The sequence below is a fragment of the Balaenoptera physalus genome (assembly GCF_965194825.1).
Source record: "Balaenoptera physalus genome assembly, chromosome: 3".
Taxonomy (NCBI): Eukaryota; Metazoa; Chordata; class Mammalia; order Artiodactyla; family Balaenopteridae; genus Balaenoptera; species Balaenoptera physalus.
Window position 1 is genome coordinate 1,669,098 of NC_138890.1, and position 133,112 is coordinate 1,802,209.

Genomic DNA, 133,112 nt, shown 5'->3' on the forward strand with positions numbered 1-133,112 from the left:
TGAATTGGAAGGCAAAGTCTTAACCACTGGACCGCCAAGGAAGTCCCTTAAAACATTTTTTGTACTTGAAACATAAACACCTTTATGGATAGATGTGTTGGTCTCTTCCCCGCAGACATGGAAGGGTGAAATGTGTACAAAATAACTAAAGATCTTGTAACTTATTCCTCAAAAGTAATTTAACCACCTTGACCACCTATGGGTCCTAAAAATGGTGATTTGAAATAGCATTATGGTCAATTCACCAGTTTTTGCGTTTCATCCTGATTTGTTTAGAAAAGATCATCTTTTTTTTTTTTTTTTTTTTTTTTTTTAATTTTGCCTGCGCTGGGTCTTCGTTTTTCATTGTGGGCTTCTCTCTAGTTGTGGCGTGCGGCTCCAGTTGCCCCGCGGCATGTGGGATCTTACTTCCCCGACAAGGGCACCTGCATCCCCTGCATTGGATGGCGGGTTCTTAACCACTGGACCACCAGGGAAGTCCCTAGAAAAGATCATCTTGCCAACAGGAAGGGAGATGTTCTGATCAAAATCATGAGCTTGACCTTTTCTAGGTTCTGACATTTCAAAGAGGGGAGGATGGCATTCCCTTTCTCCATACAAAGGTGATGTTTTAAAAGTTTATATTTACAAATTTAAAATGGTTTCAAATCTCAGGGCTTTTATTAAAAGGCTTTCAGTTTAACATAAAGAATATGGCATATTAAAATTGAACATTTATTTCTCACATTTCAGAATATTTCCTTATGTGTTGCTAAAAGAAATGTGTCTCAGGATTTTAGTTTTTTTGCTTGTTTTTTTAATTAATTAATTAAATTTATTTTTGGCTGCATTGGGTCTTTGTTGCTGCACGCGGACTTTAGTTGGGTATCTAGAGTAGTGGGGGCTACTCTTTGTTGCGGAGCACGGGCTCTAGGCACACGGGCTTCAGCAGTTGTGGCTCGCAGGCTCTAGAGCACAGGCTCAGTAGTTGTGGCACATGGGCTTAGTTGCTCCGCGGCATGTGGGATCTTCCCAGACCAGGGATCAAACCCATGTCCCCTGCATTGGCAGGCGGATTCTTAACCACTGTGCCACCAGGGAAGTCCAGGATTTTAAGTTTTGATTCATCTTTGCAGCAACAGGGCAGTTATAACAAGATGGAACTTTGGGGGGCTTCCCTGCGCTACTGAGCCTGTGCTCTAGAGCCCATGAGCCACAACTACTGAGCCCGCGTGCCACAACTACTGAAGCCCGCATGCCTAGAGCCTGTGCTCCGCAACAAGAGAAGCCACCGCAATGAGAAGCCCGTGCACCGCAACAAAGAGCAGCCCCCGCTCGCCACAACTAGAGAAAGCCCGCGTGCAGCAACGAAGACCCAAGGCAGCCAAAAATAAATAAATTTATTAAAAAAAAAAAAAAGATGGAACCTTGGGGATCACCCATCACCTATTTTACTTCCTGCAAAGATTTGCATTTTTGCATTGATGTTGAAATGGCTAAAGCTTTCTGAATTCTCTACCTTTGCTTTAATAAAAACCCTACCAGTTGGTGAACTACTATTCCAGAGAATGGAAAATAAAATATGACTATGGCTTTATACCAAAATTTGTTATACTCTAACTTACTGATGTCTTTTAAAACATCATGTGTGCACACCTTTTTATTGTGAGTTGTAATGCATTTTCAGAAAAGTGCGTGCAATGCCAATGGATAATTTAACAAGTTATCATAAAGCCAACACATGATCGCGGCCAGCACCTTAGGAGTCCTCCCCGCCCCACCCCCCTTGCAACCCAGGGGTCATCTGGACCCTGTCCTCCCTTCCCCCAGTGTAGCCAGTAACTTGAATTTTATGATTATTACTTTCTCGCTTTGTTTATGGTTTGACCACATGAGTGTGCAGCCCAAATAAGTTTAGTTTTGCCTCTTTTAAAACTTTACATAAGGGAAAGTGTATTGCATGTATTCTTTTCTGTCTGGTTTCTTTCAATTAATATTCATCCAGGTTATTCCATGTAACTGAGTGCATTCACTTTCATGACTATATGTATTCCATTGTGTGAATATACCATCAAATTATTTACTATCTGACTTGAGTTATTTTCAGACTTGGGCTTTTACCCCCCCCCCCAAAAAATTGTGGCTATGGCTATGTCTGGCTATATACGTCTGTGTGTTTCACTAGAGTATATACCTAGGAGTGGTATTGCCAGGGTGTAGTGTTTGTGAATCTTCAGACTCATGGACAATGGTAAACTCTTTCCCGAAGTTGTTGTACTGATTTATATTGCCACCCACCACGAGGATGCGATAGCTCCCATTGCCTTGCATCTTTGCCAAAACTTATCAGTACACCTGAATTTTTATTTCCCAACCTGTTGGGTCTGTAGTGTTATCTCATTGTAGTTTTGTTTTTTAGGTTTATTTATTTACTTATTTATGGCCATGCCACACGGCTCGTGGGGGTCTTAGTTCCCCCACCAGTGATCAAACCCATGCCCCCTGCAGTGGAAGTGTGGAGTCCTGACCACTGGACTGCCAGGGAAGTCCCTTATTGCAGTTTTCATTTCCATTCCTCTATTTACTAATAAGGTTGAACATCTTTTCATGATTCATTGGCCATTTGGATTTCCCCTTCTGTGAATCATTTAGTTAGGTATAGTCCAGTTTTCAACTTGGCTGCCTGATTTTCTCTCAATGATTCCTAGGGTGTCTTTTGAATAGTTTTTTTTTTTTTTTTTCTCCCCACACACTGCGGCCCCTGCATTGGAAGCACAGAGCCCTAACTGATCTCAGGTGGCCTCGGCCTGCAGTGGCTTGAAGCAGGATTTCAGTTCCCAGCCAGAAACTGAGGTCAGGTTGCAGCAGTGAGAGTGCTGTATCCTAGCCACTAGCCCACCAGGGACCAGTGACAAGGCCCTGGCCCTTTGGCTTTACAGAAATTAATTCCCACAAAGACATGGAAAGAGGTGAAACAAGTGAAGTGTTTATTAGGAGGAAAAAGAGTACGTGTGGATAGACACACAGGTGGGCTCAAAGAGAGAGTTGCACCCTCATGGTGGTTTGAATCACTTATATGGGGCATTTCTTCCAGGTTTCCTTTGGCCAATCATCTTGCTTTGCCTGGTTCTGAGTCCGTATTTGGTATACCTCAGGGTCCTTCCCTGTGGGCCTGTGCATCTCTCGGCCAAGATGGATTCTAGTGAAGAGGCCTGTGGGTAGTTGACATCACCTACTATGGGGTGACGCCCCCTCTCTTTTGACCTCCAAGGAGCCTTTCTGCGCATGTGTAGTCGGGAAGGTCTCCTTGACCTCGAGAATGAGGAATATGTGCTCTTTTATCTCTTATCTGGGCAGGGCCCAGCCTCCTCTCTGTCCACAGGGGAGAAACTCCAGGTGCTCAGACTGGGGCCCATCTATCTCCGGCCTCATAACCACTGGACCACCAGGGAAGTCCCCGAACAGTTCTTAATATTAATATAACCCAATGTTTCATTCTTTTCCTTTATTGTTATGTGACCTGTTTCAGAAATCAATCCTTGGGAATTCCCTGGCGGTCCAGTGGTTAGGACTCGGCGCTCTCACTGCCGAGGGCCTGGGTCCAATCCCTGGTCAGGGAACTAAAGGTACCACAAGCCTTGCAGCAAGGCCAAAAAAAAAAAAAATCCTTACTGCAAGGTTATGAAAGTATTATTCTGTATCACCTTCTAAAATGTTATTGTTTCATCTTTCACATTAGGTCTGCAGTCCTCCCCAAATTGGCTTTGTGTTTGGTGTGAGGTAGGGGTCACGTTTTGTGTATTTTCCATAGTGATATCCAGTTGTCGCAGCATCATTTATTGAAGAGATTGTCCTTTCTGCACTGCTCTGCATTACCACCTCTGTCATAAATCAACCCTCTGGATGTGGATACGGTCTGTCTTGGGCTCCTAATCTATCCATTTGTCAATCCTTCAGCCCCTTTCTTACTGACTACTGTATAACTGTTTGAGAAGTCTCAATAGCTATCTGAAACAGTATTGTGTGTGATGAGAATCCCGCATATAGAATGGCTTAGTTCTCCATCAACAGTGAACCAAAGGGGGACTTGCCTGGCGGTCCAGTTGTTAGGACTCTGTGCTTCCACTTCAGGGGGCCCAGGTTCGATCCCGGGTTGGGGAACTAAAATCCTGCAAGCCATGTAGCACTGCTAAAAAAAAAAAAAAGAACCAAAGGGTCTCAACACCGTTGGTAATCTTTGCCTGAATCAATAATTTCATGAAGAGCTGAAAACTCTTGGAGATTTCATCTGCTTCACCAGCCTTCAAGCCCAGAAGCCCTCCAACTTCAGAATGAGTGTGATGCTGTCAGGTGGGGCCAGAGCAGGCAGTGTGCATTTGAATCTTAACTTACCCATGTACAGGGACTTCCCTGGTGGTGCAGTGGTTAGGACTCGGTGCTTCCACTGCAGGGGGTGCGGGTTTGATCCCTCGTTGGGGAAGTTCCTGCAAGCTGCATGGTGCAGCTAAAAAAAAAAAAAAATTACCCATGTACAATTTTCATTGCATTGCAGGTGGGTGGTTGTAGGGTCTCTTCATGAAGCCTTCAGACATTGAATGGCTTATGTTGTTTTCCTTCTGTCTCATAAAGCAAACTGCTTAGAGCTGACCTCCCTGACCCTCCAATAGCTAAATGCCATTATCAAGGAAGACCTGATGGCTGTAAGCTACCAAGTAAGAAGTGTCAGGAGTCAGGATACCTTTTTTTTTTTTGGCTGTGCCTCGTGGCATGTAGAATCTTAGTTCCCCAACCAGGGATCGAACCTGTTCCCCCTGCATTGGAAGTATGGAGTCTTAACCACTGGACTGCCAGGGAAGTCCCGATAGAACACCTTCTGACTAAACATGAACTTAAACAACTAGACCAAAGGACTTGGGTGTATTGTACAATGACCACAAATTCCCCCCATCCCAATATGCATGCCCTTTTGCAATGGAACTCCTAGCCAGAGGGGGAATCAGTTTCTCCACCCATTTAAATCGACACATGGCCATGTGACTTGCTTTGACCTATAGAATTCGGCAGAAGTGAGGTGTGGAAGTTCGACCACCATGATGTAAGGAAGCCAGTGTAGCTTTTTGGAGACTGGGAGACTCCATGCAGAACTGAGGCATCCCAGCCAACAACCAGCACCAATTGCCCAATATGCCAGTGGAGCCATCTTGGACCTTGCAGCAGACTGAACCCTCCAGGTGTCTGTGGTCTCATAAATCAGCCCAGGTGAGATCAACAGAGGAAATGCCCCCTAACCCGCCGAATGGAAAAAAAACAAAATTCGAGTTTTTTCCCAACAACATTTGATTGTGAAAAATTTCAAATGTGTATCAAAGTTTAAATAAGTTTACAGTGAACACCCACATTCCTAACACATCACTTCTACCATTCCCATTTTATTAAATCTGTCATCTCCCCATCCCTTTGTCCATGCATCACTTCATCTCTTTTTTTGTTGTTGTTGTTTTTTGGTTTTTTACTTCATCTCATTTTTGATGCATTTCACAGTTGCAGACATCAGCCCACTGCTCCCTGAACAGTTTGGTGTGCATATCATTAGCATATGACTAACAAGAGTCCAATATTTGTTTATATTTTTTCTTTTGAAGTAAAATTGACAATGACTTGCATAAGTCTTAAGTATGCTTTTGCTGAGTTTTGACAGATGCACACATCTGTGCAACTTGAACTTCTATTAAGATCTACAACATGTTTGCCATGGCTCAGGTTGAATCCCTGGTCGGGGAACTGAGATACAAAACAAAACAAAACAAAACAAAACATTGTATCAGGTATTATACATAATCTAGAAATAATATATGTATCATTTTTGCATAGGTTGTATGCAAATACTATGCGATTTTATATGAGGGACTTAAGCACCCTCGGATTTTAGTATGTGCAACAGTCCTGGAACCAGTCTCCCCAGGATACTGTAGGATAGCTGTAAATAACCACACAGTGTCAGGGATTATCAAAACAGATGCAAGAACAAAGTCACTTCCCTGTCTGTCATTAGCGGGAGGTGTTCAGAGGTGGCCACCAGGGCCAGTTGCACCAGTTACACGCCTGTAGCCATGAGTAACAGAGAACACAACTCTGCTTGCTGAACTCCATAAAGACATTTATTAGTTTACAGAACAAATAGCTGCAAGCTAGGGCAGCCTCCAGGCTCGGGATGCTAGGGGCATCCCCACCCCTGCAGGCTTTTCCTCTCATCTCATTGGCCAGGACTGGTCATATGCCTGGTCCCTTAACCAATCAGTGAGTGAGTCATTCACACTCATCCTGATAGCTTCTGTGATCTTAGATCTTAATTTCCAACCTGCAGTTATTTTAGATATTGTTGATCTTACTGTCATGGCCTGGATTTATATTTTATATTGCCAGATAAAACAAGAAATTACACTAGTTATACTAGGATCTTCAGAGACTAACATGGTTCACAAAACGATAAAAGAGTAAAATTATAATTTGGGTGAGGCATTTATAGAGCAGGAATCTGCAAATGTTTTCTGTAAAGGGCCAGAGAGTAAATATTTTCGGCTTTGCTGGCCATAATGTCTCTGTGGCAACTACTCAAATCCCTGTAAGCCGGGAAGCAGCTGTACATAATGTGTAAATGAGTGGGCGTGGCTGTGTACCAATAAAGCTTTATTTACAGCCACAGGTGGTGGGCAGGGTCTGGCCCGAAGGCAGGCCGAAGTTGCTGAGGACAGGTGTTCTGCAGCATTGTTAGAACTAAATTAGAGCAACACGATCTTCCAATCTTTGAAATTTATTATTTCTACCTGACCACTGAAGTAGTTTTTAATCAGTTTTCCACCACAAATTTGTGTGCAGTAATTAGAGAGGGGTCCCAATATCCAAAATGCAGTCATCGGTACTTTTCCCCACCCCAAGGAATAAGGGCTCTTTGGAGAATAGCTGGTTTTATGTTTCAGGGCAGGGAAGGTGCAGTATGGGCCTAGTATATCTTGTTGCCAGAAAGAAGGGATGCCTCTCTAAGTCCTGGGTGTGTTGAAGGTACACCGGAGCCCACTTAAAGGTATCCCATGTCAATAATGATTAGTTAATGACCAATTCATGAAACTACTCAAGTCTGAATGCCATGAATTCATAATTAGCCTCAAAAGACAAGAATCAGGATTTTTGTTCTTTATCAAGCTGCTAGTTCTATATCCATAGCCCGATTTTATTTGGGTGAACCATTTTTTAGCATCCCTACATAAAAAGGCTGACATCTTCTTACCAAATGATATATATTCAGGGTGGTGATCCCAACTACATTAAAAGATTCTCCTCTTTGTAAAAAATAAACAATAAAAAAAGATAATACAGTATTAACATTGGTTATTTTTGGATAGTAATATGATAGATGACATTCATGTTCTTTTCCTGAATTTTTTCTGGCATTTCCAAGTTCCTGCCTTTATTTTTTATATATTACTTTTAGAGTGAAAAAGAAAAATCTTTGAAAAAAATTTATCTCCAGGAACTTCCCTGGCAGTTCAGTGGTTAAGACTCTGTGCTTTCACTGCAGGGTGCACAGTTTCGATCCCTGGTCAGGGAACGAAGATCCCGCATGCCACGTGGTGAGGCCAAAAAAAAAAAGAGAGAGAAACTGTAAAAAAAATTGTTTTAAAAAATACTTTCTTGAAAAGAGAAGCAAATATTAAAAAACAAAAACACTACTTATCTCCGGGTTCAGGATGTCTTTTTCCATGGTTATAACATTGTATGGTTTGGTCTTTGGGAAATTTCTCACCCCAAAGAGCAGAGGGTGGCAAGTGGGATTTTATAAAATCCAGAGCCCAAGGCTGAGGATGGGAGTACATCCAATGAGGTGGGGCTGAAAGACGGTTGAGCTAAGAGGGCTGGTAAAATCTGTGGAGCTGGGTCCTCGGCCCTGGGGGTAAATGTTGTCCCCAGGTGAGGGGGTTTGGCTTTCAATTGAGGGAAGTACTGGTAGGGCTTTAAGCACTGGCTCCCAGAGACCTGGCTTAAGTTGGGAGGAGCCTAGATTCTAAAAAGAGTAAGGAAGGTTAGGTAGCTGGGGCTGGGGGTTGTCAGGGAGAGGGCTGGGTGGTTCTAGACGGCAGTGGAGGAGGAGGAGTGGGAGCTGGACCACAGTGCAAAATGAAAACATGCGGCCCCTTGTCGAAAAATTATTATGAATTTCACGATGGTGACAGCAGAGCATTCAATCAAGTGCAGGGGCTGAACGCCTGTGAAGCCGGCCCCTGTGGGGACCCAGGAAAAGGGAGCCGCTTCAAGGTCTGCTTTGGAGGTAAGAATTGGCCAGGATTCTGGCAGAGACTGGACGCTGAGGCAGAATGTCTTGCCTGTGGCTCTCCTGGGTGTCCACGGGCCACAGCCCACACGCAGAAATCCCTTCTCCATGGGATGGACCAGGTCCAAGACCCCTGGGGGTCTCCCAGCCACTTTTTAGATGCTAAATTATCACAGGTGTTACTCAAGTCCCATGCTCAGGTGGGGGCCGGCGGAGGGCCCCTCACCCCTCCCTCTCTACCCAGCCCCTGACTTCTGGGACTTTAAAGAGGTTACCCAACCCCTATTCATCTTCCTGACTCCAAGTCACTGGACAGCATCCCTTCCTTCAGGAAGCCCTCTGGGCTGCCCCCTGCCCCCCTGAACTTGTACCCCCGTTACATCCCCCAGGCTGCATCTCCAGGTTGCAAACCCCAGGTTGCTCAAGGGACCCCATTTTATGCCCTCTTAGCTCCCTGTGCCTCATCTTCAAGGCATTCTGTCACTCTGACACTGTGGGTGCAGTTAGCCATTTGGGGGTTCATCTCTGCCGGCACCGGGCAGCCGAGACCTGGCCCAGAGGAGGGCCCCATGTATCTGTTGAGTCTGGGAGGCACAGAGCATCCTGCCTGCATTCAGTGGCAGCCTGCCCGGGCCTCAGCTTCCCCTGCCACACACACAGTGGTGTCCCATCCACTGGGCAGGCAGACCGACTGGGGATGGGGTCTGGGATCCCAGGTCTGGGGTTTGGACTCTGGAGTTGGGTCTGGCTTTGGGATTGGGGGTCCTGGGTCAGAGATTGGGATCTGGGTTTCAGGGACTGGAGCTGGGGTCTGATTTGGGGTCTGGGGCCGGGGATCTGAGTTCTGGAGCCCCAGGTCTGGAATCTGAGGTGTGGAGTTTGGGATCCAGAGCCTGAGTTCTGAGGCCTGAGGTCTGGGATATAGGGGGACTGGGGTCCCAGGTCTGGGGCCGCTGGGATGGAAGATCTAGGATTTGGAGCTGGTGATCCTGAATCCGAGGTCAGGGTCTTGAGGTGTGGGGCCGCAATTTCTGGGTCTGGGGCCTATTGTCTGAAGTAGGGGGTCTGGGCTCTTGTATCTGGGTTCCGGCGTATGGGGTCCAGGGTCTGAGGTAAGGGATCAGGGGTCCAGGATCTGGGGTCGGGGTCTGAGGTAAAGGATATAGAGTCCGGGGTCCAGGTCCCGGGTGTGAAGTACGAGATCTAGCACTTGGGGTCCCATGTCTGAGGTCTGGGGTCTGGGGTCCAGGCCTAGGGTCGGAGGTACGAAGTCCGTTGCTCCCGCGCGCCCCTGCCCCGCCCCCTCCCTCCTCCGCCCCCTCCCTCCTCCTTCCCCCTCCCCCCTCCCCGGCCCCCTCCCTTCTCCTCCCTGCTCTCCAAGTCCCCCACCTCCTCCCCCTCCCTTCTCTCCCCCTGCCCCGCCCCCTCCCTCCTCCTCCCCTCTCCCCCTCCTCTGCCCCCTCCTTTCTCCTCCTTCCCCTCCCCCTCCCCGGCCCTCCCCCATCCCGCCCCGCCCCGCCCCGCCCCGCCGGGCGCCGCACCGAGAAGATGGCGGCGGGTGGGAGCGGCGGGCGCGCGTCGTGCCCGCCGGGGGTCGGCCCGGGCGCGGGGGGCGGCCCCGGGCCCAGCGCCAACGCCACCCCGGCCCCCGGCAACGCGGCCGCCGCCGCCGCCGCCGCCCCGGCCCCCGCCGCCCCCGGGCCGCCCCCGCCGGTGTCGGTGTCGGGGCCGGGCGCGCAGGCCGCTGCGGGCGGGGAGCGGGCGGCCGAGGAGCCGGGGGCGGGGGCGCTGCTGCGCGAGCCCGTCTACAACTGGCAGGCCACCAAGCCCACGGTGAAAGAGCGCTTCGCCTTCCTCTTCAACAACGAGGTGCTCTGCGACGTGCACTTCCTGGTGGGCAAGGGGCTCGGCGCGCAGCGCATCCCGGCGCACAGGTGGGCCGCCGTCCCGGGACCCGCCGCCCCCGGGGACCCAGCATCCCCGGGCCCAGACCCCGCCAGCCCCCGGGACTCAGTCATCCCTGAAATCCCGCCACCCCTCCCCCACGCCGGGGAAACCCGCCACCCCCAGGGACCTAGTCATCCCCCAGGACCCGCCCTTCTTGGAAACCCTGCTGTCCCCGGGACCCCACCACCCTCAGGACCCCACCACCCTCAGGACCCCGTCGTTCCAGGACCCAACCCGTTATTCTTGGAACCCCTGCTGGTCCCGGGGACCTGCCCTCACCCCGGGACACCCACCATCCCTGGGACCCTGCTGTTCCCAGTAACCACCATCCCCGGGCCCTACCACCCCTAGGCCCTGTGACGCTGCCAGGCCCCCTTCCACCCGTACTTCCAGATACTGGCCGTATTCTGGTCCTGCGACCCCTGCCCCTCCTCTCTCATCAGCGTCTCCTGGCTCTGTGACCCCTGACCCTGCCACCTTGGCCAGGATCTCCCAGGCCCAGTGACCTTTTCCACCCCTACCATCCCTGTGACCCATCAGCCCCTGCCAGGCTCTCCAGGCCCTGCAACCCCCAGCCTGGCCAGCCCGAGGACCCCCAGACACTACCATCTCCCTCCACTTCCTCCTTCCTGCCCCAGTGACCTCCTCCCCCGAGTGCCCCATCCTTCTGGGGCTGAGACCCCCAGAGCCCCACCAGACTCCCACCTTGTGAACCCAGGACCCCCAGTGACTCCCAGCTCTGCGGTCACCCAGCTCCGTGACGCCCCATCCCCCAGGCCTCCTTTCAGAAGTGGGGGGTGTTCTTGGTCCAGGCCGCATCGCTCTGCCAGTCTCCAGGGTGCAGCCCCCAGACTCCTGGGTAGGGTGGGACTGACGTCACACAGCGTCCTGCCCACGGCTGGTTCCTCTGCCCCTGCTCGCTGGGGGGTGCTGGGGAGGGTTCTGTGTGGGGAGGGGGGCTTCAGGGGTTCCCACCACTCCGCCTGGAGTGTCCCCCAACCTGCTGTGAGGGTCCTCCCCACTTTTCTGACGTGTGGCCTTTATTTAACTTGTGCCTTCGAGATTCCTCTTTCTGGCTTTTCTTGGTTGTTTATATACAAGGTCTAGATTCCTGTCCAAGGAAGCTTCCAGGCCCGTGATGGGGTCCCCAGTACCTCCCTGCCCTGTGTGTGTGTTGCAGTCCTCCCCCATCTCCCGCAAGCTGTGAGTAGGGGGCCAGTTGATGTGTCACCTGTGAGCCCCCAGCCTCCCTCATGCCTTTCTTGTCCCACATTCCTGCTGTGTGGACCTCCCAGGTCGAAGGTTCTGGTTCTTTGTCTTTTCAGCCTTTGGGTTGTTATTTCATACGCATTGTTGACATTTTACCTGCAGTGATCAGGTAGATGACTCTACCGTGAGTGACCCTGGGCTCTGCTGAGCCTCAGTTCCCCCCCACCTCCCCACCCCCACCCCGGCACCTGGGACTGACCACTCAGACACCTCCTTCCCAGGGCCACAGGGAGGGTGGACCCTGTGACCCAACCAGGTCCTTATCACAGTGGCCCAGGGCTCATCCTGCATACGGGCTGGCTTAAAATGCAGGTGGGGATGTGACCCAACGCATAAAGGAAACACCTCGCAGCCTTGCTGATGGAACACAGACAGGGGTGGGGAAAATTCCTAATACCGTGCTCCATGCCCCCGGGCTGGACCTAACTCCCGCCTCTGTCCCAGGTGGGCTGGATTTGGGGACTTGCTTGTAAAGAGTAGATTGGAATCCCACCTTGGGGGAACCCGGCAGATGCCACCTCAGCCAGGTGGTCAAGGTCGACCTCAGGGTGATGCCCTGGGGGTGTCAGGGTCCCCCTGGAAGGAATCAACGAGAAGGGCACCTCGCCTCAGTGTGCTCCACCCCAAACCCTTAACCCCAGTGTAGTGGGTTGAATGGTGGCCCCCAACAAGGTGTGTCCACATCCTGACACCCAGAACCTGTGAACGGGACCTTATTTGGAAAAAGGGTCTTTGTAGATGTGATTAAGAGTTTCAAGAAGAGATCATCCTGGATTATCTGAATGGGCCCTAAATCCAACAAGTATCCTTATGAGAGACACACAGAGGAGAGACCGAGAGAAGACGGCCATGTGACAACAGAGGCAGAGACGGGAGGGACACACGGCCGCAAGCCCAGGACGCCTGGGACCCCAGAAGCTGGAAGAGGCGGGAGGGGGACCCTCCCCGGGCCCCTCCGGGGGCAGCACGGCCCTGGGACACACTGACCTTGGACGTGGGGCCTCCAGAACGTGAGAGAGGAAATTCCTGTTCTTTCAAGTCACCCAATTTGCAGTAATTTGTTAGAGCAGCCCCAGGAAACCAGTACACCTGGTCCTATCGGAGAAAATACCAGATAAACCCAGCTTGGGGCCATGCTGCAGGACGGTCTGGTCCTGGGAGGAGCCTGAGGACACAGGTGAAAGGCACGTGGGATCCTGGATGCGGGCCTGGGGCGGAGAGGATGTTAGTGCGGAGCTGGTGACTGGGGAGCAGGGCCGAGTCGGGGAGGGGCTCGTGCTAGCTTTGAGGAAGGCCATGGGGTCTGGACCCACCATCTCCCAGGACCCAGGCTTGGGGTGGTCTCAGGCTGGGGCCGTGAATTCTGGGTACAGGGTGACTCGGGACGTGGGACACAGGAGGGCCTGGCATGAGTGATGGCAGAAGGGGCCAGCTCTGGCCCCGGACAAGTTCAGACCTCATTCGGAGCCTCCCCCTGCCCCACGCCCCCAGTCGGCTTAGCCCCACCCCCTCGCCCTGCACTGCACTGCTTTTTGACAGCTTTCTCCTTCTAACTTTCTCTGACTGCCGTCATTGGCTTCCTGTGAGCAGGATTTTTTTTTTTTTTTTTTTTTTTTGGCTGAGTCACAGCTTGTGGGATCTTAGTTCCCCAACCAGGGATTGAACCTCGGCACCTGGCAGTGGAAGAACGGAGTCCCAACCACTGGACCGCCACAGGGTTTTGCTTCTCTCCCTCCTGCTAGGCCCAGGAAAACGCCTGGCACAGCAGGTGCTCAGGAAACCCCTGAGTCCACTGTCTATGCTTGAGGGGCTCCCTCTGAGGAAATACCGAGCATGTTCAGGGTAGCACTGTGCACAAATCGGATGGTCCCACATTAATATCTAAAATACCTTTATTCATCTATCACGGAAAACTTAGCAGTGCAGAGAAGTCCCAGAAGTGGAGCAGCCTGTGGCTGGGGTCCCTTCTCTTTCATCGATCTGTGTGTGCTTAGCCCAATAACACGTTTTTTGATGACTGTGGCTTTATGGTGGGTTTTGAGAACTGCCGTGGCTGTTCTTCCCAGTTTTACTCCTTGTCAAGACTTTTTTCAGCTGGTCTCACACACTTAACTCTTCCAGAATCAATCACCCATCCATCTGTCCTTCCCTGCATCCAACAGTCATTGAAACAGTGCTGACAGAAGACATTTCTTTCCCTGTGGGACTTACCTTCAGGTAAATTTGCACCAGCAAAGTTTTGTAAAGAGCCAGATAGTATATAGTGTCAGCAGACCACACGGTCTCTGTCCCAACTGCTTAATTCTGCCATAGCAACACAAATGCATTAAGACAGAAATGAATGGGTGTGGCTGTGTGCCAATAAAACTTTATTTACAGAAACAAGCGGTGGGCCGGATTGAGTCCCAGGGCTGTAGTTGACCAGCCTCTGCCTCAGTGGTTCCTTATGATCTTTAGAATCAATTTGTCAAATGCTAAAGGAATTGCCTGGAGGGATTGGTCTTTGCAAAGATACAGGTTGGGAGAGCTGACAGTTTAGAATACAAAATATATCTGGGAACCTGTTTATCCAGGGCATTTTTGTGAGTCCTTAGGAAAGTTTTGTAGTTTCTTCAAATAGGTCTTGCACGTATATTGCTAAGTTTTTTATTAGTTTTTGTTTTTTCTCTGTTATGAGTAATTTCTCCATTGTATTTTTTCTAGTTGGTTCTTGCTGGGAAGCTGTAGATTTTTTGCGCATTTATTTTTATCTATTTGAATGATTTCTTTCTGAACCCTTCTTAGTGTTAATAATTGCTCCACTGATTCTGTGGTCTGGCACTGTCCAGTAGACTTTTCTGTGATGATGGGATTGTTCTAGATCTATGCTCTCCAGTCCTAGCCACTAATCACTTGTGGCTGCTGAGCACTTGAATTGTGGCTCTTGCAACTGAGGAACTGAATCCTTTTTTTTTGTTTTGTGTTTTTGGACACACTGTGTGGCTTGCTGGATCTTAGTTCCCCAACCAGTGATTGAACCTGCGCCCTCGGCAGTGAAAGCGAAGAGTCCTAACCACTGGACCACCAGGGAAGTCCCAAACTGAATCTTATTTAATTTTAATTTAGATTTAAATAAGCCCTGAATTTAGAGTTTTAAGTGAGACAATCACGTTATGGGCAATTAATTTCTCATTCTCTCTCATATTTCTGCGTCATTTTTTCTGTTCTGATTGCATTTCTGACCACCAGGGCATTGTTCCGTAACAGAGGTGTTTTTCACAGTTCAATGTGATCATTGATACTGGTTTCTGACAAATCCTTTTTAATACAGTAACAAGTTTCTTTCCATCCCTTGTTCACTAAGAGTTTCCATGAAGTGTGGGCATGGGATGTTATCGAGTGCTTTTAATGGATTTTGGTTTGTTTGATCTGACAATTGGCCATATAGAAAATTATGTGACAACTGCCATAGCCCAGTTTGGGAGCACTTCTGTCACCCCCAAAAGCCCCTTTCCCCACTTACCCTCAGTCCCCGCTCCCACCCTGATCCCTGGGCAATCACTGACCTCCTTCTCTCTCTCTCTAGTTTTGCTATTTGTAGAAATTTCATAGAATTTGAATGATAGAACGTGTAGGCTTTGGTCTGGCTTCTTTCACTGAGTGTGTTGTTTATAAGGCCCATCCACACCGTTGTATTGGCAGTTCATTTCCGTTTATTGCTAAAGGAATTCACGTTACTGCTGAATTCCATTGCACGGATGGACCACGCTTTGTCCACTCACCAGTCGATGGGCGTACGGCTTATGTGGGTTATTTCTAGCTTTTCATTATGAGGAGTCAGACTGCCGTGAACATTCCACATTCATGTAGAAATATGCCTGTGGAAGAACTGCTCCTTTTCTCTTGGGTGAATACCTAGGGGTCTCATGTTGGAATTACAGGGTAACGTGACATTTTAAGAAACTGCCAAACTGGTTTCCAAAGTGGCTGCCCCATTCCCCACCCCTCAGTGGTGCCCGAGGGTTCCAGAGTGTCTTTGACCTCATAGGCGAGTTGGGAAATATTCCCTCCCCCTCTCCTTTCTGGAAGAGTTTGCATAGGGTTGGTATTATTTCTTCTGGGAATGGGCTTTTGTGTGTGGGAAGATTTTTTTAAATATTTATTTATTTATTTATTTGGTCTCACCGGGTCTTAGTTGCAGCAGGCGGGCTCCTTAGTTGTGGCATGTGAACTCTTAGTTGTGGCATGCATGTGGGATCTAGTTCCCTGACCAGGGATTGAACCCAGGCCCCCTGCATTGGGAGGACGGAGTCCTATCCACCGCACCACCAGGGAAGTCCCAGTGGGAAGATTTTTTTTTTTTTTTATTGGCTGCTTTGCATCTTCGTTGCTGTGCGTAGGCTTTCTCTAGTTGCAGCGAGTGGGGACTACTCTTCGTTGCAGTGCGCAGGCTTCTCGTGGTGGCTTCTCTTTGTTGCAGAGCACAGGCTGTAGGCACGTGGGCTGCAGTAGTTGTGGCGCACGGGCTTAGTTGCTCCGCGGCATGTGGGATCTTCCCGGACCAGGGCTTGAACCTGCGTTCCCTGCATTGGCAGGCAGATTCTTAACCACTGCGCCAGCAGGGAAGTTCCGGAAGATTTTTAATGACTAGTTCACTTACTTGTTATGTGTTTGTTTAGATTTTCTCTTCACCAGTGAGTGTTGGCAGTTTGTGTCTTTCCAGGATGTCATCCATTTCCTCTAAGTTGTCTTAAGTTGTTGGCATAAAGTTGTTTCAAAGTTCTTTTATCACCTATAGGGTCTGTAGTGATGTTCCCTTTTTCATTCCTGATTTTGGTAACTTGTGTTTTTTTCTCTTGGTCAGTCTAGCTAAAGTTCTAGCAATTGTTGATTTCCCCCCCACCCCCAAAGAGTGACCTTTAGGTTTCATTGATTTGTCTCTATTTTCCCATTCCCAGTGTCATTAATTCCTGCTCTCACTTTTATTATTTTCTTCATTCTTTGGGCTCGATTTGCTCTTCATTTTCTAGATTCTTGAGATGGAAGCTTACCTTGCTGATTTTATTTTTTTAATTAATTAATTATTTTTTGGTCATGCCACATGTGTCTTGCGAGATCTTAGTTCCTCAACCAGGGATTGAACCTGGGCCCTGGCAGTGAAAGTGCCAAGTCCTAACCACTGGACCACCAGGGAATTACTGGAAGCTTACCTTGCTGATTTTAGATCTTTATTTAATACATATATAATGTTTACTTCTAAGCACTGTTTTAGCTGCATCCCTTACATTTTGATGCGCCGTGTTTGCATTTTTGTTCCAGTTAAGACCTTTTCTAATTTCCGTTGTGTTCCTTCTCTGACCCATGGGTTACTTAGAAGTGTTGTTTCATTTCCAAATATTTGGGGATTTCTCAGAGGTCTTTCTGTTGTTGGTATGGAGTTTAATTCCTCTCTTTGGAGAACATGCTTTGACTGCTTTCAGTGCCTCTGAGTACATTTGTTTGGCCTTGCATGTGGTCTGTCCTGGAGAATGTGCCATTGCGCCTAAGAGCGTGCATTCCGCCGTCGTTGGGCTGAGGGTTCCGAAAAGGTCGCTTGGCAGCATTGTTCAGTCTTCTGTATTCTTGCCGATTTTGTCTGGCTGTTCTGTCAGTTGTAGAGAGTGAGGCATCAGAACCTCCAATGATAATTGTTGGATTGTCTCTTTCTCCTTTAACAGTCAGTTTCTGCTTCGTGTAGTTTGGGACTTTGTTGTGTATTCATTTGTACTGTTAACTATCCCCATGTACTGACCCTCTGTTCACATGAAACGTCCGTTGTTCAGTAATATTCCTTACCTTCACGTCTGTCTTGTCTGATATCTGTGTAGCCACTCCAGATCTCTGGTGGTTTCCGAATGCAAGGTATGTCGTTCCCCATCTTTCTCCTTTCATCCCCTTTGTGTGTTTGAATGTAAAACTTCTGAGCCCGTGACATCCATCTGTCCCATCTCTGGTGACGTGAGCCTTGGTCATGGGGTAGATTTCTCCACTGGATGTCACCACCGTCCCCTTGTAAATCACCCTTCCCGAGGGATACTTTGGGACCGTACAGACATCCCATTTCCCCTCCTGCTTTGCCTGCTGGTGTATGGTGGTTCCTGCTGGAAAGAGTTATTTACTCTAGCATCTGCCATATGGTGATTTCCTATTTCCGTAACTCCCTCTGCATTTGTTAACTGGGGTTCTAAAAGGAAGAGCGGTCCCTTCTCCCTTACTCATCCATTCCTTCAGTTATATATTTATTTCGTCATGGACTCATGGATATTTATTTTATCCTCTGGGCCATCATCCGGCGCGAACGTTATTTTGTTGTTCGTATCGTCCCAGATTTGGCTCCTGTGTCCGTTCAACATTTCCCCCGTCATGTTGGAGCATGTTTTTACTTTCTGGCGCCACAAGATACTCTACGCTCATCTTGTCCTTCCCCTGCCCCAGCCCTGGAGTCAGCCATTTCTCCAAGGAGCTCTGGTTCGTTTTAGTGGAAAACGGTATTTAGAAACCGAGACTTGGGTGCTGGGTGTGCCCACTGCTGCTGGGGTGTTGTTGTTTAGAGACCTTTTTAGCAGGTAGAGCGAGGAAATGTACCAACACACACATATCTCTGTTTATTTCTGTCTCTCCACCCGTCTGTCCATCCGTCCATCCATCCACCATCCATCTACCTGTCTGAAAGCCACGAGATCATCTTGATCGCTCTGATTTCGGTTCAGCCCTCCAGAATTTATTCCAGCCCCCCCCCCCCCCAATCTATAACTGTTTGCTCCCACGATGAAGACCCTGGCTCTCATTCTGCACACGTCTAGTTGGTAGCACAAACCTAGATATGTAGAGTAGTTTCAGAGCTGCTAACCCTCTCCTGTGAAAAATACTTTTACTAAGTAAAGCCCAGTATTTGTATGCAGTTCTTTTGGCCTTTAACCTGTTTCCCAAAGCTACTTAGCTGGTCTTTTCTTCCCTGCCCCTTCAGGGTAGTATGTCATTCTTTTTTTTTTTTTTTTTTAATTTTTAAATTGTGGTAAAATACACATACCACAAAGTTCACCCTCTTTACCCTTTTTAAGCGCACAGTTCAGTGGCATGAAGCACATTCACATTGTTTGCAATGATCCCCACCATCCGTCTCCAGAACTTTCTCATCTTCCCAAACTGAAACTCTGTCCACATGAGACACGGACTCCCCCTCCCCCTCCCCCAGCCCCTGGCCCCCACCATTTACTTCCTGTCTCTGTGGATCTGACTCCCCCAGGGACCTCCTGTGAGTGGAATCACACACCGTGTGTCCTTCTGTGTCTGGCTTCTCTCACTGAGCATCACGTCCCCAGGGTCCATCCACTCTGTAACGTGTCGGATTTTCCTTCTTAAGGTAACTAATACTCCTTGTATGGAGGGACCACATTGTGTTCATCCACCATCTGTCCATTGATACTGGGTTGCCTCCACCTTTGGCTGTCCACGAATCGTGTCGCTGTGAGCACTTGTGCACAGGTTTTGTGTGGACGTGTGTGTTCATTTCTCTCGGGCATGCAACTTAGGAGTGGAACTGCCGGGTCAGACGGTAACTCCACGTTGAACCCTCCGATGAATCACTGGCCTGTCATCTACCGCGGCTGCACACTTTATGTCCCCACCCGCCCTGCACGAGGGCTCTGATTTCTCCACATCCGCAGCAACTCTTGTCGTTGTCCGGATTTTTTATCCTAGCTGGCGTTTCCTAGTGGGGGTGAGGTGGCGTCTCATGGTGGTTTTGATTTGCCATGTTCATCGTCATGTTTCTGAGGATGGACGGATAAGGGAGGGTAGAAGACTCCTGGCGGGAGGCCAGCGAGGGGCCGGCGGGTGGAGCTGTGGGTGGAGGAGCCTTGGAGATGTTCAGACCGCCTTCGACCCAGTGGCCTTGCCAGCCCTGGGGTTTGTCGCCGCGTCCGCCGAGGGCACTGAGGGTGCATACAGCCCGGCAGCCGGGGCTCTGCACAGACACACAGGCCCAGTTGGGCCACCTCTTACTTCCTGCCAGTGAATCGTTGGGGAAAGTTTTCCCCGCGGGAGATCAAGATGCTTTGTTTAATCTAGAAAGAAAGGAGGAACAGGAAGACACTTTATTTATGGAGAGTGTGCATGGGGAAGTGCAGTGAGGCTCCAGGGGCCCAGCTGCGGTGGTGAATGAGGGGGGCTCCGAGGGTGCAGTGGGGCAGAACAGGGCATGAGCGACCTGGGGCGGCCGAAACAAAGCGCCGCCGGCGGATGGGCAAAGCCACACAGATTTGTCCTCTCTCAGTTCCGGAATCCAGAAGCCCAAGGTCAGGGTACTGCAGGGCCGTGCTCCCTCCAGAGGCTCCCGGGGAGGGTCCTTCCTGTCTCCTCCGGCTTCTGGGGCTCCAGGCGTCCTGGGCTTGTGGCCGTGGCGCTCCAGGCTCTCCTCCGTCAATACGTGGCCTCTCCCTGTGTGTCTGGGTCCACATGTCCCTTTTATAAATCACTGGATTAGGGCCAGCCTGGGTTAGGGTGGCCTCATCTTAATAAATGGCATCTACAAAGACCCTGTTTCCAAATGGGGTGCCATCCTGACGTTCCAGGTGGACATGACTTTGGAGACACTGTTCACCCCACTACACTCACACTCGGTTTCCCACCTGGCCCCCATCTCTGGTCTGGCCTTTGGGGTGCCGTAGAGCCCCGGGCCAGATTGGGGACCAGACGAGGGCCTGACGGGGCCGGGAGCACCAGGCCACGATGGGGAGTAGGTGGGAGGCGGGGGGGTGGTTCTTCTTGCGGAGAGTAGGGGGCTGCCCAGGTGGGGTTCGCTGGGAGCGCTGGGAGCATCCCCCGGGCACTGGGCAGAGGCCGGGGATCGGGCTGTGGCTGCCGATTCCAGCGGTTCCGCAGGGGGGCGGCCTCTCAGAGCCCTGCGTGTGTCACCTTGGGGACCCGGGAGGGGCTGCGACGTGGGGCCTTGCAGACCCAGAGGACAGGGGCTCTGCAGGGGGCAGGCCTGGAGCTCGGCCCCCGCCGTCTCTGCTGCCCCGGGGAGGCTGTCGTGGGGCGGGCCCCAGGGCCCATGGGTGCACAGCACAGAGTGGGCGCGCGACGCCAGGCAGAACCTGCAGGCCCCCGTGGCCACCCACGTCTGGATGCTCCCTTGGCCTCCACGCCCTTCCCCACGGACTCAGCCCCATTCAGGTGACCCCGCCAGGCCTTTCCTGACTCTGCTCCCTCACACCCCTGCGTTCTCCTTCCTGCCCCGCTGTCAGGCTGTCCATGCCATGGACCCGTGGCTGCCTTCCTCCAACAAGGCCAGGGTCTCAGTGCCCGCAGCCCCAGCACGGGGGCCGTGTGTGTAGAGCAAGGAGGGAGTGATGAAGGAGGGGGTGAATGAGGGAGGCAGGGAGTGGTTGAGTGAGTCAGTGAATGAATGAATGAAAGGATGGAGTGAATGATGAATGAATGAGGGAGTGAATGAATGAATGAATCAGTGGGTGAGCCAGTGAGTGAAGGAATGAGTGACTGAATGAATGATGGAGGGAGGGAGTGGTTGAGTGAATGAATGGTTGGGTCAATCTGTGAGTGAATGAATGAATGAGTGAGGGAATGAAGGAGGGAGGGAATGACGGAGGGAGGGAGGGAATGAGTTGCGTGGGGAGGGCATGAGCTCTCTGCCATAAGCCGTCCAGCCCCTGGGGAGATGATTTCGCTTCTCTGGCCTTTGTTGCTACGGATCCGCAGGCACTGCCTTCTCAGTCCTCAGGGCCTTCCTAACGGAAGCATCCAGGGCAGGATGCTCTGGGCACAGCATCTGCTGCAGGTGCTGGCTGGGGTGTCATTGCTGCGGGGACACTCGCCTTCCACATCCTGGGGCCCTGACAGCCCCCCGGGCTCGGGCAGTGGGGACCGGTGGGCCTCGCGGAGGGTAACCGGGTCTTCTCTGACACGCCAGGTTCGTGTTGGCGGTGGGCAGCGCCGTCTTTGACGCCATGTTCAACGGGGGAATGGCCACCACGTCCACCGAGATCGAGCTGCCGGACGTGGAGCCCGCTGCCTTCCTGGCACTGCTCAAGTAAGACTTTCCAGGTCCTTCACGCCCTAGGGGGAGGGACAGACACACCTGATGTTTAAAAAAAATAGAGCCCTGGTGACATTGCCTCCAGAGCCCCCAGCTCCTTGGAGATTTCTAGAACTCACCTCCTCAGTGAGGGATGGGCTCTGGACGCCCCCCCATTTTCATTTTTGTATTTTTAATATCAAGATGTAATTTACATACCATACAACTCACCCATGTGAAGTGTACAATTCAATGACATTTAGTATGTTTAGAGTGTGCAACCATCACCTCTAATTCCAGAACATTCCATCACCCCCAAAGGAATGGCATCCCCCTCCCCCAGCCCCTGACAACTAGGAACCCCCTCTCTGTCCCTGTGGCTCTGCCTGTTCCGGACGGTTCCCATCAGTGGAGTCACACGCTGCGTGTCCTGTGTCTGCTGCTCTCACTGGGCATCGCGGTTCCAGGTCCACCCGCGCTGCAGCGTGTGTGAGTCGCTAAGTTTTCATCCTTTCAAGAGTTTTTGAAGAAATAGCCTAATGCAAGAATTTTCAATTCCACCTATATTTTTTCTTCCTGGGTTTCAAATTTTTTCTCCAGGACTTTAAAACAAATACAGTGGTTGTTGGAGGTGGGAGTGCCGCCCACAGATCGCAGCTCCACCGAGAAGGAGGCCAGCGAGCTCTGTGGAACTCCCGTACACCTCCCTGCTCCGCGGAGCACCGTGCTCCCCTGTCCGGAAACTCTGGGTGGCTTGAAAGGTTATCCCGAACAGTCAAGACAGCTTTTCAGATGTGGAGCTTTTTTTTTTTTTTCCCCTTCTGATTATAAAAATGGCATTGGCTCACAGAAAGAGAGAGAAAGAAAAAGGGACGGAGAGAAGAAAAGAAGAGAAAAGAAAGCATAAGGAAGAAAATGGAGTGAACCTGTCTCGCCTCTCAGCACCATGGGCGAGGCCGTGGCTGGTCACTCCCATTCATATCGGGTCCCATTTATATCACATGCTCACAGCGCCCCGCCCCACCCACTGTGTCGTCATCTCCTTTTTTCCTCTGGTGTCTGCAGAGTGTAAATTGGTTCCCTTCAGCTCCATCTAACAGTGTCGAATCCCGTGGGCTGATCACAGCACTTTGTGGAATAATCTCACTCCTCTGTCTTTAGGCAACTTTTCAGATGGTCCCTCAGACCAGGGGCCGCAGGCTGCCCCGGGGTGGGTGGGAGGGCAGGGGCTCTGTCTCCACAGCTCCCCGCCGTCATTGCAGAAGCAGCCTGGAAGGATTTGTAAACTGTGGGCAGGGCTGTGGGCCAAGGAAACTTTATGTACAAAATAGGGGACAAAAGCACGGTGAGATATCACTTCACACCCACCAGGGTGGCTATTATTAAAGAACAAACAAACAAAGTGACTTGTCTCGAGGAGGTGGAGAAATTGGGACCCTCATGTGCTTCTGGTGGGAATGTGAAATGCGGCAGCCACTGTGGAAACAGTCTGGACGAGCCTCAAACGCTAAACATAGAATCACTGTGTGCTCCAGCAATCCCATTCCTGGGTACATCCCCCAGAGAAGGGAGAAGCGGGGGCTTTAAGAGATATTTGCACACCCGTGTTCACAGCAGCTTGATTCACAACAGCCAAAAGGTGGGAACACCCCAAGTGTCCATGAACAGTTGAGGGGTGAACGAGGTGTGATCCATCCACACACCGGAATATTACTCAGCCTTCAAAAGGATTCTGGAATTCAGTAACACATTAAAAGGATCATACACCATGATCAAATGGGATTTATTCCAGGGCTGCAAGGATTTTTCAGTATCCACAAATCAATCAGCGTGATACACCACATCAAGAGGTTGAAGAATAAAAACTATACGATCATCTCAATAGATGCAGAAAAAGCTTTTGACAAAATTCAACACCCGTTTATGTCATAAAGGATTCTGGCAACTTCCCTGGTGGCGCAGTGGTTAAGAATCCACCTGCCAATGCAGGGGACACAGGTTCGAGCCCTGGTCCGGGAAGATCCCACATGCCGCGGAGCAAGTAAGCCCGTGCACCACAACTACTGAGCCTGTGCTCTAGAGCCCACGAGCCACAACTACTGAGCCCGCATGCCACAACTACTGAAGCCCGCGCACCTAGAGCCTGTGCTCCGCAACAAGAGAAGCCACTGCAATGAGAAGCCCGTGCGCTGCAACAAAGAATAGCCCCCGCTGGCCGCAACTAGAGAAAGCCCATGCACACTAATGAAGACCCAACGCAGCCAAAAATAAATAAATAAATAAAAAAAAAAGGATTCTGACGCTTGCTCCAACGTGGATGGACCTTGAGGACATGATGCTTAGTGAAATAAGCCAGATGAAAAAGGACAAATACAGTGTGAACCTACTCACAGGAGGTCCTAAAGGAGTCACATCCACAGAGACAGGAAGTAGATGGAGGGGCCGGGGGAGGGGGAGGGGGAGTCAGGGGACAGTTTCAATTTGGGAAGATGAGAAAGTTCTGGAGATGGATGGTGGGGATGGTTGCACAGCAATATGAATGTACCTAATGCTACTGATAAAAATGGTTAAAATGGTAAATTTTATGTTATGTGTATTTTACCATAATTTAAAAAAATGAAAAAATGTAGAAGTCATATCTATAAAAAAAAAATCAAGACCCCAAACAGGTGACGGGTTGCAGTTAGCCAAACCCTGCCTTAGTCTAAGCTTGGTGAGATGTGGGGTGGACTGCTATTCTCTCCGTCTCCCTCTCCATCCCTGTGTCTCTCTGTCTCTATATCTCTCCCTGTCTCTCAATCTCTCCCTGTCTCTCTCTCTCCCTCCCTGTATCAGCTTGGGTTTTGGTAACCAAGCTGCCCCCTCGAGAGGGTGGACACTATCTCCACTGGCACGTGAGCGGCTCACCCATCTTCGCGCATATGTCTTGGTCTGTCCGATTACCAGGTCCCCCTCAGCACTGCTGACATTGGTGGTCATTCTGTCACTGACCCCGCCGGCCGCTGCTGGTCCCGCCGGACCAGGGCTTCCTGTGCATTCTCAGGGGAGTGAGTCCCAGGAGAGGGGGGTCACCTTCCTGGAACTTGCTCTTTGGGGCTCCCGGTTGGGCTCCTCCACCCCACCCCCCATCCCGTGTCCATGGTGCCCGTGGACAGACACTCGGGTGGTTTCGCGTGGATCGCGCTCCTGTGAACACGCGTCATTTCTCCCGGACTCAGAGGGGTGAGCTGCGCGCCCAGGGCCGCCTCTGAGGTGCTCCCACCAGACGGGCCAGGGTTCTGATTTCTCACCATCTCCCCGTGGTTTTGTAATCGACCCTGACTTCTGACCCACATGTAGAGTCGGGCCGATGGCGGGTGGTCAACACGTCCGGTATCTGCGATTCCGGCTGGCACTTCTGGTCCCGTTAGTGGTCGGGCATGGCAGCCGGCTGTGGCCGGGTCGGGGGGTGCGGAAGCCTCTCCGCGTCCCGGGGCAAATCCCGTGCTGCCCACGGAGGAGCCGGACAGAGGCCCACCTGCTGTGTAGACTCGTTTCCAGGGTTGGCCTGTGGGCACTCCTTTTCCCGGGTAAACTGCCTTTGCGGGGTCACGTCCACAGGTCAGAGGGCGACCGATGCTAATTCTGCCTTTGCGGGGTCACGTCCACAGGTCAGAGGGCGACCGATGCTAATTCGGTTGGTTCCTCGGGCCAGGCCGGTGGGTGGGGGCTGGGCGGCTGTCCTCACACCGCCGTCTGCCCCCCCCACCCCCCCAGGTTTCTCTACTCAGACGAGGTTCAGATCGGGCCTGAGACGGTCATGACCACGCTGTACACCGCCAAGAAGTACGCGGTGCCCGCGCTTGAGGCCCACTGCGTGGAGTTCCTGAAGAAGAACCTGCGGGCGGACAACGCGTTCATGCTGCTGACGCAGGTGCGGGGCGGGGGTGCAGCGGAAGGGCTGAGGGGCGGGGCGAGGGCACAGGGGGCGGGGCGAGGGCGCAGGGGCAGGGCTACGGGGCGGGGCGAGGGCTCGGGACCCGCTGGGGAGCAGGTGCTCCGGGTCTCCTCAAGGATGCAGGTGCGTGGGTGCGAGTAAGGTCGCCGGGGCAGGGGAGGACGGATGAGGGAATTTCGGAGTTTAGGCGCCGCTTAACTCTTGCTCCCAGGTGAGTGTCTCCCTCACCTCATCCTGCCCTTGTCCCTGCCCCTGGTGGCACCGCGGTGTTTCCCTGGTCGCCTTTCGTGCAGTGCACCTTGTTGGCAGGCCGGCCTCACGACAGTCATTTGCTAAAGGCTTCCCGTTGGCGTTTTGGTGCCCTTGTGCAGAGCTCAGGGGTGGGGGGAAAGGCGTTCCGTACTAGGTTTCTTGGAGGGGGACCCTTTGGGGTTGTCTGGTCTGACGGGCTGCGGTGGTCCTGGACCACTGTGGGCGCTGGGAACCTGGCGGGGACGGGGCAGAGCCCGAGTGTAATCGTGGATCCACAGACCCCTCGCTGAGGTGGCACCTGGGCCTCGGCCCCGTCTGCTAAGTTGCTCTCAAGGGCCAGAGCCTGGACGGTCGGGTGGGGGCCGGCCGCTCCCGGCCATTTGCTGAGAGCTGCAGCCACGTGGGGTGTCCTAGCCTCCTAGCCAGGCTCCAGGCAGAGAGCGATGCACAGGGGTGTGGGCGTCGAGCTGCCCCACAGCTTCTCCGTCCCCGGCCCCCGCCCCGTGTGCGAGTTCTCAGACGGTCAGAAGCACAGCGCTGCCGCGTCCCGCAGGTCCTTCTCGGCCCTCTCCCCCAGGCTCCTGCCTGCCGCAAGGGGCGACTGGGCCTGCCTCCAGCCTGAACCTCTAGGTGCCCCAGCTTTCGAGGTGCAGGCCTGACCCCCGCCCCAGGCAGTGGTTACTGAGAGTCTGTGAATCTCAAGAAAGAAGATCCCTCTGGCCCCTCGGCCCGGGACTTGAAATCCGTGCGCAGTCTGCAGCCAGGGTCCATCTGGCTGGGTGTTGACAGGCTCTCTCCCCTGCAGGCGAGGCTTTTCGACGAACCGCAGCTCGCCAGCCTGTGCCTGGAAAACATCGACAAGAACACGGCCGACGCCATCACTGCAGAGGGCTTCACAGACATCGACCTGGGTAAGGCCACAGGGCCGGGGACGGCTCAGTGGTCACATGCGTCCCGCCAAGGCCCCGCCGCCTGCCCCACTCTGCTGCTGCCCGAGGGCCGTGGACGGCCTGGCCGCGAGCCGGTCAGAGGTCATCCCCGAGGCCACGGAGGCCGGCGCTCGCTGATGGCCCCTCCCCTGCAGACACGCTGGTGGCCGTGCTGGAGCGGGACACCCTGGGCATCCGCGAGGTGCGCTTGTTCAACGCTGTCGTCCGCTGGTCTGAGGCTGAGTGTCAGCGGCAGCAGCTGCAGGTGACGCCTGAGAACAAGCGGAAGGTTCTGGGCAAGGCGCTGGCCCTCATCCGCTTCCCGCTGATGACCATCGAGGAGTTTGCTGCAGGTAACGGTCAGGGGGTGCCGAGGGAATGCTCAGGAGGGGCGTGACCCCAGGGACCCTGCTGCGTGTGACTCAGTCCCACAACCCTCGTCCCGGCCACAGCGGGTCGGGTGCTGGCCGTGTCCATGCGGGAGCCTGGACTGGCTCGAGAGGCTGAAGCTGGAACGGCCCCCAGATGCCGACTCTCCCGCGTCCCAGCCTCTCCCACCCCCACATCTCGGGTGTCCACACGCATGTGTCCGAGTGTACCAGGCCCCTGAGGGTCCCACCTGGGGCTCAGGTCTTGGGAGCTGGGCTCTGGCGCCCGCGTCCTTGACGAGCCCCATGAAAGGGTGGGTAGTGTCTGGGACTGTGGGCCGCTGCTGCCGGGCCTGGGCTTGGGCACAGGTGGGGTTGGCCTTGACCCTGCCTCTTGTGCTGGGGGCACACTCGGGTCTCGGGGTCGTGCAGCAGCGGCAGCGGTGGCCAGCTTGGCGACCCCTCCCCTGGGTCTGGGCCTCCCCTTCATGTCATTCTCGTGGCTGGTGCCGACCACAGTCCTGGAGCCAAACTGGCCTGGAAGGTTCTGGATGGGGCTCCGTGATGCAGCCCCGTGGCGGGTGCACCGCTGTCCTGCCTCTCCCTGGTCTGTGCTGCCCCTGCTCCCACCCAGGCTTAGGGTTGCCAGATTTAGCAACAACAGGAAACAATTTTTTTTAGTGTAAGCGTGTCCCGTGCAGCAGCTGGGAGACGCTTATCCTACAGATCAGCCCTCTTTGATCTGAAATCGAGACTTGACTGGGTGTCCTGCGTTTTATCTGGCGGTCCACGGTGTTCCCTCAGAAAGCCTGAGAGGCTGTCTCCACACTGGGGGTCACTCATCCGTCAGATACTTAGCACCTCCTGGGTACCTGGCCCTGGCAGCACAGCGGTGACCGAGGCAGCCTGGGCACTGCGGACATGCGGCCGGGTCCTCCTCTATGGGGGGCCATCCTGGGCACTGTGGGGTGTGGTGCAGCCTCCCTGGTCCCACTCCCTCTATGGCCAGGAGCACCCCTAGTCTTTTTTTCTTTTTTAACAGTATGAGAGCTTTATTTTTTTATAAATTTATTTATTTATTTATTTATTTATCTTTTGGCTGCGTTGGGTCTTCCTTGTTGGGCACGTGCTTTCTCTAGTTGTGGCAAGCCGGGGCTCCTCTTCGTTACGGGCACATGCTTCTCACTGCGGTGGCTTCTCTTGTTGTGGAGCATGGGCTCTAGGTGCGCGGGCTTCAGTAGTTGTGGCTCGCAGGCTCAGTAGTTGTGGCTCTCAGGCTCTAGAGTGCAGGCTCAGTAGTTGTGGCGCACGGGCTCAGTTGCTCCGCGGCATGTGGGATCTTCCCGGACCAGGGCTTGAACCCGTGTCCCCTGGATTGGCAGGCGGATTCTTAACCACTGCGCCAGCAGGGAAGTCCCAGCACCCCTAGTCTTGATGATCACAGATGTCCCCAAACGTTGCCCAGTGTCCCCTGGGGGGCAGGATGCCCCGGGTAAGAGCCCCGAGCTATAGTGTTGAGCTGTCCCGGCCTAAGACACCTGCGTGAGCTTTGCTAGACCCCTCTCTCTCCAGCCCCGTTTGCACCCCCGAAACCACTCTCCTCATAGGCCACCTGGCCGCCAAATCCCCTGGGGTCTCAGGTCTCCTGGAAGCGCCATCCCCTCACCCTTGGCCCCCTCGCCACTCCTCCCATGATGGGCCCCCAGGCCAGACAGCCCACCACCCCTCAGCTTGCAAGCACCTGGGAGGAGTGTGTGTCCAGGGGTTGTGAGCTGGGCCTCTGGCCTTGTCCCTCTGCAGCATGGCCTGTGAGGCTTCAGCTCTTGTCGCTCAGTGTGTTGTAGAGAATTCTCCTGCCTCTTATGTTCCACTTGAAATTACAAGAATGTAGAGAGAAGTTTGAAAAATAACTCCCCCAAAGACTCCTCTGGCTCAGTGTGTCACAACTGAGGTCTGATGTATTTTTCTTTCTGTATTCTCTATGCAGAGATGTAAAAAAAACGGTTAATATCCGTATTCACTTTTATTTATTCATTCATTCATTCATTCATTTTTGGCTGCATTGGGTCTTCGTTGCTGCCCGCGGGCTTTCTCTAGTTGTGGCGAGCGGGGGCTACTCTTCGTTGTGGTGCGCAGGCTTCTCATCGCGGTGGCTTCTCTTGCTGCGGAGCACGGGCTCTAGGCACGTGGGCTTCAGTAGTTATGGTGCACGGGCTCAGTAGTTGTGGCGCACGGGCTTAATTGCTCCTCGGCATGTGGGATCCTCCCGGACCAGGGCTCGAACCCGTGTCCCCTGCATTGGCAGGCGGATTCTTAACCAGTGCGCCCCCAGGGAAGCCCTGTATTCACTTTTGTATCTTACTTGCTCTCGTGACCCATGGAGATTTCTTGCCCTGTTGCTCAGACCTGTGTGCCGGTGAGCTGCTGGGGCGGTGGGCCGGGCCGGGCCGTGGCTGACCTGCGGCAGAAATGAGCTCAAAGCTGGTGAATGAGTGATTCTTGTAAAGCGAGGGTGGTGCCGTAAGGCCTGCGTCAGGCGCCCTGTCCCGGCGCAGGTGGCGGGCAGGGGCGCGTACAATCCTTCCGCACCGCCCGTCCACCCCACGCGCTGCCCCCCGTCACCGGCTCATGGCTGCATCCAGGCCCCCACCTCCAGACCCCTCTCCGGCTCTGGGCCTCTCTTGGGGACTGGCATCCCCCCGTCTGTGTAGGTGCCCCAGGGTGGATGGGCAGGGCGGTGGGTGCTCCGTGGACCAGCGGTGGTACCCTGGGGTGGTCCCAGTGGAGGTCGGGAGGCCTGGGGCAGTGAGGGGGATTTTGCCCGATTAGCCAGCAACTCAGAGCACTGGCCCCATGTCTGCTTCGGACCCTTCCCCAAACGCGGCAGAAGGGCCATCCCCCCGCGGGGGTGGTTGGACCGGTGACGTTCTGCAGAAGAAAGATGCTGAGGAGTTGAGAGGCTGGGTGCCATGCTTTCCGGTGTCTTCTGCGTGCTCGGGGTCCGCCCAGCCTTCCCTACCCGCCCCTGTGCCCTCAGGGCCCGCACAGTCGGGCATCCTGGTGGACCGCGAGGTGGTCAGCCTCTTCCTGCACTTCACCGTCAACCCCAAGCCGCGCGTGGACTTCATTGACCGTCCACGCTGCTGCCTCCGCGGGAAGGAGTGCAGCGTCAACCGCTTCCAGCAGGTGGAGAGCCGCTGGGGCTACAGCGGCACGAGCGACCGCATCAGGTAGGCGTGGGCCGGGCGCGGGGCCAGGAGGCGCTGGCAGCGAGCACAGCTGCAGGGGTGGGGGGCGGTGGGGCTGGTGGTCCTCCATGGGGAGGGGCGGGCACTGGACGGTCGAGCTAGCTCAGCATCTCCCTCCTCTGACGGGTTCAGGTTCTCGGTCAACAAGCGCATCTTCGTGGTTGGCTTCGGGCTCTACGGCTCAATCCACGGCCCCACCGATTACCAAGTGAACATCCAGGTACCACTCGCCCCCAGGCCCCGCCCCTCCAGATCCCTCCTCCCACCTGTTCCTCCCCACCTCTTCCCTTCTTCGTATCCCTTCCCATCCCACCCCGTCCCTCTCAGTGATGGGTCTGCTCGTGTTCCCCCCAAGGTGGCACGAGTGTTCTGGAGTCTATGGGACCCAGGACGATGCCTCCCCACCCCTGCCATTGGCCTCCTCCTTGCGGGTCACGGGTCGGACCCCCCGCTGCAGGGCCTGGAGGTGGGGCTCAGCCCTGGGGTCCAGGCTCCTGGGGGTCCTGCGGGTGGGCACAGGGGCAGGGGTGCCAGAGTTAGCTGTGCCTGGCTCCTGGCCCACAGATCATCCACACAGACAGCAACACGGTCCTGGGCCAGAACGACACGGGCTTCAGCTGTGACGGCTCCGCCAGCACCTTCCGAGTCATGTTCAAGGAGCCGGTGGAGGTGCTGCCCAATGTCAACTACACGGCCTGCGCCACGCTCAAGGTGTGCCCGACCCCAACCCTAGCCATGCCCCTGACGCCCCACCCCACCCAGGACCGAGACCCCAGCCCTGATCCCTGAGCCATACCCAGGACCCCGCCCCTGAGCTGTAGCCGGGACCCCGACCCTGACCCTGGTCCCTGAGCCATACCCAGGACCCCGACCCCAAACTTGATCCTGATCCCTGAGCCAAACCCGGGACCCTGACCCCGAACCTGACCCCTGAGCCAAACCCGGGACCCTGACCCCGAACCTGATCCCTGAGCCGTACCTGGGACCCCAACCCCGACCCTGACCCCTGAGCCGTACCCGGGACCCTGACCCCGAACCTGACCCCTGAGCCGTACCTGGGACCCCAACCCCGACCCTGACCCCTGAGCCGTACCCGGGACCCCGACTTGGACCCTGCCTCCCCGTCCATTGCCCACCTCTGACAACGTGGGGCTAGGAGCACGCAACCCTGCGTCGCAGCCGTGGAGGGCCTGCTGCCCGCGCTGGGTCAGGATCCTGCGCCCTGTCCACACGCAGCACATCCATCCTGACCCGCTGGGCCCCACCCCGCAGGGCCCGGACTCCCACTACGGCACCAAGGGCCTGCGCAAGGTCACCCACGAGTCGCCCACGACTGGGGCCAAGACGTGCTTCACCTTCTGCTACGCGGCCGGGAACAACAATGGCACGTCCGTGGAGGACGGGCAGATCCCTGAGGTCATCTTCTACACCTAGGCTGCCCCGTCCCACGCCACGCCCACTGCTCCCCCTGCCTCGGTCCTGGGCGCCAGGAGGGCTCCTCTGTTCCGAGGTGGCGGATGGGCAGGGCAGCGGGAGACAATCCCTCAGGACTCTGGGGGGCAGGGCTGGCCTGACCCTGCCCTGAGCCGAGGGTCCGCCTGCTGCCCCTGCAGCTCAGGGTCGCCTGACCAGCTGCCCGACCATAGGATTCGTGTAGGGTGTTGCCTCGTGTTTGTTTCAGCTGCACGTGGCAATGCATCTTGGATTCCCATTTCTCTGGTAGGAGACCACGTACAGGGCCCCTAGTGGGCCTGGGTCCTGCATTCCTCTGTTCTGTTCACTGGGGACACTCAGACCGCCCTGACCCACCCCTAGGATGCGGGCTCGAGCCCTCCCGAGGTCCTGCAGGCCGGCTTCCTGCCAGGCCCAGGCCCAGCCCGTGGGCCCAGTGAAGGACCATCCCTGTCCAGCCCTCCTGGACGGCCCCTCCCATCCCCTGCAGCTGTGGACACGGGCGGCAGACCCCGTCTGCCTGGGAGGGGCGATGCTGCGGGCCACGCACGGGGGCCGCACCCCAGCCGGCCCACCTGCACATCCTGTAGCCCCTCTTCCGGCCCCCAGCGAGCACTCTGCCCAGAGGTGCTGGAGGGCACAGCCCCTCCCTGACCCCCAGGTACTGTCCCCTCCCCACCCTCGTGCTTCCACCTGGAGCCTGTGTCCTCCCCGAAGCCATGGAAGGTGTGTCCTCACACCACACCCCAAAATGTTTTTTTTTAAAATAAAGGAAAGAAACGTACTGGCCCTGACCCACGTGCTGCTTCCCAGCAGGATGGGCCCCTGGCAGCTGGAGACCTGGCCCTTCTCACTGCATCTGTTTCCCCACCGTTAGAGGGGCCAGCTGGGCTGGGGGGGCCCACAGGAGGGGCCATCTCCTGACACAGACTTCTCACCTTCAGGGCGTCCAGATCACGCGGGGCTCCACATGGGCTGCGGACCCTCCCCAGACCCTCTGTCCTCTGCACAAAACCCCGGGGCTCCCGTTGTGCCCCTGCTGTGCAGCGATCAGGGACCCTGGGCAGGGTGGGCAGAGCCACCAGCAGGTGATGGCCACGCGGCGGGGCTGTGCCCTGGTGCGGCCCTGGGAGCGTCCTGGCACTTTCTGAGGGTGTGCAGTGAGCCATGCAGGGATCTTGTGAGCTCTGGACCTGGGGCTGCACCCCAGAGCAGCCCTGTTGGCTCTGCACCAGGGGAGACCCCTGCAGTCACACCCCACCCCGGCCCCTCCTTCTGTGCAGTGAGGACTCTTGGGTACAAGTAACGGTTTACGCCCGAGGTGGCCCAAAGGAGGATGTGGCATTTTACTGTCTCAAGGCAGGGACGATCCGGACCCAGGACTGGGCTGGCTGCCGAGACCCACTCTGGCCCTCAGGCTGTGTCACCTCCTGAGACCAGCCACACTGCAGGCAGACCCCAGCTGAGGGATCCACGGGGTGGGGGGCCAGGCCGTCCACTGTAGCCCCCAGAGCAGTCTGTCCTGGGGGCCACTGCAGTTCAGGCCTGCCGCCTCAGGACAGGATGACAGATGGTGTCAGATGAGGGCACAGCTGGGGCACCCATGGCGGGTGGGCATGAGTAGGAGCAAAGCTTGGCAACAAGATGGTGGGGTTGTCAGAATAGCCCCCGAGACACCTGGGTCCCACTCCCAACGTGTAGCTATGTAGGGTCACAGTGACCTGCCAAAAGGAACATGCAACTCACCTTCTGGAGAAAGACGGCAGTATGAGCCTCTACCAGCTGTCATGACAATGTCCTACAGCAACTCAAAAATTACAAAGCAAGAGAGAAAATGGAAACCAATCCACATGTACTTCAGAAATTGGAGTTATCACATACCTCAACATAATAAAGGCCATATAAGACAAACGTACAGCTAACATCATACTCATGGGTGAAAAGCTGAAAGCAATTCCTCTAAGATCAGGAACAAGACAAGGACTCCCACTCTTACTTTTATGCAATATAGTTTTGGAAGTCCTAGCTACAGCAATCAGAGAAGAAGAAATAAAAGGGATCCAAATTGGAAAAGAAGGAATATTGTCACTATTTGCAGATGACATGATATTATACACAGAAAATCCTCAAAACGCTACCAGAAAACTACTAGAGTTCACCAATGAATTTGGTAAAGTCGCAGGATACAAAATTAATATACAGAAATCTGTTGCATTTCTATACACTAACAATGAAATATAAGAAAAATTATGGAAACCCATGTACCATTGCTCAAAAAAAGTAAAATACTTAAGAATAAACCTACCTGAGGCAAAAGACCTGTACGTAGAAAACTATGAGATGCTGATGAAAGAAACTGAAGATGACACAAACATATGGAAAGATATACCATGTTCCTAGATTGGAAAAATCAATATTGTTAAAATGACCATACTACCCAAGGCAATCTACAGATTCAATGCAATCTCTATCAAATTACCAATGGCATTTTTCACAGAACTAGAACAAAAAAATTTTTTAATTCATATGGAAACACAATCCCAAATAGCCAGAACAATCTTGAGAAATAAGAAAAGAGCTGAAGTCAGAACACACGCCATGACTTCAGACTGTATTACAAAGCTACAGTCATCAAAACAGTATGGTACTGGCACAAAAACACACATATAGAGCACTGGAACAGCATAGAAAGCCCAGAAATAAACCCATGCACTCACTGTCAATCTATGAGACAAGGATATACAGTGGAGAAAAGACAGTCTCTTCACTAAGTGGTGCTGGGAACACTGGACAGCTAAATCTAAAAGAATGAAATTAGAACATTCTCTAACATCATATACAAAATAAACTCAAAATGGATTAAACACCTCAATATAAGATCAGATACTATAAAACCCCTACAGGAAAACATACACAGAACACTCTTTGACATGAATCACAGCAGTATCTTTTAGGATCCACCTCCTAGAGTAATGGAAACAAAAGCAAATATAAACAAATGGGAACTAATTAAACTTAAAAGCTTTAGCACAGCAAAAGAAACCATAAACAAAATGAAAGGACAACCTACGGACTGGGAGAAAATATTTGTAAACAATGTGACCTACAAGTGATTAATTTCCAAAATACACAAACAGCTCATGCAGGCTCAATATCAAAAATACAACCCGGGACTTCCCTGGTGGTCCAGTGGTTAAGACTCTGCACTCCCAAGGCAGAGGGTCTGAGTTCGATCCCCAGTCAGGGAACTAGATTCCACATGCCACAATGCCACAACTACAGGATCCTGCATGCCGCCAACTAAAAAAAAAAAAAAAAAAAAAAAAAAAAAGATCCCACGTGCCACAACAAACACCCAGTGCAGCCAAATCAATAAATATTAAAAACAAAAAAACAAACAAAACCCACAAGCCAATCAAAAATTGGGCAGAAGATCTAAACAGCCATTTCTCCAAAGATACAGATGGCCAACAGGCACATGAAAAGATGCTCATCATCACCAATTATTACAGAAATGCAAATCAAAACTACAATGAGATACCACCTCACACCAGTCAGAATGGCCATCATCAAAAAGTCTACAAACAATAAATGCTGGAGAGGGTGTGGAGAAAAGGGAACCCTCCTGCACTGTTGGTGGGAATGTAAATTGGTACGGCCATTATGGAGAACAGTATGGAGGTTCCTTAAAAAACTAAAAATAGAACTACCATATGACCTAGCAATCCCACTCCTGGGCATATATTTGGACAAAAGCATAATTCAAAAAGGTACATGCAGGGACTTTCCTGGTGGTCCAGTGGTTAAGACTTCGCCTTCCAGTGTAGGGGGTGCGGGTTCAATCCCTGGTTGGGGAGCTAAGATCCCACATGCCTCAGACCAAAAAACCAAAACATAAAACAGAAGCAATATTGTAACAAATTCAATAAAGACATTAAAAATGGTCCACGTCAAAAAAAAAAAGGTACATGTAACCCCTATGCTCATAGCAGCACTGTTGACAATAGCCAAGACATGGAAACAACCTAAATGTCCATCGACAGATGAGTGGATAAAGAAGTGCTACAAAGGGACTTCCCTGGTGGTACAGTGGTTAAGAATCCGCCTGCCAATGCAGGGGACACGGGTTCGAGCCCTGGTCCGGGAAGATCCCACACGCCACGGAGCAACTAAGCCCGTGCACCACAACTACTGAGCCTGCGAGCCACAACTACTGAGCCTGCGTGCCACAACTACTGAAGCCCACGCACCTAGAGCCCGTGCTCCGCAACAAGAGAAACCACCGCAATGAGAAGCCCGTGCACCACAATGAAGAGTAGCCCCCGCTCACCGCAACTAGAGAAAGCCCGCGCACGGCACTGAAGACCCAATGCAGCCAAAAATAAATAAATAAATAAATAAAATTAAAAAAAATATATTTCACAAGCTGTGAGGCACAGCCAATAAAAAAAAAAGTGCCACATATATAAAATGGAATACTACTCAGCCATAAAGAAAGAATGAAATAATGCCATTTGCAGCAACATCGATGGACCTAGAGATTATCATACAAAGTAAGTCAGAAAGAGAAAGACAAATATCATATGATATCCACTATATATGGAATCTAAAAAATAATACAAATGAACATATGTACAAAACAGACTCACAAACATAGAAAACAAACTTAGTTACCAAAGGGGAAAGGTGGGGGGGGGAGGGATAAATTGGGAGTATGGGATTAACATACACACACTACTATGTCTAAAATAAACAACAAGGACCTACTTATAACACAGGAAACTATATTCAATATCCTGTAGTAACCTATAGTGGAAAAGAATCTGAAGAAGAACAGATATATAGGTAACTGGATCACTTCGCTGTACACCTGAAACTAACAGAACACAGTAAATCAACTATACTTCAAAAAAAAGAAAAGAAATTGGAGTTATCAGAGAATTCATATATTCAAGACAGTAGAAAAATGGACAAAATAGATGTAATAATAATTTCAACAAGCAGAACACTCTTTGACATAAATTGTAGCAATGTCTTTTTGGATGCAGCGATGTCTTTTTGGATTCACCTCCTAGAGTAATGAAAATAAAAACAAAAATAAACAAATGGGACCTAACTAAACTTAAAAGCTTTTGAACTGCAAAGGAAACCATAAACAAAACAAAAAGACAACCTAAGAAATGGGAAAAAACATTTGCAAACGATGCGACCTACAAGGGATTAATCTCCAACATATACAAACAGCTCATGCAGCTCAATATCAAAAAAACCAAAAAACCCAATCGAAAAATGGGCAGAAGATCTAAATTGCCATTTCTCCAGAGAAGACATACAGATGGTCAAAAAACACGTGAAAAGATGCTCAACATCACTAACTGCTAGAGAAATGCAAATCAAAACTATAATACGAGGTATCACCTCACATCAGTCAGAATAGCCATCATCAAAAAGTCTACAAACAGGGACTTCCCTGGTGGCGCAGTGGTTAAGAATCCGCCTGCCAATGCAGGGCACACAGGTTCGAACCCTGGTCCGGGAAGATCCCACATGCCGCGGAGCAACGAAGCCTGTGCGCCACAACTACTGAGCCTGCACTCTACAGCCCGCAAGCCACAACTACTGAGCCTGCGCTCTAGGGCCCACGAGCCACAACTACTGAGCCCACGTGCCACAACTAGTGAAGCCCATGTGCCTAGAGCCCATACTCCGTGACAAGAGAAGCCACTGCAGTAAGAAGCCTGCACACCGCACCGAAGAGTAGCCCCCGCTCACCGTAACTAGAGAAAAAGCCCGCACACAGCAATGAAGACCCAACACAGCCAAAAATAAAATTAATTAATTAAAAAAAGGTCTACAAACAATAAATGCTGGGGAGGGTGTGGAGAAAAGGGAACCCTCCTCCACTGTTAGTGGGAATGAAAATTGGTGCAGCCACTATGGAGAACAGTATGGAGGTTCCTAAAACAACTAAAAAAAGAGCTACCATGTGATCCAGCAATCCCACACCTGGCCATATATCCAGAGAAAACCATAATTCAAAAAGATACATGCACCCCAGTGTTCATAGCAGCACTATTCACAATAGGCAAGACATAGAAGCAACCTAAATGTCCACTGACAGATGAATGCATAAAGAAGATGCAGTTCATACATACAATGGAATACTACTCAGCCATAAAAAAGAATGAAATAATGCCATTTGCAGCAACATGGATGGACCGAGAGATTCTCATACTAAGTGAAGTCAGACAGAAAAGACTAATATCATATGATATCACTTATATGTGGAATCTAAAAAATGATACAAATGAACTTATTTACAAAACAGAAACAGACTCACAGACTTAGAAAACAAACTTATGGTTACCAAAGGGGAAAGGTGGGGGGAGGGATAAATTAGGAGGTTGGGATTAACATATACACACCACTAGACATAAAACAGATAACCAACAAGGACCTACTGTATAGCACAAGGAACTCTAATCAGTAGTCTGTAATAACCTAAGTGGGAAAAGAATAGATACATGTATAACTGAGTCATTTTGCTGTACACCTAAAACACAACATTGTAAATTAACTATACTCCAATGTAAAAAAAAATTAAATGAATAAATAAGAAAAAATAACAAAATTCAACAGAGTTGGAACATATCTATATTTGACAGTCTAGCACTGAAAAATACAATACCTGTAATGAAAATATTGGCGACTAGGAGCAACAGTAGACTGGATACAACAGAAGATAGGGCAATAAGAAATGTCCAAGGTGAAGAAAAGTAAAAAGTAATAAGAATGGGAAAATGAAACAGACCATAAGGGATGGGGGACACAGTCAAAGGGCCTGACGTCTGTCAGTGGAGTCCCAGAGGAGGGGAAGAGGAAGAATGAAGAAGACTCCATGCAACGAAGACCCAATGCAGCCAAAAATAAATAAAATTTAAAAAAAATAATAATAATTTTAAAAAAATATGACTCCACGCTCCCAATGCAGTGGGCCCGGGTTCAAACCCTGGTCAGGGAACTAGATCCTGCATGCCACAACTAAAGATCCCGTGTGCTGCAACTAAGACCCGGTGCAGCCACATAAATAAATAAATATTTTAAAAAATATATTAAAAAAAAGAATTGACAGGAAAAAATTGAAAAATAGCCAAATCTATATTCATAGTTGGAGATGGACACCATCACACAGCTCTCTATAAATGACGGAAGAAATCAGGAAGGATCATTTAGATCTGAACAACACAAACAGCAGACTTGCCTAGTGGACATACACAGAACACTACTCCCAGCAACTGCAGAACACAGGCTCTTATCAAGTGCACAGGAAACAATGACCACAATAGGTAATATTCTGTACCGTAATGCAGGTTTAAGAATAATTTATCTCCTGCAGAGCATGTTCTCTGGCTAAAATGGAATCAAGCTAGAATCAATCACAGGATAACAACAAGAAATCCCCAAATGTTTGGTAATTAACTCCTTGACATAAACATAGGCTAAAATAGAAACCATATGGAAATTAAGAACTACTTTGAACTGAATGATGGTGCTTATAATACACCAAAATTTGAAGATCCTGCTAAAAGCAGAACTGAGGGGAACACTTACACTTTATGCATAGGTTGGAAAAGAAGAAAGGTTTGTTTTACTTATTTATTATCATTAATTTTTTTGGCTGCACCACACAGCTTGCAGGATCTTAGTTCCCTGACCAGGGATTTAACCCGGGCCCCGCAGTGAAAGCGCCAAGTCCTAACCACTGCACCGCCAGGGTATTCCCAAGAAGAGAGGTTTAAAATCCATGGTCTCAGGTTTCATCTTAAGACACTAGAGAATTAACAGCAAGTTCAACCCGAAACAGGAGAAATAACAAAATAATGAGGCCAAAAATGAAGCAGAAAACGAATGAAATACAAAGAAACCTTTGGTCCTTTGATAAAACAATAGCAAACGTTTCTGTACGTTTGTTTTTAAAGAAAAAACACATGACTAACACCAAACATGAGAAGCGGGGGCTTCCCTGGTGGCGCAGTGGTCAAGAATCCACCTGCCACTGCAGAGGACACGGGTTCAAGCCCGGGTCCGGGAAGATCCCACATGCCGCAGAGCAACTAAGCCCGTGCGCCACAACTACTGAGCCCTCCTGCCACAACTACTGAAGCCTGTGTGCCCTAGAGCCCGTGCTGCACAACAAGAGAAGCCACCGCAATGAGAAGCCCACATACTGCAATGAAGAGCAGCCCCCGCTCGCTGCAACTAAAGAAAGCCCGCGCGCAACAACGAAGACCCAACGCAGCCAAAAATAAATAAATAAATAAATAAATATAAAGTTTCCTTTAAAAAAAAAATGACAAGGGGGACACCACTACAGATCCTACAGACATGAAAGAGATAATAAAAGGGGTTCAATTTCTGGTTAGGATACTGTTGCGGCAGACCATAACTTTAGATGGTTAAAAATAAAACTAGAGAAAGAACAGATTCACTACAGAAATCATATACAGATACAGCCACAATGGAAAACAGCATGACGGTTCCTCAAACAATTCAAAATAGAATTCCCATATGATTCAGCAGTCCCACTTCTGGATATATATCCAAAGGAAATGAAATCAGGTATCTTGAAGAGATACATGCACCCCCCCCATGTTCACGGCAGCATTATTCACAATAGCCAAGACATGGAAATAACCTAAGTGTCCCTTGATGGATGAATAGACAAAGAAAATATGATATATACATTTTTTTCTGGTATATTATAACCACAATATCATTCCGTTCAGGATCATTCCTAATCTGCATACAGAATAAATACATATAAATCTATTTATATACATATATATGTATAGAAACATATATCACAAATCAAAACTACAATGAGGAATCACCTCACACCAGTCAGAATGGCCATCATTAAAAAGTCTACAAATAATAAATGCTGGAGAGGGTGTGGAGAAAAGGGAAACCTCCTACACTGTTGGTGGGAATGTAAATTGGTGCAGCCACTATGGAGTACAGTATGGAGGTTCCTCAGAAAACTAAAAATAGAATTACCATATGACCCAGCAATCCCACTACTGGGCATATATCCAGACAAAACTCTAACTCAAAAAGATACACGCACCCCAGTGTTCATAGCAGGACTATTTACAATAGTCAAGACAAGGAAGCAACCTAAATGTCCATCGACAGAGTAATGGATAAAGAAGATGTGGTATATATACAATGGAATACTACTCAGCCATAAAAAAGAATGAAATAATGCCATTTGCAGCAACATGGACGGACCTAGAGATTATCATACTAAGTGAAGTAAGTCAGACAAAGACAAATACCATATGATATCACTTATATGTGGAATATAAAAAATAATACAAATTAACATATTTACAAAACAGAAACAGACTCACAGACACAGAAAACAAAGTTAAAAGTTACCAAAGAGGATGGGAGGAAGGGATAAATTATGAGTTCAGGATTAACAGAAACACACTACTATACATATAATAAACAACAAGAACCTACTGTATAGCCCTGAGAACTATATTCAATATCTTGTAACAAACTATAATGGAAAACAATCTGAAAAAGAATACACACACATATATATATATACATATATATATATATAAAATTTGATCACTTTGCTATATACCCGAAACTAACACAACATTGTAAATCAACTATACTTTAAAAAAACAAACAAACAAAAACACCCATCAGAGTCAAATAACTTCAAAATATAAAAAGCAGGGCTTCCCTGGTGGCACAGTGGTTAAGAATCCGCCTGCCAATGCAGGGGACACTGGTTCGAGCCCTGGTCCGAGAAGATCCCACATGACGCGGAGCAACTGAGCCCGTGAGCCACAACTACTGAGCCCACACACCACAACTACTGAAACCCGTGCACCTAGAGCCCGTGCTCCGCAACGAGAAGCCACTGCAACGAGAAGCCCGTGCACCGCAACAGAGTAGCCCCCGCTCGCCGCAAGTAGAGAAAGCCCACGCAGAGCAACAAAGACCCAACGCAGCCAAAAATAAATTTAAAAAAAAAAGCAGCCAGACAAAAGACACATTCCTTTGAAGGGGTTAACAGTGCCAGCTCACCTCTCGTCAGGAACAACAGAACAGCATCTCTAAAATGCTGAGGCAAGAAAGTCAATTCCAAACCACCTGCCAACGCAGAATCCCATTCCCACTGAAAATACCTTCTGCTAATGTAGGCGAAATAAAGATATTTTTAGGCCACTAAAAGCTGGGAGAATTTGTTGCCAGTAAACCCGCACCACAAGACATATTAAAGGGAGCTCTTCAGGCCGAAAGGAAAGGATCTCAGATGGAACCTCTGGTGGGTCAGCAGATGAAACAAAGAGCAGTGGGAAGCGTGACCACGTGGGTGAACATACAAAACTCTTTTTAAGAATGTATTTGAGGGGCTTCCCTGGTAGCGCAGTGGTTAAGAATCCACCTGCCAATGCAGGGGACACGGGTTCGAGCCCTGGTCCGGGAAGATCCCACGTGCCGCGGAGCAACTTAGCCCATGCACCACAACTACTGAGCCTGTGCTCTAGGGCTCGCGAGCCACAACTAGAGAGAGCCCGCACACAGCAACAAAGACCCAACGCAGCCAAAAATAAATAAAATAAATTAATTTATTTAAAAAATGTATTTGAAAGACTTGACTGTATACAACGACAGGGAATTGCGGGCTTATAATATATGTCAGAAGTAAAATAAATGGCAAAAATAGCACAAGTGGGGGTAAGTGGGAATAGGCCAACACACAGGTGCCCCTCTCTTCTGCGTTCATTCCGTTTATAACGAAAACCGCCACATGAGCTGACCCCTCTGGCTCTGTCACCGCCAGAGGGCTGGCCTGGCCTCCTCTCCGCCTGCTCTCCCAGCTGCGCCATTTCCACCTCCCCACAACACAGAGGTGGCCTCTACCCGTCCATCCCGGGCCGGGCAGCACTGGCCTTCCGAGGCCTCGGTGCTGGAGGGACACCCTGGCAGCACGTGGAAGCCTCAGCTCAGGCTCGTTCCACCAGCTTCTGAAAAGGCTGAGCTGCCGAGTTCTCGGGCCTCGGTGCGTGATTCTACCTCTCTGCCTGCAGGCCCCAATCACGGCCGTCCCCTTGCACATCCTCGCAAGGACGTCCCACATCCTTGTGAGGATGTGCCTTGTGGGTGACTGTCTCCCACAGTCATGGTGGAGATTCCGGGCTCTACCTGGAAAGTCCCCTTCAGCAGCAGCAGCTTTATTTTTTATTTTTTGGCTGCGCTGCGTGGCTGGCGGGATCTGTTCCCCGACCAGGGATTGAGCTCCGGCCACAGCAGTGGAAGTGCGGAGTCCTAACCACTAGACCACCAGGGAACTCCCAGCAACAGCTTTAAATACCCGCTCTGATCTCCTTCAGACTCTGAGACCGACACTCACTCGGCCACCATCTCCTGCGTCAGCAACTGCGTCAACTCTTCACCGTCTTGTTCTGCTTCCCAGGCCTTTTCTCAGATCTTCCCTGGAGCCTCGGGCACCTTACAGTTTATCCTTCATTTCTAAAATCATTTGTTCTTTCATTTCCTTCCAGAATTGGACCAGCCATTTCCAAGTCTGGTTTTTGTCTGTGTCCATCCCTTGTTCTTGAATTTCTGATCCAAGATGGTTTCGTATCTTCCGACGCTGTTGGGACAGTCTTGCCCTTCTCCGACCTCATGCTCTCTCCTGGGGAGGCTGGGGTTCCTTGCTGGGGCACGGGACATGTTCAGGTTGTGCTGTGAACCTCTGCCTTTTGGCTTCTGCCCACCTGGCTGGCTGCCCCCCTGCTGATGCTCCCACACGGCCCAGCAGAGAGGCAGGGGTGGGCGGGAGGCCAGGCTCCCACGGGGGAGTTGGTGGTGTTACTTGCTTTGGAAGTGTGGGCAGGACGCTGCACACAGCAGGCATTCCTCCCAGTGGTTCTGTGTTGTTTGGGACAGACGGTGGGCTACCATTGTTTTCAACTACCTGGAATCCTTGTGAAACTGTTTCAAGAACTGCTGCTGTTGTGCTTTCTTAGCTGATGCTGCCGTAACAGAACAACACAGGCTGAAACCACAGATGGTATTCCTCACTCTCCTGGAGGCTGGAGTCCGAGATCGGTGCGGCTGGTTCCTGGTGAGGGCCCACGTCCCGACCTGCAGACGGCCACCTTCCCGCTGCATCCTCACCCGGCACAGAGAGCTCTGGTCTCTCTTCCTCTCCTTACAAGGACCCTAGTCCCATCATGAAGGCCCCATGCCTCCTAACACTGCCCCCACTGAGGGTCTGGCAGCACCATCTGAATGCTGGGGGACATAAACAATCAGTCCGTAGCCACCAAGGTCATTTTTCCTCAGCCGCATCCACAGTGACGCCGTCACAGGGCTTCCCACTTTGTGCTGCTGGGTTCACTCAAGACCTAACCATTCACATATAGCTGGTACCTTTTTGCTCCTGGAAGGGAAGGCTTAGGGTTAGGGTTTCAGATGGACTTGTGCAGACAAGGGCAAGGAGCCTGTCCTTCGGCTCCCGTGTCTGCTGTTCTCACTGTGATTTACTTCAATGGCTCTTTTTTCCACCAGCGCCAAGTAGACCAAACCTGGTTCTTTTTTTTTTTTTTTGGCTGCGTTGGGTCTTCATTGCCGTGTGCAGGCTTCTCACTGCGGTGGCTCCTCTTGTTGCAGGGCACAGGCTCCAGACGCACAGGCTCAGTAGTTGTAGCACGTGGGCTCAGTAGTTGTGGCTTGCGGGCTTTAGAGCACAGGCTCAGTAGCTGTGGCGCCCGGGATTAGTTGCTCCGTAGCATGTGGGATCTTCCTGGGCCAGGGCTCAAACCTGTGTCCCCCTGCATTGGCAGGCGGATTCTTAACCACTGCGCCACCAGGGAAGTCCCAAACCCGGTTCTTACATTCACTTCAGTTCTGTTACCTTGTTTCCGACCGTTCATTTCTCCTGAGCAAGGGGGCTGCCACTCCCTGGCTCCTTCCCCAGTTGTCCTGCCTCCTAGCCTGTCCCTTCCCAGGGACTTGGCTATCTGAGCTGCTGCTTGCCTCAGCCAAGCCCCTTGGAAAGACTGGACACCACGCTTGGAATTGGTTTCATTTTCCTTTATTTTTTTAAAAAAGCCCCTAAGTTCTATGGCTTCCAGGAAGCATCAGAGAAACGGAATTGCCATTTCTGTACACTTTTTGTAAAGCAAGACCTAGACGCACACGCGGGGCGCCCCCAGTTGCTCTGCCCTCAGCACGCGGGCCCCAGGGGACCACGGGGGCTGCATCGACGGGCTGCCCGCTCCGCACGCACCTGCGGGGCTCGGATGGGCTTTAAGGCGCTTGTCTCCACGGCTCGGCCGGCAGCGCAGAGCGACACAAGGAGCCTGCGGGCACGCGCCGCCCACGGGCCACGCGGTAGCCACCCCGAGTTCCAGGCCGGCGGCTCCACGAGCAGGTGCGCAGGACCCCCGCGGGCCGCGCCCGCCGGCCTAGGCTTTGGTGCAGCATTTTGGTTGGGGGCCGCTCCCATCCCGCCTTCCCCTTTGGTCTGGGGAGGCCCAGGGCGGGCTCACCCCTGGCAGCAACGCCCCGCAGCGCCCCCTCGAGAAAACGGCCTTTGGATCGAGGGAGACAAGCTGCACTTTATGACACTAACGGGCGAGCGGCGGGCTGGACGGAGGCGGCCACGCTACTCACTCAGCAGACGCGCAGGGGCACAAGGCAGGGCGGCCGCTGTGGTTTTCTCTCTTCCTTGTTTTAAATAGTTAATGCTCTCGGAGGGGAGGACTAGACACAGGTGTAGAAATCTCGGCCAAAGTCTTACGTGAAGGAAGTGACCCCACGCGGGGGCCGGCAGCTCTGCCGGGCCTGCAGTCTGCGTCCGGCGGTGGCCACGCGGCCGTGGACAAGCGGGCCCCGAGGGGCTGCGGCGGGAGGCTTCAGAGGCCACTGCCCCGGGGTCACTTGTGTCGCTGCAGAGATTTTCTCTTCCTCCTCTTGAAGAAACAGCAGCACCTGGAAGGGGCGGGCACAGGCTAGGAGGCGGCGCAGGCTGGAGAAGAAGGGGATGGGGGAAACGGGCACGAGGGGGCGGGCCCAGGGAGCCCCAGCCCCCAGCAAGCGCGGCAGCCTTACTTGGTGTCGCCGGCCACCTCCACCTCCGCGGGGGCCGTGATGGGGGCACTGGAGTGGCCAGCGGTGGGGTCGTCGGCATTCAGCTCCCCGTGCGTGGAGTTCAGTGCCTGCGGGGCGAGAGGGGCAGGGGAGTCCTGTAGGCCCTGCTTTGCCCCCCCCCACGCTGCTGGGGTCCTCGGCCGGCCCCTCACCTGGTTTTTGCTGTATAGCAGGGCTTTTTCCCGAACCTGAGGCTGCGAGGGCAGGTCGGTGTGGACCGTGCCGATGGGCGTGGGCTGCAAGGGGGCAGGATGCGGCTGAGGCCCGGCAGCCACTCCCCCGCCCCCTCGTCACGTGCCAGCCACCCCCGCCCCCGAGCACAGGGGCTTCAGGGTCCTTGCCAGCTGCCCCCACGCGCCAGGGGCCCCTCCAGCGCCAGCGCCCCCCCCTCACGTACCAGGGGCTTCCCGGCCCAGTCATACTCGTAGTCGAACACGAAGCCGCTGCGGTCAAAGAGGTCGGTGAAGAGCTTGCGCAGGTAGTCGTAGTCTGGCTTCTCAAAGAAGTCCAGGCGCCGCACGTAGCGAAGGTACGTGGCCATCTCCTCTGCGGACAGCGACAGGGCTGGGGGGCGTGGAGGAGCGGGGGCGGGCGGCACTGGGCAGGGGGTCTGCGGGGAGCGCGGGGGCCGGGGGGACAGACCCTCACCTGGGAAGCTCTCACAGAGCACCTCGATGGGCGTGGCCCGCTTGGTGTCCCCGATCTTCTGGTAGCGCTCCTTGAGCGTGTCGGCCTGCAGGGAGAGCGCGGTCGGCACCGAGGCGCCGCCTGCGGGAGGCCCCCATCCCCGCCCCGGCCCCGGCGCGCCCACCTTGAGCCCCTGCCAGGGCAGGCTGCCGCGCAGGAAATACATGAACATGTGGCCCAGCGCCTCCAGGTCATCACGGCGGCTCTGCTCTGCGGGGGGGACGGCAGGTCAGCGCAGCCCTCGCGCCCCCCCGCCCACCCCGCGCGCCGCTCACCCTTGCCCAGGTGCGTGTTGATGCTCATGTAGCGCGCCGTGCCCGTCAGGCTCTTGTGCTCGCGGTACGGGATGTGCTTCTTGGTCTCGGGGTCGATGTACTCCTTGGCCAGGCCGAAGTCGATGATGTGGATGGCGTGCTGCCGCTTGGTGCCCGGTCGCCCCACCAGGAAGTTCTCGGGCTTCACGTCGCGGTAGATGAGGCTCTTGGTGTGCACGTACTCCATGCGCGTGATCTGCGGGCGGGCGGGCGGGCGGGCGGGCCTCAGCGGGCTCCCTCTGCCCTGCCCACCTTCCCTCTGCCGCCCCACAGTGCCCGGCCCCCTCGCCCTCCCGCGGCCCGCACCAGCTGGATGGCGATCATGAGCACCGTCTTGAGTGTGAACGTGCGGTCGCACAAGTCGAACAGGTCCTCCAGGCTGGGTCCGAGCAGCTCCAGCACCATGGCGTTGTACTTCCCGCACGGGCCGAAGTAGTAGACCTGAGGGACGCCCTCTGCGGGCGGAGGACACACAGACTCACGCGACGCCCGGGCGGGCTCCCCCTGCGCTCCCACACCCGGCCCCGGGGTACCTGCGGCGCTGAGCTGCTTGTAGAAGCGGTACTCCAGGTGCAGCTGTGGCGCCCGGGACTTGATGGGCTCCTGGGAGGGACGAGGGGACGCATGGATGTCACACAGGGCGCGGTCCTGCCCTCCTCCCGGCCCGTGGGGACAGCCTCTGCTGGGGGCTGGCGAGGGGCCGGCCCGGCCCGGGCTGGGGACTGGGGGCAGGGGGCAGGGCCCGGACTCACCAATTTGATAGCTACGTATTCATTTGTATAGAGATTCTTTCCTGTGGGAGGAGAGGCACGTCAGGTCGGCAGGACCCCCAGCACACAGGAGACCGCTCACGACCCACCCCTCCAAGGGGCACCTCCTGTTCCGCGGCAGCCCTCCTTGAGCGTGGCCCATCCCTCCCGGACCTGGAAGGGAAAAGGATGGGCCCATCCCTCCCGGGCTCGCAAGGTACTCCCACCAGCTGTGGGAACCCCCATCTGCCCCCGCACCCTCATCTCCTGGGCCCCCTCCCTGCCATCCTGCCCTCTCCTCCAGCACCGCCCCCCAGGCCAACCCTGCCTCCGCCCACTCGGGGCTGCTCCCAAGTCCTCTGCGGGATCCTTCCCGCCAGCACGCCAACGCGCTCCAACTTCTCCCATCTAAAAAAGTGAAAACACAACAAAGAGTCCTGGTGACCCCAAGGCCTTTCTTCAGCTCCAGCCGCAGGGAACCTGGAGGAGACATCACACCCCTCCCACACACCCTCCTCACCGTCCCCAGACGCTCTGTGAGGACCCCCCGCCGCCTGACCTGCGCTCACCGCTCCGGCCTCTAGGGACCCCCGAGGGCGCCCCCCCATTCCGTAACACCAGGAACTCCGGCCTTGAGCTGTACACGTCCAATGGACAAGCCTCGCCCCCTCGCTGTGAAGCAGGGGCCCCGGCCAGGAACCCATCAGGAGGGAGCGTAACCTGCGTCCTCAGCTTAGACAGACATGCCTGGGGCAGGACGTCTCCCGCGGCCCATCGCTGGCCCACCTGGACCTCCAGGTGCCCACGGAGAACAAGCCACGGCGCTCAACCTCACAAAACTGCAAAAACACAAGCTCCAGAACCCGGCGGAGCTCAGCTTTTCACCTGCTACAGTTCCTACCACTGGCTGAGCCCCAGAGAGCGCGGCCCCAGCCCCTGGGCGGCCGTCTGCACGCACAGTGAGCGCCGTGTACACCGCTCCACCCTCTCCGCCCCTCCCACCTTTCCAGGTCCTCAGCCCCAGACTCAGCCCCTCGGTGCGCTGCTCCTCCAGGCGACCTCACGCCCGAAGCGCCGCGCTGCTGCATCTTATTTCTGAGAGGATCCAGTGTGGGAAGACGCCTCAGTCTCCTCTCCATCCCACTGCAGTGGGACAATCTGGGAGACAGCTGCACCAGGCCGTTCCGCCCCACCCACGGGTGGCCGAGACACCGGTGTGTACGACCCCACGAGCCGAGGTCGGGGGCCCGCATGCCTGTCAGTCAGTCCCCCGGGTCCCTGCCCATCCCGGGTGTCTCATCACTGTGGTGCCTGGCCTAGAGTCTTCAGCTCAGCCTCAGCTCCTCCAGGGCCTTGGTTTCCATCCCAGTCTATAGAGTCAGCTGGTCCCCAGACACCTGCAGGGGTGGCCCCGAGTCTGCAGAAAACCATCCCGTCCACGTCTCCAGAGTCAACTTCTCTCAGCGATGTTCTTAGTGCTCAGCGTAGAGAGAGTGTGCGGCCTTTGTTAGATTTATTCTGCAAGCACCTGATGGGTTTTGGTGCTCTTACACGATCAGGACTATTCTTAAATTTTTATTTTCCAATTGTTGCTCCAACAGAGAAATACAGTTGATCTGTGTTGGTATATGCAGCAGCCTTACTAAACTCATTCCTTTCTAATTGTTTACTGAAAGACTACTCTGGCCTCCGCACGTGGACAATCAAGCCGTCCGAGACAGGTCACAGCTGTGTTTCTTCCTCTCCCAGCTTTCTTCCTCTGCTCCGTTCACTGCCACCGTGAGGAGGGGGTGCCCACAGGGGCCCCTCCTGCAGATTCCACTCCCTCGGTTACTACGAGTAAAAGGCACCCAGTGGCAGAGAAAGAAAGCGCCCATCTAGTCCTCGTTCTCATTTTCATTAAATAACAGGCATGCCTCTTGTGTTTCCCCTCAACATTTTATTATGAAAGTTTCACACATTCAGAAAAGCGGGAAGAGCTGTGTGCAGGGAGCCCCACGCCCTGGCTGCCTGGGTCACACAATTCGCGATTGCTCTGTTCTGCTGCACAGCTGCGCAGCTATCACCTGTTCATCTCATTTTCAGATGCATCTGGAAGTTGCAGACCTCAGTACCCTGCCCCCTAAACACTGCAGCCTGCAGATCAACTTCGATTTGTACTTAGTGCTTGTCTTTCCCTTGGGAGGAGGCATTTACCTGGGAAACGCACAGCATTTGATGAGCTCTGGCAAATGCGTGCTCCTGTGCCACCCCGATCCCATGAGGACAGAGCGCGTCACCGCCACCTCACCTCCCGAGAGGCGGAACCACCGCACATGCTCCCTGCTCCTTGGGGTTCCCTGCACACGCATGACGCGGCTCGCTCTGGCTTCCTGCCCGGGCGCGTCCGTCGCAGCACAGACACACCTGGCCCGTCTCCAGTGTCCGTTACTGAACGCTGCGCACGGGCCTTCCCGCGAGGGTCGGGTCACTTCTCGGGCAGGTTTGCTGGCTTGTGCTGCACACGGAGCAGAAGTCCTGTCTGGGGCCAACAAGGCGAGGCGCCCTCCACGCCCCCCAGCCGCTTGTCCGTCTGCTTCTGGGAGGTGTCTGTTCAGATCTCTTGCCCAGTTTTAATCGCAGCACCTGTTTTTTTATTACTGACCAAGCTGTTGTCTTCTCCTGCGTCCTGGGTACCAGCACTTTGTCCAATGGTGCTCAGCAAATAGCACCTCCCAGTCTGTGGCTCGCCTACTCGCACTTTTTTTTTTTTAATTTAATTTTACTTATTTTTGACTGCTTTGGGTCTTCGTTGCTGTGTGCGGGCTTTCTCTAGTTGCAGTGAGCGGGGGCTACTCTTCGTTGCAGTGCCCGGGCTTCTCACTGCGGTGGCTTCTCTTGTTGCGGAGCTCGGGTTCTAGACACGCGGGCTTCAGTAGTTGTGGCACGCGGGCTCAGTAGTTGTGGTGCGAGGGCTTAGTTTCTCCGTGGCATGTGGGATCCTCCCGGACCAGGGATCGAACCCGTGTCCCCTGCATTGGCAGGCGGATTCTTAACCACTGCGCCACCAGGGAAGTCCCCCTACGCGTGCTCTTAACAACATTTTTGGATATTTAAACTTTGATGATGTCTAACTGATCCTTTCTGGTAACTGGTCATCTTATTCTGTGTCTTGGTCAAGAAACCTCCTGTTTTGACTGTGCACGTGGGGAAGTCAAAGTCCTGGAGCCCAGCTGAGTTTAAGGTGAGCGTGTGTGTGGGCACGTGCACGCGGGCGTCTGAAGTCTGGATTTACAGTTTCCCGGGGACCTCGGTGCTCCAGGCTCTGAGCCTCACCAACAGCCAGCTCAGCAGCAGGTGTGAAAAGTGGGAGAGTCTGCAAGGCCTGACAGAGAACGCCTCCGGGGGGCCAGGAGCAGAAGGGAGATGCCGGGGCTGCACAGGGCAGGAAGACGCTGGAGCCTCCACCACCCAGAGCACGGAGGCCGCCCTGAACTCCCCGGACATTTGGCTGAGAACTCAGAAAGCCCACACACTGGGAGGGGGCAACTCCAGCCCTTGAGTAATGCCTGCTCACCACCCACCCTATCAAAGCTGAAAAACAGCCCCCGATGGGGTCAAGATGAGTCACCAGGATGAAGCATGACCCAGACCTCACGTGTGGCACCCACACTGTCCAACACACAATACAACATCACTAGACATGTGAGAAAAGGAACAGCACTGCAAGGAGGAAAAACAGCGTCAAAGGCACCACAGACACTGCATTTAAAACAGCTACTGCAAAAGGGAACGCTCCTGCACTGTTGGTGGGAATGTAAATTGGTGCAGCCAGCCACTGTGGAAGACAGTATGGAGGTTCCTCAGAAAACTAAAAAGAGAATTACCATATGATCCAGCAATCCCACTCCTGGGCACATATCCAGACAAATCTCTAATCCAAAAAGATACATGAACCCCTGTGTTCATTAGCAGCATTATTTACAACAGTCAAGACATGGAAACAACCTAAATGTCCATCAACAGAGGAATGGAGAAAAAAGATGTGGTGTACACACACACACACACACACACACACACACACACACACACACACACACAGTGGAATACTACTCAGCCATAAAAAAGAATGAAATAATACCATTTGTGGCAACATGGATTGACCTAGAGATTATCATATTAAGTGAAGCAAGTCAGAAAAAGAAAGACAAACACCATATGATAGCACTTATATGTGGAGTCTATCTATGAAACAGAATCACAGACATACAGGACGGACCGGTGGTTGCCAAGGAGGAGGGGTTGGGGGAGGGATGGAGTGGGAGATTGGGGTTAGCAGATGTTAGCTAAGACGTCAGCAGATACAACAAGGTCCTACTGTATCGCACAGAGAACTATATTCAGTATCCTATGATAAACCAATATGAAAAAGAATATTTAAAAAAGAATATATGTATAACTGAATCACTTTGCTGTACAGCAGAAATTAATACAACATTGTAAGTCAACTATACCTCAATTTAAAAAAAGCTGGGACTTCCCTGGTGGTCCAGTGGTTAAGAATCTGCCTTCCAATGCAGGGGATGCGGGTTCGATCCCTGGTCAGGGAACTAAGATCCCACACGCCGCAAGGCAACTAATCCCACACGCCTTAACTAGACAGCCCATGCGCCACAACTACAGAGCCCATGCGCTCTGGAGCCTGCATGCCACAACTAGAGAGAAGCCTGTGCACTGCGACAAAGATCCCGCGCGCCGCAACTAAGACCCAATGCAGCCAAAAATAAGTAAGTAAAATAAATAAATATATTTTTTTAAAAAGCTATTCCAAGTATGTTCGAGGATTTTAAGGAAAAGATGGGCAAAATGAACAAGCAGATGGGAAATCTCAACAGAATAAGGAAATAAAATGGAAGTGAAAAATACCGTGTATCAAATGAAAAATTCAGTGGATGTATCAAATAATATATTGGACGCTGCAGAAAAAAACAAGGGTGAGCTTACAATAAGGCAATAAAAACTATCCAGGCTGAAGAAAGAAAAGAGACTAAAAAAAAAAACTGAGAGGGACCACAGAAGTCCACCCACTGGAGTGAAGGTTCTGAGCCCTACATCAGGCTTCCCAACCTGGGGGTCCAGCAACGGGAGGAGGAATTCATAGAGAATCAGACTTTGAAGCCTAGTGGGAATTGATTGCAGGACTTCTACAGGACTGGGGAAACAGAGACCCCACTCTTGGAGGGCGCACACAAAATAGTGTGCGCATCGGGACCCAGGAGAAGGAGCAGTGACCCCGGGGGAGACTGAACCAGACCTACCTGCTAGTGTTGGAAGGTCTCCGGCAGAGGCGGGGGGGTGGCTCTGTTTCACCGTGGGGACAAGGACATTGGCAGCAGAAGTTCTGGGAAGTACTCCTTGGCGTGAGCCCTCCCAGAGTCTGTCATTAGCCCCACCAAAGAGCCCAGGTAGGCTCCAGTGTTGGGTTGCCTCAGGCAAAACAACCAACAGGGAGGGAACCCAGCCCCACCCATCAACAGTCAAGTGGATTAAAGTTTTACTGAGCTCTGACCGCCACAGCAACAGTCAGCTCTACCCACCACCAGAGCCTCCCATCAAGCCTCTTAGATAGCCTCATCCACCAGAGGGCAGACAGCAGAAGCAAGAAGAACTACAATCCTGCAGCCTGTGGAACAAAAACCACAGTCACAGAAAGATAGACAAGATGAAAAGGCAGAGGGCTATGTACCAGACGAAGGAACAAGAAAAAACCCCAGAAAAACAACTAAATGAAGTGGAGATAGGCAACCTTCCAGAAAAAGAATTCAGAATAACAATAGTGAAGATGATCCAGGACCTCGGAATAAGAATGGAGGCAAAGATCGAGAAGATGCAAGAAATGTTTAACAAAGACCTAGAAGAATTAAAGAACAAACAGACAGAGATGAACAATACAATAACTGAAATGAAAACTACACTAGAAGGAATCAATAGCAGAATAACTGAGGCAGAAGAACGGATAAGTGACCTGGAACACAGAATGGTGGAATTCACTGCTGCGGAACAGACTAAAGAAAAAAGAATGAAAAGAAATGAAGACAGCCTAAGAGACCTCTGGGACAACATTAAACGCAACAACATTCGCCTTATAGGGGTCCCAGAAGGAGAAGAGAGAGAGAAAGGACCAGAGTATTTTACTGTTTTTGTTGTTTTCTATAATAAAATGTTTTTAAAAATTAAAAAAAAAAAAAAAAAACAACTGAGAGGAAACTGAGGGACCTGCAGGACAGCATCAAACACTCCTAATGCGTGACTGGAGTATGAGAATGAGAGACGAAACAGAGGCAGAAAGAACATTTGAGGTAACGATGGCAAAGTTTTTCCAAATTTAAGAAAAGAGTGTTAATATACATATCTTAGAAGCGCAATGAACCCAAAGCAGGATAAACAGAAAGAAAACCACACCTAAATTAAGGCCGAATCAAAATCTGAAGCCAGAGATAAAAAGAAAATCTTTGAAACAGGCACAAGACAAGACATACTATATATAGGAGAACAGTGGTCAACAGTAGTCATCAGGGAAATGCAAATAAAGCCCACAGTGAGGCACCACTTCACACCCGCTAGCACGCTCCAAATGGAAAAGCCTGACAACTCCAAGTTGATGAGGATGTGGGATACTGAGAACCTTCACACGCTGCCCGCGGGAGTTTAAAGTGGTACGACTGCTTTGGAAACCAGCCTGGCAGTTTCTCATAAGCACACGTGACCCAGCACTTTAATGAAAACACTCGTGCACGAGACTTGAAGAAGGGTGCTCAGGGCAATTTTATTCACAACACCCCAAATCTGGGCACAGTCAAATGTCCCTGAGCAGGAGAACGCACGAACAAAACGGGGTGCAGTCATACAAATGGACAGAGTAACAAACAGAGACTAACTGCAGGCCCAGCAAACCTCATGCACTGAGCAGGAGGAGCCTGGCAGGAAAGAACACAGTTGCCCCTCGGCCTCCAGGAGCCCCAGAGGATACCGAACTCTGCAGCCGCTCCAGCCCCTGACATAAAACCGCACAGCACCACCAATACAGTCAGCCCTCTGTACCGCGGGTCTCGCATACTGAGGTATGGAGCAACAACCAAACCTTGATTCTTAAAAAGCGTTTTAAGCCGAAAGCCGCTACCCCCGCAGTCCCCGGCGCACGCTCCACCATCTGTTTACCCAGACCTGTGCTGTTTAGGCTGCGGCTCCCAATGCCAAGGCCAGAACCCAGGACAGCCATCTGGGTCCCCAAAGCCGCAAGGGGCACCCCCAGGCTGTAGGACAGGACTGGGCCGGGGGACGTGCGTGTGCGCACACATACGTGCCCACGCTAATGGGGCAGCAGGGCTGGGTCGCGGAGGCCCCGTCAGGGGAAGCTGAGGAGTCGGCCACCGTGCGGCGCAGGTCGCGCTGGGCACGCGGGGCCCCGCACTCTGGGGAGGGCGCCCGTCTCTCCCACGCCTCCACCCTTCCCATGAGCAGTTTGGGCCCCCGCTGCTGACAGCCCACTGGCCCAGAAACCCAGAGCCCGGGGCAGTGAGGATCTGCTGCTGAGCCCCATCCCAGCGCCTCTGGCACGGCCAAGGTTCAGGCTCAGGACGGGCCTCTCCTCCCAGCCTTGCGGGGCCGCTGGGCGTGTCAGACACCAGCAACACCAGCCGACAGACACGGACCACTAGACAGGGGCTGGGGGTCGCCCACCACTAAGCTCCAACCACTTAGTGCTGTGCAGGAGACCCTGCACCCCTGGACCCCCAGCTCCGCGTCGCCATCCTCCCGAGCTCTGTGGGCCTGGAGCCCCCGGCACAACCGGCCCACAGCTGTCGGGGTCCAGCCCTCTGCAGAGCCTCCTCCGGGGGCGGGGAACAGAAACCCACAAGCGCTTACCTGCGTCCCCAGCCCTCACGACCACCCCCGCCCCCGCGTCCCCGGAAGTGAACGAGCGGGGCTCACCTAGCCGGAGCTCCCCGAAGTTGCCACAGCCTATCTTCTTCCCGACCCGGAAGTTGGGGCCCACCATCAGGACCCCCGAGCTGGTCCCCGAGCTCCGGACGCCGTGGCTGCTCCGGCCGGCGGCCTTGGACATTCTCCGGCCCTCCTCCGACTCCCCTTTCCCTCCTTTCTTGTCAAAATCCATAAGTTTGTGGTACCCTGGCCTCTCCACGGTGACTCTGCTGCCGTGCAAATCCCGGCTCCACGGAGACCTGCGGTCGCGGTGGCTCTTCGGGGCTAGCACCCCATGGCGCCCAGCGGGCTCCTGCTAGTGAGACACGGGCACTTGCGAGGGCCTGGCCGCAGCGCTCATCTTGGTGGCCTCGGGGTCACGCATGGGGGGAGGACACATGCTGCTGACAGGTCCTGGGGGCTCAAATCTCGTGGCTCTCAGCTGCAGGAGAAACAGAGGCGCGGGTTAGAAGGCCGCAATGCACCCACCCGCCCGCCCGCCCGCCACGCACCCCGGGGCCCAGAGCACAGCCTGGCCGGGGACCCGGGACTGGGCGTTAAGTGGTGGCGGGACTGCGTTCTGGAAAGATCTCTGACATGCAGGTGCGACCTGTGACCTTCTGGGGGCAGAGGGGAGGGAGGCTCGTGCAACCTGTGACCTTCTGGGGGCAGAAAGGGAGGGAGGCCCGGGCCTCCGAGAATTCCATGTGCCACCTGCCAGCCCACCCCAGGCTAGAGGATGGCTGTGCTGGGAGAGGAGACGCCTAGTTGAGCAACAGAGGCCCCAGCACTGCTCCTCGGAAAAGGAGAGGTGCAGAGCAGAAAGTGCCCGAGGCTAGGAGACAGGCCCCTGCCACAGACCCGGGGGGCCTCCGAGCTGCCTCTCCCCCACCCCACCCCTGCCCAATATCCAGGTGACATCAACGTCCCCGGGCCTCGTTCCAGGAGCCCGTGACCCTGTGGTCAGGTGGGTGACCGGCTGCTGCTGCGGGAGAGTGAGCAGGCAGGAGGGGCTGCGAGGGCCCCGAGGGCAGGCAGATGGGCTCTGAGCCTGACGGGGCTGGCTGGACACGTGCCCCCAAGGCGAGTCCGGCCTGGCCTCTCCAGCAGAAAGCTGGGCTGTGGAGGGAACGGCGGGCACCCCGATAGCCCTCCGGGTTACAGGGAGGGGCTGGCCACCCGAGCTGGGGGGTGGCGATACACCCCCAAGGTCTGTCTGTGGTGCCGGCTTCTCCCTCCTCCCACCCCCGTGTAGACTAGTCACCCTGCAGCTCAGACGGACGGGGCTCTCCCCTGCCAGCTGGCCGAGCCTCTCAAGCCGCCCCCTCCTCTCAGCGAGGGTCACAGGCCCTCCCACAGCGCGGCGCCCTCCTACAGGCCCTCGCCTCATCCTGTCTCCTCTGGCCAACTCTCACGCCAAAGCCACAGAATCGCTTTCGAAAGAAAACACTAACCTGCTCCTATAACGCCTCCCCATGCCCTCTGCCTGCCCAAGCTCCCCCCGGCCCAGAGTGGCCACGGCGAGGCTCACACCTGTGCTCCCCTCCCCACCAGGCACTCAAGGGCTGACACCTGAACGTCTGCAGGGGTGAGGAGGGGTGGGGGGTGGGGCCAGGTGAGGGCCCTGCCCACGGTCGCTGGCTCTTCACGCCAGGTAGGCGGCCCAGCTGCAGCTCATCCACAGCCCATGAAGGCACCCGGGGGGCCCCTGGCAGGCTGTGGCAGGACCAGCACTGAGGCCCGGTGCCCTGGGGGGGCGATGAGGGGGTCGCCTCCCACCCCCGTGGATGCCCGAGCCCCCAACTGGCCGCCCACATGGCCCCCAGCGTCCCCACCTACCACCAAGGGCCAGCCAGCCACCGTGTCACCGATGGCACAGGTGCCAAGAGTCGCAGGCCGAGGACAGGCCCGAATGAGGGGACCTCTGGCCACGTGCCCAGAGGCAGGCCCACAGCCGGCAGGATGGGGTGGGGGGAAGCTCACACACGCGTGCACACGCCAGTCCGTGCTCGGCACCCACGCAGGTCATCGCTGCCTGGGGGGGGGGCGTGCAGGGCCGGAGCGGCCAGAGCCCGGGAACCCGGAAGATGCCCAGACAGGCAGGGGCCCAGGCTGCAGGACAAACCTCACCGTTTAAGGCCGGCAGCTTCCCAACCACACGGACGGTGTGTGTGGACAATCCGACCCCAACAAGAATGGCGCGCCCAGCTCCACCGCTGCCTGGGGTTCCCGCCAGCCGACACCCCGGTACCGCAGCCGCGCCACCCGAGCAAGGGGCCGGCCCGGGGCCAACGTGCGCACGGCCCCTACCGCCAGCAGCACGCCCCCGCCCGAGACCAGCGCTGTCCGCACCTGTGGACGACACACTGGTCGCTGGCCAAGCGGTGCCCCTGCTCGTGCGGCCACCCGTCTGTCTCCACCTTCACCGGCTGCACTCGCAGGAGACGGACCTGAGCCGAGGGGACGCCACGGGGGCACTGCAGGCCCAAAGGCAGGCAGGGAGGGGCGTGGCCAAGGAGCCGGGCCCTGGACAGAGCAGGCCGCTCCCCACACCCTCGGCATCTCAGGGCTTCCAACCCACGGGCCAGGCCGCTCCCCACCTGTAAGCGGTTAGTTCCCTGTGGGGGGCGGGCGGGGGGACAGCTGTTCACCATCAGGAATTTGGGAGTCGACTGGGAACAGCTGTTACAAACTTACAAGGAAATAACTACATTAACAACAAAGGAAATAGTGGGACCTCCCCCCTGGTCCAGTGGCTAAGACTCCACGCTTCCAATGCAGGGGCTCTGGGTTAGATCCCTGGTCAGGGAACTAGATCCCACACGCCACGCGGCACGGCCAAAATAAATAAAGTGGACAGTTCAACGGTTCTTACTGAACCACGGCTTATGCTTGCAGAGTTGTGCTACAATCACCTCAAATTCCAGCACATTCCATCACCCCAACAAGAAGCCCCGTCCCCATCAGCAGTCACCTCCTCCCCTTCTCCCCAGCCCCGGACAACCAGGAACCCACTCTCTGTGTCTGTGGATCTACCCGTTCTGGACGTTTCCCATCAGTGGAATCACACACCGTGGGTCCTTCTCTGTCTGGCTTCTCTCACTGAGCATCGTGTTGTCAGGGTCCGTCCACGAGTGTCAGGGCTTCTGTCCTTCTCGTGGCGGAGGGATGCTGCTATGTGTGGAGGGCACGCTCAACCACGGGAGGACACCTAGGCTGTGCCCGCCTTCGGGCTGCAGTGAACTGTGCGGCCGGGGCGTTTGTGTGCAGCCCCCAGGAGGCGAGTGCTGTCTCCCGGCTCGGACGTAGGCTGCAACTGCTGGGTCAGGTGGAAGCTCTATTTTAATTGCCGGAGGAGCTGCCCCGCTCCCGCGCCTGCCCACGCCCTCCGCATCCCCCGGCACTGCTGCCGCCTGGCTTTGGGACAGCTGCCAGGGACGTGGGGGTCCCGCTTCACCTCCGGGCACACGTCGCCCCCAGCGCCCGTGCCAGCGCCGGACACGCACTCATCTCACGGGTGCCTGTGGAAAAGGCACCTAGCAGCGGGGGAGGTGCACACAGGGACCAGGTGGAGCCAGGCTCGGAGCGGCCGGACGCCTGACCACACAGGAGACTGTGCACACGACTCACTTCTGGAGCTGCCGAGAGGCCAGATGGAGCAGGACCAGGCAGGGGGCAAACACTCCCTGAGATGGGAACCAGCCAGCGTGGGATTCCTGCAGAAAACTGAAGCCACAGCCCCTGGTGCCCGGCCCCCTACGTCTGCTGTTTCGAGACCTGTACACACGCAGCGAGCCCGTACCCTGTACTCCCTGGGCACCTTGTTCCCGGACCACACGCCTGGACACGCTACCCTCATTCCTCTGAAATCCTCCCGGATTCCATAGAGAGGGAACACCAAAATCTACAGGCCACCCTGCTGATGGACACTTAAGGGTGGTTTCCAGCCGGATTTTCTTTCCTGTCAGAAAGAAATTAAAAACACATGCCTGGGGACTTCCCTGGTGGCACAGCGGTTAAGAATCCTCCTTCCAATGCAGGGGAAATGGGTTCGAGCCCTGGTCCGGGAAGATCCCACGTGCCGTGGAGCAAATAAGCCCGTGCGCACAGCTACTGAGCCTGTGCTCTGGAGCCCGCCACGACTACTGAGCCCACGCACCGCAACTACTGAAGCCTGTGCGCCTAGAGCCCGTGCTCCGCAACAAGAGAAGCCACCGCAGTGAGAAGCCTGCACACCACAATGAAGAGTAGCCCCCGTTCGCCACAGCTAGAAAAAGCCCAATGCAGCCAAAAATAAATCAAAAAAAAAAAAAAAACAAACAAACACACACACGGGCCTGTGCACACACACGCAGGCACACCAGAGGCGGATGTAAAACCCACGGGAATTTCAAAGATTAAAAGGTGACCCCTGCGTTCTCCCAGCTCCTCGGCTCCACTCCCCGAGGACGCCCCGGGCACGCCCGCCCGCCCGCAAGCGGCAGAAGCGGCCAGGGTGCGGGGCAGGCGGACACCAGCAGCAGGCCACCGTGGGGCCGTGAGCTCAGGGGGACGCGCACACAAGCGGGAGGGCACGAGCGCGGAGGTTCTTCGGGAGCCTCTGAGGGTGCTCTCCACGCAGACGAGGCCAGGACGACTGCGCGGGGCGGGCGGCCGGGCGCCTCGCAGTCCCGCGTCCCGCGTCCCGCCACCGTGACCCACGCACCCCCGCGGGCAAGGATTCAGGTCTGGGTCCTGCTTTGTGCAAGCAGCTTTTATGGGGAAGGGGCCCCGACACCGCCCAGCCCCACAGCACACACAAGCAACCCCTCCCAGGGCCCCACTCCTCTGTACTCCAAGCCCACCTGCCTGGGAGCCCCGGCCCAGCCGCTGGCACCTGGCTCGCTAGCAGGCCTCCTTTCCGGGCTGCGACCCCCTCTTTCAGGCCATGTAGGACTTGTTCTCGGCCCCAGCCCGAGATCCACAGAGGCACGGCCTTCACCTCCGCCTGCCTTCACGTTCCCAGGTGCAAACCCTTCCGAGCCTACGGAACCTCTGACGGCCACAAAGCCACGAGACACGCCCCCTCGGGCTTGTTCGGAAGCGCCCCTACCCCCAGGTGCTCACTCCCAGGCCCTCACTCCCAGCCCCTGCAGGACGCAAGACTCAGGGTCCGGCGACACTCCCCTCGGCAGACCCTTCTCCTCTGCCAGACCCTTCTCTGCCGCCTCCTGGGATGGCTGGTGTTAGGTGAGCGCTTACTCCGCGCCCAGGGCTCAGGCAGCAGTGGGCTCCCAGCCACACCCCCAGCGGCAGGCCTGCTCTCCCGCTCACACGGTCCACCAGGGGGCCCTCCAGCCAGCGCGGAGAGGCACGTTCGCGAGCACACCTGCGGCAGCCGGCGGGCCAAGGACCCAGGAGGCGCCGTGCAGAGACGGGCGTGACCGGGCACAGCAGGGAAGGGGCTCTGTGTGAGCCGCAAGCCTGGGCACAGCCCGCGTTGACAGGGGCTGCGGCGGTAGACGCACCGTGTTGGCCCCCACGCCCCGATGTCCACGGGGCTCCCGGCGGGCAGCCAGGGGCAAAACCAGAGACCCTGGTGTGTGTACTCCCCACCCTGGCCCCCAGCCCACACGCGATGCCAGAGGCCCCACCGCAGCTCACCCGGCCGGGCCCACAGCAGCTGAGCAGGCGTGTGGCCACCGCGGGGAGGCGGGTGAGGAGTCCTAGACCCTGAGCCTCCCAGGGACAGGACGCCAGCCCTGCTCACCCCACGAACGACAGCAGCCACCCCCAGCATGCACGGAGAGGTCGCCCCACCATGCACACGACGGTTATCCTGGGTCCCCTCCTGACCTCACGGGGGACGGCAAGAGCGAGTCCCCCGCTGACCTGGGGGGAGCAGGGGTAACAGAGAGTGGACACAGGGCTAAAACCAGAGCCAAACGTTGCCAGGAGCCTGGGAGTCTGCAGGTGCCCCCCCCGGCACACCTGGGGGACCAGGAGGCAGGTGTGTGTGATGCCAGCCCTGATGCAAGCGCCGAAGCTAAAACTCATCATGGGTGGGGGGGGGTACCCAGTCCTTGACCCGACCCTAAAACAAAGCCAGTCTCGACGCAACCAACATGGCCCTCAGGTCCTCCCAGGGGCACCTGGACTCTCCTCCCACGCAGGGAAGGCCCTACAGGGGTGTGCGCTCTGCTCAGACCCTCATGGCCAACTTAAATTCCACAGGCCCCGCTGAGCCCCGACCCACCCCCCTCGCCGCCCCAGGCCGGTCCCCAGGCGGCCCCTGGCCTGCCTTCCAGCTCAGGTGAGTTACCTCTCGTGTTCCTTGGGGGGTCCTCCATCTCGTCAGGGCCCGGGCCAGGTCCCCCTCGCGGAGGCCCCGGTAACCCCCTTCTCTGAGCGCCTCCACCCAGTGATGTCACAGCCCCTGGCCGACATCACGGGCACAGCCCTGGCCCAGAGGCAGGGCCAGTCTGGGGCGGAGGTGGGCAGCTTCCCTCCTGGGGGCGGTCTCTCGGAGGCTGCCCGGCTCCACCGCACACGGCAGGCCCTGGTGGGTGCCGCCTGGAAAACGCCGGGACTCTGGTGGGATCGCGGCTGCGGCCCCCTTGAGGCATCTCCGGACACGCGTGTCCCTCCATCAGGCTGAGCCCGTTTCCGTCCCACGGGGTCTTGGTGACACGTGTAGGGAGGGCCTCCTCCCCAGGGTCACCCAGAGCCGGGGTGGGCGCCCCAGCAGCCGTGAGCACCCCGAGCGTCAGGTCTTGGTGCCTATGCACCGCTCCCCAAGAGGGACCCGGACCCTGGAGACGTGCCGGCCCTGGGGCCGCAGCCTAGAAGCTTGAGGTCACCGCAACGTGGAGTTACAGCACAGAGTTAGGAAGTGGCCCTAAAACAGTGACCAGCCCCCGGGACGAGGTCGACACCTAAATGAATTAGGCAGAAATGGGTCACAACACACTGACCCATACAGACAATGGAACACAAACCTGAGTAGACGGGAGAGGAAGGGGCACCCCACCTGGCGGAGGCTGCAGGTAACCGCCACCGGCAACGCTGGAGCACGCTGAGGCTGCGGCCTGGCGTCACCTTCTTAGCGACCACGAGGAAAAGTCCGTGTGCGGCACAAGCCAGCCCGCGGCCCCGAGAGGAGGCGCAGGGCTGCTGCCCAGACCCTGCGCCCCATGGAGAAAGGTGTGGAAGGGGGCCAGACCTCACGCTCGGGGGCAGCCGCAGGCTCGGGGTCATGGAGAGCAGGTGTGGGCAGAGATGCACAGGTGCAGCCAAGTCACAGACGAGCCCAGGAGGACTGGGGAACTGAGAGCGCTTTCCTTCAAACCTCTCCACAGACTTGAAACGATCTCACGACAGACCCCGCAGCCTCAGCCCAGAAGTCACTGGGTGCTTCTGCGCAGGGGCGACTCGAGAACCTACCGGAGGAGCGCTCGGCGGTGACCCCTGGACACGGCACCTGGGACGAGCTGAGGTGCTGCGTCGCTCACAATGCTGGGAACGGATGGGCCCGGGCCACGGGGCCACGGGCTCACTGGACTGTTCTCCCTACGTCTGGGCACGTTTAAAAGTCCCCCAACAGAGAGCTAAAAGGAGGACAGGAGGGGGTCGGGGAGGAACACAGAAGGCATCTGATCACGGGGACGGCGGGCATCCAAACCCGCCAGGTGGGTTCCACCTGATGCCAGGTGGAACACAAGACAACTGGAGGCGCAGAGACAGGGCCGGGCCGGCCGCACGGGCATAACTGACCGTCCTGCCCCAGCACACGGGCCACCCACTAACAGAAGGCAAACACACAGAAGCGCGCTCGGTGGCACCAGGCACGTGCCAGGAGCTCAGCACTGCCAGGGCTGCCGCACACCGTCCTGGACGAGCAGATCTGGAACCTTCCATCACCGCGGAGGCTGGCCTCTCCCTGCAGCCCCTCTGCCAAGGCCTTGTCCACACCTTCGCGGTGAGCTAGCCGCCCGTGGAGGGGGCAGCAGCACCCCAGCCCACATGACGGGCCCTGCATGACCCCTCGTCCTGGGTGCTCAGATCAGTTGTGCCTGCACTGCAGCCCCGCATCGGTTCCAGGAGGGGGCTGAGATGTGTCCCCCAAAGACATGTCCCACCCCTGGAGTCTGGGACTGTGACCTTATTTGCAAATGAGGGTGGGCCTGAAGCTGTGACGGGTGCCCTGTGAGGAGAAGAGACAGAGACAGGGAGACGGCCATGCCCCCCACCCCAGGAGAGCGGGCGACACCGGCGCAGCCCGGGGGCCTGGGGCAGAGAGGACGTGGGGCAGCGTGGACTCTGGCTGAGGACAACGTATGAACACAGGCCCATCAGCTGGGACACAGGCGGCGCCGAGGGGCTGGTCGTGGGCACACGGGGACCCTCTGAACTGATTCACAGGCTCTCTGTAAATCTAAAACTGTTCTAAAACAAAGTCTATTTAGGGACGTCCCTGGCGGTCCAGTGGGTAAGAGTCTGCCTTCCGATGCAGGGGACGCGGGTTCGATCCCTGGTCGGGGAACTAAGATCCCACATGCCGCGGGGCAACTAAGCCTGCCCACCACAACTACTGAGCCCACACGCTCTGGAGCCCATGCGCCACAACTAGAGAGAAGCCCACACCGCGACGAAAGATCCCACGTGCCACAACTAAGGCCCAACACAGCCAAAAATAAATAAATAATTTTAAAAAATAAAGTCTATTTAAAAAACAACCTCCACCTCCTCTAGCAGCTCCCCCAGTACCCGCCCAGCACCCACTCCGGGTCTCACTCCAATGTCACCCACCCAGCCCCTCGAAGAGCACCACGGCGCTCACCGCCATCGACAGCAGCCCGTCCACCCAACGCGCTCCCCAGGGACACAGCAGGTCCCAGGGGGGAACATGGCGGCTACTCGCTGAAAGGGGTCCGAGAGCACAAGGGGCAGAGCAGGGAGGAAACGCGAAGGCCTCTGCTGGCCAGAACGTGGGGCGGGGACACGTGCGCCGATGGAAACGATGGAAACCTGGGCTCTCAGGCCAGGTGCTGGGAGAGGCACGTGAGGGCCCGCAGAAGCGGCCTCCGCGCTCCCACAGCAAGGAAGCCACACCGCTGCCCAGGGGCTCCTCTGTGCCTTCCCCGCCCCGGCGAGCACGTGCAAACCTTCCTGAGCTCAGGAGCAGGGGGGAAAAGGGTGGGGAAGAGGGTTCTCAGCACGGCGCCTCATGCGGAGCCCTGGCTGGGCGCGGAAGGCGGGTTGCGGGGGGTGGGGGGACACGCAGACGCAGGGACCGGAGACACACAAGGGAGGACATTAAGGGGCGCCCAGAGCACCTGCAAACTCGCCAGAAAACCACACCCACCGGCCCACCCGGCCAGCCCCCCACCGGGTGAGGCGTCTGGGACAAAGACCCGCCCCTCCCCTCAGGGCTGGGGGCAGCACGAGGCAGCTGCCTCTGGGAAGGAGGCCCAGCGCCTGCCCAATGGGCCGGGCTCCTGAATCCAGGCTGGAGCCTCCGCGGTCCTCCCTCCCCACCCCCCAACCCAGACCTGGTGCACCGGGAGCTCGCCTGAGGCCCACAGGCTGCAGCAGCGGGAGGGCCGGGCCTCGGGGACACGAGCACTACCTCCCGGGGAGGAGGGCTTCGTTTCCCTTGGCGCAGCCTGAGACAGTCTCTCTCCCCGACACGGAGGAAACCTGCAGCCAATCCCGAGGGGGGCCGTCCACAGCGTGTGGCTGGACCCGCTTACAAACACGCCCGTGTTGTTCAGCGGTCTGGAAGGACTTCACCGACGCGTGGCTGGTGCCCACCTCCTAGATTCTGAGCGAGTTCTCAAGACATTCCCACGCTTCGTCATAACGTCCATTCTCCTCAATGTGCGTGTGGCTTTTGCTACTGAAAACACCAACGAGAGGACAGTGGTTTTGTGGTATCACAACTGGGGGGGCCACCTGGCCCTGTGGGGCCTGCCGGTCACTCCAGGCACCGGACGCGCCTGCTCAGAGGAGAGCAGGCAAAGGCACCAGGACCGAAGTCCACGGGCCAGCCCGTTGTCTGTGATGTCAAAGGGAAGGACCAGCCCCAGCGCCCACATGCTCCAAAGGGCTGGCATTCTGGAAAGTGCAAGGCAGTGGGAGAACGGTCTTCCAAAAGCCAGCCAGGGTTCCCAGGCTCTGAGGAGACAAAGACACCACCACAAAGGACAGACCCCAACCCAGGACAGGAGAGATGCTGGGAGAGGCCAGGACACAGAACCTGGAGAGGAAGTTGGCGGGGACGTGGACAAATGGGACCCTCAACCATGGCAGGTGGGGCAGAAGGTGGTGCAGCCGCCATGGAAAACAAGCAGCAGGTCCTCAAAAGTTAAACATGCAGTCACCACTCGACCTACTCCGTGTCCACCTGGGGCAACTGAGAACACGTCCACGCAGACCTGTGTCCGCACATCCACAGCAGCATGACTCATGATGGCCAAGAGGTACACACGACCCAGACGTCCATCAACTGAGGAGTGAATAATCTAGTCCCTCCACACACGGGAACATGACTCAGCCACGAAAAGGAGAGAAGCCCCGACACTCGCTACCACGTGGATGGACCCTGAGAACACGATGCTCAGTGAGAGAAGCCAGACACAGAAGGACACACAGGGTGCGATTCCATTGATGGGAAACGTCCAGAACAGGCAGATCCACAGACAGAGAGAATGGATTCATGGTTACCAGGGGCTGGGGAGGTGGTGGGGGTGACTGCTCATGGGAACATGGCTCTTTTGGGGGTGATGGAATGTTCTGGAAATGATTCTAGTGACGGCTGCACAACTTGTGAATACACTAAAACCACCGAGGTGTACTCGCCAGCGAACTTCATGGTCTGGGAGTCGTACCTCAGCTAAAACCAGGGGCGTGTGTGGCATCTCCACAAAGCTGTCTGGAGGGGCACAGGGCGTGGGGCTTGGCAGGCAGCCCAGAGAACAGGGCTTGTCCAGCGCAGATCAAAGTCCGATGCACATGCAGCTGCCAGAGCCACGCCTCCCACTCCCGCCAGTTGAAGCAGCTTCTGTGACAGACACGCAATAAATCCTTCAGAGGAATCGAGGGGTTCGTGCCCATAGGAAGTAAGAGACGCAGACACCGGCGAGGAGGTGGGGAGAGGAGGAAGGGCTGACTCATGGCCTCGGTCCTTCCCAGCAGCCCTGGATAAGGCCCCAGGGGCACAGAGGTGTTCCCACGATGGCCCAGGACGGGCTCACGCTCACCTGAGCACACTCGGGAGCTCCCTTCTCACCCCAGAACCGCCCCGCTGGCCTCTGGCCCCGCTCAGCGAACAAGCAGCACCCCGACTTTGGTCCCCCAGATCGGCCGCGAGCTGGAGCAGCCTCCACTGCCCAGAGGCTGCACCAGAGTCACCAGATGCCCAGCCCACCCCCAGATGCAGAGGCCGGGGCGGGGCCTGCAGCCACCTGGGAGCACCACCACCTCATCGCGAAGGTTCCCCTCCACACCCCGCAGGCCGGCCACTGGCCCCAACCCATTGAGGCCAACACAGCCCTGAGCCCCAGATGGTAGGCTTGCCACCAGCCCGGGGTGGCCAGACGTAGATAAAAACACAGGGCACCCAGCCGACACGGAAATTTAGAGAAGCAACTAATAACTTCTACTACAAGTATGTCCAACGTGCTATTTGAGACCTATTTATACTAAGCAATTTTCGGCGGTTTGTCTGAAACTAAAATTTCACTGGGCGCCCTGCACTTTTATCAGCTCCATGTGCCCATGCCTGACAGCAGCGCAGACAGCCTCTGGCAGGACTCACATTCCCAAAGGCACTGATGTTTTCTACTCAAGTCCGTGTATTTGTTAAAGTCAAGCGTTTCCTATGAAAACTTAGCTTCCAAATGGTGATGAGCCACGAGTATGAAATATATACCCAAATAGGAAGGACATAAACCGCCTCAACAGCAACGTCTCATACCAATTAACGTTTCAATGATCATACCTCAGAAAACGAAATTAAATGACATACACAGAGCGTCACCTGTTGCTTTCTACTTCTCAACCAGGTACCGGCACACTGTCCACCATCCACACGGCTTACATCCTGTCTGTGTTGTGGGCCGGGGCTGGGGACCCTGGTAGATACCTGGGCCTCCAAAATACTCTGCACCGCCCGCAAGCTGGGTACTGTCGTGACCATCTCAGACGGGGAAGCCTAGGCTGGGGTGTGAGAGGCGCCGGGCGCGCCCTGCAGCCTGCCTGGGCGAGCGGCACTACGCAGGGGCGTGTGGGGACTGGCCGTGCTGGAGCCTCAGCTTTGGAGGGAAGGCCGTGGAGCGTCCAGGGGAGACGGTCTCCTGATCGGCTCTGCCCCCTTCATCTGGCCACAGAGGAAGCCCCAACTCCCCGGGCAGCAGCCTGGAGGCCAGGGGCGAAACCAGGAGGGAGCATGAGGGTCACCCTCGGACGAGCAGCAGGGTGGCCCGAGGTGAGGGGGCAGACACTGCCCCATGGGGGGACCTTGGCCGGCCACCACGTCCGGTCCACATGAGCCGCATCCCTCTGGGCCTCCCCTCTGCCGGTCCCCTCCCCACCTGCTTCCACAGACTTCCAGCTCCTGGGGGCAAAGGTGGGCCTGTGGAGGCCCAGAGACGCACTCAGGGAGCACCTGAAACAGGCACCCACTGGGCCCTCAGCTGCAGCTCGCCACAGGCTGCGGGGTGCAGGAAATACCCAGCTGGGGCGCTCGCCGGGCTGATCCTGCCGCCCTAACACCGGGCAGCGCCTGGGATGTTTGCGGCTGTCACGATGGGGCTGCCCTAGAGAACGACCCGGCCCCGACGCCCACAGTGCCGAGGGGAGAGACCTGGGTCTAGAAAAGGTCCCTCACACAGGTTCCCGCTAGACCCACGGCTGCAGCTTCAGGAAACAAGCAGCTCATGACTGAGAGCCAGCAGGCCGAGGGAAGGCCCAGGCCAGGGCGGGAGCTCCCCAAACTGCCCCGGTGCAGGCGTGAGAGCAAAGGTGGAGGCAGGCGCTGGTGGGGCGACAGGCACACAGGGTGCCACGAGGGGTCCTGGGAGCTATCAGCACTGACCTGGGTCCCCCCCACCCCGGCCCGCTCGGGTTAAGCTACGTGAGCGGCTGGCTTCAAGGCCAGCCCGTCCGTGTGGGTGATCCCCGAGACGGTGCGGCCTGGCACACAGCACGGTCAAGTTTCTGTAAAGACACCAGTCTCCCAGCGTGGCCCCCTGAAATGACACCTAAGGCCTGTTCTAGAAGCAACGAGGAAGGGAGCCTGTACGTGTCCCCAGGCACCTCCCCCAACCTCAGCCCTCGCCACCCCACCGTCCCCCCATGAAAGCCCCTGGTCTTTCCGGAATTCTGTGCCTGGGATTCTTAATCTCAGCCTACTCCCCAGCCAGCTGCCCCGCTGTCCCGGCTGGGTCACCCACTGGGCGCCCAGCAGAGCTCTGCCACGTGCCCACCAGCCAAGCCCTGGAACCACAGCGAGCAGAGCCCCCCATGACAGGCGTGGCCATGAGGGAGCACTGCAAACGCTCACCGGGGCCCCACAATGAGCGACGCTGCCCTGCAACCCTACGTCCTGCAGGGGGCTGGCGGGGGAGCAGCCTGGCCCCCAACACCAGGCGGGGCTGTCCCCTCATTCAGGAGGGCGGAAGTTCCACTTTTGGCTGTATTAGGTCTTCGCTGCGGTGCGCGGGCTTCTCGTTGCGGTGGCTTCTCTTTGTTGCGGAGCACGGGCTCTAGGCTCGCGGGCTTCAGTAGTTGTGGCTCGCGGGCTCTAGAGTGCGGGCTCAGTAGTTGTGGCGCACGGGCTTAGTTGCTCCGCGGCACGTGGGATCTTCCCGGACCAGGGCTCGAACCCATGTCCCCTGCATTGGCAGGTGGATTCTTAACCACTGCGCCACCAGGGAAGTCCCCAAGAACAACTTTTTAAGACTGAGGTGCATCACGGACCAACGTAAAGTTGTGACATATACCGTATATCTATTTCTACCTTTAAATAGCGATCCTACCATGACCCAGGATGACCTGGGACCAGATCTAGCACCTGGGTGCCCCTGCCCGCCACCGGCAGGAGAGGCTCCGAGCAGCGGGAGGACGGCGGGCAGTTCTCCCTTCTCCAAAGGGCGGGCTGCTGGCGGGGGCACCAGGGAAGAGCAGTCCCGCACCAGGGGTGCTCAGGCACCGCGACACCTGCGCTTGCTGGGACCTCCTGGCACCCCGCACGCACTCTGCACGGGCTCTGCAGGCTGGGTCTCCACAGTGAGGGGAGGGGTTTGCCCTCTGGAATTTAAGCACCACGGTCTGTCCCGAGCAACCTGGCTTCTGCCGCTCACTGAAAGGGACTCACAGGAAGGGCTGCGTGACAGCAGGGCGGGCCCACATCCGTGGACCGTGCCAGGTACCAGGGGACGCATGGGGTTTGGAGAAGGAAGTGCTGCCACCAGCCGCTCTCCCGGAGAGTCCCACCGGCCCTCTGCGTGGAGCCCCGCACTACAAAGGCAGGCATGGGCTTGGCCTGGGCCAGAAGCTCGTGTGGAAGGTGGGGCAGGAGGGAGGGGCTGAGGCCAGGAGAGGAAGACAGGTGCTCGCAGCCCCTGTGGGCCAGGGGAGCCCAGGGAGCCGGTCCTCCCGCCACCAGCCTCCTGCTCAGGCCGCAACCAGCGGGCACAGAGGTTCCCCAAGGAGCACAGGTCTTCCTACTGGAGGTCACTCAGGCCTCACCTCCTCATCTGTAGGACGGGCACTTGGGCCGTCGCCCAGCACAGGCCCCCCAAAGCTCCCGAACGGGGAAGGGCAGACAAGGAGCTGCCCGAGGTAGGGCCTTCCACGCCTACCAGGCCTCGGGCCCGGTGGACCCTTCCTCCATGGCAGAAAGATTCCCAACCCGACGGCCAGAGCTCTCCCGAGCACACCCCCCTGCCTAGATCATGACAACAAGGCCCCCACTGGGCCTGACAGCCCCAGCTGGACCCCAGACACTGACCACGACCCCAAGCCGCACGCACCACCCACGCTGACCCACCCAACGCCCCTGGCCATGACACCCCGCTGCCAGCTCCCTCCCCAGCCTGCAGCCTGGTAAGGCCTCCCAGTAAGGCCTCTGGGGTGGGGGGGGCAGCAACCCAAACCCACAACAACCGTGAGGAGAAACCCTGCTGCTCTGAGGTGTCCGGGGAAGCACTGGGACGAGGCGTTCCTGGTGCCCCAAGACGTCCAGGGGACGTGCTACTTCCCCAGGTACAACCTTGCGGGGACTGGGCCCACCCTGAGTGCTCGCTCAGACCCACCAGTAAACCCCCAAGGACACAGGTTGGCCCTGCAGCTGTCCGGAACGCCTCTTGGCTGGCTGGCTTCCCCAGAGCTGGGATGAACAGATAGAAAGCTTTCAGTGTAAAAAAAAAAAAAAAAAAACCTCACCTACTTCCTCTTGCAATCCAGAGGTAATTACTATGTAGTTGAAAGGAGGAGGTTAAGATGGAACCAGCAGCAGCACTTCAGAGGAGTCTGTGTACACAGGGCTCTGCTGTCACAGCTCTGAGCCAGGGAATAAGATGCCTGTCCCCAGCCCGCTTCAGAAAAATTAGAGGAACTTGAAATCAGACCAGAAGACCCGACTGGCAACTACACACGGAAAAACCAGAGCCGGGCTGGACGACCGCTGCAGACCCCGGGGTTTGGCCCACCCCTAGGGTGGGGGGTCCAGCCAGATCCTTCCCGACCTCCCTCCCTCCACGGCCAAACGCAGCAGACACAACTGGCCCCCCAGCCTGGGAGCTGCCCCCCACCAGCTGGACCCCCGGCCCACACCCACCACCCCCAAGTGGCCCTCCCATTCCACTTCTCAGAGGCAGGGCCACAGACACCACCGCAGTGGGGGAACTGAACACCTGGGGCCCTGGAGACAGTGAGGAGGGCCTGTCCAGGCCTGTGTGCACTCCTGGGGGCGCTACAGTCAACCCCCCAACCCACCTGGCCACGTGCCTGCAGAGCCACAAGTTGGTGGAGACGCAGCAGATAAAAACAAACTCCTGGCGAGGACCACAAACTTCCCCCTTTCAAACAGGCGGCCCAGCTCAGCCTGTTCTCCTCAAGGGCAGCCTCCACCTCCTTCCAATCAGAGCCATCCCCCAGCCCCCAGTCTTGCCCCCAAATCAGAGCCTTTGTGCTCTCCCACTGATCTCTCACATCCCTGAGCCACAGGAGCCCGTGGGGGCCCGGAAACGCCCACTGAGCCTGTCCGTGTCCCCTGGGGCAGGGACGGGGGCCCCCAGAAGCCCCTCGGGATGGATGTGTGAACAACCCTGGAGTCCCAGATGCTGGCCGGACCAGGGTCCCCCTGTGGAAGGGGTTGGGGAGAGAATGCTAGGCTCCACCTACGTGCACAGAGCTCTCCAGGCCGTTTCCTGCAAACAATGCCATCCGGAGGCCAAGGGACTACCCCAGCTGCCCAAAGCCTGCCCAGGACGACGCCTCAGACGTCACAGCACGGCTTTCTCTCAGGCCCCCAGCCCGATCGTGAACACTTCCCCTGAGAAAACCGGGGCAGAGGAAACAGGGGAAGCACAGGGCAGGGAGGGGATGAGTGTGGCTGCTGGGCACGCAGACATCGCACCCCCCTCCCTGATCTGAAGTGCTTCCGGAAAACAAAGCCGGTGGCGAGGGCGGAAGGGGGAGGCGCAGCCAGGCGAGAGCCGGGAGTTCCTGAGCAGCCCACAACAGGTCCCCCAGACCAGACCCTTATTGCTGCTCCCCTTCCCTGATCCCAGCTCCCTGCTAAAACCTGCAGGGCCACAGAGGGGCGAGTGTATGCGCCAGCGTGGGGAAGAGCGATGGGCCCAGTAGAGAGAGCTGGAGGGGTGGGAGGACGCGGGGAGCGGACCGTGGGCTTGAGCGCTGGGGGGTGGTGAAGGGGGGCGGTGGGGTGGGGCTGAGGGACAGTGGGGGACACTGAGGTCTGGAGTGAGGGAACAGTAGGGTCTGGAGTGAGGAATCGGGAGGGACAATGAGGTCTGCAGTATGGGGATTAGTGGGGGTGAGAGGTGACAGGGCCTGAGTTCGGGGGTCGCTGGCGGCGGCAAGATCAGGGGTGCAGGGGAGAAGTGCTGAGCGGTTGGGGTCTAGTGTGTGGGGGTCAGTGAGCTGGAGGGGCAGTGGGGTCGCAGTGCAGGAGTCAGTGGGGCAGCAGAGTCGGGAGTGCAGGGGTCCACAGGAAAGGGTCCGGACTGTGGGGTCCGCGGGGTGCGGGACACGGCGTGCAGTCGTCTGCGGGGGTCCGAAGTCTGGGTGTAGGGGCTGCGGGGTGACGGATCTGGGGGGGTCCTCGGGATATAAGGGCGGCGGGGTCCGGGGGTCCGCGGGGGTGGGGCCGCAGGGCCGGGGCGCGTGGCCGCGGCCGCCGACAAGGGCGTCCGCGTCGTTACCTGACGGCCTCCACCGTGGCCGTGGCCGTGGCCCCGCGGCCGGGCGGCCGGGCTGGGCGGCCCGGGCTCCCTCAGCAGCGCGGCGCGGGCCCCCGCTCCGGACCCCGTTCGCGCTCCGGCTCCGGCTCCGGCGCCCGCTCGGGCCCCCGCTCCCGCGCCGCTGCCGCCGCCGGCCTCCGCATGTTGGGCGCGGGCTGTCCCCGCCGCGCGGGCGCCCGGCTCGCCCCGGTCTCGCAGCGTCGCTCGCGGCCCGCGTTTACGCCGCCAGCGTCGCGGGGGAGGGCCCGGCGCCCACTGCGCAGCGGCCGGCGGCCTTGGGGCGCGCGCGTGACGTCACCGCGCGGGGCGGGGCCCGGCGGCGCGCCCGCCGCTTTGCGGCAGCGGGTGGCGCCGCGCGACGACCGCCGCGCTTTGCGGCTGCTCCAGCGCGGCCGGGCCGCAGCCCGCGGGACCACTGGAGGCGCGCGGTCGCGAGGGCGCGCACGGGCGCGGGGAAGGAACCGGGCCCCATCCACCCTTCCGGGAGGCGGGGCTCCCGCCGCCGGCCCTGGCCCGCCTTGCCGTTGCCATGGCGACGCGTGGCCGGTCGCCCGGACACCGCCCCACCGCGCTTCTGTGACGTCAAAGTCTCGCCACTTGACGTCACGGCCGGGCGGTGCCGCGGGGCGTGGTCAGCGCGGGGCAGGCCGACTTCCGGAGCGGGCGGCGGGAGTCGGCTGGGTGGGGCCGGGAGGGGCGAGGAGTTTAGGTCGACGGGCGAGCGGTTTGGCGGCTCTTTCTCCGCGTCCTAAGAAACAGTGACGTAAGCGAGGAGCCAAGGAGGGGGGTCACCCAAGGCACTGGTCCAGCTGGGCCTTCCGGCCGAGCACGGGCCCTGGCACGCAGCTGGCGCTCAACAAGTGTCGTCTGCAGAGTGCTGGCTCACGCACTGTCAGTCCACCCCGGACCGAGAGGAAGCTTGGGGAGGGGCGACTGGCAAGGGCCCCGCAGTGAGGCCCTGCTCCCCCCGGGACAGGGCCTCCTCCGGCGGGGCATTTTTATCGTTGGAGGAGACTCACTCATTCTCGTCTTTATTAAGTGCCTGCCAGCGGCTCTGAAAATAGAATGGTGAGCTAGGCTCTTGGCATGGATTCCCAGCGAGTCCTAAGTCCTGAGCCGGGGGATGGACAGGACGGTGAATAAATGGACACGACGGTTTCAGATGGTGTTACGAGGTGGCTTGGGGCAGAGTGACCAAGGTCCAGGCCCTAAAGTCTAAGAGCTAGATGTGGCAGACGGGAAGAAGATTTCCATGGTCTCAGCAGCGAAAAACGGGGGAGGAGAATTAAACTGGAGGGGGGCGGCGGAATGACAACGGTTTAGGGCTTGTCCTGCCCCAGTCCTCCTCCTTCAGCCCCACTTACAATGTCACCGCCTCCGGGAAGCCCAAGCCACGTTCCCCTGTTGTCCTTTCTCACTGCATCCTCAGTGTCTCCAACCTGAGCCTTATCTTTGTTTGTTTCAAATCAAAGGCTTCCACCAGCCGTGCAAGAACAGGGACTGAATCTGTTTTGCTCACTGCTGTGCCTGTATACAGTAGGCACCTACTCTTGACGTTCAAAAAAAATCTGCCCTCAGGTGCTCAACTCCCAGGGGAGCAGGAGGCATGGTGGCCTCTCCTCCAGATGTATTTGAGCCTTAAACCTGAGCTCCAGCCTTGCCCCTGTAAAAGGCAGGGGGGCTTGTGCAAAGGAAAGAATGCAGAAAGGCCACGGGACTGGGGTTGTGCCTGCCAAAGGCTCTGTGACTATGAATAGGTCACTAACCCCCTCTGGTCCTCTGCATCTTCGTTTGTAAGTTGTAACTAACGATAGCCCCCTCGGGTACATCATGAGAATCCATGAATTAGTGAATAAAGAACTGCCAGCATAGGACCTTCTGCCTCAAATGGACATATTTCTCTCTAATCACTTGGGATCTTTGAAAAAGCAAACAGCCTTTCATGCTCCCTCTTTTTTAACCCACTTCAAAGGTGCTCCACATGTTCCTGCTTCCTTTTGGCTTTGATCATGGGGACACCATTTGGGGAAGCTGGGGTAGGAAACAGCCCATTTGCGGCTCTCAATAAAATAATAAGAACATTGCAAAGAGGATGAGCTAGTCTCCACATTGCCCCCTCCTGCCACCCCTACCCATCCACCAGGGAAAGTCAAACAACATCCCCAGCCTCCCAATAAATCCCAAACAGCTGTAGATTTCGGGGAAGAGACAAACAGGAAGCACCTCCTTCTGTTCCTTTACCCTTGTAAGAGGCAGGTGCCTGGAGAGACCCCAGGACAGAATCAGGGCTGCGTCCTGGTGTCCAGCACCAGCCCACAGACACAAGCGGGTGCCCCGGTTAGCTTTTGTTGAATTGAATGGAATTAGCCCTCCCTGCAGCCAGGCCTCTGCCCCAGTGGGGCAGGTACTTGGACACGTACATTTCCATTTTCGAGCTGTGGAAACTGAGGATTACAGAGGCCAAGTGACGTGCCCAGTGTCTCCCAGCTTCAAACCTCCAGTGCTGCTGCCTTCCACCAGTGGGTAGAGGGTGGGCCCAGCACCACCACCCCCCTCAATCCCAGTGGCTGCAGGCGAGGCCTGGCACCATAAGCTCACCAGTGATTGGGACAAATCAAATTTCTCTCTTTGGTCATTGTGAGCTATGGAGGGAAAACTGAGGCCAGAAGACACATACAGGGCAGTGAGGGGCAGCCATGAAGAAATCAAGGCCTTGAGGATGCAGAAGCTCCCTGGGGCGAACTGTTCACCCCAGGGGCCTCCCCATCCTCTGAGAACAGCCCCCAGCAACCAGGTCTGTACCATGTGACTTCCCAGCCATCTCTGATTGGCCCAGCATGAGCCAATCAGATCCTCCTCTAGGACTGCTCAGCGGATGGAGACCAAGGTACATGACTTGTGTGAGATGTGACCCAGATGGTGGCCTTCTGCCATTGTGTGGTTTCTCTGGCATCCACCACCCACCCCCCATTGTTGAGACACAGTGTAGGGTGACCAAGCACCCCAATATACCCGGGTCTCCTGGGACCCGAAACTTTCATTGCTAAAATCCCGAAAATCCCACCAAACCAGGAAGGCTTAGTCACCTGAGCATGGGGCATATAATGTCCTACCTGTCCCCAGGGAGCCCCCACGAGGAGCTCCTTCACCTCACTCCTGGGGGCCAAGGCCTGGACAAGGTAGAGGGTTGGATAGCATCCGCCCAAATTCACATCCACCTGGAACCTCAGAATGTGACCCTTCTTGGAAATAGGGTGTTTGCTGATGTAATTAGTTAAGATGAGGTCATGCTGAATTAGGGTGGCCCTAAATCCAATGCCTTGCATCCTTATAAGAAGAGGGACACAGAGAAAACAGCCACATGAAAACGGAGGCAGAGGCTGGAGGGATATGTCCACAAACCAAGGATACCTGGAGCCCCCAGAAGCTGGAAGAGGCAGGAAGGACCCTCAGAGGATAAATAGCTGATTTGAGCCACCCAGTTTGTGGTACTTTGTTACGGCCACCCCAGGAAACGCATACAGATGTGCACCCAGATTTAGCCACTGTAATGAATTGTGGTCCCCAAAAGGTACATTGAAGTCCTGAGCCCTGGGACCTGGGATGCAACCTTATTTGGAAATTGGGTCTTTGCAGTCGTGATCAAGTTAAGATGAGATTGCACTGGTTTAGGGCGGCCCTGATGCAATGGCTGGTGTCCTTGTAAGAAGAGGGACGTTTGGACACAGACACACAGGGAGAGGCCACATAACCACAGAGGCAGAGATTGGAGTGATGTGTCTACAAGCCAAGGAATGACAAGGATTTCTGGAGCCACTAGAAGCCGGGAAAGACATGGAAAAGATTCTCCCTGGTGGCTTCAGAAGGAACCAGCCCAGCTGACACCCTGATTTCAGACTTCCAGCCTCTAGAAACAGAAGGGAATAAATTTCTCCTCTTTTTTTTTTTTTTTAGGCCGCGCCACATGACTTGCAGGATCTTAGTTCCCCAACCAGGGATCAAACCCAGGCCCCCAGCAGTGGAAGCGCAGAGTCCTAACCACTGGACCGCCAGGGAATTCCCACATTTCTGCTCTTTTAAAAAAAAAAAATTTATTTATTTATGTGGTTGCACTGGGTCTTAGTTGTGGCAGGCAGGCTCCTTAGTTGCAGCACACGGGCTCAGTTGCTCCATGGCACGTGGGATCTTCGCAGACCAGGGATCAAACCCATGTCCCCTGCATTGGCAGGCAGATTCTTTATCCACTGTGCCACCAGGGAAGTCCAGGTCTGCTCTTTTAAACCACGCTGTTTGTGTTAATTCGTTACAGCAGCCCCAGGAGACTAAAACAGCCACTGAACAGTCCTGTTCGGGATTTGGAGCCTGGAGCCAGCTCACACCGGCTCACTCCAGGGACGAGGCCGTGGTCCTACCCTCTCACCACGCAGGATGCTTTAGAAGATGATGTTCTATTAGCATCTCTTGGTCCTCACAGCCACCTTTGCTCCTGGTCCGGGGTCTGATTCAGGGTCCCCAGCCACCCACCAATTCCTTGGGCATCTGCTAAGTTCCTATAAATCAATTTACTCTGAAAAATCAATTCCAGTGAATTCCTGGGCCGTCTCGAGACAGCCGGAGTTGGTTTCTGATGCTTGAGGCGACATGCCCGGCTTACCCGATGGGTGAACAGAAGTCACGAGGCAGTGGCGAGACATTCTGGGTTGTGGGTGAAGGACCTGGTTGGTGACGGCTGGGGTCACAGGAGCAGAGATGAAGACTGGCCAGGCGACAGGACAACCCGTCTGTGTGTGTGTCTGGGGACGGCTGTAACAAAGCATCCAGACTGGGTGGCTTCAACAACAGAGATTTATTCTCTCCTGGTTCTGGAGACTGGAAGTCCAAGGTTGAGGTGTCCCTCTGAAGGGGAGAGGGGAGGCCCTTCTCTGAGCTTCTGGTGGTTCCTTGGCTGTGGCAGCATCACTTCAACCACCCCCGGTGTTCTCTCTGCCTGCGTGTCCAAACTCCCCCTTGGATAAGGACACCAGCCATACTGCATTTGGACCACCCCATTCCACTATAGTCTCATTTTAACTAATTCCACATGCAATGACCCTATTTCCAAATATGCTCCCAGTGAGGTCCTAGGGTTTAGGACTTAAACATACAAATTTGCAGGGGGGGGGTGACGGGGAGAAACAATTCAATTCATAACAAGACACAAACACATTCCCCACAAAAACACACACACACGCACGTGCACACACACAGACGCAGGCACACAGACCAGCACTCTCCACCTGAGGGCAGAGTCAAGGCCCCCCAGCCCCCAGCCCAGGTGTGTGAGCTGGAGGATGAACGCCCCTAGCACCCCCGCCCCCGTGGGCAGACAACCTGAGGCAGGGTCCTCGAGGGACTGAGCCCTCCTGACTGCCCACGGCTGTGACCTGCTCATTTATGCCTTCCGCCTCCTGGGTAAACGTTTCACCCTCAATCTGTGTCTCGAATCCAAAACATCCTGCTGCAAAGGAGCCGACGGGAGAATCCAGCTCCTCCTCTCTGAAGCCACAAGTCAGAGATTCGAAAAATGAAAGCAATGTCACTCATCCTTTTATTTTTATTTTTATTTTTGGAAAATGTGGTTTTTTAAAAATGTTAAAATGCAGGCATAGAAAACAAACTTATGGTTACCAAAGGGGGAAGGGGGGGGATAAATTAGGAATTTGGGATTAACATATACACACTACAGTATATAAAATAAACAACAAGGACCTACTGTATAGCACAGGGAACTATATTCAATACCTTTTAATAACCTATAATGGAACATACCACTGTAAAGCAATTACACTCCAATAAAGATGTTAAAAAAAAAAACAAACCTATAATGGAAAAGAATCTGAAAAAGAATAGATATATATGTATGTATACCTGTATCACTTTGCTATATACCTGAAACTAACATAACATTGTAAATCAACTATACTTTAAAAAAAAAAAGTTCAAATGTAATGAGTTTATTTTTTAAATGACATTAACAAATGTTTCAAAATTTTCTGTCTTCAATCCTAATATAGTAAATAACAGTACTGAGCTGGGAGAGGCAGGAAGGGTCCCCCCAAAGGTCTCAGAGGGAGCAGGGCCCTGTGACACCTCAGCCTTGCGCTCAGGCCTCCAGAACGTGGGCGTCAATTCCTGCCGTGTTAAGCCACCCAGTCTGTGGTCGTCTGTTACGTGGACCTTGCCACCTGCCCCCTGGCCCCTGGGTCTTTGTTGATGAAGGCACAGCATCTAAACCCAGATTCCCCGCCCCCCAGCTGATGAGCTTTCTTTGAGAGAGTAGGTTCGGAGTAAACTCGACGAATCAAATGTAATCTTGATCAATCATTCATTTTCTCCATAGCAAAGTTAAATCGCTTCCACTTACCTTTTTTTTTTTTTTTTTTTTTGGCCACACCGTGCAGCATGTGGGATCTAGTTCCCTGACCAGGGGTCAAACCTGGGCCCCCTGTATTGGGAGCGCAGAGTCTCAACCACTAGACGCCCAGGCAAGTCCCCTTCTAAAAACTTTCTGGTGTTTTTTGTTTCATGTTCTTACTCCTGGAAGTGACTTCCATCAGCATCGATGCTTTGGGATGAAACTGAGGGTACCTGATCCCTCAATCACATTTAAAAAAAACCAAAAAACCTTCATCAAGTTTTCTAGTTCAGTTGCTGCTCTTGACTTCCACTGAGAACAGATTTGCCAGGTCAAATCTTGCAGCTAAAGCAGGGATCTCACCCAGGTGGTCCTGCCCCCAGGGGACATGGGGCCACGTTTGGGGACGTCTGTGGTCATCACGACTGGGGGGCTACTGGCATCAAGGGGGTGGGGCCAGCAAGGCTGCTCCACGCCCCGCAGCACCCCGGACGGTCCTCAGAAGATGCTCCAGTTCGTGTCCGCAGTGCCCAGGGGACCCCGAGCTAGAGGACGGCTGGCGAGAAGCTGTCAGCTATCAACTACTCACCATTGGCAGGACCTGCCTGGTCCGCCGGCCTCCCGTCACCAGAAGTGACCTGTCTCTGCTCCTGACCAAGGTCAGCCCCTCTCCTCGGATCCCACTAAGGATGCTCTCAGCCCAGCCTCCCCTGCAGGAAGGCTCCCACGGGCGTCTCCAGGTGCCCTGCCCCCACCCTCACCTGCGCCCCTTCCCCCATGAATGATGCTCTCGTCCATCCCAGGGACCCATCCCCAGAGCCAAGCCCCTTGGTGCAGGCTCGGTTCTCTTTCCCTGGACGGGCTGAGCGGTGGCCCGGAACCCGTGAGCTTACTTGGAAATAGGGTCTTTTCAGATGTACTAAAGGTAAGGCTCCAGCTGAGATCATGCTGGACGTGGGGTGGGCCCCAAATCCAAAGATTGTTTCCTCGTAAGAGACAGAAAAGAAGGCTATGAGGACAGAGGCAGAGCCTGGAGCGCCCTGAGGGTGGGAGAGGCAGGAAGGACCCTCCCCTGGAGTCTGGAGGGAGCGCGGTCCGGCCACACCTGGATCCAGAACCGGGAGTGATAAATCGTTCGTTTAGGTCCCAGGTCAGTGGTCCCGTCACGGCCGCCCCAGCAGACGGCCCCCTTCTTGACCTGGCTTTGGTCCCCTCACCTCCACCCTGTCCTGTGTCCCCCACGTCACCTCTGAGCCGAGGACGCAGATGCCCTTCCCCAGACCCGCATCCACCGTCCGGTGTCCGCCTGACCCGTGTCCCCCACGCCGACAGGAGAGCCCTACAGCGCGGCGCTCACGGCCTCCTTGCCTGCTCACCTCCCTGATATTCGCGGGGCGCCCGCGACCCAGCACCGCAGACTGCGCAGCTCACACACGTGTATCCCCTCAGCTCAGCAGGGCAGAGCCCGAGATCCGGGGTCCCAGGCTGGCTCCTGCCGAGGGACCATCTGCCCACCTCCGCCCCCGCTCTCCCCCGTCTTCCGGGGGTCCCCGCAACCCTGGGCTTGGAGCGGCCTCACCCCGTCTCTGCCTCCGCCTTCACACGGCCCCTCCCCGTGTGTGTCCAAACGGCCCCCTCTTGAGAACACCAGTCCTGCTGCATTAGGACCACCTGTTCCCATGTGACCTCCCCTTAACTAACTACTCCCGCAAAGACCCCGTTCCCACACAGGTCTCACTCTGAGGTGCCAGGTCAGGACTTCACGTGAACTTGGGGGGATGCGAGGAAACCCACGCCACTTGCTCTGGGTTCCGTCTGCCTCCCTCCCTGCGGACTTCGTTTCCTTCCCCTGGTGTCCGTGGGGTAACAGACCCACCGCCGCTCTCCCGTGTCCACGCAGGGTGTCCACTCCACCACCAGGGCCCCCCGTGAGCCGGGCTGGGGCCCCTGCAGACCCGCACCGCTCCTATCCCAGCCACTTCAGCCCTCGTGTCTCCTTCACAGCAAGTGGCGCTGGTGTCTCACTTTCTGCAAATTTTTTCAGACGAAAGCTGTTGAGCATGAAGAAAATATGACTGAAAGCAAGAACACGAAGGGACATGGCTTGCGGGCGAGGCTGCCGGCTCCTCCGCGGTGGGTGGGGCAGGCTCCCGGGCAGGGGCGGCCGGCAGCGTGGACGGGACTCGGCCCAGCGCACAGCCTGGTCCTGGTTTATCCCGCCGGAGGCCGTGGGCGCTGGGATCCAGGGGAGCAAGGCCCCGGAGGTGATACCACGTGGCGCCAGAAACAGCCCCTGCGGAGGCTCCTCTGATGCAGAAAGGATGTCTTTATTTCCTGATATTCTCACGTAACAAAAACCACAACGCACAGCGAGGAGCGGGGTGGGGGTGGGTGCTGTGGGCGATCCCGGGCTGGCTGACGCCTGCTCATCGCCCGTCACTGGCGGCGCCCCGCTCACGCGAGACTCGGCCCCACGGGGAGCGCGGCGCACGCCTCCGTCACGGGAGGTGGCCGTGGGGACGCGATGGGACCCAGGTTTCCCATCTCAGGGACCCATCAGGGTCCCAGACCCGGGCGCTTTCTCGCGGCCGCCTTCGGGCACCGCGGGGCGGTCAGCACGAGTAGCCAAGCAAGCAGGCGGGGGCGTCGGGGGCGGCCCAGCTGGTGCGACAAGAAGGGTGTCCTGCCCCGAGGGCCGGGCGGCTAGGAGCTGAGGGGCAGCGTCCGGGGCGCCCGGGAGCCTGGACGGGGGCCCGTCCACTCACACAGGTGCAGGCTGCTTGTCTGGGAAGGAGCTGGAAGGACTGCAGGGCAGAGCGAAGGGGCGGGTTCAGATTCCTAATAAGGCACAGACTTGTCAGTCTCCTCTGTCCCCTCGGGGACTCCAACTCCTGTCCCCGCGGCCCGGGGAGGGCTGCGTGGATGGCAGCCCACGAGCCGCGGGCCCAGCGCTCGGCCTGGGGCGCGCGCTCCGCGGAGATGCATCTGGTTTCCCGTCTGCTTCCATCGGGGACTGACCGGCGGCTCCCCTCCCCCGCAGAGTGGGTTGGTCCCAGGTTTCAGATCTGACGAGGTCCTGCCTGAGGGTCTCAGCTCTAAGACCCCTCCGGGGGTGATGAGAGCGTCTCGGAATGAGCGTGGCCATGGGCAGGGGGACTGGAGGCAAGCTGCCAATGGACAGATGGCCAGCCAGCCAGCCAGACGGGGTGAAGCTCAGATCGTGGCACTGAGGCGGCGAGTCCACAAGAGGACAAACATATGGAGGACCCGGCTACCGTCGAGCCCCTCCGTCTCCCACCAGGGACCGGAACCTGGTGCTGGGAAGGCCTCCCTCTTTCCCTCTTACTGGAAGCTGGGTCAAGGGCGACCACCCGGATGGAGGCCGGGAAGGGTGGACGCAGGCCGGGGCCCTTCTCCGCGTCAGCAGCTCTGGAAAGGGGGCAGCCGGCCCACCTCTGACCTGCAAGGCCCGGGTCAGCCCCCCGAGACCCCGAGGGGAGAGGGTGTGGCTGCAGCACAGTGGACATCACAGTGACTAAACGCATTCAGGACCACAGTGGGTGTCCTTCTGCTGGACAGCGGCGGCCGGACAGCTTCTGGGCAGAGCTCGCAGGGCGCCCTGCTCTCGGGAGTGAGGTGAATGCGGGGACGGGTCCCCGAGAGCCACTGGGTCTGCCGTCCCGGCTGGCGGAGGGGCCTCACCAAACCCAGGGCGGCGGGAGTGAATGGCGAGGGGCAGGTGGGCCGGGGGAGGGTGGGCAGCGGGGCCGCCGGGCTCCCCCTAAGGCCACTGGCTGCCGCTGGCCGGGTAGCTGGGCACGGTGGGGTACTCGGGCAGGGTGTTCCCCGAGAAGTTGTTGTACTGGGCCTCCCGGGATGGCGGATTCCGCCAGGCGCCTGTGCTCCACTCCGTCTGCGCCTTCTGGAAGCTCCCGCCAGCCCCGCGGTAGATGCTGTGCACCTGCGGGGGTGGAAGAAAGGACAGTGGAGGGACCCACTTGGGTTCGAGGTGGGGCTTTTCTTAAACGGATGACAGACTGCGGGAACTTTAGAAAACGCGCAGAAGCTGAGACGGGGGCTCTGAAGACCGTGCCTGCGCTGTGACCACTGCCTGCCCATCCGAGGGTCTCCGCCGCCCCAGCAAAAAGGGGCTCGTCCAGGACAGGTCTGTGGCCTGGCGACCACCCGGTGACTCACCCCCCGGGGCACATCAGGCCCCAGGCCCCTGTGTTGCCAAGGGCATCTCTGCAATGACTTCCTCAGCAGAGACCTCTGGGGACGGACCACTGCCTCCTCCCCACCGTCCAGGAAGGCTGGGCCCCTCGGACACGGGGCTGGGCTATTTCTGGAAGTCCCGGCAAATCCACTAACTGAGAAGATGGTGTTTGTTTTAACTTGAGGCTCTTGAGCAGCGAAGCTGACGCTTTTCTCCTTTGTCTTTCTCCTGTGCAATGGCCTCCCGGCGAACCCCCAAACCGGGGCGGTGCTGGGGACCCCGACGGGGCAGCTCTGCTCTGGAGGACTCGCTCAGCTCAGAACCCCTCCCGTCTGCTGCTAAGATGTTCCTGGTGGAACCGCAGCTGTCCCTGCGTGGCCTTCGTCCCAGCATCTCCCCAAGCCTCCCGGGGCCTGCTTTCTGCTGGTTCCTCCTGCCCCCTTCAGGTCATCCATAGAGTCAGGGGACTTCAGGGGCAAACACGGAGGAGCAGGCACCCCTCTGTCCTTCCAGATGACCCAGGGCTCCGACGGAACAGTGCAGGCCTCAAAACCTGACAAAACAGCTGAGATCCCACGGCACGGAGGCTGGAAGGGACTCAAAACCCAGCTTTCAGGGACTTCCCCAGCGGTCCAGTGGTCAGGACTCCGCATTTTCACTGCCGAGGGTGAGGGTTCGATCCCCGGTTGGGGAGCTAAGATCCCACAAGCCCCATGGCATGGGGAAAAAAAAAAAAAAAAGTCGTGGGTAGGACTGGCTTCCCTGAGCATTGGTACTGGGCACACAGGAGGGGCACGGCCGAGAGGGTCACCTCCGGGAAGGCCAGGCGGACGCACCGTCAGCCTTGTCACCCGTCGGTTTCCACGTGGCCCCAGGACAACCCTCGTGCAGCCGATGCCCCCAGACTATAGGGCTCACGTTCCCGCTGGAAGCCTCCAAACGCCTGGAGTGGGGCTGTCCAGGGAGAGCCCGTACGGTGGAGCTGGTTGGCGCCAGCCCCTCACGGCCTGAGCGCTCAGGAGGAGGTGGGTGCGATGAACACAAGGAATTTTTAGTTTTAGTTAACTTTACTCAATTTGGATTTAACTGTAAACAGCGATTAGTGGCCGGTGGTGGCTTAAGTGGCAGTGTGGACCACCCTCTGGGACACGCGTGCTAGGGGCTCTGGCAGGCAGTGGTCACCATCGGCCACAGGGCGCTGTCTCCCTGAGTCCCTCCTCCCTGGAAGGCCATGTGGGCGGGAAGGCAGGGCCCTGGCCTGAGCAGTCGAGGGTCCGGACCACGGAGGGTGTGCCCTGCTGACAGCGCTCACTTCACCTCCCAACGCTCGGTCTCCTGCTCCCGAAACAGGGTAAGATGAGCCCCCGGGGCTGGGAGGTCAGGACACAGGATGCGAGAGAGGAAGCGGGATGTCTCGGGACCTAGAGGAGTTACCTTCATGATTGTGATGGCCATCATGGTGGCCGACATGGAGAACATGATGGCCGGAAGCAGCATGACCACGGCGGCCCCGACACTGGTCTGGAAGAACCCGATCGCAGCCAGCCAACCACTGCAAGGGGCGAGAGGGCGTGTGGGAGCCAGCATGACCGCCAGACAAGGGCCCACCATCCCTCATATGTAAAGAGCTCCAATAAATCAGCAAGAAAAAGGTAAATGACCGACAGAGAAAATGGGCAATTCGCAAGGAGCAACAAACTTAGGAAGCGATGCTCGAACCCACCAACAACGATGTGCAAGTTAGAAAAAGTCTCGTTCTCACACCATTGTCCCGGCAAACATCGTGAGGGAATGAAGAAACAAACACTACCTTGTCAGTGTGGGGTGCACCCTCCCTGGAGGGCAATGGGGTGTGACCTAGAACAAGACTTAAGCGCTCATTCTTTTTCCCCCAACTACTTCACTTGTAAAAATTTATGCCACGGCCATTGTTTGTAAGAAGAAAAAGCTGAGGGTAACCTGTAAACACCCACTGGCTGGGAACGACTGGACCATCAGTTTACTAAGGAGACAGCAAAACAAGAGAAAGCTGGTGGCCCCTGGGTGCGTCCCGAGTCCACACACAGAAGAACACCCATCTGGTCTCTGGGAGGGAGAGGCAGGAAATAGGGTGTTTTCGAGAATGTTTCTTCTTAGCAAGTAATGACACCGCATAGTTCAAGATTCAGGAAATTTTTTAAAATACACAATAGACAGTCTCTCTCCTGCCGACCCCCTCCCCAGCCCAGAGGGAACCGGTGTAGCTCATCTACTATGTATCCTTCCTGAGAGAGTTTATAAGATGTAGGCAACCCGCTGCAGGCACACATGAACAGGCCTCGCCCCTCTGTGAAACCAGGAGGGACGTCCTTGTGTACAAACAAGGACAGCAGAACACGCTGCTTTGCACTTTGAGGGGTATGAGCACAGCCGGGCGGCTGGGGGGCTCAGGTGGATAGACAGGCAGCTAGGGCTGGGCCAGTGGGGGGCTGGATGCTGTCTGTGGGCTCCTGGGAGGGGAGGAAGGGCTGGCTCTGCTGAGGGAGGGGCCACTTTGGGGACCAATGATCTCACATCAGATCTGGGGCCATGAATCCTGGCCACTGGGGAGGGTGGGGCTGTAGGATGGGGACCTGCTCCACGGCCCAGCCTCCCAGAGGAACCGGCAGCCGGAGCTTCCAGAGAACAATCTCACCAACAGCCCAGGGTGACCCACTCAGGACAGTGGGTGATAAACCGGCCTCGACCAGCTACGCACAGACGTGCAGAGCCTGCTGCACCCACCAGGCGGGGCAGCCAAGGCAAGCGGCAGTGGGGGGAGGGCAGGGAGGATGACAGGCCTGGAGACAAGGCGGCGGGGACACGAGGGTGCCAGGTGCTCCCCAAGGCCACTCGGCCAGGAGCTCGAGGGGACAGAGCCAGGGAGATGGGGACAGAAGGTGCAAAAGGACAGCACAGGGATGCAGCCTGCAAAAGCTATGGGAGGGCCTGGCAGCTCCTCAGACGGCTAAATAGTTACTGCGTCGTCCAGCAATTCCACAACCAGGTGGAAGAGAAACAAGGACACACATTCACACAGATACCTGTAGAAACTGCACAGCAGAACGACTAGCACTAACAGACAGGCACAGACAACCCAAGCGTCCACCCATGTGTCCGTGAACGGACACACATACCGTGTCCCTCCACACACGGGAGCATCAGGCAGCCACGAAAAGGGGTGAAGCCCCGACACTCGCTACCACGTGGACGGACCCTGAGAACATGATGCTCAGTGAGAGAAGCCAGACACAGAAGGACACACAGTGTGTGATTCCATTGATGGGAAATGTTCAGAACAGGCAGGTCCACAGACACAGAGAGTGGGTTCCTAGTTGTCAGGGGCTGGAGGAGGGGGTGGGGGTGACTGCTGATGGGGATGGGCTTCTTTTTGGGGTGATGGAATGTTCTGGAATTGGATAGAGGTGATGAACCTCTATCCTTGTAAATACACTGAAAACCACTGAATCGTGTGCTTAAAAGGCTGCCTTTCTGGCTGTGAAGGCACCTGGATAAAGCCCCTACCGTGGAGACTACAGACGGTCGAGCTCCCGGATCAGAGAGGCGTGCACACCTCACCTGGAGTCTGATGTGAACCAACCGCAAAGGCCAAACGTTAACAACCCACAGGGATTCCCGAGGGGAAAGACCTGTCACGGAAACGCTGTGGAAACCCGTGACACCTGCAGGTGGGTAAGAGCACTGCACCCGCCACGTCTGGTCGTCTGGTCGAGGAGAGGACGTCAGACGTGGGCGGGGAGTTGGCTGAGTGATGGGCGGCGTGCTCTGCCCCGGGTCCGTGAACCTCTAAGGAGCCCCACGTGAGAAGGTCACGAGAGGGCAAGAAAGACACGTCTGAGCATCTGAGGTGCTGGGGTCACTGTTGGTTTCTTGGTGCAAAGCAGCATTGCGGCCTTTTATGTATAAGATATCTCAGAGGTTTTAAAAGTCCACCTCCTGCACGGACTCACAGGGAAGCGTCTGGGGTGGGCAGGAAGGGACAGACCTGCGGGCCTGGGACTGGCTGGGAGCCGGTGCCCCCCGAAGGCATCCCCAAGGCTCCACACGCTGACCCCAGGGTGGTCCACTCGCTCCCTGGAGGTGACCTGCGGGACTGCGGCCACCTGGGCAGGAGGGTGAGACCCCAGGAACAGGGAGACCCCAGCCAGCCAGGAGGAGACCCCCGGAGTGGGCAGACCCCGGGTGGGGAGGCTCAGCAGCGGGGCAGACCCCAGGCTGGCCCATCAGGGTGAACGCAGACGGGCAGAGCTGCAGCTCCTCGGCCCCAGCCCCAACACTGAGCCCCGAGGAGGCCCCCGGGCCAGGTGCCATCTACTCCACCACATCTGCGGAGCCCGGGGGTACCCGTACGGGACCAGAGCCAGGAGAGCTGCCCACACTGGCAGGAAGGGGAGGGCCTTGGGTACCAGGTACCGAGCCTAACCCTGACCCTAACCCCTGCCCCCATCCACGCCCGTCCCCCTGTCTGCAGACTAGGAAGTCAGGAGACTCCTTCAAGGGGAGCAAATGAGCCAGCCCTTGGGAGGTGCCCAGGCCAGCCTGCACACCCAGGAGCACCGTCACCGTCACTGTCACCGTTGTTATTACTACCCCCCTCCCCCTCCCCACGACTTCCCAGTCAAGGGCAACATCTCGGGGCAGCCCCTGCGCGAGGTGAGGTCACCAGCTGGGGAGGCCCCCACGGGAGGTGGGAAGGTCGGCTCCGATGTTCCCTTTCTGCAGACTGGGCCCCAAGGAAGGTGTGCGCCCTGCCCGTCCGCGCAGAAACCACGGCGATGGGGGGCCAGGCAGAAGGCAGCTGGGTGCCGGCGTGAGGCTGCGTCTGGAACCGGACCTTGGGGGCTCCCTGTCCCAACACCGCCTGTGCAAACGTGGGATCCACCCGGGCACCTACTCTCCCGCTGCATCTGGGGTCTCAGCCATGCCTGGGGGTCGCCCAGTGAATCCCTGCACCTGGGGTGGTCCTGGGGACCCCAGACCTGCATCTGGGAAGGCATCGGCCAAGAGGAGGCCCAGCATTCAGGGTCTGCTCACCACGCGGGGAGGGAGCGATGTCAGGAACCCGGAGAGACGCACCCTGGAAATGACGCTGGGTGACAGGCTCCATGCTGCGGGGGGGAGAAGGCCCGGCAGCAAATGGACACCGAGAGGCCGTGCAACCTCAGCGGGGCCTCAAGAACAAAAGGAGCGCGCACAGCTCACCACTGCCAAGGGCACGTGGCGGCCGTCCCCGCGGACACGGCAGAGTGACGGGGACAGACACCTTGAAGGCAATGGCGACAGGCACCCCCCCACCCAGGAGCCAGAAGATCCACCAGAGGGCGTGACCGAGAGAACTCCCTGCCGCTCACACGGGCAAGGTCCCGACACACCGAGAAATTGTACCAAGAGATGTGGGGACACGTCCGGCGGCACATGAGGCAGGAAGAGCAACCGCCCAGTGCCACCTCCGGGCACTGCCTGCCGCAGACGGACCCGCTGCCCCGACAGTGCCACGTCCTGCTCCAGGGCCCCGAGGATGTGGCACCTTAGGTGGCAAAAGGGACTTTCCAGGTGGGATTAAGTTAAAGCCCCTGAGACAGGGATGACCCTGGATTCCCCGGGGGGTCTAGCGTCATCCCAGGGTCCCTATAAGTGGAAAGCGGGAGGGTCAGAGGCAGAGAGACGGGAGATGCGGCACTGCTGGATACGATAGAGATACGAGGATAGAGGACGGGGCTGCGAGCCAGGGAGGCGGCGCTTCTAGAAGCTGGAAAAGGCGGGAACCGATGCTCCCCTGGAGCCTCCGGAAGGACCAGCCCTACCCACTCACAGGTTAAGTGAGTTCTGACCTCCAGAACGTGACATAAGTTTCTTTCAAGTCACTAAATCTGGAGTAATTTGTTACAGTAGCCACAGAAACCTCATATGATACCCCAAAAGCAAACAGATGGAAAATGGCTCACCCCCTAGATTGTAGGCCTAGGCACAGGTGGCCGCTCAGGGCAGGCCCTCGAGCTGCTCTCCCACCCCCCAGACACACCACGGACCACGCCTCCCAGGTCCTCCTGGGGCCGGGTGACCACGCACGCGGCAGAAGGCGGGCGGATCCGCCACACCCAGCCCCCTGAGCCGGCACCTCCCTGGAGGGTTGACAAGAGCAAGGAGCAAATGTCAGGTCTCTCCCAGCTGTCGGAGTTTTGGGGTCCTCGTCACAGAGCTCGGCCTGCACTAACGGTATGAGCAAGTGACTCGTGGCCCCAGAGCTGACCCCGCTTGTCGTGGGCTCTCGGGGGCCCTGCTTACCACGCGCCCCATCCCGAGAGGCCGACAGCCTGGATGATGGTCAGGACAAACTGGGCTCCGAAGATGAAGAAAAACGCCATGAAATTGAAGGAGCTGTCAGATCTGGAGAGAAGAAAAACAGCCATTACTGAGGCCAGAGAGGAAGAGGCAGAGGCTGCGGGAGTGGGACGGCCCCTCCCCTGCAGTTCCCATCAGGAGGGGCCCAGCGCTGCCCTTCCCAGAGGACATCACCCAGACACACTCCTCCTGGGAAGGGAATTTAAGAGCCTCCTGCGTCCTAAGGACATGCCCGCACCCGCGTGGCCCGAGGGAGGTTCATCGTGGATTTGAGGTGCTCTGCATGCTGGACCCATGCCTGCTGCCCCGGACAAGGGAGGCTGCACGGGGCTCACCCAGGCCACTTCCGGCTAATGAAAGGAGGGCAGGCGCCGGGGAACCCACAGCAGAGGAAGGGCGGGGGAGGCAGGGATGCTCGCGTAGCTCAGGGCTGCTCCCAGGCAGTCCCCGAAGCCCTCGGGGGTCCCCATTCCTGCGCACAGTCGCACCAGCCAGCCTGGGGCCTCAAGCAACGGGCCCCTTTTGCTTCAGCACATGTGAGCGGGTTTCTGGTTCTTGCCTCCAAGAGGGCACCAGGGGCCCTGTATGACTCCCACTGAGTCTTGGATTCAGGAACCTTCCAGAGGCAAACATGGCACACACCTGAGTAGCAGGGGGCTGGCTGGGGGCAAACATTCACAGAGCAAGATTCACAGCACCCAAAAGGTGGCAATAACTCAAACGCCCATCAACGGATGATGGATAAACAACTGTGGGGGGACTTCCCTGGTGGCGCAGTGGTTAAGAATCCGCCTGCCGGGCTTCCCTGGTGGCGCAGTGGTTGGGGGTCTGCCTGCCAGTGCAGGGGACGCGGGTTCAAGCCCTGGTCTGGGAGGATTCCCACATGCCGCGGAGCAGCTGAGCCCGTGAGCCACAACTGCTGAGCTTGCGCGTCTGGAGTCTGTGCTCCGCAACAAGAGAGGCCGCGATAGTGAGAGGCCCGCGCACTGCGATGAAGAGTGGCCCCCGCTTGCCGCAACTGGAGAGGGTCCTCACACAGAAACGAAGACCCAACACAGCCAAGAAATAAATAAATAAAGTGAAATTCCTTTAAAAAAAAAAAAAAAAAAAGAATCCGCCTGCCAATGCAGGGGACGCGGGTTTGAGCCCTGGTCCAGGAAGATCCCACATGCTGCAGAGCAACAAAGCCCATGCGCCACAACTACTGAGCCTGCGCTCTAGAGCCCGTGAGCCACAACTACTGAGCCCTTGTGCCGCAACTACTGAAGCCCGTGCGCCTAGAGCCCGTGCTCAGCAACAGGAGAAGCCACCGCGATGAGAAGCCCGCGCACTGCAACAAAGAGTAGCCCCTGCTCTCTGCAACTAAGGAAAGCCTGCACACAGCAACGAAGACCCAACACAGCCCAAAAAATACCCACATTATTTTTAAAAAAAAAACAAAAAAAACCTGTTGTTCCTCCACACCTGGGAGCACCACTCAGCCACGAAAAGGGGTGAAGCCCTGACACTCGTTACAACGTGGATGGACCCTGAGAACACGATGCTCAGTGAGAGAAGCCAGACACAGAAGGACACACAGTGTGTGATTCCACTGATGGGAAATGTCCAGAACAGGCAGATCCACAGACACAGAGAGTGGGCTCCTGGTTGTCAGGGGCTGGGGAGGGGGATGGGGGGATGCTAATGGGCACGAGGTTTCTCTTTGGGGTGACGGAATGTTCTGGAATTAGACAGTGGTGATGGTTGTACAACCTTGTGAAGATACTAGAAACACTGAACTGTTAAGCAGGTGAGCTGGATAATATGTAAAATGTTATCTCAATAAAATTAAGAAAAATGAACAAAACAGGCAACAGCTGGTTTTGGCCCGTGGGCCGCTGTCTGCAGAGCCGATATAAAGTGCCATCCCAACTGGACAAGAGGAAGGGGTGGCGCTCACGCCTGGGCCTGGCGGCAGATGCAGACCAGGATGCAGCCCACGCGGGGCTGGGCACGGAGGGGAGCGCACACGGTGAGGTATCCTGTTCCCCTCGGTTTGGGGCTGTCAGCACCAGACGCTCCCCGAGGGCCCCTGGAGGGTGCGGGCTGCCCGCCCCACTCACCGGAAGGCCTTGTATGCGGGCCGGAACCAGCACACGTAGCTGCAGGGGGAGAACAGCAGCAGCCAGACCAGGGCCAGGCCGAAGTTGGCTCCCGAGCCGCCGGCGATCCACCAGGCCAAGCAGGCGACGAGGTTGACGCCCAGGGTGGTGCAGTAGACTGGGGGGAGGGGGCGAGGGGGGAGAGAGGGGCTGAGCCGGGACACCCCCCACCCTGGACTGAGGCTCCCATGAGTGCAGGGACCGCGAGGCCAGAGAAGGGTCCAGGGGGCCCAGCCCCCCACCTGCTCCATGCACACCGGACAGGAGCTCATCAGAAAGGAGCTTTATTACCAAACCCTCAGGCCCTCACCGCCCGGGCACAGGGTGGCCTCCTAGCCTGTCCCTGTCCTGGTCTTGGGTCTCTGGGTGGTGCAGGTGGCCCTCCCATTCCTGCCCTGTCCACTCACACAGCCACAGGCGGTAGATCCTCTTCACCAGGACCTGGTGCTCGATAGGGATCTCGTCAGAGAAGTTCTGGTAGAAGCAGGGCTTCAGGGGGATGAACTTGGGCAGCGGGGGGAAGTTGTTCTCCTTTCCTGAAGGGACAGAGGGGCCAGAACAAAACCCACACTGCAATCAGCTCGTAGCAGCCCCAAAGATGCACCCATCTGGTCCCAGGACCTGTGGACATGTCACCCCATGGGGCAGAGGGCACTTCGCAGGTGGGACTAAGTTAAGGCCCCTGAGACGGGGATGACCCTGGATTCCCCGGGGAGCCCAGCATCATCACAGGGTCCTTATAAGAGGGAGGCGGGAGGGTCAGAGGCAGAGAGAGACGGGAGATGCTGCGCTGCTGGCTGTGAGGATGCAGGAGGGGCCGCGAGCCAGGGATGCGGCGCCTCCAGAAGCTGGAAAACGCAGGAACCGCTGCTCCCCTGGAGCCTCCGGAAGGACCAGCCCTGCCCACGCCTGGATTTAGCCCCGTGAGACCCCAGTCGGACTCCTGACCTCAGGACTGTCAGAGAACAAATTTTATTTAAATCACTGAGTTTGTGGTGATTTCTCAGAAGTCACAGGAACACAGACTCGATGGCGGGGCCCACGTGCCATCCACACCTTTGACTCCAGGGAAGGTTCTGGCACTCGGGACATATGAACTTCCCGGGGCGGCTTTAACAAACTACCACAGACTGGGGGGCTTAACACAACAGAGATTTATCCATCTCCATTCTGGACACCAGATGACTGAAATCCAGGTGTGACAGGGCCGCGCTCCCTCCACACACTCCAGGGGAGGGTCCTTCCTGCCCTTTCCAGCTTCTGGGGGTGTCCTGGGCTTGTGGACCCATCCCTCCAGTGTCCGCCCCCATCTTCCCTGGCTTCTGCGTGTCTGTGCCCACATTTCCTCCTTCTTAGGACATCTGCCATGAGACATCAGGGCCACCCTATGCCACTGGGACCTCAAATTAAGTCACATCTGCAATAGGGTCCTGTTCCAGGGTCCCGGGGTCCGGACTTCATGGTTTTCAACACGAAACTTTTCCAGTCTTGCGTGTCCCCCCGTGCAGGGGCCGTGCTCATCTCTGTATGGCTCCATTTTAGCGCACGTGCTGCCGTGTCAGGCACTGCACGGGCCTCAAGGGGGGACGTGATCCTGCCCGCAGCACAGCGTCCAGCACCCGAGCGCTTCCCAGAGGGGTGGAGAAGCCGGAACCCTCGCTGCGCGACGTGGCCAGGACTCACCTGACATTTCCGCTGTGAAGACAGGGCAGGGGTGGAAGCCTGCAGCCACCTGGAGGGGAGACAGTCACAGTCAGGGGGTCCCCATGGCTGCTGGGTGACCCCAACGCCAGCTGCAGACCCAGGGGGCCACCGCGGGCACAGTCCTAACCACCAAACCGTCCACAGGGGTATCTGGGCTCTTGGCCCAAAGGCTGGCCCAGCCCCGAACGTGTGATCCCAGTCACCACCTCACCTCAGAGCCCCCCGGGCAGCCTGGCACTTATGCGAGGGGAGGCATCAGGCCAGAGGATCCCGGCAACCCCCCCCCACTGCCCTCCTGCCTCATCCCCCCCACCCCCCAAACTTCCCCTTTATCCACGGATGGCTCTGAGCACCTCCTATGGCCACAAAGAGTCTCTGAATCACCGATAAATGGGTCCATGCTCATTGCTGTGTGACTTCAGGCAAACCACACAACCTCTCAGTTCTGTGGTTTTTGCCCCTGTGAGCCTTCCAAGGCCAAGGACCCCATTGCAATCCAAGTAAAATGCCAGGGGACAGGCCCGGCACCCAGCGGCCCTACCCAGAAGGAGCCCAGGAGCCAGCGTCACAGAGCAGCCCCTCACAGGAGACACCACCAAGGCGCGTAACTGAGCTGAATTCACCTGTTCCACGAGGGCCCTGTGGGCAGATGGTGCCATCTTCAGGAAATGGGCCAGGCAATGTGGCCACGCCTGGTGCCCACCTGGCCCTCACGGTACAGCTGGGCCTGCACTGCCCCCTGCGCCTGGCACCAGAGTGGGTGGGGGAGCCCTGCCTGGAGGTGGTCCAGGTGGGAAGGATCCAGTGACCGAGAGTTCCCTGGGTCCACCCCCCGGCCCCCTGCTCAGCGAGGGACCCACCGGGACCCTCAGCCCAGCCCGGCCCTGCCCTCCTGCCTGCAGGCCCCACTGTCTGTCCACTGCTCCGGCTCTGGCCGAGCCCCCCTGCCCTGTCCCCACGGGCTGGGCGCATCCCCGGGCTGGGCGCTGGAGCGGGGGCTCAGAGCAGGGATGTCTCAGGGCCCTGTGGCACCGTGTGGTCAGTCAACGCGTGTCTGCTGGATGGACAAACAGGCTGCTCCGAGCCCCACGCACACGGGTCCTAGTGCTAACCCGCCTTGGAAGAGCCCAACGGCCCCTCTGGGGACACGGTGGGCACCTGCGAAGGATGGGAAATTGACGTGGTCAGCGGAGTCCAGGCTGGCGGGGCTTCTCCCCAGAGGCCAGCCACAGCCTTCCAGACTCCGGGGGCCCCGCCCTGCCCATGCGTGGCTCAGAAGCTCGCCGCCCGCCCCCCCACCCCAGTACAAGCCCAGGTGTCGGCGGAAGCAGCCACCCCGACCGAGGGACCCTCGCTCCTCTGTCAACAGACAACGACCTGGTTTCTTTTTTTCTCTTGGCCGCACCGCGTGATACATGGGATCTTATCGAACCTGCACCCCCTGCACTGGAAGCGCAGAGCCCTAACTACTGGACCGCCAGGGAAGTCCCAGACACCGACCTGGTTTTCAGTTGTTTATTTTCACACGTCAGAGCTGTTTCCTGACACCTGAGAAAAGGAGACACAATCCCGGTGGCCCCAGAAGCCCAGGTCTGAAGCTGCCTGGCTACTCGGCCCAGCTGGAGCCCCGCTATGCCCAAGCCCGGGGAAGAGCTCACCCAGACAGGCATGCACCCCACGCGCCGGCAGCAACAGCGCGAGTGTCCCCAAGCCGAGACGGGGCGGCAGCCTCCGGCAACATGAGGGAGGCCGAGGAAGGTCCGGGCCGGGCCTATGCGTCGGGGTCCAGCTGGCGGCACTGGGCCTCCAGCACGCCACAGAAGGCCTGGAAGCGGTGGTTGAGGTCCGGCTGGGCGTGGAGGCGGAAGCGGGTGCCCAGTGCACCGTCCGGAGAGGGTGCCCCGTAGAAGACGCGCCGCACGCGGGAGTGGACCAGGGCCATGGCGCACATGGCGCAGGGCTCGCGGGTGACGTACAGGTCATAGCCGGTGCACACGTAGGGCAGGCCATCGGCGTCCTCGTCCAGCTTGCGCACGGAGCCCGCGCGGACGCCCGGGGGGGCGGTGGCTGGGGCGAAGGAGCAGGCGGGGTGGGGTGCGAGGTCATAGGCGCCGCGGCCCTGGCCCCGGGCCACCAGGTCGATGCACACCATGGTGGCGTGCAGCAGGGGGCCGGCCACGCTGCTGCAGTCGTGGCCCGTGGCCAGCACGCGGCCCGAGGCCGGCTCCACCACCACCGCCCCCACGGCCCGCAGGCCCTGCGAGGCCGCCTGCTGCGCGGCCCACACGGCCCGCTCCATGTGGCTCTGCATCGCCGCCCGCTCCTGTGCCGAGAAGAGCTGCCCGGCCAGGGCTCGGGTCACCTGCCGGTCCTCGTGGAAGGTGGTGGGCCAGTGAGCGCGTGCCTCCTCGAACTGGCCCCGGGTCAGGGGCGGCCGCGCGGGCACGGGCACCAGGAAGGGCTGCCCCAGGCCGCGGGGGTCCACGGCCGGCGGCGGGAGGAGCTCGGCCAGTGATCGCATGCCCGCGGCCGGCCCCGCCAGGCACAGCAGCATCTCCAGTGCGTGTGGGCAGCCGGGGCGGGGGCTGGGTCGCACCCTCTTGAGGTGAGGCTGTGCGGGCAGCGGGTGGACGGCCGACACCTCCTTGAGGAGGCGTGAGGTCTGGCGCTTGTCCAGGACCGGCGCGGCGTAGGCCAGCACCAGCTCCACAGCGCCAGACTGCTGCTCAGACAGGATCGGGAGGGCCTGCCACGCCGGCTCTCGCTCGGGGCTCCCGACCTTTGCGTCTCTGTGTGGCTCCTCGGCGCCCGGGGTGGGGTCCATCCTCGGCGGGGCTCCGACTGCGGGGACAGACACCGGAGCAGGGCATCATCCTCAGCTGCGGGAGGCCTGCTGGGCCGGACGAGGGGTCGGTCCCAGGAGCGTGCCGAATCTGGAGGCTCGTCCAACCGAGCAAGACGCATCAGCGGTCGTGCTCTCACTCACGGCCTACTAACGCTTGCTTTGCACAGAGTTTAAACCGCCCTCGTCACGGTGTCTTTTTTCCCCCTTTTGCTTTGAGATGTCTCATGTTGGGAGAATGCACACCGGACCTCAGAGACTTAATACAAAAGAAAGAACGTAAACTGTCTCAGTTTTTTCTGTATTCTACAGATACCGAGGACCGTCTGCACTACACCGTTTTATATAAGGGCCTTGAGCATCCTCGGATTTTGTTATCCTTGGGGGTCCTGGAACCAGTTCCGCATGGATACCGGGGAATGACTGTGTTGGCTACGTGCTGAAGTGGGAATACTCTGCCTGTCTCAGGTTAAAGAAACGTACTACTAACGTTAAGTTCACCTGTTTCTTCATACTTTTCAAAAACATGGCTTCTAAACGCTTCATCTCACATACATGCCCTGCATTACATTCCTGCTGGTCAGGGCTGCCTTGGATGACGTTAGAGATGCACTACAGATGACCTTCGCGGGACCCCAGAGGATCTCGGTGCCATGCCCGCAGCGCCCTGCACCCTGGCGGCGTCTCGGAGTGGGCCAGCCCCTTCCGCCTCTCCCCCCGGACGAGGCTTTTGCTCCTGTGATGCGCCCCGGCTCACAGGCCCCCCAGAGGACACGGTAGGTCCTCGCCCACCACCGCCTGTCCGAAGCTCACGATACGAGCTCGGCAAACGCACAGGACCAGGGGTGCAGGTGGCAGCTCTGAGAAGCGGCCAGCGTGGACGGCCCCTCGGGCGCCCATGACGCCCGTGCCAGGCGGGGCCCTCAGGAGGGTCTGGAGCACTGGCTCTGAATCCGCTCCCGACACACACCGTGCCCAGGATGCCAGGGCCCGCACAGCCTGCCCCAGGCCACAAAAGCTCCCATTGTCTCCCGGGCAAGACAGACACAGTCCCGTTTGTGTCTCCAAGAATGCAAGCTCTGTCTGATCAAAATAAAACAAGCGACAAATACAGGGGGCTGCCATTGGGACACTGCTGGCCGGGCTGCTGGCTCCCAGGGAGGATGCCTAAAAACCACAGCAGGCCACCATCCACTCCTAGGTGTGTGTCCAGGAGAACTGAGACACACATCCACACAGGCACCTGCACATGCATGTTTGCAGCAGCGGGATTCACAGCAGCAAAAGGTGGACACAACCCAAATGTCCACAGAAAGATGGACAGATAAACACAACGTGGTCCCTCCACACACGGGAGCATCACTCAGCCATGAAAAGGGGTGAAGCACTGACACTCGCTACAACGTGGATGGACCCTGAGAACACGATGCTCAGTGAGAGAAGCCAGACACAGAAGGACACACAGGGTGTGATTCCATTGATGGGAAACGTCCAGGACAGGCAAATCCACAGACACAGAGAGTGGCTTCGTGGTTGTCAGGGGCTGGTGGAGGGGATGGGGAATGACTGCTGATGGGGACAGAGTTCCTGTTGGGGGGATGGAATGTTCTGGAATTAGACAGACGTGATGATCACACAACATAGTAAATACACTAAAAAACACTCAAACATACACTTTAAGTGGGTGAACCACACTGTGTGAATCGTATCTCAGTAAAGCTGCTCCTTGGGGGTGGTGGGGGACATCTGGTGGTCGCCAGGGCAGCCGGCCCCAAACGAGGCCCAGCACCTCATGACCGCTGCTGGTGCTGCAACCACTGCACGTTCTCACACTGCCGTGAACAGGCTCCCCGACTCCTTCCCATGACCCGGAACAGAGACTATGGGGCTGTTCCCTTTCTAGAGGCCAAGGAACTTGCCTGGGGCCACGTGGCTGGGAGGACAGAGCCAGGACCTGATGCTGAGGCCAGATGGCCAGGAGCTCCCCGACTCTGCCTTCTGAGCCCCAGACGATGGGGGTCCTGAGCCCCTTCTACAGATGAGAAACAGGGTCCACAGAGGGTGACCCGCCCAGCGACTTGCTTCATCGTCCCCGGGGACCTAAGCGCGCGCGCTCGGAGGCTGACCTGTTCCTCTTTTCGTCCTCGAAGCCCCGCATCCACCCCCAGCTCTGGGCGCCCCACTGCGCCCCACCCTCCCCGCTGTACTCTTTGCTGCTCCCGCCAAGCTCAGGCCCTTCCCTGGGTGCGTCCACCTCCCTCTGCCTACAGCGAGGGCACCTCCTAAAGGTGCCTGTGCTCCAATGGGGCGGGCAGCCCCTGTCACAACTGTTTACATTTACGGTTGTAGCCTCTGCGGCGGGCACCGGCTGCCAAGCTCAGGGAGGGCTCAACTGCGTGGGGCAGGCCCTGGAGGGTCTGCGGAACCAGGGAGCCAGGACACCTAACAGCCAGTCCCCTTACTGGGTGCCCTGGAACTCCTGTGGTGCCCGCGGGCTGTGGGTCTGGGGTCCCAGGAGGCAACGGGGCTTATTCAGCAAGCTGAGTCAGGCTCTGAAGGTGACACCCAACCAGAGGAAGGGGCCTTATCTCACCCCTGGGTGTGTCCCGGCCCTGCCCGAAGCCCTCACCCAGCCCACATTTTCCTGGCTGAGACCTGGTGTTACCTGTCCTAACCCCACCCCCAGCTTCCCCCTCTGTGAAATGGGATCCACTGCCACCATGCACGGCTGCCTGGGGCAGAAAGTGAGAAAATCCACAGGAGGCTCAGCGGCCCAGTGCCCTGTGACTGGCAGACTCCAGGAGGGCTCTTCGGAGGCGGTGACCCAGAGCTGGGCCTAGAAGGAGGGTGGGGAGCCCTGAACAGAAGGAACAGCCAGGGCTGGAGTCTCCGACGCTCACACCGCTCACACATTCCGGGTGGGCGCTGGTTTGAAATACGGTTTCCAGGACTCCGCCCCACAGAAGGGGGAGGGCCCCGAAATCTGCATTTCTGACAAGCTCCCCAACAGAGTGAGGTCTGCGGATAACATGCAGGACGCCTCGCTAAATTCGAATTCCAGATGAGCAGATAAATATTGAGCATAAGTGTTGTGTCCCATGCAATCACTGGGATATACGTATTCTAAAATATATATGTATGTGTTGTTTACACAAAATTCCAATTTAAGGGGGCAACCTGCGTGTTTACTTGCAGAACCTGGCCACCCTATAAGTGGGCCTTCGTGCATGAAAATTCGAGAACCTCGTGCATGCGGGGTGTGGGAGAGACCCGAGGTCACAATTTTAAAAGGTCTTGAAAACTCACACTTTCCTTAAGTATCAGGAAGGATTATCAATGTTTAGGACGTACAGAAAGATTGGGGCCTTTCCCCCAAAGTGGGCGGGAAGCTGGTAAGTGGACAGTCCAGTGTACAGCCGGGAGGCAGAGGGCTGGCCGCGATGACCCCAGGGCAAGGCACGCCAGAAACAGCTAGGGCACGGGGTCTCCACCACGGACGGCAGGGGCGCACGCACGCGCAGAAGGGCGATGGCGCGGAGAGCTGGGTCCCGCGGCCCGGCAGCCCCGCGCGCACGCGCACGCGCACACGGGCCGCTCCCCGCGCCCGCCCGAGGCGCGCACGAGCCCGGCCCAGTTTGCTTATTAGCTCCCCGCGCGGCCGGCGGCCGCCGCAGCCGCGACCCCCGCCCCAGCTCCCGCTCGCCCTCCGCGGGAGCCTGGGACGGAAGAGCCCGAGACCCCGGGGCCGTGCGCTTACCTGAGGAGACGGGCGGAAGCGCTGCGCTTCACCAAGTCTTAGCAACCTGCCCGCCTGCCCCGCCTCCGCCACCGCCTGGCGCCGCGGGGCACGACGGGAGCGTAGTTCCAGGGGCGGAGTCAGCGCGAGGCGGAGGCGGAGCCGGGACTACAATCCCCACAAGGCCGCGCGCGCGCGTGCCGCCTCACTCCGCCCCTTTCTTGAGCGCTGCTCCCGTGACCCGCAGGAGAGAGGGGCGAGCTCTGAGTCGAGGGTTCGAGACCCATCAGGGCGGCGGGAAAAGTCCGATCCTGGGGACCCTTTGGGAAATCAGCAGAGTGAAGAGACTGAGGCGGAGGGGCACACGCCACCCACTGCAGTCACTCCCCGAGTCCAGTTTGCTGCTGCCACGTGGCACCGGAGAGCCTGTTCCCAGAGACCAGGATGCAGTCTGGTTCCAGTTCTGCTCTGGGGCCCCAGCCGACTCCGGCCTCACTTTCCCATCTCTACAGTAGGCGAAAGGGACCTCTTGACTCTCCCAGGCAAAACATGCTAATTTTTTAAACATGCTAATGAGCAAATCCGGTTATTCATTCTGGTTAAAGAGGATAAACCCAGAGAGTCTCAACCAGGGGCAATTTGTCCCCCCACTCCCAGGGGACACCGGGCGATGTCTGGGGACATTTGTGGTTGTTACGCCTGGGGTTCCTCCTGGCATCAAAACCTGGGATGCTGCCAAACACCCCACAATGCATAGGATGGACGCCCCCAAAACAACCTCCCCAATTGTCCACAGTGCGGGGGGGGGGGTTGGAAGACCGTGGTTTAACCCCACTGCTAAGCAAGGAGAAAGATTTAGGTCTAGAAGGACCCTGAAGGGGGAAAATTTTCAATCTTTCCATTTTCTCCCTGCTCCCCTCCTGCAAGAACCAAGGAATCCCCTGCCAAGATCCGTTCAATGTCTGCCCTTGGAAGGCGGTGGCTGGAGGGGAGAACCCACCTCCTGGGGTCCCCACCGCAGCCAAGCTCCTCAACCTTGCAGGACCCTGAGAGTCCAACCCCCTGTGTTTCTCCTCTTAATTTGCAAAGCATCTCCTGGTGTCCCAATCTATTCCTATGTGAAACAGTACTCCGGGAAACCATACTGCTGGAAGCTAATCACTCTTTTCTTTTCTAAATACTCAGATTAATGTGTGCTTTAGTTTAACTTTTTTTTTTTTTTAGAGACATCTTTCCATCCCTGTATGTCCCACTCAAGCTAGCCAAGCTAGCCAAGAGTCCCTGTTTTGCTGATTTTTTTTTTTTTTTAAATTTGTGGCCCTGCCGCACAGCTTGTTGGATCTTAGTTCCCCAACCAGGGATTGAACCTGGGCCCTTGGCAGTAGTGAAAGCACGGAGTCCTAACCACTGAACCGCCAGGGAATTCCCTGCTGATTTTTTTTTTTTAATGCTCTTTAATTGGTATGTTGTTAAAAGCAATGCCTAGGGGGCTTCCCTGGTGGCGCAGTGGTTGAGAATCTGCCTGCCAATGCAGGGGACACGGGTTCAAGCCCTGGTCTGGGAAGATCCCACATGCCACGGAGCGACTAGGCCCGTGAGCCACAATTGCTGAGCCTGCGCGTCTGGAGCCTGTGCTCCGTCCGCAACAAGAGAGGCCACGATAGTGAGAGGCCCGCGCACCGCGATGAAGAGTGGCCCCCACTTGCCGCAGCTAGAGAAAGCCCTCGCACAGAAACGAAGACCCAACACAGTCATAAATAAATAAATAAAATTAAAAAAAAAAAGCAATGCCTAGATTATTTGCATCTAAAAAATGAATCTCTTCAATGTATCTTTCTGCTTATTTTTAATTTCTCAAAATGCAAAAACACATACAGGTATGGATGTAAAATGGTGCAGCTGCTGTGCAAAACATTGTGGTGGTTCTTCAAAAAGTTAAACAAAAAATTACCCAAAAATCCAGCAATTCCACTTCTGGGTATATACAGAAGAGAGTGGAAAGCAGGGACTTGAATGGATACTTGTACACCCAAGTTCATAGCAGCATTATCCACAACAGACAAAGGGTGGAAACAACTCAAATATCCGTCATCAGATGAATGGATGAACACAATGTGGTCCATCCATACAGTGGAATATTACTTAGCCATGAAAAGGAAGGAGATTCTGACACCTGCTATGACACGGATGAACCTTGAGGACGTGACGCTCAGTGAGAGAAGCCAGACACAGAAGGACAAATACTGTCTGATTCTGCTCACAGGGCATCCCTGGAGGAGTCACATCCATAGAGACAGGAAGTAGATGGTGGGGTCAGGGGCTGGGGGAGGGGCTGGGGAGTGCCTGATAATGGGCATGGAGTTTCCTTTGGGGTGATAAATATGTTCCACAGTTAGATAGGACTGATGGTTATACAACATCGTGGATGTACTCTCTATCCCACCAAACTGTACTGTCGAAACAGTTAATTTTGTGTTGTGTGAAATTCTCCTGGAAACAAGAAAGACATAAAAGAGAGAAAAGAAATGATCCCTGTCTTCCTGCCTCTTGTTTGTATGCTGCCTTCATTTCCTTACCGGACAGGGACAGACAGGATTTCTGCAATCCTCTGGCTGCAACCTGACAGCTGCTGGCTGGCCTCCAACCCACCTGTCTACCAGTGGGGTCCACTTGTCCAGGGACTCTGCTGTCAGGCTGTCCATGCAGACAAATGTCCGCCTACAACATGCATCCTCTGTGTCAACACAAAGAACTCCACTTTGGGGAGAAAAACCAACAAAGGCTCACTGAATCTTTCTTTTTTCTTTCTTTTCTTTTTTTTTTTTTCTTTTGGTTGCACTGCACAGCAGCAGAATTTCGGGATCGAACCCGGGCCCGGCAGTGAAAGCGCCGAGTCCTAACCACTGGACCGCCAGGGAATTTCCCCCCCATGCCCGCCACTGAATCTTTCCAATGGAAGTCACGCACCAAATCTGTGCATCCACAGGGCACCAAGGTGGGGAGGGAGAGGCAGTGTGGCGGGGTGGGCAGAACAGGGCGCACACACATAACAGCTTGGTCCAGGGGTGTCTCTTCCACTCGGGTACTTCCTGGTCATCGGCATGGATACAGCAGAGGGGGTGAGAGAGGGGGTGAGACTGGAGTCAGGGCATTGACTCCCAGGTGCACACCCCAGAGAATTAAAAACAGGGACTCAAATACTTGTACGTGAGTGCTCCTAGCAGCTCTACTCGCAATAGCCCAGACCTGGAAGCAACCCAAGTGTCCATCGATGGACGCGAGTGGATAAACAGAACAGGGGACTTCCGTACACTAGCGTATTATTCGACATTGGTCCTGGATCAGGAAGATGGGGGAGCTGCCTGTGCTTATGTTTCCAGGACTGGGATGGGGTGGCAATGGAAATGGGTTGGCATCTCCTTACTGGAAACCCCATCAAGGCCGGGCACTTGTAAGTGGTGTCTGTGTTCTATTCTCTTAGGATCCAGCATACCCTTCTGGACATGGCACTCCAATGTTTGTGGGGGACTGTCCCTCTCACATGCTCATGTGGTTCTACAGATCCATTATCAACTTAGCCCCATCAATCAGAGAATTTCCATCCACAGAGATTCCATCCACAGTGATTGGTTCGGGGAATGAACATGTGACTCAAGTGGGACCAATGAGTGTCATCCCAGGCACTTTGTCTGAAATATAAGCAGTGTCGCTCATGGTGCCATACAGTGGAAGCCTGGAGCTGCCAGGAGTCATTTTTTGCCACCCAACAGCTCTGAGATCTGGAGGGCGTGACCATGTCCCACATAGACTCTGACCCTAGATACTGGCCACTCTGCTGTTCCTCTTTTGTGCATTCACCCCCACCTATCAGCTGGGCTTAAGCCTTCTGGGAGCATCATTGTGGTTGTTTTGTATCTCTGGACCATGAGCCTCAGTTAAAAAAAATTTTTTTTTAATGAGAATGAAGACAAAACAGAAGAGGGCAGATCTTAGAGAGAAAGAGAAGTTGAGGAGTCCATGCCTTCACAACATTGTTTAAGCACCTTTTTTTTTTTTTTTTGGCTGTGCCACACGGCATATGGGATCTTAGTTCCCAGAGCAAGGATCAAACACGTGCCCCCTGCATTGTAAGCATGGAGTCTTAACCTCTTGACCACCAGGAAAGTCCCTGTGTAAGCACCTAGATCCAGCCATACCTGAAGCAGGTAGCCCTTAGCCTTTCCTGTGTATTTTGTTTTGGTTTTTTGGTTTAAGCTAATTTGAGTCATGACTTCAGTCTTTTGTAGACCAAGAGTTTCGACTGATAGTGTCCCTTTTTTTTTTTTTAATTTTGCATTTATTTATTTATTTATTTTTATTTTTTGGCTGCATCAGGTCTTAGTTGCGGCACTCATGCGGGCTCTCTAGTTGTGGCGTGCTGGCTCAGCAGTTGTGGTGTGCGGGCTTAGTTGCCCTGCAGCGTGTGGGATCTTAGTTCCCCGACCAGGGATCGAACCGGCGTCCCCTGCATTGCAAGACAGATTCTCAACCACTGGACCACCACAGAAGTCCCATGTCCCTTTTGTTTTGACGTGATTCATCATCCAGCACCTCTCACAAGTAACGTGACCCTCAAAACTCACGGTGGTAGGTTAGTGTCTGCCACCAAAATGTGGCAAAACCATGGAATCGGTTCCCCAGTTGTAAGCTCAACAGCAGCAGAAAGCACCCTGGAGTCAGTCAGAAGCCTGTGTCAGCTTCAGAGGTAAGACTTCCACCTCTGCAGGGCAGTCAGTCAATAAATGAGTCCAGGGGGAAGAGAGGCTTCCCCCCAAGCCACCCCTATCTCCATGCGGCTGGGGCCAAAGTCAACATTTCTTCAGCCAAGTTGTGTGGCTTGTGTTTATCTGGCTTTTCATCCTGTTGACTTTCTGAGGTTGCTATGGGGAGCTGTATAGGCCCCAGGTGTTTCCCGCCTCTCTGGGGATCTTCCTGGAAATGGGTTGCAGGGGGCTTCCTTCAACTGCCCAGGAAAGGCAGATTAAAGTCTGTGAGAGCCTGACAAGGAGGGAAAGGTTGCCGTCTCCTGTTTCCTGGAGGTTACAGGACACTTTCAATAAATGAATCTCTGCCTACCTACCCAGACTCTAACACACACACACACACACACACACACACACAAACACACAGCTCATCTGGCCATTCCCCCAGGCCGGAAAACATTCGTTTCCAAAAAGCAAACTCAAGTGTTGTAAAATTCTAAAACACAACCCCTTTTCTCACAGCCCTTTAACACTTAGTTTACACACAATTAAAACCTACAGCGTTCTCTGCGTTCCCAGGTCTCAGATGCTGAAAGTAATGATAATAATTAACAGAGGTTAGGGACTTCCCTGGTGGCGCAGTGGTTAAGAATCTGCCTGCCAATGCAGGGGACATGGGTTCGATCCCTGGCCCAGGAAGATCCCACATGCCGCAGGGCAACAAAGCCCGTGTGCCACAACTACTGAGCCTGCATGCCGCAACTACTGAAGGCCGCATGCCACAACTACTGAGCTCATGTGCTGCAACTACTGAAGCCTGTGTGCCTAGAGGCTGTGCTCTGCAACAAGAGAAGCCACCACAATGAGAAGCCCGTGCACCACAACGAAGAGTAGCCCCCACCTGCCACAACTACAGAAAGCCCGTGCACAGCAACGAAGACCCAATGCAGCCAAAAACTAAATAAAATTTTTAAAAAAATAGTGGTTAATATTGAGACTTCCCTGGTGGTCCAGCGGTTAGGGCACCATGCTTCCTCTGCAGGGGGCATGGGTTTGATCCCTGGTTGAGGAACCAAGATCCGCAAACCGTGTGATGTGGAAAAAAAAAAAAAAAAAAGTGGCTAATATTTACTAAGTGCTTATTTGGAAACAGACACCATTCTCAACACTTTATATCATCTCATTTAGTCTTTTCAATAACTCTGTAAGACAGCAGTGTAACCCGTTTTAAAGATGAGGAAACAGATGCAATCTCCTAACCACCCAGCTATCTTTCATTGAATCTGTTTCCTTTTGATTATTTTACATTTATGCTTACATTTATGTGTGCAGCTCCCCAACTAACATCCCAAGGTCTGCCTAGCTGTCCACTGTGGCTCTAGCTTAGCCAAAAACAGGGCCTGGCACAGCTAGGAAGACCACAAACCTTCATCTCTGAGTTTTGCGGCCACGGAATGACCCCGATCAAGCGGGCACTGTCGCCACCTAGCGACGAAAGGCACCATGGTCCGAATCCCTGGCTTCAGGCCAGATCTGGAGATGCAGTCATTTGAGCGCTTCCCCCAAAACATCCACCCACCACCACACCCCTACCCCGCCCTCGCCCGCCTCTGGCTCCTCCCGGTCAGAAGGAGGCAGCACCTGGCTCCGAGTGGCTCTCGGTCTGGCAGGGGCGGCGTTACAGCAGTGGGTCTCCAAGAGGGATTCCCCACCACCAGCAGCACCTGCAGCACCTGAGGGCCTTTAGAAATGCAGATTCTTGGGCCCCACCTCAAACCTGCGGAATCAGAGACTTGGAGCGAGGCTGGGCCTTCTGTGCTTCAGCGGGGCCCCCGGGGGATACCCCGCCCGCCCTGAGCAGCAGTCTTCAACCACGTTTGCTCCCCGACATTTTCCGCAAGTGGGGAGTCCTCCAGGCATCGTGCAGGTGGGGACCAGGGATGCTGCTCAACACCCTACAGTGCCCAGAAGGGCCCCAACTCAGAGAACGATTGGGCCCCAAATATCAGCAGTGCCGAGGTTAAAAAGCCTCACACTATTTGGGGGAGAAAATGGAATCTGACTCAATTGAGTCCCTGCTCACACTACGCACCAGGATAAATCCCCGATGGTCAGACAGGGTAAACCAGGGTGACCCCCAGTGTCTGTGTCTCCTCCTCTCCCTCCCCCTCAGGTGTGTATTTAAATGTGTGTAGCAGCATCCCAGGACCTCAGAGGTCAGATGGTCATGGAGTACATTGTCCTGGGGGGTCCATGAAATCCCCTAATCCAGTGAATCTCATCCATGGTGATCCTGCCAACCCCCCAGGGGACACTGGGAGATGTCTGGGGACATTTGTTATTGTCATGACCGGGGGGCGGGGGTCCTGGCATCCAATGGGTGGGGGCCAAGGATGCTCTCCACACCCCGAAGTGCCCAGGATGGCCCCCCCGCACCAAGAATCATCCACCCAGTCTACTGTCTAGACTGAAATTCCTGCCCCAGAGCCAAGCAGATATGCTAATCATAGTGGGGGACCTTGGGCAAGGGTCTTGGGGCTCGGAGCCTCCAAGCCCCAACTTTTGTAAGTTGGGAATGATGACAGGACCCATCCGCCTAAGGATGTTGCAAAGACAACGACGAGCATGGACACGGAAAGACCCAGTCCCTGGGTTTGGGAGGAATCTATGGGGCGGCAGACCCCTCCCCTTTAAAACGGAGGCCCGTATGGGACTTGGGGAGACCTGCTTAAGGAAATGGGGGGCTTTCTGCAGAAGCCCGTGCCACTGTGCCAGGGACTGGGGGAGCCCCCTTGTCCTTCCGCCTCCTGCTCTAGCCTGCAGGTACAAATGCCTGGCCACGTCTCTTCCGCGAGAAATGCGGAGACATACTGGCTGCCCATCCCGCCTCCGCCGGGAAAGACCGCTTTCTATTGGTCTCGGGGCAGCAGTGGCGAGGACCGATTGGCCGAGAGGCGGGCCGTGGTGAGTGATGGACAGACAGGGGGCGGGGCCTCGGGGCCCTGGGAGCTTTCAGCGCGCGTAGGCTGGTTCTGGCCGCTGGAATGGGGTGCGAGGAGGGGGCGGACAGAGCTCCCCAGCCCCCGCGGAATTGCCCAGGGGCCGATTCGTAGGGGTGGAACCGCAACCGCGGGGAGATCGCCTGTCTTGCTCCCACCCTCTCTTTTCCTTTCTCAGATGGGGAAACTGAGTGTTTATTCAAAATTTTATTTCCTCCACCATGGCTTTTTTGCATTAATTTTTTTTTAATTAAAAAAAATTTTTTATTGAAGTATTTGCTTTACAATGTTGTGTTAATTTCTGGTATACAGCAAAGTGATTCAGTTATACATATATATACATATCCTTTTTCATATTTGTTTCCATTATGATTTATTACAGGATATTGGATATAGTTCCTTGTGCTATACAGTAGGACCTTGTTGTTTACTTATTTTATATAAAGTAGTTTGTATCTGCTAATCCCAAACTCCTACTTTATCCCTCCCCCACCCCCTTTTCCCCTTTGGTAACCATAAGTTTGTTTTCTGCATTAATTATGATTTTTAAAATATATTGCAATAAAATGGTATTTACCTCTATGACTGAGTTTTTCTGGCGTGACCCAAGTCCACCTCTGCAGAGAAGGATCCAGGCAAGTGAGCCCAGGGGATCTGCTGCTGCTTCTTGGGCCTCTAGCTGCTGGGGTCAAATCATCACTCCCAGATCTGACCTTTGGGGGGGAGAGGGAGGGGCCCTGGCTCCTTTGGCCTTACATTTTAAAATTGATTAATTAATTAGGTACAATGACTAAGTTTTGTAACATGTATATTGAGACATAATTTTCATGCCTTACAATTCACTCATTTAAATTGTACAATTCAGTGGTTTTCACAAGGTTGTGCAACCAGCACCACGATCTATTTTAGAGATTTTCATCACCCCAAAAGGAACCCTGCCCCCCTCATTAGCAGTCACTCCCCACTCCCTTCCCCAGCCCCTGGCAACCACTAATCCACTTTCTGTCTCCGTGGATTCGCCTGTTCTGGAATGTTATATAAATGGATCATACAGCATTTGTCCTTTGGTAACTGGCTTCTTTCTCTGAGCATCATGTTTTCAAGGTTCGTCCACATTCTAGTGTCAGTGCTTCATTACTTTTTACTGCTGAGTAATAGTGTGTGGACAGACCACACTGGTTTATTCATTTGTCAAGTTATGGACATTTGGGTTGTGTCCACTTCTTGGTGATTATGAATCATGCTGCTGTATGTGTGCACACATTTTTATGGGGCATACATTTTCATTTCTTGTGGGCATGTACCAAGGAGCGGAATTGCTGGATCATATGGCAATTCTGTGTTTAACCTTTTGAGGAGCTGCCAGACCGTTGTCCACAGGGGCTGCTCCATCTTACATTCCCACTTGCCATGTGTGAAGTTCTGATTTCTCCACACTCTCACCAACATTTGTTATCATCTACCTTTTTGAATGCAGCTGTCCTAGTGGGCATGTGGTACCATCTCACCATGGTTCGGATTTGCATTTCCCTGATGGCTTATGATGTTGGAATGCCTGCTGTGTGCCAGGCTCTTTCCTGGGCTCTGGACATAGAGCGTGGACAGCAAACTTGGTCCCTGTTCCAGGAGCACTCACGAACAGTGGAAGGAGACAGGTAATAACCAAGTAAGATAAAATTGGGACTTCACAAGCAGTTCAGTGGTTAGGACTCCGAGCTTCCACTTCAGGGGACCCAGGTTCAATCCCTGGTCGGGGGACTAAGATCCCGCGTGCCACGCTGTGCAGCCAAAAAGAAAAAAAAAAAAAAAGAAAGGTGAGGTCACAGGAAGTGCTCTACGGAGAATGGAAAGTAGTTGCTGCCTTCAGGATGACCATGTGGCCATGGTAAATGGAGTGGTCAAGAAGGCATCTCCGCAGAGTGACACTTTCCCTGAATCCTGAATGATGAGACATTTTCTGTCAGAAAAGCATTCCAGGCAGGACCTGGCTCTGCACATTGAAACCAGGAAGATTCCCTGGGATTTGAGTTTGGGGAAAACAGGGGCAGGTAGAGGAGATGAAGCCAGGGAGCCAGAGACCCCGGCTACTTTGAAAAACCATTCGGCATTTTGGACAAAATCTAAACTCACGGGTATTCCGTGACCCAGCAAATCAGCTCCTGAAGGCGTAGGTGTCTGTTAGGGACTAAATTTTTTCTCCCTAGATGCACACATTGAAGTCCTAATTGCCTGGACCTCAGAATGTGGCTGTATTTGCAGACAGGGTCTTTACAGAGTTAATTAGGGTAAAATGGGTCTAGACCCTAATCCCATCTGACTTGTGCCCTTGTAAGAAGAGGAGATTAGGACACAGGCTTGAACAGAGGGATGACCATGAGAGGACATGGGGATAAGATGGCTGTCAAGGAGAGAGGCCTCAGAGGGAACCAGCCCTGCCCACACGTCAATCTTTGGAGCCTCCAGAACTGGGAGAGAATCAATGTCTGTTGTTTAAGCCCCCAGACTGTGGTACTGTGTTATGGCGGCCCAGGCAAACGAATACAGTGCCCAGTAAAATATGAGTGTGGGATTCCCTCGTGGCTCAGTGGTTAAGAATCCGCCTGCCAATGCAGGGCACATGGGTTCAAGCCCTGGTCCGGGAAGATCCCATATGCTGCGGGGCAACTAAGCCTGCGTGCCACAACTACTGAGCCTGCGCTCTAGAGCCTGCGAGCCACAACTACTGAGCCCACGTGCCACAACTACGGAAGCCCGCACACCTAGAGACGATACTCCACAGCAACAGAAGCCACTGCAATGAGAAGCCCGCGCACTGCAACGAAGAGTAGCCCCCGCTCACCGCAACTAAAGAAAGCCCGTGCGCAGCAGCAAGGACCCAACTCAGCCAAAAGTAAAAAATATATATATATGCACAGCCAGGAAAAGACTCATAGCAGCTGTGTTCATAATAGCCCCAAAGTGGAAACCACCCAAGTGTCCATTTGCAAGAGATGGGTCATGAAATGGTGGTACGTAATAAACAATGATAAACCATAGCGAAAAAGAATATATATTTAACAAAAAAGAATGTAAGGACTTCCCTGGCAGTCCAGTGGTTAAGACTCCACGCTTCCACTGCAGGGGGCACAGGTTCGACCCCTGGTCAGGGAACTAAGATCACGCATGCTACACAGTGCGGCCGAAGAAAAAAAGTATATATATGTATAACTGAATCACTTTGCTGTACAGCAGTAAGTAACACAACATTGTAAATCAAGTATACTTCAAAAGAAGAAAAAAGAGAAATCACAATTCTCAGGTCAGTGCATCAGAAGAACAAGAATGCTTCTGAATTCTTGTAATCTGTATTTTGACTTAGGATCATACAGTGCACTGTGAAAGACTTCATTTAGACTATTTGTGAATTTAATATATGTAAATTAATGAAATTGAACGGTTTTTTAAAATAAATTCATTTCTTTATGTATATATGTATTGATTTATTTATTTATTTTTGGCTGCGTTGGGTCTTTGTTGCTGCACGGGGGCTTTCTCTAGTTGCAGCGAGCAGGGGCTACTCTTCGTTGCAGTGCGCGGGCTTCTCATTGCGGTGGTTTCTCTTGTTGCAGAGCATGGGATCTAGGCGCATGGGCTTCAGTAGTTGTGGCTCGCGGGCTCAGTAGTTGTGGCGCACGGGCTTAGTTCCTCTGCGGCATGTGGGATCTTCCCGGACCAGGGCTCGAACCCATGTCCCCTGCATTGGCAGGCAGATTCTTAACCACTGCACCACCGAGGAAGTCCCCCTTGTGTGCAGTTTTTAAATACAATTTCTCAGAGCAGTTTTAGGTTCCCAGCAAAATTGAGCAGAAGGTACAGAGATTTCCCACTTCCCCTCCCCACCCCCCACGCATAGCCTCCCCCGCTATCAACATCCCCCACCAGATGGGACATTTGTGACAAGGATGAACCTACACAGACAGGTCATTATCAGCCATTGTCTGCAGTTGACACTCGGATTCACTCTTCCTGGTGAACAGTCTACGGGTTTGGACAAATGCATAATGAGAGGCATCTATCACTATGGCATCACACAGAGTATTTTCACTGCCCTGAAACCCCTCCGTGCTTCACCTAGTCATCCCCTCCATCCCCCAACCCCTGGCCACCACGGATCTTTTTACCGTCGCAACATTTGCCTGTATGTGTGTGATTTCATTCAGTCGTGCCACATTACGCTCTGTAAGATACATCTTTTTTTTTTTTTTGTCCTCACCACCGTGGCTTGCAGAATCTTAGTCCCCCAACCAGCGATTGAACCCGCTCCCTCTGCAGTGGAAGCTTCGAGTCCTAACCACTGGACCGCCAGGGAATTCCCAATATATCTTCCTTTTTTAAACTTGATTTCTGGGTGTGTCTGTGCAGGGCTTTCCGGATGAGGTGGTCCTTTGAATTGGTGGACCCCGTAAAGCAGATGGCCCTCGCCTAAGTGGGCATCAACCAGTCCATTGTGGACATGAATAACAAGCAAGGCAAAAGAAGGGAGAATCTGTCCCTTCTGCCTGACAGCTGGCAGGACGATCCATCACCTCCTGCCTTTGGCCTTACAGCACCAGGTCTCCTGGGTGTCCAGCCTGTAGACGGTAGGTCCAGATAGAGGGACTTCTCAGCCTCCATAATCCTGATTATACATCTCTTTCTGGGTAGCAATATATCTATATCTATATATTATTAAATTTTCTTTCTTTATTTTTTTGGCCGCGTGGCATGTGGGATCTTAGTTCCCTGACCAGGGATCGAACCCACCCCCTGCATTGGAAGTGCAGAGTCTTAACCACTGGACCGCCAGGGAAGCCTCCACGATATATCTATATTTGTATCCTTATATATTCTATTGGTTCTGCTTCTCTTGAGAACCCTCATCCAAGCTCTTAGGGTGGTCCTCCTGCACCTCTTTGCTTTGAAACCCAACTCCTGAGGCTGGGCTGGTAGGGCCGTGGTGCAAGGTCTGGCTGTGTCCAGGGAAGGAGCGGGGCTGGGTTCCGGGGAGGGGGCTTCCTCAGAAAAGTCCCATCCAAGCCCCTCTCCCCGTCCCCACCCGCAGTCAGCTGGGTGAGCAGTGCTATTTTCAGACCCTCCCCCCCACTTCCTTCCGTGCCCTGTCAGAAGCCCACTTCCTGACTGGGTCTCATCCTCTCCCCTCAGGGTGGGGTAAAGACAAACTTGCATATTGCGGCGTTTCTCCACCGACTCCAGGGTCCCAGACCCCGACCTTGAGTCCTTTCCCCGAACCAAGACTGGCCACATAATGTACAGATCCCAGTGCAGAATGAAAATGAAGATGCCCTTGTTCAAATACTATGAGGAATTTCAAGACACAAGCCACAGAGCAGTAAATCATGGGTGCGGCCCTTCTGAGCGCGAGGTCCTGGGTGACTCCACGGGTCTCAGCCCAGGAGGCTGGCACTGCCCCCAACCACCTGCAGCCCTCCCTCCACTTCCTGGTTTCATAAAGTTTTATTTATTTTATTGTGTTAAAATACACATACTATAAATTTTCCATCTTAAACATTTTTAAGCACACAGCTCAGTGGCATTAAGCACATTCACATTGTCGGGCAACCATCCCCGCCATCATCTCCAGAACTTTCTCATCTTCCCAAAATGAAGCTCTGTCCCCATGAAACACTGACTCCCCAGCCCCTCCCCCAGCCCCTGGCCCCCACCATCTACTTCCTGTCTCTGTGGATGTGACTCCTCTGGGGACCCCCTGTGAGTGGAATCAGACAGTATTTGTCCTTCTGTGTCTGGTTTCTCTCACTGAGCATCATGTCCTCAAGGTTCATTCATATGGTAGCAGGTGTCAGAATCTCCTTCCTTTATAAGGCTGAATAACATTCCACTGTGTGGATGGACCACGTTTTGTTCATCCATCGATCCACACATGTTGCTTCTACCTTTGGCTGCTGAGAACCATGCTGCTGTGAACATTCCTGTACAGGTATCTGTTTGAGTACCTGCTTTCAGTTCTTTTGGGTCTGTACCCAGAAGCACAAACATTAATTTTTAAAAATTAATCAATTAATTAATTAATTTTTGGCTGCGTTGGGTCTTCATTGTTGCACGCGGGCTTTGTTTAGTTGCGGCGAGTGGGTGCTAAACTTCATTGCGGTGAGTGGGCTTCTCACTGCGGTGGCTTCTCTCTGTTGCAGAGCACAGGCTCTACGCGCGCGGGCTTCAGTAGTTGCGGCACGCTGGCTCAGTAGTTGTGGCTCGTGGGCTCTAGAGCACAGGCTCAATAGCTGTGATGCACCGGCTTAGTTGCTCCGTGTGGCATGTGGCATCTTCCCAGACCAGGGCTTGAACCTGTGTCCCCTGCATTGGCAGGTGGATTCTTAGCCACTGCGCCACCAGGAAAGTCCCACAAACATTAATTTTTAATAGCCAGCCTTCCCTTAGGCATCTAGTTTTATCTCAGCTTCTGGCTGATCCTAACAGTGAAAGACTCCCTTTGCCTGGCAAAACCAACAGAAACTCAGAAGACACATCAAGGAATGAAGAAGAAAAAAAGAAATCTCCTGTAACCTCATACCCCAGCGTCCCCCCCCCTCGTTCCCACTGTGGCGTGTGTTTGGGGGCGGGGGTGTGGGCTACAGTTGCGCTGGTTGCACTGTTTGCTGGATGTGGCGCGTGAATCTTCTCATTAGAATCCTCTGCTTCCAGGAGTCTTCCCCGCAAGTCCCGCCCACAAGTGGGAAATGCCCCAAGTGCTGTTTTTGTCCCGCCCACAGCGGAAACAACCTAAGTGTCCAGCAAGAGCGGACTGTGTACACAAACAGTGGGCCAGCCCTAGGGGTTGCATGAGAGGATCGCAAGTGCAGTGTTGCTGAAAGCTACTATATGTATCAAAAAATAAGAAGAAGAATGGGGATTGTGTCTTTACACCTGCTCACAGGTGAACACAGATGCCTGGGTTTCTCGGCACTGAATCGGTTGCAACTGGGAATACTGGCCGCCTTAGGATGGGGTCATCTGTTTCCTGCGCAACAGGTTTGGGGGAGAGATGTTTTCTGCACAGCCTTTTAAACCCTTTGAATTTTGAACCATGTAAATATATTTCCCATAAAAACATAAATCAAAGTAAAACTTTTTAAAAAATATTTACTTTTGGCTGCGTTGGGTCTTCGTTGCTGCGCGCAGGCTTTCTCTACTTGCGGTGAGCGGGGGCTACTCTTCGTTATGGTGCGCGGGCTTCTCATTGCGGTGGCTTCTCTTGTTGTGGAGCACGGGCTCTAGGCGCGCGGGCTTCAGTAGCTTCAGCACGTGGGCTCAGTAGTTGTGGCTCACGGGCTCTAGAGCACAGGCTCAGGAGTTGTGGCGCTCGGGCTTAGTTGCTGTGCGGCATGTGGGATCTTCCCGGACCAGGGCTCGAACCCGTGTCCCCTGCACTGGCAGGCAGATTCTTAACCACTGCACCACCAGGGAAGTCCCTCAAAACTGTTTTTTTAAAAAAAAGACCGACAGCCTAGTATGGGTCCGCATACCTCAGGGCTGCAGTTTTTTTCATCAAGGGTTGACCATAATCTTTTTACTTAATTTCCTCTCTTCACTTTGAGGATGTTTTTCTGTTTTCTTTTATATTTTCTTTTATTTTTTTATTGGAGTATAGTTGCTTTACAATGTTGTGTTAGTTTCTGCTGTACAACAAAGTGAATCAGTCATACACATACATACATCCCCTCTTCTTTAGATTTCCTTCCCATTTAGGTCACCACAGAGCACTGAGTAGAGTTCCCTGTGCCAGCATTCCCAAACTTTTTGGCACCAGAGACTGGTTTCATGGAAGAAAAGTTTTCCACGGACTGGGGGCAGGGGGCGGGGGCGGGGGTGAGGGGGTGGGGGGGATGATTCAGGCAGTAATGCAAGCGATGGGGAGAGGCAGATGACACTTCCCTCGCTCGCCCACCGCTAACTTCGTGCTGTGCAGCTGGTTCCTAACAGGCCAGGGATGGGTACCTGTCCGCGGCCCGGGGGTTGGGGACCCCTGCCCTGTGCTATAAAGTAGGTTCTCATTAGTTACCTATTTTATACATTGTAGTTTATATATGTCAATCCCAACCTCCCAGTTCGTCCCACCACCACCCCTTCCCTTCTTGGTAACCATAAGTTTGTTCTCTACATCTGTGACTCTATTTCTGCTTTGCCAATAAGTTCATCTGTGCCATTTTTCTAGATTCTACATATAAGCGATATTATACGACATTTGTTTTTCTCTTTCTGACTTACTTCACTCTCTGTGACAATCTCTAGGTCCATCCACGTCTCGGCAAATGGCATTATTTTGTTCTTTTTTATGGCTGAGTAATATTCCATTGTATATACGTACCACATCTTCTTTATGCATTCCTCTGTCGATGGACACTTTGCACTATTGTAAATAATGCAGGGGTGGACATCTATGGATAGAACTTGCTATCTTCATCAGATTATTTACTTTGATTCCTACAAGGAGAATTCCTTCTTTCCTCCCTCCCTCCTTCAAACATTCATTGAGCACTGACTGAATGCTAAGCCCAAAGGTAGGCACAACAGGAAACCAAACGGATACCGATGCAGATGCCTTTCCTCTTGGAGCTCAGGGGCTAGACCGGTGCTTCTAGAACTTTCCAGGTGATGGACTTGTTCTCCATCTGTGCCATCCAAAATGGGAGCCCCCAGCGCCAGGTGGCTCTTGAGCACTTGAAAATTAGCCCATAGCGACTGGAAAAGTGAAATTTAAATTTTATTTACTTCTAATCAAGTCATTTCAATTTAAATAGTGGCTTGGGGCTGATGGCCTCCATACTGGATAGTGCGGGGCTGGAACTCATGTCTCCAGGTGGGATTGATCTCGGAGAGAGACAGCAGTGAGCTGGGGCTTGAAGTGAGATCTTAGTTCCCCACCCAGGAATTGGACCTGGGCAGCCTGGATGAAAACCAGGAATCCTAGCCGCTGGTCCACCAGGGGCTAGAGGCTAGAAGCAAGGTTCCCCTGGCTCTTGCTCCCATTGAAAAATGCATTTCTCAAGGAGGCAAAAACTGTAAAAAACAGGTACAAAGTCTGTTATTAGAGACACAGCACAACAAGCGGCAGAGCACACAGAAAAACAATTTGTTTAGTTAAGACAGAAGCAAGGCAGAGATGCACCCCTGGACAGAAAGGATATGGGCGTCCCCCCTAATGAGGAGGAGCGCAGTAAAGAGGTGGTTAAGTCACTTATATAGGGCAGTTCTTCCGGGTCTTTGTTTACCTTTGGCCAATTATCTGGCTTATTTTTCCACACCTGAACTGCCCTAGGACCCTCCCCAGCACGTGTGCGCAACTTTTTTCCAAGATGGATTCCAGCCCAGAGGCCTATGGGGGGCCTTGGCATCACCTATTATGGGGTGACGCCCCCTCCTTTTTGTCCCCGAAGGAGGCTTTCTGCGCATGTGCGGTGTCTCCCTTGCCCCAAGGATGGGAAATATGTGACCTCTTGATCTTTTCCTCAAACAGGATTGCTTTTAAGACCATTGATTCCTGTGGTCACGTTATTTTGCCAGTGGGTTGAGTGTCTCGGGAGAGAAGGAAAAGCACAGCATCCCGCCAGCCTGAGGTCTGTGCCGGTGGCACCCAAAAGCTCGTGGAGCCTCCCTCCACCCTCCCGAAAGCCTTCCTCTGGGCTGGGAACTACCCTCCTCCTGTGCATCCATTGATTCATCAGACAGCATGGGAGACAGCTGGGGACCTGGTGGTAAGAGCCTGGGTCCCTGCCCCGGGGAGCTCATGGAATGGGGGGAAGACAGATGACAAGCAAACAACTCAATATAATGATGTCAAGTTCTATGATGGAAATGAATAGGGTGTGGTAGGGATTTTGACTGGGGGTGGTCAGGGAGGGCTTTCTGAGGAGGTTATATTTGAGCAGGTGCTTGAAGAGGAGGAGAAGCTGGCCATGTGTCTATCTGGGGGCACTCCAGGCAGTAGGCACCACTTGTGCAAAGGCCCTGAGGTAGGAACAAACTTGGCAAGGATGGTTTGGCTGGGGCAGAGAGAGCAGGGGCAAAAGAGGTGGGGAAGGGACTTCCCTGGTGGTCCAGTGGTTAAGACTCCACACTTCCAATGCAGGAGGCATGGGTTCGATTCCTGGTTGGGGAACTAGGATCCCACATGCCTCGTGGTGCAACCAAAAAAAAAAAAAAAAAAAGAGGTGGGGAAAATGGGCCAGCAGCTGCATGGCAACACCAAGCAGGGGCTTTGGGGAGGGGAGGAGAGAGGGGTGACTGACCTTCTGAGACCTTGGGACATTCACAGCAGCGCCTTCATCCTTGCAGAGTGCCCTCTGGTTGGTGGGGGAACTCCGTGGGAGCGGGGCAGGCCACATTTGGGTGGGGATTAAGCCTATCCCCACCTCCTGGCCACCCCCTTCACAGGTGTTCCCCTTAGGGCATTTCAGTCCTGGTGGAGCTGGGCTTTCTGGAGGCGCCACTGCTCTGGCCCTTTCTAGCCCAGGGGAAGAGGGCCTGGAGGGGAAGATGGGCGGGGTGGGGGGGGGAAGGAGGCTGCGGACAGGCCTCTTCCTGTTCTGGCACAAGGAAACTGGAAGGAGCCTGGCCCAGGTGTGACCTTTGGACCTCAGGAGAACAGCTGACTCCAGGAGCCCTGAGGGGGGCAGCCGAGGCAGGGGGACTCCGGGGCACCCCTCAACAGCCCCCTGGCACATGGCTGTGGAAGGTGGCAGCTGAGCCCGGGGCCGGGGGCCAGAGGAAACCGGCTGGAAACTACCTCTGGACAGTGTCCGCTCCTGAGTCTAAGCCTCTCCGGGAATGGGGCCCTGGGGGAGGGCTGCCCAGGGAGGCTTATCTCTGCAAATGAAGCTGAAGGTTAGGCTCCCCGGGGAGGAGAGGGGCCTGGGGTTGCCTGCAGCTGGTGGGGCGGATTTTGAGCTGGAATAGGCTTGCCGGCCCAGGGAAAGGCACACGCAAAGGGCGGAGGCCTGGAGTGACGAGGCTGTCCCACTAACTCATCTCCCTGCCTCAGGCTGGGCCCTGTTGGCCTCTGCAGCCTTCCTGCCCTGTCCCTGTCACTCCTCAGGAAGGCCTGCCCTGACTACCCTCGAAGAGGTTCCCTGGTCACCTTCAGCCACACTGCCACTTTGCTCTCAACTGACATCCTTTTTCATCTCCCCTACCTTCAGCTCTGTAACCATCCGCCTCCCTGCCCGCGGGGTGAGCTGAGTGGGAGGGGCTCGCGATCCATAATATTTTATTATATTATTTATTTATTTGGCTGCCCCGCGCGGCATGCGGGATCTTAGTTCCCTGACCAGGCATGGAACCCGTGCCCGCTGCAGTGGAGGTGCGGAGTCTTAACCACTGGAACTACTGGACCACCAGGGAAGTCCCCGATCCATAATATTTTAATTGCATTAGTAAAAAAGCCAAAACCAAGGCAAAAGAACCCATGATGAACAAAATATCAAGATTTTAAATAAAGGCAGGATGACTCGCCTCACCCCAGTCAGGGGCCTGGTTCCAACAAAACTTTGTGGGTTTTTTAGTAGTGCATTAAAATATTTTTTTTTATGTTGACTACTGAGTTTTTTTGGCACGCTGTAAGCTTATTTTCTAGGCGAGTGCCTCACTTGCCTCACCCGAGTCCTGGCCCTGGAATGAGTGAAGGATCGAATGTATGGTTGTGAGTCTCCACTGCCTGAAACCTAGGGGGAACCCAAAGCCCTGGCCCCGCCCACCCACTAGTGCCCCGCCCACCACGACGTGCCCCCGCCCCTCCAGGGAGCCAGCTCCACCCCCAAACCCTGCCCCGCGCCCGGCTCCTGGCCCCCGGCCCCTCCGGCCCTCGCGCACACCTGCGCGTCACTTCCGGGGCGGCGGTGGGAGTGAGGTTCACTTCCGCCAGCGGGGGAGCGGCGGCGGTGGCGGCGGAGGAGACCGGGCCGGGGCCCCGGGGGATCGACGGACGCACGGGCGGGCGGCCGGGAGCCATGGAGCGCGGCCCCGGGGCCGGGGGGCGCGGGCCGCGGCGGTGAGTGTCCTGCAGGGGCTGGCGCGGCTGCGCGGAGCGGTGTCAGTGCTTCCCGCGGCCGTTTGGAGAGCCGGGCCGGGCCGCGAGGCCGGGGCAGTCCGGCCGGACGCCCCCGAGACCCCGCACTCCCGGAGCGGCCGCGGTCCCAGCCGGAGGACCCCCGGATCAGGGCCAGGGACCGCGGGACGGCGTCTCCGATTCCGGCAGAGGGCCGTCCGCCGTCCATTCAGCCCTCCGACGTGGGGTGTGTTCTCACCTTTGCGGGTACGTGGCCCTGCCTTCGGGGAATGCGCTGTCTGAGCCGCGGACTCTATCCCCGGTCCCGAACCAGTGCCCCAGCCTGACACCCGGATCCGCCGAAGCAGCCGGAGCCCTGCTTCCTAAACGTCTCCAAGACACCTCTGCCCTTTCGCGGGCGTCCTCTGGCGGGCTGGGACACCTGGACAGGCTTCCCAGCCTTTGCTCCAGTCCCATCTCCAGGCTACAGCTAGGGCATATCCACAGCTCCTAACCCACGGGCTCCATTCCCAGCCCGGGACTCCTCCAGGGCTCCTCCTTTTCCCCCAGGATGAAGTCCAAACTGCAGTAGGGCTCACGGGCGCGGCCCGACCCAGCTCTGGCTCTCTCCAGGATCCCTCTGCTCTCCTCTTCCTCCCAGTGTCCCTCTAGCCTGGGACCCGCAGTTCCTGGAACCCGCTGTCACTTCTGGGTTTTGCCTGTTTTCTCCCCTCCGCCCTGCTCCCTGTCACCCGGCACTTTGCCTGTGCCTTTCAGGCTGACTGGCTGAATGAGGTGCGGTCATAGTCGTCCGTATTTAGGTCGTCCTGGAGTATTGTAATTGCCTGGTTCCTTGTTGGTCCTCATGACACTGCCAGCCTGCACCGGGCCCGGCAGCGGGGTGCCCGATTATGTGCTTGTGGGTGAAATCGCTGGGCTCTTGGTGCCAGGGGTGCCTGCCCAGTGAGTGAGGCATCTGGGTGTGCTCTGTCCAGTCCGAGGCCCGGCTCTCAGGTCACATTCAGTGACATCCATAAAAGACAGCGGGAGGTCCCAGGTCTGCGTGGCTTGAGAAGAGACCTTCCCCCGTCTCTGTCAGATGTCAGACCTGGCGGACTGTAGCATCCCCCTTTCCCTTTTGCCCCTGGTACTTTGTCCATTCGTTCAGTCAGTGTTTACTGAGCAAGAACAGGTAGTAGTCTTGCCCTCATGGAGTTTCTCTTTGGTTTGAGGGGTATGGTTGAACGTGCAACCAAAAGCTGCAGAGACAGATCTGAACCATGAGAGTGTGTGTGGGGGGCTGACCCTGTTTGGAAGGGTGCTGGAAGGGAGATGTGAAGGGTGGGTGGGACAAGGGTCACGGGCTGTCTGGTGAGATTAGGGGAACTGCTGGGGCTTTGGCTCTGAGGCAGGAGGAGGCAGTGGGGCTCATCAGGGGAGGGTGAGGTACAAGATGCGTGAGGCTGGAGAGGTCGGCCCCACGCCTGGTGCCGACCTGGCAGATCGTGGTGAAGGCTTTGATCTCTATCCTGAAAATAGGGGGACTACTGGGGCACCCAAAAAGGGAGGTAGCGTGATCAGATTTGTGTTGTGAAAAGATCTTTTGGCAGCTGGGGTGAGAATGGCCCAGAGTGGGTGATGGTGGCCCAGCCGGGGATGGGGGGGGGACCGGCGAGGAAGGAGACTGTGCATGCCCCAGGCAGAGTCAGCAGGCCCTGTGACGGGCGGATCTGAGGGTGCAGGGAGGTGTCAAGGATGGCACCCCAGTTTGAGGCTTGGTCAGCAGGACCGTGTCCACCTTAGTATACCTGTTCATCCTCGGGTCACCAGAGGCCTCCTACCTGCCCACTGGCTCTCAGCCAGGCCTTCCTCTCAAAACGAGCCTTCCCTGTGCCACCCAAACTCCAGACCCGCCAAGTCACCAAAGCACCAGTGCAGTGTCATCTGTTGGGGCCTGGGCCTCTTTGAGAATATGTTGGAGCAACATCGGTTTGGTTGACACTCTGGAGGGGGAGGGAGGGCGTCCTGGGCACTGTGGGGTGTTGAGCAGCACCCCTGGCCCTGCACACTCAGTGCCAGTAGTAACCCCCCCGCCCCCAAGTCACGACAACCAAAGATGTCTCCAGACCTTGGCAAGTGTCCCCGGGGGGCAAACTTGCCTTCGTCTGAGAACAGTGTGATGGACTTGTAAAGCGAGCATCCCACCTGGGAGTCTGGGGGCTCCTGGAGGCAGTCCGTGTCCCCGCCTCGGCTTTTGCCACCCTCTCCCATGCCACTCCATGTGCCCCCATCCGAGTGACTGCGATGCGGCTCTCTGCAGCCCCCGGTCTCAGATCACAGGTCTGGAGGGAGCAGGTGTATTTCTGGGCCTCAGACTGCGCCGACCTGCTCTGCCTCTGCGTGTCCCTGGCCCAGTGGTTTACAAATGCTGTGGCCCCGAAACAGAACGGGCTCAGGTGCTCTGCTGCTGACACTGAGTTGTGAGCGTGTGTCCCTCCCTTACTCCAGGCTGTAGGGAAAACGTAGTAAATGAGTATTCTGTATTTTCAAACCTCTGTATTTTCTTCCAGTCTCCCTGTTGGCAGCTCCATGTACGATTGTAGTTGCTTTAGCAATTTCGCTGTAGTCTGTTCAAGGCCACGTTTCACACGACATTCTGCGTTTCTTCTCTGAGCCTGGCCCATTCCACCACTTTCCCCTCATCTTATTCACTGTCTCTGTGACCTGAGTGGTGTCTGATTGATAGATGAGGAAACTGAGGCCCAGGGAGGCTAAGCGACCTGCCCAAGGTCACAGACACCTAAGCTGGCAGAGCTGGGGAAGGAACCCCAGGCTCCCATGACCCTGCCCTGCCTCCCCCCGCAGCAGGCTGACCCCTGGGCCTGGCCCCAAGCACTGGAGAGAGCCATTGTCTCAGCCCAGTAGGCCTTCCCAGCCTCGAGATGTATCCTGCTTTTGTTTCCAGAGCCTTTGTTTGTTGTATTTCCTCTGCCTGGGCTCCTGTCTCCGGACTTCGCAGGCCCTGGGAGCTGGGAGCGTGCTCCTGGGTCCCTGTGGTCAGCAGTCGGTCCTCGCCTGGCCGAGCTGTGGCACCTGGGGGTGGCAGATGGTGATGGGCCCCAGGGCAGAGTCTGGGCCAGCCGTGTGGACAGAGGCACGGGGCGGGAGTGGGGTGGGGTGACGTTTCTCGGGGCCTGGAGCAGGAGCTGTGCTGGGGAGAGCTGGGTGGGCCAGGGCTCTGATCGCCCCGCACAGCCTGCAGGCCGAGGCTGGACTGATGAATGGGCTTAAATGTCAAGAGTTGGTGTCTGCCAGCGGAGGAAGGGTGGTGGCAGGCGGGGTCCTGGTCAGGTTTAGGTCCCACCAAGGTCACTTGGGAGCCCCGGGGGAACCCCACATCTTGCTGTCCCCCTGCAGGGTTTCCCTCTGTGCGACATGGACACACGAGGCTGCGAGGCTCCCAAGGGCTCGGCTTGGACCGCGATGGGGCTGGGCTGCGGCCTCCTAACGGGGCTTTCGTCTGGGGCGGTGGCCGGGGGTCGCCCTGCCCCCTGCCCGTGTCTCCGAGCACCCCCATCCCTTCCCTGCCGGACAAGGCCCGCCCCGGGGCCCGGCGCCCGCCATGAACGGCCTGTCGGTGACTGAGCTCTGCTGCCTCTTCTGCTGCCCACCCTGCCCCGGCCGCATCGCCGCCAAGCTCGCCTTCCTGCCTCCAGAGCCCACCTACTCGCTGGTGCCTGAGCCCGAGCCCGGGCCCGGTGGGGCCGGGGCCGCCCCCTCGGGGACCCTGCGGGCCTCGGCCGGCACCCCTGGGCGCTGGAAGCTCCACCTGATGGATCGCGCCGACTTCCAGTACAGCCAGCGCGAGCTGGACACCATCGAGGTCTTCCTGACCAAGAGCAGCCGGGGCAACCGCATCTCCTGCATGTATGTGCGCTGCGTGCCCGGCGCCAGGTGAGCCACGCGGACTCGACCCCCCAGGGTGGAGGGACCGGGTGGGGGGTGGGAGCCCAGGATGTGCTCCATCCTCAGGGCTCTTGTTTCGGCCAGTGGTGGCCCCTGGATGGCCAGAGACCGGCGAAAGCCCATCTGGAGGTGCGGGTACCCCGGGGATTCTTCTCGCCAAAGGGGCGGCAGATGAGATCTGCCCATGGCCACCGAGGAACTGCCGGGGGCCCTTCCACGTGCAGCCCTCTGGGGGGCCCTCTCGGCACCCTGCCTTGTGGACGAGGACCCTGAGGCTTGGGGGTGGCTCTGAGTGGCTGTGTCACGTCACCTGCTCGATGTGGAGCCATCTGCTTCCGGGTCTCAGTGTTCACCTGCCCAGGGCTGGTCTCCTGGGCCCTGGGTGCCTGGTGAGGCCCGGCACCCGCTTTGGGCCGGTGGCCCCTGAGGCCTGGCTGGCAGCTTGGGCCAGGTCTGACTGCCGGAGCCCTACAGTGGTGCAGAGGGGGGCCTTCCAGCTGCTTCTGCCTCAGAGCAGGCTGGGTCCAAAGGGCAAGCTTTTACCTTTCAGCTGGGCTGGGCTAGGGCCACAGCGGGGCTGGAGGAAGAAAACTCTGCAAGGCTGTCGGCCGGGATCCAGCCTGGTCACCTGCCCTCGGCATGACCGCCTGGCAGGGCCGCCATGGGGCACAGGGCAGAGGTGGCGGCCCTGGTCATTCCCTGGAGGAGCGGGAAGAGCTGCACCGCGGTGAACAGGGGATGGCTCTCTTTGCCTGTGGTCGGAGGGGCCGCGTCTCATCCTCCAGGATGGTTCCGAGCAGTGGGCAGACGTGCCTCCCATCCTCAGGCCGTCAGAGTCCCTCCAACAGGAACAATTCCAGGAGACAGGTGGCTGCTGCCCAGGGCGTTAATGTGATGGTCACTGCGGCTTCCTGGGCTCACGCTGGGGGTCCACCTGTGCCAAGAAGGTGACCGGTGGGCCCAGCGGCCCCCTTTGATGAGCGGAAGCCCGAGACTCCACTGTGTGTCGTGGCCTGAGTCACGCCGGGCAGAGCCAGGCACTGTTCCCCTCGACAGGGCTCCTGCCCCCTCCGCCCTCTGACCTGTGCTTCCCCACTGCCCACCCCAAGGTACACGGTTCTCTTCTCGCACGGCAACGCGGTGGACCTGGGCCAGATGAGCAGCTTCTACATCGGGCTGGGCACGCGCCTCAACTGCAACATCTTCTCCTACGACTACTCGGGCTACGGCGTGAGCTCGGGCAAGCCCTCCGAGAAGAACCTCTACGCTGACATCGATGCCGCCTGGCAGGCCCTGCGCACCAGGTGAGCTCACGCGGCGGGGAGGGGCTGGCAGGCGTGTCTCCTCACAGGTGGCTGGACCTGGTGAGACCAGGTGGGAGGAAGCCCAGGTGGGTAGCCCCACAGGAGAGGGAGCTGGTCTGCGGCCACACTGGGCCACAGGAAGAGGCCTGACCCCTGTTCCCTCTGCAGGGTGACAGGCGTGCTTGGTGTGCAGGGGGAGGGCGGTCCTCCAGCCTCCCTGGGGGGAGCCCCTCCTGGGAGCCACTGGCCTGGGACTGTCCCCATGGAAATGGAGGTTCCGCCTGGAGGGAGGGGGCGGGCAGAGGATGAGGCCCCTCCTGAGCCCAAGAGGTGGTGTGCGAGGGCGGTGTGAAAGGACTCTGGGAGCCCCGAGGCTGAGGGAGCACTTGGGGTGCGGGGAGGGGCCGGGCCTCTGCATCAGGGTTCTGGTCATGGAGCTTGGCCTCATCCTGAGGAGGGTCTCCTCTGGGCCTGGAAGGTTCTGTCGGGCAGCTTCGTACCCAGCACAGTCCTGGTGGCTGGAGGGAGGTCAGCTCCCAGAGGCTGGGTCCTCCCCAGGCATGGTGCCCAGCACACAGCTGCTTGCTTGACTCAGACAGGGCCCCCGCTGTCTGGTCTACATCTCCGTCCCCAGACCCCACCGCCCCGGTCATCCAGGTCCTGGCAGCCCCCTTCCACCCGTGCTCGCTCACTGAAGCACAATAGCTCAGTCTCTGTGCAGAGATGGCCCGGCGCCCTGTGCTGCTCTAGAGGGAGACCCACCCAACCCCACCCTCCCGAAGGCGGTGCCCTCTGCCTGCCCAGAGCCACCCCATCTTGGCCCTGCCTGGCCGACTGGCGCAAGCAGCTCCTTCAGGGACCACAGCCAGCCTGCCTTGGGGAGGCGGGGCCCTGGTTGCTGGAGTGATGCACCAGGCAGTCCCTGATGCAGGCCCTGGGAGCAGGGTCCCCTGGCACCACCCTGGCGCTGGGGACCCATGCTGGGTGGCGTGGTGCAGGTGTGTGTCCACACTCGGCTGCCGCAGCCTGTCCCCACTGGCTGGGGGTCGCTGGCAGAATCATACCCCGCCAAAGGGCCAGGGGTCTGAGCTCTGTCATCCATCCGTCTGTCCTGCTGCCAGCCTTGACCTCCAGAGACCTGGTCCCTCAGACCCAACAGCTGAGAATCATCAGGAGGGTGGGAGGCTGGGGCCCAAGTGGTGGCCCGGGGCGGGGCAGGCCTGGAAAGAAGAGCTGTGTCATCCGGCACCTGTCACGTTTGTCCAGGTGGAGACAGCCAGGTGGCAGCTGGGGGTCCCTGCCTGGAGCTGGGTGATAGGACGAGGCTGGTGCTCAGCACAGCAGTGCTCATGGTGAACCAGGGAGCAGGTCGGGGAGGAGCAGCCAGGGTGGTAGGCACAAGGCCAAATGGCATCCCTGAGGCCTGGGGGTTGGGGCCGGAGGACAGGGACTGGTACAGATGGCACCTGGGTGCCCAGGTGGGTTGCCCAGGTGAGGCGAAGACCTTCCCTGGCCACTCGGAGGAGGGGCACCCCCTTTGAGTTCAGGATGTGGGTGTGGGGAGGAAGGCCGTGGAGGCCCCCTGCAGTGGGAGGGTGGTGAGTGGGTCCTTGTGTGGTCAGGAGAGGACTGTGCTGGGGCGGCGCTGGGGGAGGCCCGTGTGGAGGGGGCGTGGGGGGGTCAGGACCTGGCCACTGTGTAGGAAAGGTGCCCAGGGAGGGAGGTGGTGGCCACCCACCTCCCCTCAGGAGCCGCTATGCCTGCTCACCCACGTTGTACTAAGCAGCTGAGGGGCCGCAAACTGGCTGAGATGAGAGAAGACGAGGCTGCCTCCATTCCCCGAGGCCAAGGGGGTGGGTGATGGTGACGGGTGCTGGGAGGAAGACACGCCCCCTTGCCGTGCGACCTGGAAAGGCTGTCGAATTCCGAACAGCGAGGACAGGAGGGCCCCAAGCAGGTTCTGCATGTGGCCCTAGTCGAGTGTGTGTAGGGGTGGGGGTGGCCTGGTGACCAGGAGGAGCAGGAGAGGCCCCAGGGATCTGCCCCCAGAAACCACACGGCGCAGGTAGGGCCCGCACAGGTGCACTGCCCAGGTGTGACCAAGTAGATGCTGTCGAAACTGAGGGTAGAGCCGGGGGCCTGGGGCTGCGGGCAGCCAGCTCCCCTCACACCTGTGGGTCCTGCCCCCCCTGCTGAGCGGACCGCCTCGGGGCTGGGAGGCAGGGGAGGGTGCCTGGGCGCCACCCTATTACCTGGAGCCTGCCCGGAGAACGGGGGACTGCACTAGGAGGGCAGGCAGTGGGAGGGGTGTGCTTGTTGCGTCGCGGCTGATCTGCACCCACCGCCGCCAGGTACGGCATCAGCCCAGACAGCATCGTCCTGTACGGGCAGAGCATCGGCACGGTGCCCACCGTGGACCTGGCCTCGCGCTACGAGTGCGCCGCGGTGGTGCTGCACTCCCCGCTCACCTCGGGCATGCGCGTCGCCTTCCCCGACACCAAGAAGACCTACTGCTTTGACGCGTTCCCCAAGTGAGCGCGGAGCGGGGCGGGTCCGCGGGCGGGGGCGGGGACCCAGGGGGCGGGGCCTCGGCGGTGTTGGGGCGCGGAGGCCTAACGTGCCCCGCCCCGCAGCATCGAGAAGGTGTCCAAGATCACGTCGCCGGTGCTCATCATCCACGGCACGGAGGACGAGGTGATCGACTTCTCGCACGGGCTGGCGCTCTACGAGCGCTGTCCCAAGGCCGTGGAGCCTCTGTGGGTGGAGGGTGCCGGGCACAACGACATCGAGCTCTACAGCCAGTACCTGGAGCGCCTGCGCCGCTTCATCTCCCAGGAGCTGCCCAGCCAGCGCGCCTAGCCTAGCGGCAGGCCCGAGCTGCACCGGGACATCAGCAATAAGGCGGCGCCCGGACCCCGCCCCGGCCCCGGGGGCTGCATGTGAACCCCCGGGCGCCCCACGTCCTCGAAGCAGCCGGCCGGTAGGGGTCGGGACCTGACCCGGCCCCTAGGCCGTGGACAATGTACAGGCGACGGAGCTATGCTCTCCTTTCCTTTTGGAAGCAAAACGAAGGAAAAACGTGAGAACAGAAATTAAAGATTTAAAATTTTAAGGTTCCTCTCCCTATCTTGGCTCATGCGTGCTCTCCCTGGGGCTCAGCAAGCACGAAGAGGGGGCCGGGCTTGTCCCCAACCCCCCAAGGAAAGTTCACAACTGCGGATGTCAGGTCACTCCCTACAGAAGAGGGGTCCAGTTCGGGTCCTTGGGGCTGCCGGTTGCCTGGGTGGTGACGGAGGGGCGGCAGCATTCGAACCCAGGACTCTGCGTGCTCGGAGGGCGCGCCTGGGGAGGGTGGTGGGCTTCCTGTCTCCGCGACAACCCTGGGGGTGGAAGTGGCCGCCGCCGGTTTAGGCTGGGCCTGCTCCGGGCCCCCAGAGAGGCAGACGACCCTTCCGTGCCCGTGTGGTAGACATCGCAGGGCTGCTCTTCCCATCCCACCCCACCCGTCCTCGGCTCCCGCTGCACAGAGGGCCAAGAGAGTCTTGCAAACGGGGACGCTTGGGTCCAGTGGAGGGCAGTGGCAGGTATGAGGCCCCGTGGGGCCTCCCCAGGAATGAGGTCACGATGAGCACTCCGCAACACGCCTCCGGACCTTGGTCTGAGCTGTATCCTCCGCCCGGGGTGCCCTTGAAGACAGGGTCGGTCCGCGTCACCCTGGACCCTGGCCAGACGCCTGGCTCATCAACGGCCTCCGGAGTACCCCCTGCGACCTCCAAGGGCGGCACTCTAGAGTGGGTAAGGCCTCAGAGGCCTGTCATCCACCCCGAGGTCGGGCGGCGGCTCGGCGTGTGTGGCGACACTAGGCAGTGGCGAGGCCGGGAGCCGGCGATGCTTCCGCCTCGGCCCCTCGGGGTCCGCGGCCCCTTTAAGAAGGGGCGGTGCTTAGGCCTGGGGGCGGGGAAGACGGCAAGGGGCGCGGCCGGGCGAAAGCGGAAGTGGGGTGGCCCGCACAGCGGCGGCGGTGGGTGGCTGAGCGCGAGGAGGCCGCGGCCTGCGCGGTAAGTGGCGGCGGCTCGGGCTCCGGCTGGCCGGCCCTGCCTTTGCCGCCGTCCCGGCTGTGGGGGCGCGCCCAGCGGGCCGGCCGGCGCCGGCGGGTGTGTGTCAGCGCTGTCTGTGGCTCACAGCTGGGCCTCGGGCCTGGGGCGCTGGAAGAGCCGGGAGTGGCCCCGGGCACGCCGTCCCTGACCCAGGACGGTGCCCGGCCTTGACCCTCCCGAGCCCCACGGGCCCTCCCGCTGGGAGTCTAGGCTCGCGTTTGATAATCCACGACGTCTGGGAGCAAAACGGAAAGTGGGGTGTGTTCTCTCGGGAGCAGAGAGCATCGGTCCTTTCCGCCGCGGGGCCTTTGCACGGGCTGGTCCTCGTGACCGACTTGCCGCTACTACGGCCCGGCCTTTGCCGATCCCCCTCAGCACGTCCGGCTCCTCAGCCTCCCGCTGCAGTATTTCTTCCCCGAAGCCGCCCCCCCAGCCCTGTGCTCCCATTGACCCCACTGCTGCCCGTGTCACAAGAGCCCGCCGTCTTTTCACCCCATCAGAATGTAAGTTCCCTGAATGCCGGGACTCCGCAGTGCAGCAAGTCCAAAGCGACGACTCACGATTGAACAAAAATGTTTTCAGACACACAGAGTAATTCAGAGTACAGAAGAGTGTTGGGTGAAAACTCAGTGTTCTTCCCACCCCTGACCTCAAGTGCTCCCCTCCACTGGGGCAGAGAGGAAGCAGTTTCTTATGTGTCAACAAAGAAAGTGCATGTGTAGCTAATGAGTTTATACAAAAGTGTGATCCTCTTACTCAGCGTGCCTTGGAGAGTGTTGAGTTTCCCCTACATAGATAGATTGGATCCAGTCCTCCTGGTGGCCACGCCATAGTTTATTAGCACTATAATTTATTCATCCTGTTTCTTGTTGGTTGAAATGTAGGTTTTTTCCAGTCTTCTGTAGCAGGCAATGCTAGGTCCAGTATCCTCGTACAAATATCTTCCTACCCAAGTACGAGTACTTCTGGAGGATGAATTCCTTAATACAGAAGGGCTAGGTCCAAGGGCTTTCCATAGAACTCTAAATGGGTATGTGATCCCTTAAAATAGTATTTCATTGTAGCTTCATTTGTGTTTCCTAGAAGTATAATCAAACATCTCAGTGCTTCTGTCAGATTTGTTTTTATGTTGATCATTTCTACCACTAATATAATCATTTTGAAACTGGAAGTCTATTATAAACATGTATATACTTAAAAGCCATTTGTATTTCACATTCTTTGTCCATTGGGTTCTTGATGTTACTATTGGGTTCTTGGCTTGGGTTCTGTTGGATTCTTGGTGTTTTTAGGAACACTTTACAGATTAAGAAAATTAGCCCACTGTCTTAAAAAAGATATATTTTTTTCCCAACTTGTCATTCGTGTTTGACTTGGATTGTGTGTGGGTTTTTTGGGTTGTTTTGTTTTTCGTTTGTTTGTTAATTTTATTTATTTATTTTTGCCAGGCACTTAAAATCGTTATCAGTCATTACCTTATCAATATGGCTTCTGCATTTTGTATCATGCTCAGAGATATCTTCCCTACTCCACGATTGTAAAACGTTTGATGTTTTCTTCTGTAAATATAATGGTTTGTTTTTTAAATATGTATTTAAATTTTTGGTCTAACTCTAGAAAGGACTTCTGAAAAGGAGTAAGGTAGGAACCCAAACTGCTTTTTCCCAAATCATTCGCCCCCAACGCCATTTCCCGATAAAGCCATTCTTTCCCCGACTGAAGCACCGCCTTTACCGCACGCACGAGGCGCTCTCCGTGTCCGGGGCTCTGTTTCTAGACCCTATCACCCTAGTCATCCTGAACCCTGCTGACTTCTTTACTGTCTGGAGGCCCCAACTCCCCTCATGAAAATCAAGAGAAGTTCTGTCATAATAAATATAGCTGATGGCTTGAACATGTTCTCTGTAATGCTAGTTCTAACAGGATTCTGAAAACTTAAGCCTTTGGGCCCTCCCCCCTGGCGCCCGTGTACAGTCACAGTGCGAGGTGCTGACCTTGCTTGAGGTCAGCACAGTGCTTTACTCGCCGGTGCCTGCCCATTGCAAGGAAGGGATAAGCTAAGGCCAGGGGCTCCTCAGGCTGGCCCGGCCGGCGGGCTCTGCCCTTCTGCAGGGGACTCGCCTCTCCCACGGGTGGTGCCTCTGAGGGGCTCAGCCTCTGAACCGCAGGGGCTGTGATGGGGGTGTGGTACCTTCCGGGATGCACCCCCCCCCTTCCTTTCCACTTGGTACAGCCCATGAGCCAGGCCGCCTGGGACAAGGGCCAACTTTCGGTTCTCCATTTTGTGAATTTCCCAGGACACACGTGTTCACACCGGGCAGCGTTCTTGCGCTTCTCAGCAGGCGCCCCCCGGCTCCCCGGAGCCTCTGGTCCTCCGCTCGACACTTGGCCTGGCGCACCTCACCTGACACCTGGCCCCTGGGTCCCGGGACCAGGATCCAGGCTCTCTGTTCCGCGGCCTAGGCACGCCTGGCACCCAGAGACCCCGGGGGACACAGCCTGCCCAGGGGGTGGGGCTGCCTCAGCCAGGCACAGGCCCCTCCCCGAGGGTGGGGTCCGGGTTGTGCGCATGACCCTCGCCCTGAGGAGCCCCGACTGGACTTCCTGCGGGGCCCAGCCCCCGAGGGCCCTCCGTCCATCCTCCCTTCCTTCCTCTGGCGACCCTGCTTCACTGCCCCCCCCAATCAAGTTGAGCTGGTGGGACCCACCCCTCTGGTTCTGCCGTCTCCGTGTGAACTGGGGGTCCCAGAAGAGGGTGGGGAGTTCAGTGTCCTCCCTGACGCGTGGTGGCTGAGGTTATGTGAAGAGCTGTGTCCCCCCCAGGGCCCAGATCTGAGATGGGGCCTCGCGGTGGGTACCACCCGTCAGGGCCCCTGGCACCCTGACCCAGGGCCTGGGCGCTCCCCCAGGGCAGGCACTTGTCTGTCTGCTTCACGGTCAGGGTGTAGGGCCAACGTGTTAACTATGCGATTCCGTCAGGTGGGAGTGCCAGCCCAGCGTCAGGGTCCCCCTTAAGTTTCGAAGCTCCTGCCGTGTGCCAAGTGGATCTTCACGACGACAACCCTGGGCTACTGGGGTCGCCGTCCCCACTTCAGGGGAGATGGCTTTGGCCAAGCTGCCCAGAGAAGAAGGCCTGGGACCCTGACTGGACTCAGGCCTGGGCTCTCTGGTGCTCAAGTGGTCTTGGGACACAGGTGTGCCCCTGCTGGACAGTGAGCTCTGTGCTGCCAGACCCCAGGGCCAGGGGGCACAGGTCAGAGCCCCGTGTGTGTCCACAGCATGTCCAGGTGAAGTGGAAGGGACGGGCCTGGCTGTGGTCATGGTCATCGCTGGGAGGAGCCGAGCCAGGTGCTCTCTGAAGCCCAGCAGAGCGCCGCGCAACCCACGTTACAGGAGAGAGCCTTGAAGAGGGCTTGCCATCTCCC

General features: G+C 56.4%; 5 protein-coding genes across 15 annotated transcripts; 2 read left to right on the forward strand and 3 right to left on the reverse strand.

The window, feature by feature from the left end:
* The first annotated feature begins 9,832 nt into the window (after window positions 1-9,832).
* Window positions 9,833-32,545, forward strand: BTBD2 (BTB domain containing 2). 2 transcript variants are annotated; one of them, XM_082456020.1, is made up of 10 exons: window positions 9,833-10,239; window positions 13,643-13,738; window positions 21,471-21,590; window positions 25,332-25,488; window positions 26,570-26,675; window positions 26,849-27,046; window positions 30,099-30,291; window positions 30,442-30,529; window positions 30,874-31,020; window positions 31,582-32,545. In XM_082456020.1, exons 1-10 carry the CDS (start codon window positions 9,854-9,856, stop codon window positions 31,741-31,743), a joined length of 1,653 nt encoding a protein of 550 aa, XP_082312146.1. In that variant the 5' UTR covers window positions 9,833-9,853; the 3' UTR covers window positions 31,744-32,545. The 2 variants fall into 2 exon arrangements, with proteins under 2 accessions (XP_082312146.1, XP_082312147.1); XM_082456021.1 differs by lacking the exon at window positions 13,643-13,738.
* A 12,329-nt stretch (window positions 32,546-44,874) lies between these two features.
* CSNK1G2 (casein kinase 1 gamma 2) lies at window positions 44,875-73,394 on the reverse strand. Of its 9 annotated transcripts, none has more exons than XM_082456027.1 (12): window positions 73,090-73,390; window positions 55,670-56,102; window positions 47,702-47,742; window positions 47,483-47,552; window positions 47,256-47,404; window positions 46,911-47,145; window positions 46,760-46,845; window positions 46,597-46,681; window positions 46,346-46,494; window positions 46,101-46,184; window positions 45,910-46,016; window positions 44,875-45,789 (listed from the first exon to the last, which is right to left on the reverse strand). In XM_082456027.1, the coding sequence occupies exons 2-12, from the start codon at window positions 55,851-55,853 to the stop codon at window positions 45,735-45,737; spliced, it is 1,245 nt and encodes a 414-aa protein (XP_082312153.1). In that variant the 5' UTR covers window positions 55,854-56,102; window positions 73,090-73,390; the 3' UTR covers window positions 44,875-45,734. The 9 variants fall into 9 exon arrangements, with proteins under 9 accessions (XP_082312153.1, XP_082312157.1, XP_082312156.1 ...); XM_082456031.1 differs by lacking the exon at window positions 73,090-73,390 and adding an exon at window positions 48,027-48,106 and having other exon boundaries at window positions 55,670-55,840; XM_082456030.1 differs by lacking the exon at window positions 73,090-73,390 and adding an exon at window positions 48,037-48,106 and having other exon boundaries at window positions 55,670-55,808.
* An 8,436-nt stretch (window positions 73,395-81,830) lies between these two features.
* SCAMP4 (secretory carrier membrane protein 4) lies at window positions 81,831-95,748 on the reverse strand. The gene is made up of 7 exons (XM_082456040.1): window positions 95,623-95,748; window positions 93,944-93,992; window positions 92,668-92,796; window positions 92,222-92,378; window positions 90,063-90,164; window positions 85,173-85,290; window positions 81,831-83,483 (listed from the first exon to the last, which is right to left on the reverse strand). The coding sequence occupies exons 1-7, from the start codon at window positions 95,632-95,634 to the stop codon at window positions 83,304-83,306; spliced, it is 747 nt and encodes a 248-aa protein (XP_082312166.1). The 5' UTR covers window positions 95,635-95,748; the 3' UTR covers window positions 81,831-83,303.
* Window positions 95,466-100,677, reverse strand: ADAT3 (adenosine deaminase tRNA specific 3). 2 transcript variants are annotated; one of them, XM_082456032.1, is made up of 3 exons: window positions 100,564-100,677; window positions 95,623-97,065; window positions 95,466-95,512 (listed from the first exon to the last, which is right to left on the reverse strand). In XM_082456032.1, exon 2 carries the CDS (start codon window positions 96,786-96,788, stop codon window positions 95,736-95,738), a length of 1,053 nt encoding a protein of 350 aa, XP_082312158.1. In that variant the 5' UTR covers window positions 96,789-97,065; window positions 100,564-100,677; the 3' UTR covers window positions 95,466-95,512; window positions 95,623-95,735. The 2 variants fall into 2 exon arrangements, with proteins under 2 accessions (XP_082312158.1, XP_082312159.1); XM_082456033.1 differs by having other exon boundaries at window positions 95,623-96,805; window positions 100,564-100,664.
* Window positions 100,678-120,164: 19,487 nt separating this feature from the next.
* Window positions 120,165-128,702, forward strand: ABHD17A (abhydrolase domain containing 17A, depalmitoylase). The gene is made up of 5 exons (XM_082456776.1): window positions 120,165-120,323; window positions 123,738-124,274; window positions 125,396-125,590; window positions 127,942-128,121; window positions 128,224-128,702. Exons 2-5 carry the CDS (start codon window positions 123,943-123,945, stop codon window positions 128,447-128,449), a joined length of 933 nt encoding a protein of 310 aa, XP_082312902.1. The 5' UTR covers window positions 120,165-120,323; window positions 123,738-123,942; the 3' UTR covers window positions 128,450-128,702.
* Window positions 128,703-133,112: the final 4,410 nt, after the last annotated feature.

Excerpts from the sequence above, each read along its gene's own strand:
- BTBD2 (XM_082456020.1), top strand. The coding sequence starts at position 9,854 with ATGGCGGCGGGTGGGAGCGGCGGGCGCGCGTCGTGCCCGCCGGGGGTC. Across the intron at positions 10,240-13,642 it reads CAGCGCATCCCGGCGCACAG|AATCAATCACCCATCCATCT; the intron begins GTGGGCCGCCGT and ends TAACTCTTCCAG. Across the intron at positions 21,591-25,331 it reads GCCTTCCTGGCACTGCTCAA|GTTTCTCTACTCAGACGAGG; the intron begins GTAAGACTTTCC and ends CCACCCCCCCAG.
- CSNK1G2 (XM_082456023.1), bottom strand. The coding sequence starts at position 55,853 with ATGGATTTTGACAAGAAAGGAGGGAAAGGGGAGTCGGAGGAGGGCCGG. Across the intron at positions 47,146-47,255 it reads TCATGATCGCCATCCAGCTG|ATCACGCGCATGGAGTACGT; the intron begins GTGCGGGCCGCG and ends GCCCGCCCGCAG. Across the intron at positions 46,495-46,596 it reads GCTCTGTGAGAGCTTCCCAG|AGGAGATGGCCACGTACCTT; the intron begins GTGAGGGTCTGT and ends CGCTGTCCGCAG.
- SCAMP4 (XM_082456040.1), bottom strand. Across the intron at positions 92,797-93,943 it reads CTTCACAGCGGAAATGTCAG|GAAAGGAGAACAACTTCCCC; the intron begins GTGAGTCCTGGC and ends CTGTCCCTTCAG. Across the intron at positions 90,165-92,221 it reads CCCGCATACAAGGCCTTCCG|ATCTGACAGCTCCTTCAATT; the intron begins GTGAGTGGGGCG and ends TCTTCTCTCCAG.
- ADAT3 (XM_082456032.1), bottom strand. The coding sequence starts at position 96,788 with ATGGACCCCACCCCGGGCGCCGAGGAGCCACACAGAGACGCAAAGGTC.
- ABHD17A (XM_082456776.1), top strand. The coding sequence starts at position 123,943 with ATGAACGGCCTGTCGGTGACTGAGCTCTGCTGCCTCTTCTGCTGCCCA. Across the intron at positions 124,275-125,395 it reads CGCTGCGTGCCCGGCGCCAG|GTACACGGTTCTCTTCTCGC; the intron begins GTGAGCCACGCG and ends GCCCACCCCAAG. Across the intron at positions 128,122-128,223 it reads TGCTTTGACGCGTTCCCCAA|CATCGAGAAGGTGTCCAAGA; the intron begins GTGAGCGCGGAG and ends CCCGCCCCGCAG.